The sequence below is a fragment of the Dermacentor andersoni genome, chromosome 4 (genome assembly GCF_023375885.2).
Source record: "Dermacentor andersoni chromosome 4, qqDerAnde1_hic_scaffold, whole genome shotgun sequence".
NCBI lineage: Eukaryota > Metazoa > Arthropoda > Arachnida > Ixodida > Ixodidae > Dermacentor > Dermacentor andersoni.
The window spans coordinates 187,150,680-187,292,590 of record NC_092817.1 but is presented as its reverse complement, the minus strand read 5'-3'; the positions used below and the strand labels follow the sequence as shown (position 1 = coordinate 187,292,590).

At 47.7% G+C, this 141,911-nt stretch overlaps 1 protein-coding gene across 2 annotated transcripts; it reads right to left on the bottom strand.

Moving 5' to 3' along the window:
• Positions 1 to 37,383: 37,383 nt before the first annotated feature.
• Positions 37,384 to 127,563, bottom strand: LOC126530456 (luciferin 4-monooxygenase-like). Of its 2 annotated transcripts, XM_072287996.1 has the most exons (9): positions 127,199 to 127,563; positions 111,268 to 111,469; positions 100,758 to 100,861; positions 95,609 to 95,811; positions 92,118 to 92,286; positions 76,189 to 76,467; positions 60,174 to 60,318; positions 59,816 to 60,082; positions 37,384 to 37,603 (listed from the first exon to the last, which is right to left on the bottom strand). In XM_072287996.1, the coding sequence occupies exons 1-9, from the start codon at positions 127,319 to 127,321 to the stop codon at positions 37,476 to 37,478; spliced, it is 1,620 nt and encodes a 539-aa protein (XP_072144097.1). In that variant the 5' UTR covers positions 127,322 to 127,563; the 3' UTR covers positions 37,384 to 37,475. The 2 variants fall into 2 exon arrangements, with proteins under 2 accessions (XP_072144097.1, XP_072144096.1); XM_072287995.1 differs by lacking the exons at positions 111,268 to 111,469; positions 127,199 to 127,563 and adding an exon at positions 104,819 to 104,939.
• Between the last annotated feature and the right edge of the window lie 14,348 nt (positions 127,564 to 141,911).

Below are 141,911 nucleotides of genomic sequence, written 5' to 3'. Positions count from 1 at the left end.
GTGGCTCGGCCTCAGCAACATAGATTGAGCAGTCGAACTATAGCAGTTGCGAGTACCACAATACATATTATGTACAAGGCGATGAATGCTGTTACGGGAAGCTGTCATCATTTCACTCATTGTGACGTTGCGCAAAGGTTACTTGCGGATGACCTTGCAAGTAAAACAGGCGCAATCACTCTTCTTCTTGTCACCTCAAAACAAAGTTCTGTTCGAGGAACATTTCGTTTCTTATTTGCGCAGGAGACCTTTTGCCATTTATAATGAAACGCTTGAATCTAATTGTGCGGTTTTACGTCCCAAAACCACGATTTTATTATGAGGCACGCCGTAGTGGAGGACTCCGGATTAATGTTGACCGCCAGGGGATCTCTAACGTGAAGCCGATGCGCGGGGCACAGGCGATTTTGCATTTCTCTCCTATAGAAATGCTGCCGCCGCGGCCAGAATTTGATTCCGCGACCTCGTTTCAGCAAAGTCTATGACGCAACTCCATAGCCGCTAAGCTACCGCGCCGGCTATAATGAACAGTTCCTCAGCCATTTCAAATAGCAGTACCCATCGCAACACAGCTAGTTTCGCAGCCTGTAGCACCTGCCCATGTATCCCAAACACATTCAGTGGTCAATGGTTACCGCATGCGTTTCCGGTGCACCTGGAATGGGCGTTGGTATTCAACATATGGCTCCAGTATACGCTTCATTTTCCTGGTTGGATTGGTGAATGCACGATTTATGTTTACTTTAATTGATATTTCGTGTTTTTCTAATTGATTTAGCAATGAATTTTTCTGCACTATCTATTTTCTCTTTGTAACCCCACACAATATGGGAGAGAAGACTTCCATTCTTCTGTATGGTATATCGTAGCTGTACCGAGTACCCTGTGTCGTGCTTGTACAGTAGAAAGAATCAAAATGACCCAGATCTTTCTGAATGGTAACACAGCTGAAAGCCCTGGAGAAAAAAAAGACGCGCCGCGTGTGTCTTATGCGTTGCAATCGTCCCTGTGCTTCGCTCTGCGTTCTCTGAAACACACTAGCCAGAACTGCCATCCTGTATCCTACGTAAGTGTACCCTAAGAGAAAATATTTCCGTTATTCCTGAACGGTAACAGTCTGTCAGAGATATTGTGAACTGTTCCATTTCAAAGTGAGAGCATTCCACAAATGGTGCATTAGAACGTGACTAGCCTATGAATTAACCGCACAAAGCCGGAACACAGTTCTGCACGAAATGAAACTCGCTTGTTTTTCTTAGCTCTGGCCATGTATGAGTACAATGGTGCCTAGAAAGCAATGCAATGTTATTTTAGCAGAAAACAATTTTGATCATAATAATCATCATCAACCTCTAAAATTGACCACCAAGTGATCTTCAGTTACCCCTATCTTGTGGCAGCAGCTCATAACACTTTCTGCCTGCAAGCTTCACAATTTTATCGCACGAAGCGTAATTCTTTGCCGTTCTCGACAGCCCTTGCCTTCTCTTGTCATCCATTTTGTAAGTGTAATAGACCATCTGGAACCTGCGTAGGCGTTAAATGCTAGCCCAGCTCCATTCATTCCTCTTATCGTCAACTAGGGTATTAGCTAACCCTGTTTTCTCTCTATTGGACACCACTGTGTTCCTGTCTCTAAGCGTTAGGCTTAACATTTTTCTTTCAGTTGTTGCGCGATTCTTAACTACTCAATTTCTTTATTACTCTCTCAGTTTCTCCCATATCTGGTAATCGAAAATCAAGAAGGGGAGCGACAAATAGAGTAGCCCACTTTGGCATAAAGGTTAGAAACAGCGATAAGGTGCCTCAGAAATACTAGACTACGTTTCAATAGGTGGGCCTACATACGTCAATGGCGGCCTTGTCAGACTCCGCAGGTCACTTTTACCAGGTAAGCAGGATGACGTCACGTGTTTTCGTTGTGCCCGGAAGCAGGCTTTAAAGGAAGAGACGGTAAAGAAAGTAAGCGCCGTCGTCTGACGTGTCTAGACATGGTTTCTAAGGTGAGGGGAAAAGAGCGAGAGAGTGAGAAAGCGACCAGAGAAAAATAATGAGCCGGTTTGACTGCGCAACCATCGAATATCGTGCGAAAGCACATTTTCTTCCGCCAACTTACGCATTGCTAGGCCCTACGACGATCAAGATTCGCTTTTCATACCTATTTCACACGCACGCGGGCGTACTTGCACACAAGGTGAGGCGCAAGGGAAGAGTGACTAAGCAGCGCGGCACATGTGCATGTTTTGTAAGAAGTGGGTAAATATCCATGACGTCCCGCCTGGTAGTGCGCAGGACCGCTGTCCAAGAAGAATGGAAGCAGAGCCGGCCGTTTCGCCTGCACAGAAGACGAGGCTGAGATTCCCAGGGCTGTATCGAGAGGCTTATACACTGTTGCGTACTCCAGGGTAGCGTATCGTACTGCTGCCGAGTTGCAGCGACGCCTGCCTATCGAAGCTCAAAGGAACTTACTATTGGGTAGCGTGGCGTTGTCGGCGGGCTGCAGGCATCCGGTAGACCATGGCGACCAGGCAAGGACGAGACGATTTCTAGCGAGAATCTTGCACGGTTTATTCAAAGGTTGGTCAAAGATGATAATAAGAGAATGAAGTGATCTAAAAAGTACAGTTCGGAGCCCCTTAAATAAGCTCTCTACAACCGTGGCAGGCACCTTGCTTCCGTCGACGTCACGTGACCGGCACAGAGTCTGATTCGCGGAAAAAGGGCCCCTCCTTCTCCGGTTATACAAATCCACTGGTTATCCCGAGCCTGCTGCAAGGAGGAAGTCGCCCCGCCTCCGGTTATACCAAGCATCAGGTCCGGGAATCGCAGACGCTTGTCCTTCTCTTTTGGGCGTTGCTGATTCGCGGAAGTTCCCCTGTAGAGCTTGACAGTTCGAGGAAAGGGTCCCTCTAAAGTCGCACACACACAAACACACAAAAGAAGCCTAGAAACACTGCCGGGCTTCGACCAGACCGGCAGACACTCGAGAGGACAATGGCGAATTAAGAAATCACGCTTCGTTTCGACGAGGCATGGTGGGTGAAAGTCCTTTCTTCACGAGGCGCCAGACGCCAACCGTAACAGGAGGAGCCACGCTTCAATTCGACGAGGCATGGTGGGTCAAAGTCCTTTCTGCACGAGGTGCTAGATGCCAACCTTAACAGGAGTCACGCTTGATTTCAACGAGGCCTTGTGGGTGAAATTCCTTTCTGCACGAGGTGATAGACGCCAACCGTAACAGCATCTCCGGCGGGGGAGGAAGATCGTGACGCGTAGGGGCCAGCAGCCGCTGTGCGAGGGATCGGCGTTTCAGTAGCAGAATTCCCCTCAGAGGTGACGAACCCTTAGGTCGTAGCTGTTAGATTCCTGGGAGTTCTCACCATTCCTCGTGGCGCTCTTGTGACGTTTCTCCCTGGTCCGGTCCTGTGAAATTGGTCTTGCAAGCAGGTCTCGCGACTTTTCGCCTCCTTCGTGGGCAAGCAATCACCCCAGAACAGTGCTGGACCCACAAACACAAAGCAGCGAGCACAAGGCTACCCTCCTCTAAGATACACCAGGCTCTTAAAAAAAAGAAAGCCCGCTACACCTTTCCCATTCCTTAAAGGAGCCCCCCCCCCACCTGAATACTAAAAACAGCCATTTCTTGAGAGCGTTAAGACGTGGTTATTAAAATCAGCTAACAATCTACTACACTTCGGAAAAAAACGTATGAACGAACGTAAGAATGCCACGGAAACCTGCTTGAGCATGAGGCTTTCGTTACTCTAGAGGCAACGAGTCAAACCGTCGGCATTGCCGTTGAGCTTACCCTTCTTGTAGCGAATATCGAAGGTGTACTGTTGAAGAGCCAAGCTCCAGCGTAAAAGATGGTCGTTTTGCGTAGACATGGACTGCAGCCAGGTGAGGGGACAGTGGTCAGTCTCTATGGTGAACCTTGAACCAGCGATATAGCAAGCTAGCTTCTGCACCGCCCATAATACGCAGGTGCATTCTTTTTCTGATGCACTGTATGCTTCCTCACTAACTGAAATCTTTCTACTGGCGTACAGCACAGGGTGTTCGTTCTCGTCATCTTTCTTTTGACAGAGCACCACCCCCATATCCCTGTCGCTGGCATCACACTGAAGAATGAATGGCTTAGAGTAGTCGGGCGCATTCAACACTGGCTGACTCGTTAGTGCTTTCTTCAGTATACTAAAAGCCTTTTCTTTTGCGCCATCCCACTTTACCGTTTGCGGTTCTGTTTTTCTGAGAGCATCCGTTAAAGAACTCGCAATCTCGGAAGAACGAGGGATATATCTTTGATAATAACCCGCCAAGCCAAGGAATGACCTGATGTCCCACTTGGTGCGTAGTTGCGGGAAGTTGTCTATTGCGGTCAGTTTAACCTCGGAAGGCCGACGATGACCTTGCCCTATTACATGACCTAGATAAGCTACCTCTGCGCGCCCTAATTGGCATTTGGGAGCCTTAACAGTTAAGTTAAGCTCTCGTAAACGACACAGCACAGTTCGCAGGTGTTGCATATTGTCCGCCCATGATGAAGAAAAGATTGCTATGTCATCGAGATACGGAAGTGCAAGGTCCTCAATTCCTCGTATCACCTGGCATAAGGCTAGAGAAGCAATATGGTGCATTCTTAAATCCAAAGCTCAGGACTTTCGGACGAAAGGTTCCCATCGGGGAAATAAACGCCGCAAGCCTGCTTACCCTCTCGGTCAACGAAACCTGCCAGTACCCTCTGACTAAATCGAACGTAGATGTGAAATTAGCACTGTTCACTTTCTCAAGCCTTTCCTCGATATGCGGTATTGGATAAGTCTGGTCCTTCGTGATTAAATGGAGCCTGCGGTAGTCGATACATGGTCGCGGCTCCTTTCCTGGGACCTCAACCAAGATAAGCGGTGAGGTATAATCACTCTCTCCTGGCTCTCATTACACCTAACTCTAACATCTTGTTTATTTCAGCGGCCATGACTTGACGCTGACGAGGTGAAACACGATAAGCTTTCGAACGAACTGGATCCAATGAGGTTAACTCAATATCGTGAACGATCGCAGTGGTCCTACCCGGTGTGTCTGAAAATACGTCTTTAAATTCAAACACGAGTTCCCTCAGTTCGGCCCTTTGATGGGGATTCAACTCCGCCTGTTCTGCTAACTTGTCAATAGTCTAGTGAATGTCTTTTGCCTCCATCACTGCTGTTAACTCCGGAACGTCGACAGGCATCTCCTCAGGTTGGTTAAGGGACATGTTCACAATGTCTTCCCTCTGCCGGCAGGGTTTAAGTAGATTGCTAAGGTACACTTGTGGTGTCCTTCATTATCCCGGTACCGTGATTATATAGTTTGTTTCAGATAATTTCTTAATTATGTCAACCGGTCCTTCCCATGGAACCACTAGTTGGTTTTTCAACAAGGATTTCAGGATCATTACCTTTTTCCCAACTTCAAAGTGTCGTGTGCGAGCCGCCCTGTCATAGTAATGCGTAGCATTGTTTTGTGCCTTACGCATTTCCTGCTCAGTAATCATTGTGACACGGCTTACGTTCAATAACTTTCTCCTGCATTCTGGCTCTGGAGACATTTCAGGCTCCGGCGCTTGCTTGACCTCTTCCTTAGCTGGTGCACTTTCCGCATTATCCCCTATAGGGCTGTCCTGTTTGGTGCTGGTTGACGAATCCTCCGTCAAACCGGTTTCCTCCACCACTGGACATTCGTACACTGCCTTGGCCGCGAGCTCCCTTGCCTTGGAACGAGTTAGGGCTTGCACTATTACCGCAGTAAACCCGATTCCCTTGCGTCGCAGCAAGTCCTCTGAATTGTTAGAAAACAAATACGGATACTGCGGCGGGAGATGTGGCGAGACGGCGGCTTCAGTGTCTAGTACTCCAAAAGGGCCTTTGATACGAATCTTGGCCACAGGGAGACAAACACTGGAGGCCTCTACGGCTTGTCTTATCGAAGTACATTCTCCTGTGAATTGGCCTTCCTCTACGCACGACGGATGCACCAGGCCCATTGTGGCTGCCTAGTCGCGAAGCACTCTACACAGTTTGCCGTTTACCACGAGGCCTCGAATGTATGGTTCTAGCAAGTTCCGATTTGCTACGTTACTACTTAGTGACATCAATACTAGTTTGGGATTTCTGCACCCCACGGCGACATGCCCCGTTTGCTGGCAGGGGTAGCAAACTACTGGTTTCTTTGCCTCTAAAGTTTTTTCCTTCTGCCTTTCTGCACTCCGTTCGAGTGGTTCCTTTTCTCCCTCGCTGTCCTCATCACTAGTTTTCACCGAATCTGACCTTTCCATAGTTTTATAACGACTCGACTTTGACTATCGCTTCGGCTTGTCGGGTCTGTATTTATTCATTTCCTTCTTAGGAGCTTCGTTGCTTTGGTGCGCACGGCGAATTACGTACTCCTCAGCAAGATCTGCCGCTCTCATGATAGTGTCTATGCCTGGCCTATCCTGAACCCAATACTTGATGTTTACTGGCAGCGGGCGGTAGAACTGCTCTAAAGCAACGCACTGCATTGTCTTTTCGGCGTCGCCGAGTGCACCCTCTTCTCTGAGCCATTCCTTCAGGTTTACCTCCAAGGTGTATGCAAAATCTGAGTATGACTCGCTTTTGGTCTTTTCGACTTCTTTGAATTTTCGCCTGAATGCTTCCGCTGATAATCTACTCTTTTTAAGCAGATTTGCTTTCACTTCATCGAAGTCCTCTGCTTCTTTTTTCCCCATGCGGGCAATGATATCAGCTACCTCACGTGGCAGTAGCATAAGCAAGCGTTGCGGCCACGTGTTTCTCGCAAATTTTGCCTTCTCATACGTGCGCTTAAGCTGTACCAGAAAAAAACCTCTGTCCCCTCCTATTGCGTAGGGTGCCATCAAGACTCATCCTGCGCTCGCTTTCACGTGCCTCTGTGCTAGGTCTTTCAGTATTTTGAGCTTTCTGGAGCTCAATCTCTGGGCGCTTCATTTCGAGTTCGCGCTCTTCTTCAGCCTCACGTGCTGCCCGCTTGCTCTCCTCTTTGACCTCACGTGCTGCGCGTTCGCGTTCCTCCTTTTATTCTAGGTGCTTACGCTCTTCCTCTTTCTCCGCAATGCTCTCTAGACATTCTTTCATTTCATCGTTGTCTGCCGCGGTCGCTTCGATCGCCTCAATGATCTCCGGCTTTCTCTTTGATTCGGCAATTTGGAGGCCCAACTCTTTGGCCAAGGTCAACAATTCTGGCTTCTTTAGTGCCTTCAAATTCATGGCTACTCTTAGTTCTGCTAACTCGTCACTCTATAATAACCTTGACGGACTCAAAACTTCCGTCAACGGTTAAAGTAAAACCACTGCACTGTACGTTCCAAAAAATACGTAACGTAAAGCCTAGTGATATCTTAGTGAAGAAAAGCCGTGCACTCACCACATGCAGTCATGAATCCCGACACCTTCCTTCCGAACGTTGCTACCAGGACGAAGAGGCTACGACCTCGTAGTTGTCGTCAAAGCTGGGGTCTCCAGGGTTGCGTATCCCAATCGCTGCCAGCCAGTTTGTTGCGTACTCCAGGGTTGCGTATCGTACTGCTGCCGAGTTGTAGTGACGCCTGCCTATCGAAGCTGGCCCGACGTTTCTAATGGGTAGCGTGGCGTTGCCGGCGGGCTGTATGCATCCGGTAGACCATGGTGACCAGGCAATGTCGAGACGATTTCTAGTGCGAAACTTGCACGGTTTATTCAAAGGTTGGTGAAAGATGATGAGAAGAGAATGAAGTGATCTAAAAAAGTACATTTCGGAGCCCCTTAAATAGGCTCTCTACAATCGTGGGAGGGATCTTGCTTCCGTCGACGTCACGTGACTGGCACAGAATCTGATTCGCGGAAAGAGGGCCCCTCCTCCTCCGGTTATACCGAGCCTGTTGTAAGGAGGAGGGCGTCCAGCCTCCGTTTATACCAAGCCTCAGGTCCGGGAATCGCAGACGCTTGTCCTCTTTTGGGCGTTGCTGGTTCGCTGAAGTTCCCCTGTAGAGCTTGACAGTACGAAGAAAATGTCCCTCTAAAGTCGCACACACACACACACACACAAAAGAGGCCTGTAAACACTGCGGCGCTTCCGCCAGACCGGCAGACACTCGAGACGACCATGGCGAATTAAGAGTCACGCTTCGTTTCGACGAGGCATGGTGGGTGATAGTCCTTTCTGCACGAGATCCTAGACGCCAACCGTAACAGAAGTCACGCTTCATTTCGACGAGGCATGGTGGGTGAAAATCCTTTCTGCATGAGGTGATAGACGCCAACCGTAACAACACAGATACGTAATCCAGGTTGGTAGGCTGCTAGTGCTTTCGCACATAAAAAAATAAAGGGACGAAAAAAGGACAGAGAGGGCGGCTTGGGATGATTTTGGGCGAAAGGAGAGGATGATAAGCCTTCAGAGAACTGAACAGAAACCGTAGGTTTTGTAGCTGGCATGCGTTCGTCCTTTTATAGGGCCCGGTAAGTCGGTCAATGCGAGAACAATAAAAAAAAAGACCGCCGTTCCACTACTTTGAAGAGGGGCGCAAGCTAAGCGTGGGATCTGCGGCGCTTCGTTATCGTAACGCCTCAGCTTCGCACTCGCTAACGGCGAGGTAGGCCAAAGCCACCTAGAAAATTTTGGGTAGGCACGTCGACGATGAGCTGTTTCCCAAGCGAGTTTTCGGCGGCGTTCATGAAACGCCGCCTTTTCTTCAGCCGAACGCACGACGCGCGACCTGCTCCTGCTGCCGTTCCTTCAACGCAGCTTGCTCTTCGGCAGAACTAACCAAACGCGGCCATACATCTGACTGCCGGGCCTGAACTGGCGGGAAACAGCGGGCGCGAAGCGAACGAACACGCGACCACACCCTATCTCTCCTCCGGAAGGAGGGGAAACCTGTGATTGTCCCGTGCTTTGCACTGTGTCTACTTCATGCCTATAAAACCCCGTCTTAAAGGGCTCATGTGATGAAGAAACAGTGGCTGTACCGGTTTGCGTGGTGGTCGCACAACCCGAAGATGTGCGGTTCGAATCCGCAGCCCGCCAAGCAATTCTTATTTTCGCGCAGTTTCAGTTTTTTCGTACGGTAACACCAAAACCGATTCCGACACGGTGCGAAAACACCTGTGTATGCGAAAATGCGAAAACACCTGTGTATTTAGGTTTAGGTGCACGTTAAAAAACCACAGGGGGTCGAAATTTCCGGAGTCCTCCACTACGGTGTGCCTCATAATCAGAGTGGTTTTGTATGGCAAACCCCATAATTAATTTTTTTAAAGAACGTGCATTGAAAGAATAACCCCACTAGTGCAGCAGCTGTGTACCTGGAATTTCCATTTTAAGGTATTAAGGTAGCGACATGCAATCTGCGGGACAAGGACAGAGGCTGGCTGGAAGGTAGTAGCTTGCTCTTGCAAGGGATGTTACCCTCCGTATTTTGGCGTAGGCGTTGCAGAGATATACACAAGTAGCACGACCCGGTTTAGTGCAGGTGTCGAAAAAGACATGCGGAAGCTTGGAACTTTGGAAGGCGTTGGTGGCGGTCTGAAAAAAGAAAAGAAGCAAATGGAAGAAGATAGTAGGATTGAAACAGAAAAATAAGCGGGAGGGAGAGTGCAAATAGCAAAAGGACTCGTGTGATTGATATAAGCGTAGAATTGTGGAAGAAAATATTTAATTGAATGGTAGGAGAGGGACAAGGAAGACAGAGGAACGGAGCAATATGTGAGTTTAGAGGGGCCCTGAAGCACCCCTAGGGCTCGGCGAAAAAACACAGTCCACCGATAGCATACGATGCTGTTAACATGTTTCCCTCTCCTAGGACACGTAACTGCCTTCCCTGAAACGGTGCTTTCTGCAGCTGCCGGCAGGCGGCAAATCAAGACTATGCTTGCGCCGTCACGGCAGCCGCTCGTATCCCCATAAGTGCAGGCAAATTTGCACTTTCTTCTTCAAGGCCAGGCAATTAACTGTGCCGAGTGTAGTACTAAACGACGTAGACGGCGAAAATGTGACTTTTCTGCAACATTCGAGCAAGAAGAGCGCCGCGGTGAGCGCAAAACTTTTTTCAAACGTAGACAGCGAAATGTGCAGGACCCTTTATTTCCTGCGGCAAAATATTGCTGAAATAGTCGATTTCAACTTCAAATTATTTGCGCGACTTCGGGAAAAAGTTGTTCAGAGCCCCTTTAAGAATCTAGGTTAGCTGGCTTGACTTGAGAATTTCAGGTTTAGGTTTCATCTTTTAGCGTGTCTCTGCGTCCCCGTACCAAATTGACTGCCGTCGGGTGTATGTATTCCAACTTGTGTATGAGAATTCCATATACTTCCTATCGCGCTCTAAACGGAAATTTGTTTGCAGTATACAAAGGCTTGCGTGATCGAGTATATATGGCGGTATTCTATGAAGTTGCTGGCAACTGCCCTAGGCAAATTGTTTTTTGTATCTGCGCGATGGCCATTAAGCCTCGTATGAATTATTTGTTCAACCTGATCTATATAGCATCTCAATTGTTCATCAGGTTAAAGGTCAGGATGACTTTTTAGATCGTAGTTTAACTTCAGGTCCTCATAACGCCACCTGTATGAATTGTAGCACTGGTTTTAGTGACTAATTGCTCCTGCCCGCTACATTTGAGATGCCTGCCTGTATACCTAACGTTGCACAGAAACATATTTACAACTATCATGTTGCAAACATCAACGATAATATACTCCACCTTGAAAGCATTTGCAAAACTTTCCTTCCATCATTCTCTAGATTAGTCACGGAAAATTGGTCTGTTTTCAAGCAACACCTGAGTTAGTTAAGATACATGTAATACGTATCTCGCTTAAAGAGAAGTTATCTAAACCATAGTTGCACAGGCCGCTTCGCGCGATAAAAGATTCACCGGCGATTACGATAGTCCCTAATGCGACATTTGAGCGCAGTTCTACGCATTTTTTCATCTCTCAATATAGTGGCTGGCGCGGACAATCGGTTTCATGGGGCACATTGCAAATAAAGTGCAGTGTGCCGCCACTGCCTCGCTAATCTGGAGATTGTGAGAGCCAGCGCGTAGGGGGGGGGGGGGGGGGGGCGCAGCGCGTGGGTGACACGTGACAGCGATTCACAAAAACCGCCGAGGACAAATATATCAGTCGACATGCGCTCTTCTGGCGCAATCTCATAGCCACCGTCAATGCACTACTCCTTTCATCTTACGCTTTCGCCATACCCCCATGCGCTTTCCGTTTCATTGTTCCGCTGCACCTTCCTTTCCGCTTTGCTCCTCGCGCTTCTTCTCTGTCGCCAAATTTTTCATCCCCCACTGCGCACCGCCTTCGCTCTCATCTTTCGCTGTGCTCATTCGGGTGACGCGTGACAGCGATTCACAAAAGCCGCCGCGGACAAACCTATCAGTCTAATTGCGCTATTCTGGCGCCATGTCATAGCCACCGTCAATGCACTACGCCTTTCATCTTACGCTTTTGCCATACCCTCATGCGCTTTCCACTTCATTGTTCCGCTGCACCTTCCTTTCCGCTTTCCTTCTCGCGCTTCTTCTCTATCGCCAAATTTTTCATCTCCCGCTGCGCACCGCCTTCGCTCTCATCTATCGCTGTGCTCATTCGGGTGACGCGTGACAGCGATTCACAAAAGCCGCCGCGAACAAATCTGATGATGATTATGATATGTGGAGTTTTATGGCGCAAGGGCCACTCATGGCCAAAGAGCGCCAGGCAATGTTTTAATGGAGTCAGTGATGCAAATAATGATCAATGGCGTCGTGGTTGGTTATAACAATGGAACCTGGCTGTATAGGGGCCTAAAAACAATCGTAAAATAAATTATCTATTAAAATTGTCACAATGACTTTTCAGATGTACTTTGAATTTAAAAGATATGTTCTGATGGAATGAGGGAATAAAATATGTATATGTCAATAGCACTATTGCCTCAAGAGGCCCTTAAGTGCAAGGACCTGTAGGCACGTGCTCTATAATATGCTACTATCGCAGCAGCAACGTCTGGTAAGATGCTGTGCTACGAATCTCTTCGGCCTATAACTTGTAAGGAATTAACATCTTGCAGAAAGCTAAAAACTGACTTTCTGTGAAAAAATGGGTCAGCACCAAGCAACGTTGCAGGATGAAAAGGAATGTTCTGTCGGTAGGCTAGAGGGAAGTGTTTTTTCCTTTCAGTTTCCATTTCTCTACACCCCAGCAAGTCATGGAGGACGGTTAATGTCTCGCCACATCTACAGCATATGGGAGGTTCGCTACCGGTCAAGAGATAAGAGTGCGTGCCATACGTATGACCTCTCCGAAGGCGGCAGAAAATGACCTCAATTCGCCTTATTTTCGTTATCGGTGGCAAATTTCCTAATTGTGGCTCGATCAAATGGAGTTTATTCGAGATTTCGGTGTCCCACTTGTGTTGCCAATACCTTCGAAGTTTTTTGCGCAGAAGTGGCTTTAATTCATAGGCAGGGATACCTACAGAACAGCTGCCAGCTTTCGTTGCAATGGATGTCGCAATTTCATCTGCAAGCATGTTGCCCTTAATGCCTCTGTGCCCAGGTACCCAACATACTATGACGTGTTGGTTAGATGTATATGCTGTGCACAGGAGCGAATATAGCTCATTGAGTACAGGATTGTTGTGTTGCTGGAGTGACATTAGGGATTTTACGACACTAAGGGAGTCTGTGAATATAATGGCCTTTTGCAATTGCATTTTCTTGATAAGTTTAACAGCTGTCAGTACAGCATATGCCTCAGCAGTGAATATGCTTGTTTCTGGGTGCAGGACGTTAGAGTGTGAAAATGATGGACCAACGGCTGCATACGAAACTCCGGCATGCGACTTTGAGGCATCTGTGTAAAATTCATGGCAAGAGTACTTCGACTGAAGTTCAAGAAAGTGCATTTCAATGTGTACCTGGGGAGCGTTCTTCGTTATTTCAAAGAACGAAGTATCACACTCAATGAGCTGCCATTGCCACGGCGGACATAGCATGACTGGAGCCATAAGGGGATTTTCAGAAAGTGGAACATACATTTCTTGACTGAGTTTCCGTACACGCAGTGAGAAGGGTTCTCTAACTGCCGGTCGATTATTAAATAAAGTTGCAGATGTCATGTTGTTTACACTTGGGTAAGAGGGATGTTCACGGTTTGCATTTACCTTGAGAAAATACACAAAACTTGAGTACGACCTCTGAAGATGAAGCGACCACTCATTAGCTTCAACGTAAGGACTCTCCACAGGACTTGTCCTGAAGGTACCGGTCGCCAGGCGGATACCTTGGTGATGGACAGGATCCAGCATGTTCAATGCACTAGGGCTAGCCGAATGATAAACTATTGCCCCATAATCTAAGCGTGTTCGAATGAGGCTCTTGTAAAGGTTCATGATGCATTTCTGATCACTACCCCACGTTGTGTGTGACAAAATTTTTAGAATGTTCATGGTTTTTAGGCATTTCTTTCTGAGGTACTTCGGGTGTGAAATAAAGGTTAATTTCGTGTCAAAAATAACGCCTAAAAATTTGTGTTCTGTGCTCACAGGTATGTGCTGTCCCTGAAGTTCCACTTCAGGATTTGCTATGAGACCTCTTTTTTGAGTGAAAAGAAGACAGGTACTCTTGCTGACATTTAGCGTAAAGCCATTTTCATCAGCCCACTTAGACACCTTGTTTAAACAAAGCTGTACTTGTCGCTCGCAGATAGCGAGATTACATGACTTAAATCCAATTTGAAAGTCATCAACATATACTGAATAAAATATACTACGAGGTATTGATGAGCGCAAGGAATTCATTTTTATAATAAAAAGTGTGCAGCTAAGCACGCCACCCTGCGGTACCCCAGTTTCCTGTAGAAATGGTCTCGAGAGGACATTACCAATTCTGACACGGAATGTGCGATTTGATAAATAGTTTTCGATTACATTAAGCATATTTCCGCGGATGCCCAATTCTTATTAGTGACGTAGAATTCGATACCGCCACGTGGTGTCGTAAGCCTTTTCCATGTGTAAGAATAGAGAAAGAAAGAACTGTTTGTGTATGAAAGCGTCGCGAATATATGCTTCGATGCGAACGAGGTGGTCTGTAGTCGATCGGCCTTCTCTAAAACCACACATATGGGTCAAGGAGCTTGTTTGATTCAAGGAAGTGTAAGAGCCTGCCATTAATCATTCTTTCAAAGAGTTTACATAGACAACTTGTCAGTGCTATGGGCCGGTAGCTTGCCACAGAGGACGGATCTTTACCTTGTTTCAAGACAGGGTCTACAATCGCCTCTTTCCATGCCAATGGAATGTCTCTTGTTTCCCCGATAGTGTTGAAAATAGACAATACAGCCATCTGCGTGTCAGGGTGAAGATGTTTTATCATTATGTACATGACTCTGTCGGCTCCTGGTGCCGATTTCGTGCAGCCGTTCAAGGAAGCCCTGAACTCAGCAATGCTAAAAGGATGATTGTATGGTTCACTTCTGCTAGCCTTACGGTTCAGTGCCTTACTTTCAGCTATCTGTTTATGTTGCTTGAATGACTGCGAGTAGTTCACAGAGCTAGAAACTCGCTCGAAGTGTTCACCCAGAGTGTTCGCCTGATCTTGAAGGCTGTGGCCTTCATCATCAACCAAAGGCATGTTGTAGGTTTGTCGAGTAATTAATTTTCTTAGCCTGTTCCAGACTTTTGCTTCTTGTGTATAGGAATTTATGCTTGTGACGTATTTTTCCCAACTTTCTCTTTTAGCGATACGACGTGTTCGTCTGCCTTTGGATTTCACATGCTTAAAGTTGATGAGGTTTTCTGCCGTTGGAGATTGACATAGTAAACGCCTAGCTTTGTTTTGCTCCTTACGCGCATTCTTGCATTGCTCATTCCACCACGGCACGCGCCTCTTTTTTGTAGTACCCTTCGTTTGTGGAATGCACTCTATTGCAGCGTCAATTATAAAAGTGATAAAATAAGCAATAGCATTGTTCACACTAAAATCTTTAAAAGCATTTCGCTGCATCTGGGTGATTTCCTCAAATTTCTTCCAATCTGCGGATGCAACTTTCCATTGAGGGGGGTGTGGTAGGAATTCATTTTGTTCAAAAGTTTTGAGGCAGATAGGAAAATGATCGCTCCCATATGGGTTTTTGACTACCTCCCATTCTAGGAATGGTACAAGTCTAGCCGAGCAGATAGCTAGATCTATCGCAGAGTAAGTGCCATGTGCTGTGCTATAGAATGTCGGCTCCTTTTTATTTAATATGCATGCACCTGAAGAAACAAGAAAATTTTCTATTAAGCGGCCTTTGACATCACATCGGGAGTCTCCCCAGAGAGTATGGTGCGCGTTGAAATCCCCAACGAGTACGTAGGGCTCAGGCAGCTTATCGATAAGACTAAGAAATTCTGTTCTTTGGAGTCGATAGTGGGGTGGTATGTACACAGAACAGACTGTAATGAGTTTACCTAACAGTAAGGCTCGAACCGCAACTGCCTCAAGAGGCGTTCGGAGTTCCAAGGCCTGACATGCTACACGCTTATCAACTATAATCGCGACACCACCGGACGCAGCGAAAGCATCGTCACGGTCTTTGCGAAAAATGTTAAATTGTGGTAGAAAGCCTGTCTGTGTAAGTTTTAAATGGGTCTCTTGTACACACAGCACCTTTGGATTATATTTACGCAAGAGTTCCTTGACATCATCGAGGTTATGTAGGAGACCCCTGACGTTCCATTGTAATATTTGTGTCTCCATAGTTAATAGTGTGTGTGTGCTGTGTGTTTAGAGAGGAAAATTGATTTAGATTACAGGGCCTTCCTAGGCCCCGTAATGCGGAGTTTGTCTTTCTTGCCGCAGTCCTGAGACTGGCGGCGGTCCTTGGGCGCTTGCTGCGCCGTCTGGCTTGAAGTAGTGTCCATTGCCTCTTGAGAGGCACTGGACGTCCGCTCTTGTGAGCGGCGCGTTTGTCGTGAAGGCTTCACCTGAGCAGATGAGACCTTCGTGCCTACCAACCCTGAGGTCGATGTGCCGTCTTTCTGTGACGGCGAGGCAGCGCTGGCTGCTATCGCCGAGGGGCTGGTGGCACAACCTCGGCCACACTCTTTGTGGGCCGGGCAGATGCCGGAGTCTGCTGCGGCGTTGCCCCCTTACGCGCCACACCAACATAGCCTGCGGTATGAATGAATAAAACACGTTTCCGCGCTTCTTGAAACGATTTATTGTCTTTAACTTTCAGTGTAATAATATCCTTTTCTTTTTTCCACGTCGGACATGATCGGCAATATGTGGCGTGATCACCATCGCAGTTCACACAGTGGAGTGCGCCAGTGCAGTTGTCGGGAGCGTGTTCTTGACCACATTTTGCACAAGTGAGACGGCCTCGGCAGCTTTGTGAGTCATGGCCAAATCTTTGACATTTGAGACATCTACGTGGATTTGCAATGTATGGTCTTACTCGTGTTTTTGTGTATCCTGTATCGAGAAATTCTGGCAGAACACTTGTAGAAAACGTGAGAACGAGATGTTTTGTAGGAATTTCTTTGTTGTCGCGCTTGATCGTTATTCTTTGTACTTGGACAACTTCTTGTTCCTTCCATCCTTCGACTAGTTCTTCTTCACTCAGGTTCAAAAGATCGGCTTCTGATACCACACCTCTGGATGTGTTCATAGAGCGATGTGGCTTCACTGTGACTTCGACATCACCAAAAGCCAGAATATTCGAAATCTTTTCATGTTGGAGCTGGTCACGCACTTCAAGCAGCTGGTCGCCGCTAGCCATTTTAGTGATCTTGTATCCAGGACCTAGAACGTCGGTGAGAACTTTCGCAACGGTGCATGGTGAGAGGGTTCTTACTGTCTTATCAAGGCACTGACTATGTATGACGTGGTAGCGCGGGAACGATTCCTTGCGTTGGGCAAAAAATTGAAAAGTTTCTTCGGTGCGCCCTCTTTTCGAAAGGGGGCGATCAGGAAGTTGGGGAAAGGTGCTTAAAGCCATAAATAACTTATAACATTTCGGCAGCTATGCCAGCCACCCACCACCGAGCCCAACAAGGGGACGCTGCGAGACCCGAAGGAAACGCAGACGCCAGCTGTACATAGCTACTATAACCCAGTATAATAGATCCAAGGTTGGATGAACTACACCAGGTTAACCCTTGCTGCCTGGAGAATTGGAAGTGAGAAGACAGGACCGGTGGAAAGTGAGAGAGAAAGACGAAGGTTTAAGAGAGAGAGAGAGACAGGAAAAGGCAACTACCGATGTCCCCCGGGTGGGTCAGTCCGGAGGTGCCGTCTACGTGAAGCCGAGGCCAAAGAGGTGTTTGCCTCCACCGAGGGGCCGTAAAGGTCCAAACGCCCAGCATCGGCTCAACCCCAGGATCCCCTTTTCCCCGGACAGGGCTCCGCCGCGCACGGTTAGACGCGGGAGGGGCCAACCCACGTGTGCTCGGGTCCGTGGTATCGTAACACACCAAACGCCTGCTAACGAAGACGCCCCTGCGGGGAGCGGACAAATCTATCAGTCGACATGGGCTATTCTGGCGCCATCTCATAGCCACCGTCAATACACTACGCCTTTCATCTTACCCTTTTGCCATACCCTCATGCGCTTTCCGCTTCATTGTTACGCTGCACCTTCCTTTCCGCTTTCCTCCTCGCGCTTCTTCTCTGTCGCCAAATTTTTCATCTGCCGCTGCGCACCGCCTTCGCTCTCATCTTTCGCTGTGCTCATTCGTGTGACGCGTGACAGCGATTCACAAAAGCCGCCGCGGACAAACCTATCAGTCGACATGCGCTATTCTGGCGCAATCTCATAGCCACCGTCAATGCACTACGCCTTTCGTCTTACGCTTTTGCCATACCCTCATGCGCTTTCCGCTCCATTGTTCCGCTGCACCTTTCTTTCCGCTTTCCTCCTCGCGCTTCTTCTCTGTCGTCAAATTTCTCATCTCCCGCTGCGCACCGCCTTCGGTCTCATCTTTCGCTGTGCTCATTCGGGTGACGCGTGACAGCGATTCACAAAAGCCGCCGCGGACAAACATATCAGCCGACATGCGCTATTCTGGCGCCATCTCATAGCCACCGTCAATGCACTACGCCTTTCATCTTACGCTTTTGCCATACCCTCATGCGCTTTCCGCTCCATTGTTCCGCTGCACCTTCCTTTCCGCTTTCCTCCTCGCGCTTCTTCTCTGTCGTCAAATTTTTCATCTCCCGCTGCGCACCGCCTTCGCTCTCATCTTTCGCTGTGCTGATTCGGGTGACGCGTGACAGCGATTCACAAAAGCCGCCGCGGACAAACCTATCAGTCGACATGCGCTAATCTGGCGCCATCTCATAGCCACCGTCAATGCACTACGCCTTTCATCTTACCCTTTTGCCATACCCTCATGCGCTTTCCGCTTCATTGTTCCGCTGCACCTTCCTTTCCGCTTTCCTCCTCGCGCTTCTTCTCTGTCGCCAAATTTTTCATCTCCCGCTGCGCACCGCCTTCGCTCTCATCTTTCGCTGTGCTCATTCGCTCGGCTACGCCGGGAAGGCCGACCCTCCCTGCAGGAAGGGGTGTTTAAGAGTTGCGCTCTAAAGTAAAAATAAACGGCGTTTAAAGGGGGCAAAGCGCATGTCAAAACCTCAATTTGGGGTGACGCACCAAGCTGCTGGAAAAGACTACCTTCAATCGCTTATATATATTGATACATGCATATTGCGTGTTTCTTGTGGACGATGCACGCGGGCGCCCCGGCGAAGACGACGAACGCGCTCTGGCTCTGGAGCTGTCGGCTGAACTAGCCAGTGCTGCAGTTATCATTTGTAAATATATTTTTTAAATAGTCTCCAGTTCCTAATCCTTCCTTCGCATAACAATATTATTCCCATAATGTGCTGGAAATCGACCTCTCCTACTGACACTGCGGCGAACATTTCATCGGTGGATGATGAGGGATCGATCACAAGTTCCTCTGCGAAATTGTGCCGCCTTTTTCAATAATTATCTTACGAGTCTCTTTACGTAGGATAACACCACTCCAGCATGCCATCTACTGAAGTGGCCTATTCGATGTACATCGATCCGATAGTCATGAACCCTACCGGTATCTCAGCATTCATTAACATTCTTAAGGTATCAACATTCTGCAGTAATCGACAATAATAATGCTAAAATTATTCTGCAGACCGTCACAGTCTTTAGTACAATACTGGCGTACACCTTCAGCAATCATTATGATGGGATGAGGCGCTAATTGAACAAAATATTGGTCGAATCATACACATATTCAAACGAGGCAACAAGAAATGTCTCTAGTAAGTGTCGCCTCATGTATTAAGAGTTTACCGTGCAAGTTACTTGAACATGTGATGCTTCCGATGTCGCTGTGCACGTCACTCATTGCCGTCTATTATGTAAACTTTCGTCAGTAAAATTAAATTCGCTAACTTTATCCTGGATGAGAAGCTTTCCTTCCGTAAACAATACGCCGTTACAAATTATTTTTTATATCCTGAGAGCAATGTCGTCGCCTGTGTACCCCACGGTAGTGTTTTAGTTGCCTTGCGATTTTTTTAGATTAATGACCTGCTCAGTAATCTCATAATTCTTTTAACATGTGACTCTTCGCGGACGTCTGTGTAACATTTTATAAAATTTTTGGACAGCTGATTTTCTCGGTCTCTACAGGACGTAGATCTCGTAATTGGCGCGCACGCTGGAAAATTACTCTTAACGACGATAAATGTAAGCTAGTGACCTTTATCCGTAAACAATCTTTTTTAATTTTTCAACTTCTCTCTAAATAACTGCCACATAACTGGACTGGTGCTCACGGAGGAAACAGAGTTGCACCAACTTTTTTCTTTCGTCCCCTCGAATCGCTACTCGCCGAGCGCTATCTCATGACATCAAATAAATGACGTCAAATCTTCTGCCACGCTGCAGGGGAGAGAAGTTTACGGATGCGACGCCGAATTTTAGAGGGCCGCTCTGAGGCGTCAGTTCCCGCGGCGAGTGGCGGCGTCAGCGGCCGGGCGCACGAGCACAGCGAAAGATGAAAGATCGAATGCAGAGAGGCAGATGAAAGACGCGTGCCGCGAACGGCGGAGACCCATGAGAGCGGCCCATTCAGTGACGTCCGCAGGGGAAAATAGGGTCATGCGGACCCGCCTGACCACTCGGTGCGTACACGTATGTGCTCACAGTCGGATCGCTCGTTTCGTGCTATCATCTGCGCGCGTGCGCTCTCGCTCGCGCTTGTTTGATTGGCTTGGTTTGGTCTCGTTTGCGCTTGTTTCGATCGTCATGGTTTGCGGTCGTTTTGTAATCTGACTGAATTCGTGACGCGAATTTTGTAGTACTTTCTGGAAGTCATGCGGCACCAGCGATTGCACTAGAACCTTCGACGAGTCATATATAAAAGCTGACTCTGCTACATGTGTCTCTCAAATTCTTTGCCTTAATATATCGCGAAAGGAAAGCACCTCTAAAGGTGCACTAAGATTTCGCATAGGGATTACCGTAATCGTCGATGTTTTCTTTTGTTATCTTTAACGCCATCAATATCGCAGCCTCCTGTAGACTTGTCCGCATCTTAAGTACTCTACTCAAGTTACTCCAGCCGACATTCTTGTCATATTATCTTGGTATCTTGTGAATACTGTGAAAGTGAAGTATTTTTGCTGTAAATTAAATACATTTCAGAGTACCTTGTACTTATTATTTCAAATACATCGAAGGAAAATACAATGCGTTTAGCGAAATAACACGGCATAAGAGACACCTGGCCGCTACACGCACGAATCATTTTTCCATGAAAAGCAGGTGCCCACACTCGTTCCACCAAGACGTCAGGTACCCCATGGCGTATACGCGTGGAATGGTTCCATGAAGACCCCACTACCCCGTAGTTCCCACCACCCCACTTTCCCTTAACTGCCTCCTAATTTTCTTTTCCCCAGTGTTGCTTCCCGAAACGTGATCATATATCTATGCTGTCCCCGTGATAGCGCAGGCGTAAAAATGTACTGCTACACATGTCCCTGCCTCCTGGTGGGCATGAGATCTCGCACTGAGCATGATTACCGTGCCGCTCATAGGAACAAGGGAGGACATTGTGACCGAAATTACGCTGGCAAAGCTCGACAACAACTTGGCAGAGTTAGTTGAGCATAGTTTGCAGGCAGGCATGAATAACTTGCAGCAGTTGCGCCGCCGACGCTGAACAGCGCCGTGGAAATATTTACCATCTGTGTGTCGCACAGGCATTTCCAGCCATACTATACTACTTGCTCCAGTCGCGTCGAAATGGCGCCAATACTGCGCAGTGTCTGGCGGTGGTTGTGGAATGTTCGGAACCTAAAGAGTCTCATATTAAGAAGGAGAGACAACAATAAGTTATATTTAGAATTCGTGCCAAGATGATGGTGAGGGTACAGGCAAAACTCGGTAGGTTTTGGGCTACTGATGTTGAAACTGTCTCATGCTATCGTGGGTTGGTCATCAGACAACCTCCGCCAAATCTTCTTTCTACAGTTCTCACTTTATTACCAAACCCGGCCAAACAAGGACGTAATCATCTTGGCTTGTAGCATCATCTTAGCTTGTAAACCTTGCAGTAGTCTCTGTGTCACCAGCAGCAGGTATGGGCGTCTCCGAAATATGTGTCCCTTTTCAACATTTTCTGCGTCCGAATTTTCAACCTCGGCTTGCAACGGCGGGTAGGCCCAGGGCTAAAACCGCAAGTCACTCACTACCGCCATGGAAATCGTCACCGGTGAGACAATATCGCCGGAAGACGCGAAACACCAGGGCTGGATCGCGGCATATAACCGCAAACCACGCAAAGGCAAGGCCAGTCAACTATGTAACATGAGAGAGAGAGAGAAAAAACATTTATTCGAACCATCGAGGTGGTTGCTCTTGAGGTCGAGTGGGTGGTGTCCTCATTCCAGGACTCCACTGGCCATGGCTGCTCGACGTACTTGCTGGACGAGAGCTTCTTGTCCTGCCAGGGTATCGCCGGTAAGCTGTACCTCCCACCGCTCAAATGACGTGCTAGGCGTCTTTAAGTGTTGAGGTTTGCCCCCGCACCACCACGAGATGTGGAAGAGTGTAGGGCGTGTGTCGCCGCACCAGGGGCAGATGCCGTTACACGACGCCGTTGCAAGTTGCCGTTACATGGCAACTTGCAGTTGCCATGTAACATGACAACTGCAAGTTGCAGCCAGTAGCTATACAGCTCTCTAATGGTCGCTAAAAATTTCTATAGAACCGCGAAGAAAATGAATGAAAAACGTTGGAAGGGTATTCAATCTTCAGTTGAAGACAACGGAAGAGAAATATTTCCTGAGTGTTTTGGGGGTGAGGCAGGAGCGGACTGCACTTGTCGCGTGAGGGGGTAGGAAGAGCGTCGCACCACAAAAAAAAAAAGAAAAGAAAAAAAAAGAAGGATGATTTATGGCACTATGTTCGGGATTGGCGCACATTTTGACGTATCGTGATGCGTAAAAATTGTTAAATAATCTACAAGTTTTAACATACCATACCTGCGACCCGATTATAAGGAAACACCGTTACTGACGAAAAGCGTCCGTGGCGTAATGCTTAATGTATCAGGCTTCTGTGCTTGATGTCCTCTGCTCGAATTTGGCCGATGAACAATTTTGTATTTACAAAATCTATATAAAAATTCACAGCTTCGCCAAAAGTGGGAAACAATGAATGCGATAGCAAGATCTTAGAATTTAACAGGAAAGAATGGTCGTCATTATTGTGGCAGCATAAAATAATTGCATTAAACGGGAGGAGGAGGAGGAATGGACGTTTATCGGAAGAAACAGCGAGAAAGTGTTCTTTCTTTGCCCTAGGTGGGCGGCTCTCTTAGTCCAGAAAGCCGTTGGCTAATGCCGCAGCCCGGGCCCGGTTCACCAGACTTCGCTGATCTTCCAAGCTCTGTGTCACTTTAACATTGCCCCCCCGTTTCTTCGATCGCTTGTAGCGGTTCTGAGGCATCATCTTGACTGTTTTTCTCGCGGTGTGGGCACAACCAATACCACGTGTTCGAGGGTGTCTGGTACATCACAATATCGGCATAGGTATGAGAATTTGGTGAGGTGCATTCGGTGCATGATAATTTCATGGACATACGTATTCGTTTGTAGTCTGCGGAGGGCGGTGGCTTCTTCCTTGCTTAATTTTGGATGTGGTTGAGGTAGAGGATATTGTCTTCTTTCCAGTCGGTAATGTTGCAATATTACGGCGTAGTTGATGGGAATGTCCTCCACTCTCGTCGCTTTACGGGGACCGTGTGGCAGGAAATCCAGGCTGGTATGCCCTCGGCCGACAGCATGTGCTGCTTCGTTTCCTGCCAGGTGTTCGTGGCCTGGAGTCCATGCGACGTAGGTTTCGGGTAGTTCTTGGTGTCTTGTTATTTGTTTCAGAATCTTCGCTGCTGCGGCAGAAATTCGGCCTTTTCGTAGGTTTCTACATGCCGTTTGCGAGTCGCTCAAGATGATTGCTGTGTCTTTGCATGTGGCGATGCCGAGGACGATGGCCACTTCCTCCGCCGTTTCTGGATTTCTGGTTGGTATGGTGGCAGCGATTAGCTCCTTTTCTTGGTTGTTGGTCGCGGCAATTGCGTATGCTCTTCTACATGGGTATTTTGCCGCATCTGTACATCTTGTGTTGGGGTTTTTTGAGCACATCTTGCTAAGCGCTCTAACTCTTGCTTGTCTTCTGTCTTTGTGGTATGTTGCATGCATCGCGAGGTATTGGAGCGACTGAGATAGAGTCACGAGGAAGTGGCGGCAATCGGGCTTTCGCGTCTGAGTGTGCTATGAAGTTTTCGCTGTATGCGAGTTTGCGAAGTACTGCTCTGCCTGTTTGAGTCAGCTTAAGCCGTTCCAGCTGGCTGGCTCTGTGCGCTTCACTGATTTCTTCCCAGGTATTATGGAGGCCAAGTTTGAGGAGTTAAATGCTTGAGGTCGTACTGGGGAGTCCTAGTGCGCTCTTGATTGCTTTTCTGATGATGATGTTTAGTTTTTTAATTTCAGCTTTCTTGAGGAGTAGATACGGGGTGCCATATGTGATCCGGCTTGTAAGGAGTGCTTGGATTAATTGGACGGTTTCTTGCTCTTTAAGCCATCTTCTTTGGGCGGTTATACGCCGGATGATATGGGTTACTTGTGTTAAGCTCTTCTGAAGCTTCGGTAGTGTAGCTGCGCCAGAACCGTCTTTATGTATTTGGGGCCAAGGACGCGGAGGGCGCCAACTTGAGGGATATCGATTCCATTGAGTCAGACGTTGGGATCTCGAGCAGCCTCGGCTAGAAAGAGCTACAGCGTCTTGTTGGCGTTGCCGTCTTGCGTCAGCTTCGCGTTCAGGTACTGCAGAATTCTCACGGCGGCCACGATGTGCGTCCGCTTCGCGTTTTAAGGCGTAAGCATTCCCAAGTGGCTCATCCACAAAACCTGCCCGTTGTGTGTCGGAGCGTGAGTTACGCGTAACATGAATTCGTTCGAAGAAGCAAAAAAAAGAACAGAATAAATTCGACACGAACAATTTGAAAGCAAAAACATTGGCGGTGGTGAGTTTCGAACTAGAGCACCGCACTAGCTCGAGCCGGGTAAGAAGTTGTTGACTCAGGCCCGGCAAGCCGGGTCAAGACCTAGGAGCTGCAGGCTCGGGTTGAGCCCTGCCTCAGGCAATCGTAAAGCCCCTTCAACTTCGTAAAGTAGTGCAACGCTTTGAAGAATGCCGCCTCCTCCACGCGCGCTCTGGCCGAGGCCGACACCACGTCGCTATTGGCCTAATTGCATCACGTGGGCATCACGTGGGTCTACAGAGCGCATGTTGGCGCCGTTGCTACTCTCCAGCAGTGTAGGCGGCGCCATGGTCGAGGAGGGAGCGTGAAAGAGAGGAGAAACGAGAAGTGAAGGCGGAGGAAGAGTGTGTCGCTGCTTTACGAAGTTAAAGGGGTGAAAGGAGGTTTATTGCAGCTCGTACGCGGGACCGCAAGTAGCGCTTGATCGCGAGTCCTAGGCGTTCGCATCAGCAGCCCGAGCTCGAGTCTCGCGCCGCAGCGGTGGCAGTCCGCACAGCGCCACATGCATGTCATCATCATCATCATCAGCCTGGTTACGCCCACTGCAGGGCAAAGGCCTCTCCCATACTTCTCCAACTGCCCCGGTCATGTACTAATTGTAGCCATGTTGACCCTCCAAACTTCCTAATCTCATCTGCCCACCTAACGTTCTGTCGCCCCCTGCTACGCTTCCCTTCCCTCGGAATCCAGTCCGTAACCCTTAAGGATCATCGGTTATCTTCCCATTTCTTTTTCTTGATTTCAACTAAGATGTCATTAACGCGCGTTTGATCCCTCACCCAATCTGCTCTTTTCTTATCCTTTAATGTTACACCTATCATTCTTCTTTCCATAGCTCGTTGCGTCGTCCTCAATTTAAGTAGCACCCTTTTCGTAAGCCTCCAGGTTTCTGCCCCGTACGTGAGTACTGGTAAGACACAGCTGTTATAAACTTTTCTCTTGAGGGATAATGGCAACCTGCTCTTCATGATCTCAGAATGCCTGCCAAACGCACCCCAGCCCATTCTTATTCTTCTGATTATTTCACTCTCATGATCCGGATCAGCAGTCACTACCTGTCCTAAGTAGATGTATTCCCTTACCACTTCCAGTGCCTCGCTACCTATCGTAAACTGCTGTTCCCTTCCGAGACTGTTAAACATTACTTTCGTTTTCTGCAGACTAATTTTTAGACCCACCCTTCTGCTCTGCCTCTCCAGGTCAGTGAGCATGCATTGCAGTTGGTCTCCCGAGTTACTAAGCAAGGCAATATCATCAGCCAAGCGCAAGTTACTAAGGTATTCTCCATTTACTCTTATCCCCAATTCTTCCCAATCCAGGTCTCTGAATACCACCTGTAAACATGCTGTGAATAGCATCGGAGAGATCGTATCTCCCTGCCTGACGCCTTTCTTTATAGGGATTTTGTTGCTTTCTTTATGGAGGACTACAGTGGCTGTGGAGCCGCTATAGATATCTTTCAGTATTTTTACGCACGGCTCGTCTACAATCTGATTCCGCAATGCTTCCATGACTGCTGAGGTTTCGACTGAATCAAACGCTTTCTCATAATTAATGAAACCTATATATAATGGTTGGTTATATTCCGCACATTTCTCTATCACCTGATTGATGGTGTGAATATGATCTATTGTTGAGTAGCCTTTACGGAATCCTGGCTGGTCCTTTGGTTGACGGAAGTCTAAGGTGTTCCTGATTCTATTTGCAATTACCTTAGTAAATAATTTGTAGGCAACGGACAGTAAGCTGATCGGTCTATAATTTTTCAAGTCTTTGGCGTCCCCTTTCTTATGGATTAGGATTATGTTAGCGTTCTTCCAAGATTTCGGTACGCTCGAGGTCATGAGGCATTGTGTATACAGGGTGGCCAGTTTTTCTAGAACAATCTGCCCGTCATCCTTCAACAAATCTGCTGTTACCTGATCCTCCCCAGCTGCCTTCCCCCTTTGCATAGCTCCCAAGGCTTTCCTTACTTTTTCCGGCGTTACTTGTGGGATTTCGAATTCCTCTAGACTATTCTCTCTCCCATTATCATCGTGGGTTCCACTCGTACTGTATAAATCTCTATAGAACTCCTCAGCCACTTGAACTATCTCATCCATATTAGTAATGATACTGCCAGCTTTGTCTCTTAACGCATACATCTGATTCTTGCCAATTCCTAGTTTCTTCTTCTCTGCTTTTAGGCTTCCTCCGTTCCTGAGAGCTTGTTCAATTCTGTCCATATTATACTTCCTTATGTCAGCTGTCTTACGCTTATTGATTAACTTCGAAAGTTCTGCCAGTTCTATTCTAGCTGTAGGGTTAGAGGCTTTCATACATTGGCGTTTCTTGATCAGATCTTTCGTCTCCTGCGATAGCTTACTGGTATCCTGTCTAACAGAGTTACCGCCGACTTCTATTGCACACCCCTTAATGATGCCCACAAGATTGTCGTTCGTTGCTTCAACACTAAGGTCCTCTTCCTGAGTTAAAGCCGAATACCTGTTCTGTAGCTTGATCTGGAATTCCTCTATTTTCCCTCTTACCGCTAACTCATTGATCGGCTTCTTATGTGCCAGTTTCTTCCGTTCCCTCCTCAAGTCTAGGCTAATTCGAGTTCTTACCATCCTGTGGTCACTGCAGTGCACCTTACCGAGCACGTCCACATCTTGTATGATGCCAAGGTTAGCGCAGAGTATGAAGTCTATTTCATTTCTGGTCTCGCCGTTCGGGCTCCTCCACGTCCACTTTCGGCTATCCCGCTTGCGGAAGATGGTATTCATTGTCCGCATGTTATTCTGTTCCGCAAACTCTACTAATAACTCTCCCCTGCTATTCCTAGTGCCTATGCCTTGTCTCCAGCCTGCTTCTTGCCTACCTTGGCATTGAAATCGCCCATCAGTATAGTGTATCTTGTTTTCACTCTACCCGTCGCCGATTCCACGTCTTCATAGAAGCTTTCGACTTCCTAGTCATCATGACTGGATGTAGGAGCGTAGACCTTTGCAACCTTCATTTTGTACCTCTTATTAAGTTTCACAACAAGACATGCCACCCTCTCGTTAATGCTATAGAATTCCTGTATGTTACCAGCTATGTTCTTATTAATCAGGAATCCGACTCCTAGTTCTCGTCTCTCCGCTAAGCCCCGGTAGCACAGGACGTGCCCGCTTCTGAGCGCTGTATATGCTTCTTTTGGCCTTCTAACTTCACTGAGCCCTATTATATCCCATTTACTGCCCTCTAATTCTTCCAATAGCACTGCTAGACTCGCCTCACTAGATAACGTTCTAGCGTTAAAGGTTGCCAGGTTCATATTCAAATGGCGGCCTGTCCGGAGCCAGGGATTCTTAGCACCCTCTGCAGCGTCGCAGGTCTGACTGCCATCGTGGTCAGTTGCTTCGCAGCTGCTGGGGACTGAGAGCCGGGGTTTGATTGTTGTGTTCATATAGGAGGTTGTGGCCAAGTACTGCACCAGGGTGGCCAATCCTGCTCTGGTAAGGGAGTGCGTTACCGGTTCTGGTCACCGGGATCAGGCCACACTCCAGGCCTGTTTATGCAATTTTATCAACACGCGGATTTTTTTCGAACCACGGACCTCTTGCACGCGAGGCGGGTGTTCTACCTCTACGCCACCGCTGCTTTCCGGATCATCCCCTTAGGAGCCATCCTGGCCACCTAAGGGGATGACACGATAAGGGGGTCGTGGTACGGTTTCAGGCGGCTGACGTGAACCGTCTCGCGGCCACGGCGGCGTTTGTCCGAAGATGGCGTCTCCGGTTCGACCATATAATTCACACGCGATGTACACGCGACGACCCGGTACGGACCCTGGTATTTCGGAGCAAGCTTTGGGCTAAGGCCTGGAGATTGGAAGGGCAGCTGAAGCCAGACGTGAGAGTCCACGGTGAAGGACTGTGTGGGCTGCCCGTTGTCGTGGCGATCTTTGTGAATTCCTTGGGTAGCCGACGTGAACGAGCGAGCCAGTTGGCGGCACTGTTCAGCATGGCGAGCAACTTCGGAAAGAGGGGTGAAGTTTGAAGTTTATTTCCTTTCTTCACTACAGAAAGAGGAAGCAAGAGCTAAAGGCCATTTGGCCTGACAGGGGCTCTTGCTCCTAAGTGCGTTCGGCTTACATGATGATCCCATGTACTAAAAAAGCAAATATAACAAGAAACAAGCAAGTATAATGTAGAAAATACAAATAAACAAGATAATGTGTACATTATACAATGACTATGTGAAAAAGACATTTATGCTTCAATTTTTGTTTGTGCAATCACATTACCGCGCAGACGAAGGAATACATATATAGTGCATAAAAAACAATTTCGTGCGAGAGCAATTTATGTGTAAATAATTTGATAGTGTATGAGTAGGTTTTTTATACATTGCTTAAAATTTGGCGCACAGAAATCAATTTTTTGCTCAACAATGTTTAGTAGCCTTGGTATTTGATAGTTTATATCCTGACGTCCGTAGTTAGTACGCGTGAATGGTATTTTCTTGATTTGATAACGTAATGGGTATCGAAGAGAAGTGGGTATGCTGACAACATGGAGCCTGTGTTTTTTTATGTGTAAGAGTAATCTATAATAAAATACTTGATTTGCTCGGATCAATAAATGTTTGACGAAGAGATTGTGTGTGGGTAAGTCACGCGGCCTACCATGGTAGTTTTCAAAAATTCGGACTACTCGTTTTTGCAAGCTTAATAACTTATCATAATTTTTTGTTGTAGTTGTTCCCCAGATCAAGAGACAATAAGTTAGCTTCGAGTAAAAAAGGGCGTAGTATATTGCTTTCTTTAGCCATAAAGGTATTAGATCACCTATTTTATATATACAGCCTACTACTTTGCTAAGATCATTGCAAAGCTTATTGACATGATTGTCCCAGGAGAGGTTTTCTTGGAACCATACCCCTAAAAACTTTTGCGTTGTTACTTGTTCTAGCCTCTTTGCTTGAAATAGAACAGTTATATTAACAGGCAATGGCTTGTTTATTGGTCTAAATATTATATATTTGGTTTTGTTGACATTCAATTGTAGTTTGTTGATTTACAGCCATTCAGATAATAAATTTAAATAATCATTTATTTCTTTTTGTATGCATTGCAAGGAAGAATTTGCAAAGAAAAGATTAGTATCGTCTGCGTACATGATGATATTAGGTGAGGAAGAAATGTTAGGAAGGTCATTCATATATAGATTAAATAATATAGGACCAAGTATGGATCCCTGTGGCACGCCAGTCTATATTTTGAGAAGTGAGGAAGTGGCCTGATTATATGAAACAAACCGGTAACGATCCGTTAAGTAACTTCTCATTAACTCTAATGCTGTACCACGTATACCGTAGTCATAAAGTTTGCACAGAAGTATACCATGATTTACGCTGTCAAAAACCTTACGCAGGTCCAGAAATAAGCCTACCGAGTATAAACGGTTTTTCCATATTTTGCAGTATTTGATGTTTTATATTTAGGAGCGCATCCTCACATGATTTATTTTTTTGGAATCCGTACTGCGCCGTACTAATAATAGAATATTTCCTTAAGAAACCTTCTAGTCGAGTGTTGAGAACAGTTTCAAAAAGTTTTGAAAAATGAGGTAGTATAGATATGGGTCGGAAGTTGTTTACACTATGATCAGCACCGCCTTTATGAACCGGGCAGACTCTGGCTATTTTAAGTTTGCTAGGAAAAATTCCGGACTCAAACATTTTGTTAATAATATGAGCTAATACATTAGAGATGATGTAAGACACATATATTATAGCAGATGCCATGATACCGTCGAAACCTGCAGCACTGTTTGACTTAAAGTTTTTGATCACGCTTTCTACCTCGGTTGGTGTCACCGGAAATAGCATTAAAGAATCCAGAGGCATCCGGATGATATGGTAGCACGGTGTCGAGGGTAGTGGATGGTTCACGTCCATAAAGAAAGAAAAATGATGAGAAGCCTGTGGTAGCCTGAACGGCGGTATTATACGCGTACGTCACAAAAGGAGGGACATCGTCCCAATTAGAATGATCAGACGCAACATACATAGTGAGCATGTCACCAAGAGTGCGGTTGAAGCGTTCCGTTAGAACGTTAGTCTGTGGGTGATATGCCGTAGTGGTGCGGTGAATACTGCGGCAAGCGGCGAGCAGCTCATTAATAACTTCGGACAGGAAGACACGGCCTCTGTCGCTGAGCAGTTCTCGCGGTGTGCCATGCCGTACGATGAAATGCCGTAACATAAATGCGGCGATGTCGTGAGCAGCAGCCGAAGCAAGCGCAACAGTTTCTGCATATCGTGTAAGGTGGTCTACTGCGACAATTATCCAACGATTTCCTTTAGCAGTGCATGGAAGAGGCCCATAAAGGTCAATGCCAATCCGATCAAAAGGACGTGCAGGACACGGTAAAGGTTGCAGAGGGCCTGTCGTACGAGGAGATGTCTTGCGTCGCTGACAGGCTACACATGACCGAATGTATTTGCGGACATAAGAATACATGCCGCGCCAGTAGTAGCACTGGCGGAGCCGCTCGTAGGTTTTCAGGACGCCAGCATGAGCTTGTTGTGGGTCGGCGTGGAAATACGTGCATATGTCGGAGCGCAAATGGCGAGGGATGACTAGCAGCCATTTGCGACCGTCCGGCTGATAGTTTCGGCGGTACAATATGGCGTCCCGTAGCACGAAATGGGTGGCTTGGCGACGAAGGGCTCGAGGGCATGTAGCCGTTGAAGAACTGTGAAGAATGTCGATGAGAGACACAATCCACGGATCTTTCCTCTGTTCAGACGGCATGTCAGTAACAGCAAGTGTAGCAACCGGGCACTCTATGGATGAGGGTGGCGTTCCGTCGGATCGCATGGGCGATCGGGAGAGTGCATCGGCATCAGAATGTTGGCGCCCGGATCGATAGATGACGCGAATGTCAAATTCTTGGAGCCGAAGAGCCCAACGTCCAAGACGGCCTGACGGATCTTTCAGTGACGCAAGCCAGCAAAGCGCGTGGTGGTCTGTCACAACATTGAACGGATGGCCATACAAGTAAGGGCGAAATTTGTTTAACGCCCAAACTATAGCCAAGCATTCTTTCTCTGTGAGAGAATAATTGGTTTATGCCTTCGTGAGGGCACGACTCGCATACGCAACCACATATTCCGGAAAGCCAGGCTTGCGTTGCGCAAGGACGGCTCCAAGACCAACGCCGCTGGCGTCCGTATGAACTTCGGTCGGTGCAGTCGGATCATAGTGGCGTAGAACAGGCGGTGAGGTAAGCAGGCGACGCAAAGTGGTGAAAGCTTGGTCACATGCCGCAGTCCAATCGCGAAGGTCACCAGGGCCAGCCAGGAGCTTCGTCAGGGGAGCGATGATGCAGGCAAAATTGCGCACAAAGCGCCGAAAATAAGAGCAAAGGCCGACAAAACATCGGAGCTCTTTCAGTGTAGTCGGCCGTGGAAATTCTGCGACAGCACGAAGTTTGTCAGGGTCGGGAAGGACGCCGTCTTTGGAAACGACATGGCGAAGTATGGTCAGCTGGCGGGCTCCGAAGCGGCACTTTTTCAAGTTAAGTTGAAGGCCGGCGGTGGCAAGGCAAGTAAGGACTTCGCGTAGACGAGAGAGGTGAGTGGTGAAATCAGGGGAGAAAACTACCACGTCGTCTAAATAACAAAGGCACGTCTTCCATTTGAGGCCTCGCAGAATGTTATCCATCATCCTTTCGAATGTCGCGGGCGCATTGCAGAGGCCGAATGGCATTACTGTAAACTCATACAGGCCATCAGGCGTAATGAAAGCTGTCTTTGAGCGGTCGGATTCATCCACTGGCACTTGCCAATAGCCCGATCGCAAGTCCAAAGAAGAAAAGAATTCAGCACCATGTAGACAATCCAGGGCGTCATCTATGCGCGGTAGAGGATAGACATCTTTTCGTGTAATCTTGTTGAGGCGACGATAGTCCACACAGAAACGAATCGAGCCATCTTTTTTCTTAATGAGTACTACGGGCGACGACCAAGGGCTGCAGGATGGCTTGATAACACCACGGTCAAGCATCTTCAACTTGCTCGGTGATGACACGACGCTCGGTGGATGACACGCGGTACGGACGCTGGCGTAATGGTGCGTGATGTCCCGTATCAATGTGTTGGGAGACGGTACTTGTGCGGCCTAATGATGCTTGGTTCCAGTCAAAGGAGGCGTGAAAATCATTTAAAAGAGTTATTAGCTGCTCACGTTGTGTCAGCTCGAGGTCATCGGCAATGGAGTGACAAAAAACATCCAGTGGTACTCGGTTAGATGGCACATGGGGTGTCACCGCTGTAACGTTGGCAGTATCTTCGTCGTCGGTAATAGGGAAATGCACAATAACGTCAACGTCCACAGACTCGATGGTACCAATAGTCTCGCCACAGTGCAAAGCCAAAGTGTACGAATTTGGGTTTGAAATCAGTATTTCTGCAGCACCATGGTGAACCGTAAGGAGGGCGAAAGGCAACAATATAGGCTGGCGGCGAATGAAGACGGCAGCGGGTGTAAGCATGACCGTCGCTTCGGCAAGCGATGCGCATGAAAGAGGGACAAATACAGCACTGTGAGGAGGAAGGTCAGTATCTGAAGTTACACAGATCCTGCTAAGATCCGGAACTTGAAAGTCGTGAGATGGGAAATCGCACAGAACCGAGAACTGAACCTCAGCACGTGCACAGTCAATGACGGCATGATGGCGCGACAGAAAATCCCAACCGAGAATCACATCGTGGGAGCAACAAGTTAATACAAAGAAATCAATCGAATACAATAATCTCGAATCAGCACCCTGGCAGTGCACATAGCGACTGGCTGTACTTGTTGTGCACTGGCTCTTCTAAGCAACGGTACCGACGGCTTCATGGTCACTTTCCGTAATGCACGACAAAGCTTCTCACTAATCACGGATACAGCAGCACCTGTATCGACAAGCGCAAGAGATTTGATGCCATCAACGGACACTTCAATAACGTTAGCGGGGGAAAAACGAGCACTTTGATGTTCCGACGATGACGCAGTTCGTGCCTCAGGAACTGCGGAAATCAGTTTTCCGCCTCAGTAGTACTGGCACTGGGTCTACGACGCATGGGTGAGAGTGAGCGCCGACGAGGGGAAGGCGAGCGACGAGTGCCGTAGAGCTGTGACTGCGGTGCCGGTATGTCATCAGCAGCGTAAACTTCCGGTGGTGGTCGTGAAGGCATACGGAAAGGTCGGAAGTCGGAGCTGGGTCGTCGCGGGGTGCCCACGACGTCAATCATGCGTACGAGACTGCAACAGATCTCCCGATGAGCGGTCTTCGTTGTAGCGCGACGTCATTTGGGACCGTGCATGGGACCCTCGGAGCTGTCTGCTCTGTACTCTGTTGCGGTGTTGGCTTGGTGTTTTTTATTGCTCGAGTCTATGAATCGTTAATTAAACAACTGTGAGTAAAGCCCCCTCTTTGCAACAGCTGCGAATTGCGCGTATGGTTTAGGAGGCGTTTATCGCGTTTGGAGATCGACGCGTTTCGCCTCTGGTGCGGTGTTTTGTCAGCGTCTATTTCACAGCTGTCTGCGTTTGGCGTTTCACGTTTCTGGCTTACTACACGTTTTCGCCGACTCTCGGGACCATGTGTGCTAACGAAACAGAGAGCTGTGCTAGCTCTTTGGAGCCGTCAAGCAGTGACAGCGCCGGTTTCGGCGACGAAGAGTATGAATCTCCGCTTGCGTTCGACCCGCCAGCACGCCAGCCAGTCGCTCTAGCTGGTGGCCTTCCACGTGACGCCCGATGGTAAGCGCTACGATTATAAAAGTGTAAAAGAGTGAAAATGACCGCGACGCGCTCGTTTCAGGTGAGCATGTACTGAAATCCGGTCTACGCATAGATAAGAGCGGTTGAACTGCCCGCGAATTTCTTTCATGCGTTATCGTCTTCACAGAGCGACAGGGGTTGTCAGCGTCGGTTTTGATATTTGTGTTGCTTAGACGGTAACTTATTTGAGGTTGCACACGCTAGGGGCAGGGGGAGAGGGGCTGTGCTTACACAACGTGCCTTTGCGAACGCCAACTCAACCAGGTACCACCTGGCGAAATTTATGGCCGTGATGGTACGCTTAGGAAGCAAACAACCCCTTGTTTGTACACGCAAAAGCCAAAGGTTTGACCGCTCAGTGACTACCACGCGCTGGCGATGAAGAAAGTAGATTTTGCGTGCTTGTTCCCGAGTATATTAAGAGCTGATAAGACACCCACGGGGGGAGCAGTTTGACAGGGTTCAGCGTCTCGCGAATGCCGAACAATTGCATCGTCACTGCCCAGTCTGTTTAGCCTGTTGCATAACCAATATCATTTCTCGCTGTACTGAGCTTCAAATACATCATTTCTTTTCTCCCCCTGTTTCTTCTTGCACAGAAGTGTTCAGAGCCCAACAAATCAAGGAAGCTAATGCTACGTGGAATACCAGAACGACAGTGTCTGGGTGTGGACCCCGATATGCCGACGAGTACTTAAACTTTTCTGACGCTATTTCCAACCCCGCAAGATCGTTCGATGTATTGGCACCCTGGGCTTTGAGGTCGTGCCAGACGGCATTTCGCAATCATAGCGGTGCCACGCATGACCTGAGGTTGTCCACATAGTGCCTTTAAACCTTTCGACACCCACAGACGAACTGCGGGACTTTGCTTTTTATTATTGTTTTTTTATTAGCTGTGCGTGCTTTCGTTTTTCGCTTTTGTGTTTTCAGCACCGGGACGATGCTTCTTAAGCCTTTCTAGGTTCGTGGTTAAGTTTGTGTCAGCAGACCTGACCACCGGAGTGTCCGCCGAAGCGTCACCACGCCATATGAAGACAGATGAAAGACAGTTTAAAGAATGAAAAATGATTGAGAGTGAGTTAGAGAATGACGACATTATAATAGAGATTGGTAGAGGTTAATAATGACTAGTAATGACTAATAGTGACTTGTAATGACAACTAATGACGCCGAAATGACCAATATGTCTAACAACTTGTAGCAACTACAATTTATTTGAAATGACTAAAGTGCTTAGTAATGTCCAGTAATGACTAATAATGACTTGTAATGACTACTAATGACTACGAAATTACCAATATGTCAAACGACAAGTTGTAACGACTACAATTTATCTTAAATTACTAAATATGCTTAGTAATGCCCAGTAATAAATACTGACTGAAATGACTTTTAATGACTACGAAATGACCAATATGTGTAATGACGAATTGTAACGACTAGAATTTATTATAAATGACAACGCTTAGTAATGACTAATAACGACTGAAATGACTTGTAAAGACTACTGATCACTATGATATGACCAACATGTATAACGACGGCTTGTAGTAACCACAATTCATTACAAATGACTAACAATGCTTAGCAGTGAGCAGTAATGACTGAAATGACTTGTAATGACTAGTAATGACTACGGAATGACCAATATGTCTAACAACAACTTGCAGCGACTACAATTTATTTTAAATGAGTAAAAATGCTTACAAATGTGCAGTGATGATCAATATTGACTGAAATAACTTGTAATGACAACGAAATGACCAATATGTCTAACAACATGTAACAACTACAATTTATTTGATATGACTAAGAATGCTTAATAATGACTAATGACCAATAATGACTAAAATGACTTGTAATGACTACTGATGACTGATGACCAACATGTCTAACGGCAACTTGTAACAACCACAATTTTTAGAAATGACGAAAATGCTTGGTAATGTGCAGTAATGACTAATAATGACTACTAATGACTAAGGTATGACCAACCTGTCTAACGACGGCTCGTGATGACCACAATTGATTACAAACGACTAATTATGCTTAGTAGTGAGCAGTAATGACTAAAAGAAAGAAGACGATGAGCAAAACGAGAACAAGGTGAAAGCAGGAGCCAACGCTTCGACAAGTGGACTTCTGTTGAAGGTGACATATGCTTTCCTCGCCACAGTATATATAGTTGGGGTTCTAAAGTGGAGAGGGCGTAAGGCGGGTGGGTGCGGCAAGGAAGGAAGGTGTGTTAGCGGCGAGTGTGTCGAATTGAGAATAAGGAAGTGCTGTGCACAATGTCAGGGACACGGCCGTCTGTCAATCATGTGTCAACGCCCGTGTGTCTGCCGGCTTGTCGATGGCGTGCACAGCTACCCTCTATTAGCTGTTTCGCTGGTGGTCGTAGGTTATCGCGTCTCTGAAAGAGATAATAGAAGGAGCGGCAAAAACCACTCATGAAAAAACAAAGAAAGGAAAAGGAAGTAGTGAAATGGTATAAAGAATAAATAAATGAAAAAAAAACGGAAACCCCTTTGTCACCGAACTTTGTGTAATCTGATTGTATGCGCAACGTGAATTGTGTAGTACTTTCTGGAAGACACGCGGGAACCAGCTGCAACCTTCGGCGAGCGACGTTTAAAAGCCAACGTGCTTGAGCCGCGGCTCAGATTCCGACGATCGCCGACTGTGCTCGCCGCTATTCTCGCGCTTTGAGTGTAGCCTGTCTTTCTGGGCACAGATTCGGCCAAATGAAGAGTAAGTTTGGATTAACGGTTTTGCTACTGTGTTCTTCATCGTCACTGCAACGTGACAATACGGTGGTTGAAATCAGCTGCTATAACACCAAAATGTGAAGTATTTTTTATTTGCATTTCTAACGCAAACCTCAAGAAAGGTATATTTCTTAACGGGAATAGATGCTGGCTGGTACATTTGAAGGGGTTCGGTTTCAGTGAAACGGCAAGGTGAGTAGCCGCACACGGTGCGCCTTCGGTGCCTAGCATGTCTTTGCATCTCCCAGCAAAAGGTAGTAAAGCACTCGCAGCACGGTCCGCTGTGTGCCGTGATCGTTTAGTATGCAGACAGCGAGGCGCACTGTTCAAGGACGGCAGCCCTGTTGGTCTTTCCAGATTCAGTCTTGGGCAGTGAGTCCAGGAAGAACACACCGCCGTAGAGGTGCATGTGGACGGCAAAATTTTCTGCGTAAATCGAGAACAAGCAGAGAAATATTATGTAAACGAAAACTACAAGAGTAGTATTACCGGTGTACAAACTACTGCAAAAACGGCCGGCGTGCAGCAGATCATCATTGACATCACAAGGCTTTGCGGCGGCATACGCCCCGTGTTCTACGAGATTAGTCTAGAATGTACAGGGTGTGTCAGCGCACACTCAAAAATTCTTAAAGGCCTGTCTGTGGCATACAGCACAGTTATATTTTGTGAGCTGGTCTACTCGAAGCGGTGGACACTACTTGCACAAATCATTTAAAGGCATAATCGCCTAATTAACAAAAAATCATTGCTTAAGATATAGGCTAATTGTCTTATGGCCCGTATGGTTTACAAGTTACAAATTCTAGCCGTGGAGTTCGCAAGGCGTTCCACTTGGAACGAATTCTCAGGATGACACGAGTTTCAAGATATTAATTCGCGCACTTTTGGAGAAGTGCATTCGCGTTCCAGTTACTTTTGCGCTTGAATGCATAAAACGACGTTTAATTAAGACAGTAACTGGCACGCCCATGCACTTCTCGGCAATGTGTGAGAATTATTATCTCAAAACTGGTGTCATCGTGAGAATTCGGTCCATGTGGACCCGCTTGGCGAACTTCATGGCTAGAATCTGTAACTTGCAATATAAGTCATAAGGTAATCAGTTAAAAACTTAACTAGTGAATATCTGTTGATTAGTCGATCATGCATTTCAATGTTCTGGTGCAAGAAAAGTCCCTCTCTTCATGCAGACCAGCTCATGAACTAGAATCGTGCTGTCTGCCACAGGCAAGCTTCAAAATATGTTGAAGGAGTTCGCTGAAGCACCCTGTATACGGTGTATGCCTCGGCGAGATAATTAAAGGAACTCTTCTTGTATTCTTTACCATCAAAACTGGTTTCACGGGCTCCTTCTCACTACCTTCGTACAGAATCTTGGTTTCAAGTAGGCTGGCTGGTAACACGTCATTCAACCTCGCCTAATTCCTTTGCTTCAACATAAGATTGAGAAAACAAAAGGACAATACGTCCACCCTACAGTTAACTAAAATTGCTTTATATACGCATACTTCAGTTCTAAGCGATGTCGCAGATATTTGCGAAGAGCATACACAATGCATGTATCACTTGGCGGGCTAGTGGGACAACTGTTGCAACACAAGCGCGAACAAACACATACACAATTAAAGGCGTTCGTATTTATGTACACCCATGATTAGTAGTATACAGGCCACCGACAAGCCGAAAGAACTTAATTTGTGCGTAATACAGATACAGAGACTGAAATGGAGGAGTGCACTGGAATGTTTGCAATGCAAAGTTTGCACTGAAGTCCACAATTTCAAGTTAAATTCATAGATGGACGCCGAAATTGGCGTCTTCGTGAAATCTCTAGTCCGTATACTTATTCTCAGGGTAGTGCATAAGTTGGTGCCTGTGTATAATCGTTTTCCACGATCTTTTCAATAAAAATGAAACCTTCAAAGTTTATCCGTTGCTGCACGGAATCCAACCCGCGTCACAGGAGCTCCTCAAATCGAGCAGCAAGGCGCTTTACTGATCTGCGCACCGGCATGTGCCGCTCTTTAATGACACTCTTTTATATTTACTTTGCTCAAAGGGAACGTGCCGCCATAGGTCGGCAAATTCACTCATTATTCCACTGATCACCCACACTCAGGCTCACCCGCGAGTCTGAGCCTAGATTAGCACGGCTAAGAGAAATTTCGGTGTTTCTGAGTCCGAGTGAAGCCTGGCTGAGCAAAAATTTCGTGAGTCTGAGTGCTGGTGGCCCTTCAGTAAAAAGTACGTTTTCTGACTCAGCCCGAGTGAGTTCTTCTAATTTCGCTGACCTATGTGTGCAAGCAGTTATGTGCCGCCTACCACTGAATCTCTTTCTCGTAAACTTGTATCACTTTTTATTCGCAAGCCAACCTGTTGCGTACTATCATAGTACTGGGCGCCACCCAGTACGGAGTAGCTACTGGTCATATTTTAGAGCGCAGCTCTTAGGCGCACGTTTCTGCGGCAAGCGTTGGCGTCGTCGGGGGCGACGTAACCAAGCGAATAAGCGCATCGAAAAATGAAAATGTGGAAAGCGGCGAGAGAGAAGAGGCGCGAGGCTGAAACCGGAGAGGACGCTGCCGCCGAACCATGAGGCAGAAAGCGGAGGCGGGTATGGCGAAAGCCTTAGGAAAACGCGGTGCGGCGACGATGGCTACGAGATGGCGCCAGAGTAGCGCGCGCGGTCTGGGAGGTATGTTGGCCGAGAATGGTGTGAATCGCGTCCAAGCGTCACCAACGCGCTGGCTCTAGCGATCTGCAGAATAACGAAGCAATCGCGATACAGATTTACCGTGCAGCTCGCACGATACAGATTTACCGTGCGAGCCAATTTATCAACCAATTTATTGCCAATTCTAAACACGTACACAACTGCGCTCAAATATCGCTTTGGGAGTATTTTAATTGTCGTCACGCGTCGACGTCGTCATGAAAGTCATATACCCCCAATTCGCCATATCTCGGTACCCCAGGAATTCCTTCACCGTTCTCGATATCGCTTAATTTCCACTGGCACCCACCTTGTAGCTCCGATAACTTGAAGGCTATCTTTGTGATTAGTATAATGAAATAACTACGTTCAATTTCTAATTGTAATTGATAATTGCAAACTCCCTAATGTTGAGGCTAGAATTCTGCGTACTCTATTCACTGCGCACGCTGTTATTTAGTTTGACTTTCTTGTGTTATTGCTGAAATTTGGGCTTAGTGTAGTAATGCTAGATTGCTTTGAAAAAGTGCCTCAACCTGTAACGAAAACGTAATCCAGTAGTGCGTAAAAGCTACGAATACATTTCGTCCACACTGAGTAAAATTAAACCCTTTTGAAGAAGCAACGTAACCGTAACTGGATGAACTGACCACAGACTTGTTCACGTTACTGAAAAAAAAGTAATCGATCACAATTACGATTACTTCTTTCGAGAATGTAATTGGTGAGAAATAGCAATTAAAGCTGTATGAAACTAATTAAGAAATCCTCAAATTACTTTGATTAAATTAAGGATTACTTGTACCCTACATTTGTTAACATTGCACAAATACAGTAAACTGAACTTGATGGACTAGCTCTTTTAATACGTCCTTTGCAGCCGATAACACGCATTTTAACTTAACTATGAATAGAATTTAAGTATTTTCTTAAGTAATCTTCCTTCGTTTGCTTGTGAAGAGATCTGGCAGCGACACGAAATACTCACTCGATGTATGCGCTGGAGAGAATTAGGAACACCTTGCTCTCATGGTCAGATCTGCTAATGCACCAGTCATCATCATCATCAGCCTGGTTACGCCCACTGCAGGGCAAAGGCCTCTCCCATACTTCTCCAACTACCCCGGTCATATACTAATTGTGGTCATGTTGTCCCTGCAAACTTCTTAATCTCATCTGCCCACCTAACTTTCTGCCGCCCCCTGCTACGCTTCCCTTCCCTTGGAATCCAGTCCGTAACCCTTAATCACCATCGGTTATCTTCGCTCCTCATTACATGTCCTACCCATGCCCATTTCGTTTTCTTGATTTCAACTAAGATGTCATTACCTCGCGTTTGTTCCCTCACCCAATCTGCTCTTTTTTTATCCCTTAATGTTACACCTATCATTTTTCTTTCCATAGCTCGTTGCGTCGTCCTCAACTTAAGTAGAACCCTTTTCGTGAGCCTCCAGGTTTCTGCCCCGTATGTGAGTACTGGTAAGACACAGCTGTTATACATTTTTTTCTTGAGCGATAATGGCAACCTGCTGTTCATGATCTGAGAATGCCTGCCAAACGCACCCCAGCCCATTTTTATTGTTCTGATTATTTCACTCTCATGATGCGGATCCACGGTCACTACCTGCCCTAAGTAGATGTATTCCCTTACCACTTCCAGTGCCTCGCTACCTATCTTAAACTGCTGTTCTCTTCCGAGACTGTTAAACATTATTTTAGTATTCTGCAGATTAACTTTTAGACCCACCCTTCTATTTTGCTTCTCTAGGTGAGTGAGCATGCATTGCAATTGGTCCCCTGAGTTACTAAGCAATGCAATATCATCAGCGAATCGCAAGTTATTAAGGTATTCTCCATTAACTCTTATCCCAAATTCTTCCCAATCCAGGTCTCTGAATACCTCCTGTAAACACGCTCTGAATAGCAATAGAGAGATCGTATCTCCTTGTCTGACGCCTTTCTTTATTGGGATTTTGTTGCTTTCTTTATAGAGGGTTACGGTGGCTCTGGAACCGCTATAGATATCTTTCAGTATATTTACATACGGCTCGTCTATACCTTGATTCCGTAATGCCTCCACGACTGCTGAGGTTTAGACTGAATCAATTGTTTTCGCATAATCAAAGAAAGCTATATATAAGGGTTGGTTATATTCCGCACATTTCTCTATCACCTGATTGATAGCGTGCATATGGTCTATTGCTGAGTAGCCTTTACGGAATTCTGCCTGGTCCTTTGGTTCACAGAAGTTTAAGGTGTTCGTGGTTCTATTTGCGATTACCTTAGTAAATACTTTGTAGGCAACGGACAGTAAATTGATCGGTCTATAATTTTTCAAGTCTTTGGCGTCCCCTTTCTTATGGATTAGGATTATGTTAGCGTTCCTCCAAGATTCCAGTACACTCCAGGTCATGAGGCATTGCGTATACAGGGTGGCCAGGTTTTCTAGAACAATCTGCCCACCATCCTTCAACAAATCTGCTGTTACCTGATCCTCCCCAACTGCCTTCCCCATTTGCATAGCTCCCAAGACTTTCTTTACTTCTTCCGGCGTTACTTGCGGGATTTCAAATTCCTCTAGACTATTCTCTCTTCCATTATCGTCGTGGGTGCCACTGGTACTGTATAAATCTCTATAGAACTCCTCAGCCCCTTGAACGATCTCATCCATATTAGTAATGATATTGCCGGCTTTGTCTCTTAACGCGTACATCTGATACTTGCCTATTCCTAGTTTCTTCTTCACTGTTTTTAGGCTTCCTCCATTCCTGAGCGCATGTTCGATTCTATCCATATTATACTTCCTTATGTGAGCTGTCTTACGCTTGTTGATTAACTTGGAAAGTTCTGCCAGTTCTATTCTAATTGTAGGGTTAGAGGATTGTATACATTGGCGTTTCTTGATCAGATCTTTCGTCTCCTGCGATAGCTTACTGGTCTCCTGTCTAACGGCGTTACCACCGACTTCTATTGCTCACTCCTTAATGATGCCCACAAGATTGTCGTTCATTGCTTCAACACTAAGGTCCTCTTCCTGAGTTAAAGCCAAATACCTGTTCTGTAGCTTGATCTGGAATTCCTCTATTTTCCCTCTTACCGCTAACCCATTGGTCGGCTTCTTATGTACCAGCTGCTTCCGTCCCCTCCTCAGGTCTAGGCTAATTTGAGTTCTTATCATCCTATGATCACTTCAGCGCACCTTGCCGAGCACGTCCACATCTTGTATGATGTCAGGGTTAGCGCAGAGTATGAAGTCTATTTCATTTCCAGTCTCGCCATTCGGGCTCCTCCACGTCCACTTTCGGCTATCCCGCTTGCGGAAGAAGGTATTCATTATCCGCATCTTATTCTGTTATGAAAATTTTACTAATAACTGTCCCCTGCTATTCCTAGAGCCTATGCCATATTCCCCCACTGACTTGTCTCGAGCCTGCTTCTTGCCTACCCTGGCATTGAAGTCACCCATCAGTACAGTGTATTTTGTTGTGAGTTTACGAATCGCCGATTCCAAGTCTTCATAGAAGCTTTCGACTTCATGGTCATCATGACTGGATGTAGGGGCGTACGCTTGTACGACCTTCAATTTGTACCTCTTATTAAGTTGAACAACAAGACCTGCCACCCTCTCGTTAATGCTATAGAATTCCTGTATGTTACCAGCTATATCCTTATAAATCAGGAATCCGACTCCTAGTTGTCGTCTCTCCGCTAAGCCCCGATAGTCCAGGACGTCCCCCCTTTTAGCACTGTATATGCTTCTTTTGGCCTCCTAACTTCACTGAGCCCTATGATATCCCATTTACTGCCCTCTTATTCCTCCCATAGCACTGCTAGACTCGCCTCACTAGATAACGTTCTAGCGTTAAACGTTGCCAGGTTCAGATTCTAATGGCGGCCTGTCCAGTATGATTATGCACCAGTATGATTATTTAGGATGAAGCGCATAATTTTCTGAAACTGTGCTACATGTCAGAAGGCCAGATATATCGAACACTATCCATTGTATCGCCCGAAATAGAGATGAAGAGGACGCACTGCTTGAAAACCTGCAAATGAAGGGCCTTCCGCATGAGCAGCTTCCACACCTTCTGCTCCTTGAAGAGTCAGTTATAGCCAGCAAGGAAGCTTTACATTTTCTTGCAATCTTAAGACAGACTGGCATTGTTGACTCGTATTGACATTGAGCTCAATCGACATTGACGTATTCTATTGAGCTAAATCGCCGGACTAACCCCGCCTGTTGGTACAACCCACCACCATCGCATGATTGTGGGTACTGAATGCCACGATGCTGGCCGTCTGTGTCCTCAAGGAGCGCCGCGCTTCCCTCTTGATGGGGCTGGGAGAAGGCGTTGCTGACAGGGCCAATGGAAAACTAAAAAAATTGCATGTAGCTGATTCCATTTTGGCATCAAAGTCTTAAGTGCCCGTCACGAGGTAAAGACCCTTTTCGATTGACTCGCTTCTCTCCCAGATACGGTTAGCGCACTCGTAATTATTTGATACCTTCCTGTATCAATCATCTACCAGCAAGTGCCTTTCGCCCGAAAACTAAACCTTAACTGAAGCGAATTCTCCGTCGCACTATTCTTTAGTATTGTTACGGGGAGGAAACATATGCAGTTATATTATGTACAGTTACAAGGTTGTAGCTCAGTAGCCAGGGTAACACCGTCTACCGACCATCGAGACACTTCAACCTCCTCTTCCCCTCCCAAGGTCCTTTTGTCCACAGCGGCACAAACTCGTACGTGACAATAACCCCCGGTGGCAGAATCATCGTCTCGATGCTTCCTAGGGTGTCGAATTAGTGTGCGAGATATAGGGCTTTAGTCGCCAAACGTGCACGATATCAGTTCTTGGTGGGAGTAGAAGGCGTCGAAGTCACAGATGATATCGCATATGTGAGGCTGGTGACTTGGGTATGGCCCGACGAATCTTAACCACGTTAATTGGCGGCGCCTATCAGCTGTTAAGCACAAAGGCTGGCAGAGGGCACGATCACTGCTCTGGCGGTTAAATAGATTGTTAAAAGCTACAGTGGCGCAAACGTGTGTGTTTGCCAATGTTTTAAGCACGCGGAAAGGCTCAGAGGTGGGCTCTCGTTCTGGTATGTTTCTCGTGCCTAGAAGTCGAAAGAAATACGCGTGTGCCGATCGTGGGTGGAGACTCTGCGCACATAGAAAATGAAATTACATTTTAGTAGTCGTTCGGCGAAGCGGCGACTCGGTAACAGCGCTTCAATCAGGCTAAAACAATTACGTTGAGCAAATAATTTTTTTCAGGTTAGTGACTCATCAAGAATAATATTTCATCATGCGTTAGCTCACCCGTTGACGAAGTGACGCGCTTTTCGCGAACCGAGTTGAGCAAGGTGCATGCATTGATGACGGTTGCGCTCACTCCAAAATAAAATTTGCTAGATATGACTTTAGTGAAGTTATGACCGCGCAAAAAATCGCCCCAAAATGATGCGGCCGAAATTGGAGTAGGTTAAATGATGCAGTCGTTGATATTTAGGCACCATTACTTGTATCATTCCGTAATTAAACGCAGCAGCCTAAGTACCTGTGATGTGTGGTGCGCGACATGGTGCGGTGATCGCGACGGTCAAAAGCAGACGACACTCATTGCACGCGCGCCGAAGTGGAAGAAGGAAAACAACGACGCCGAAGAGCGTCCGGCACGAGAACGCGCGGCGCATGAAAGACAACAAGAAGAAAAGCAACCAATTACAAAAGACCACGGGGCGTCAGGCAGCCAATCCGAGAATGCCAAATCGGCCAGACCAAAAGAAAGTGTGGTGCGCTGGCAGAAGGGAGGACACGCAAGGAGACGCAGAGGAGACGCAGGGGAGACGCCAGGAGAGTCCTAGGAAGCGACGGCAGGAGGACGTCGACCACCGGAGCGGGCGTTGAAGACGGGCCGTCGGGTTCCGGACCCGAGCCCACCAGGACTTCACCCGCCCGGGGCCTCCTGCCAACCTGTTCCTGTGCGTCGCCCGTCTACCCGAGCGTGCCGTCAGCTGCTCAACGCCGGTGAGCTTCTGCGCCAGTGGGCAGGACGAGAACAGTCGGGCTACGGGCCCGAGTTCTACGCCAGCTGCCCGGCCAGAACGCCAGCCCCGTCTGCCGTGCCGCCTGCTGCTCGAGGCCGGCGTTCGAGCTTCTGCGCCCGTGGGCGAGACGAGAACAGTCGGGCTTCGGGCCCGAGCTCTACGCCAGCTGCCCGGCCAGAACGCCACCCCCGTCTGCCGTGCCGCCTGCTGCTCGAGGTCGGCGTTCGAGCTTCTGCGCCCGTGGGCGAGACGAGAACAGTCGGGCTTCGGGCCCGAGCTCTACGCCAGCTGCCCGGCCAGAACGCCGACGCCGTCTACTCGCGCCACCAAGCCGCCTGCTTTTCCTCGCCTAGCCAGAGCGGGCGCACTCCGGTCGCCCGGTCGGTCAGCTTACACCGCGACCTATGGTGAGACCGGCAGCACTCCTTTCGCCAGCTTGTCGCCGCGTCGCCGCGTCGAGACTGTGACGCGTCCCCGCCCTCGTGGCAAGCCCGGACTCGCTAACTCGTTAACCTCATGCAAGCCCTATGTGTGTTCCTTGCCGCAATGTCTGCTCGAGTGTTTATTTAGGCATGTTTTCTATTTTCTTCTATTTATCTTAAGCCTTTTTTAGTTTGATTAAAAGTCTTTGTGTGTGTGTTCAAACCAACGGCTTTGTCCTCAATTGGGTTCTCGGAGGCTCCGCCTAAGAGAACCAACCGAACCATTGAGTACACGAACCTTTGCCCCCATAAGTGGGTCATCACAGTACCCTACAGCAAGTGCGTCTCAGATGCAGTGGCCGTACGTTATAATAGTTGAACGAACCAGCAAGCGAACTACTACACGAGCGTGTGAACGACCAAACGAACGAGCAACTGACTAACCAAACATGCAAACGACTAAGCAAGCTAGTGTACTAGCGGGCGACCGCACGTCTTCTCTGCGAGTGCTCCACCGCCGCATCTGAACCGTCACATACTTTAAAGTTCACGGAAATTAGCACGTACGTCTCAAAGACCTGTGGGGCTGTCGTTGGCCGACGAATGCACCCCGTAACTCGGTTTGGGGAGAGCGCGCACGCTTTTCCTGCGTATCGCAAATACACCTGGCGACCGCCTACGACGAACAGGAACAAAAGAGGTAAACAAAGCTCTTCGCTCTAAAGAACGCTAGTAAGTAACCACAATAGCCATAGAGCTGCTTCGCTTAGATTAGTTCTCACGCTCGAGCCTCAAGTTTTCTGAAGAAGACAGGGCTTAATCTTAGAAGTTTCATAATACCGTTTTCGCACGCAGCCTCGCGTGTCCATGAACTCAAAGCCTGTCGGCGAACAAAATGATCAAGTGCACCAAATACGACCCCGTATTGCTTAAATATACAAAATACACCTCGCGTAGCAATCGTGTTAAAGCGTGCAGACCAATGACAACGTGCTCGGTGACCTGTGCAATACGTTCTCCCTGCCAATTCGATGATCCCGTGCCTTTCTTAACCCGTCGCGCTTACCGGACGTTATCGAGAAGAATTTCTTGCTTTATCTGAAACTAATTTGGCCTACGAAGGCGAAGCAGGTCATGGTGATGAAAAATGCCGTAAAGCGGCTTCGCACATGTCACGAAATTGCCCCGGATATTCGCAAACCAAAACACGGAAGAGCAACGGTGCGAACGTGTGCACCTCGACAGTCCGTACAGGCAGGTTGCGAACGTACTTCCCCCCGCCTACAAGGGCGCCCCTCGCGGCGGCGAGCGCGGAACCGGCAGGATACGACCGGCGCGCTTGCGTTTGGAAAGCATGTCTGCGCACTGTTTCGCGCGTAGCTGTTGCCTTTTCTGAGCAATGACGAAGTGCAACACGAGCTGTTGCGTAGTGGGCTGCAACAGCACGTACACCAACTCACGAGGAAAAAAGTTTTGCAGGTTTCCAAGCCGACCGTATGAAGCAGAACGGCGTCAACACTGGATAGCGCTCGTCCGACGGCATAAGCTGTTTTATGTTCCGGCGTTATGCCAAGCGCGTTAACGCTGAATTCTTTGCTTTTACAGCAATGATGGCAGCAACAGGACACTTGCAGTGCGTACCAGCATATGCAGCAAATAAAGTAGTTTGATCCCACACTTTACCGCAGTAAAGCAGTGGAACTCTTTCCCAGTCCTCTCCCATTCAAAGAGCGCTAGGGCTTGCTGAGAGATTTGAGGAGGGGGTTGCAGCTGTTTGAGCTGGCATACAGCCTTCTGCGCCCAGCATATCAACTAAGGGGCAGTTGAGATCACCAAAATTTTTGACGGCGTGGTTTATTGGAACCTCCTTTGCACGCACTGGAAAATCGCAACATATAAGTATCGCACTTCCAGTAACTTGGGCGAAAATATTTTCCCAGCGTAGTCTAACACAACTGGTAAGTTCCTCCCCTTTTTTTTTGTGTTTGGGGAGAGCAACGTTATAATACCTCGGGTAGGTCTTACGAGTCGTTCGTACGCCCCACGTTCTTTGATGAGCTGTTTTGGATTCGTATTTGCCATCCTGTATGTCCAGGGAAACTACCGCGCCGTCCTTGCACTTCCCTGCGATGCCAGCACGGCAATCGCAGCTCCCCGCTAGGATTTGTCTGCAGTCGCCGATCTTCAAGAATCAATGTCGCCTATAATTTCATGCGTCCACACCGTAAATGACCAAGTAACTTACGCTGAGCTTCACGATATCTCTGGTGCGTTATTTTTCGATTGCGGAATACACCTAGCAGTCACTTCCGATCACTGCGAGTTCAACACTTCCCTCACGTCGTAGACGTGCCCCACTTCAAATAGCGACTTCCTTTCTCTAAATTATTTTCACGAAAAAAGCTGTGGAGGTCTTGTAATTCCGGAAACCCGGTTAAAATTATTAACGGCACGCTGTTTCGCGCCATCGCTACCGTTTGACAGGGCGCCAAACACACAGCGCGGGCTGCTGACGCCGTGAGTAATACTACCGCATTCGCGCAACTATTCGTCAGATGGCGCTAGGGGTCGGAAAGACGGGGCGCCGCCTAGCACTTGCAACGTGCCCTAGCGCGACTGTAAACAACGAATCCGGCGCGAAGACTCAAGTGATGCCATTAGGCCAATAGCGAGGCGGCGTCGGCCAGGTCGCGCGATGATGAGGCGGCATTCTTCAAGGCGCGTCACTACTTTACAAAGTTTGATGGGTGCTAGCTCAGCACTCAGCCGCGTCGGTAGCGCCGCCTAGCTCGGGCTGGGAAGTCAATTGGCTCAGCCCCTTTCTTGCTGCACGTATGCCCCCTGAATAAAACTAAACGTGGCGACATATTTTTTTATCTTGCCGCCGCGTCTGCTGCGAGGAGTCTAAGGGGAGGCAGGAGAGAAGGTCTGCGTCTCCCAATTAGATCAGCGCCATCACGTGGTATTTTTCGCACTCTCTTCTCTATTTTTATCGCACTCTCTTCTCTTCTCCTTCCTGTGTGTCAAGCGCACTCGCCACCATGGCAGTTGGCTGTCGAGCTGCTGCGGTAAGGCATTCCGAAGGGATGAGACATGTTGTGACAAAGTTTCGTGGCTACCCGCGTCATTGGAGAAGTCTGTTTAGCTTCGCTTTATTTTAGGGATTCCTTTTAAGGGTACTGAAGGTGCAAAAGTGTACGAACAGAGGGAATTTTTATATTTTGTTCATGGGGTGCGGAGCTCCTGCATTTGTATTCCCCCGCTAAAAAGGAAGCATTGACCCGATGCTTACTGAACTAGAAAGGGAAAGTGTGGTAGTCGTATGAGATCGGGTTGGCGCCGCTTTAACGCGCTGAATACGGTTTGACGCGAATAACATGCGCTATCTCTGAGTGGTGCTGTCGACGCCGAGGCGACGCGGCACCGTCGGCGATGACCTCGTAGTTCACTTCACTAAGTCGGCGTATCACTTTGTAGGGTCCAAAGTATCTACTAAGCAGCTTCTCAGACAACACCTGGCGACGGATTGGAATCCACAGCCAGACTTGGTCACCTGTCCGGTACTCGACTTGCCGATGTCGAAGGTTGTAGCGTCGTGCGTCTGTACTCTGCTGCTTCGTGATGTGTATGCGCGCGTGTTGACGAGTTTCCTTTGCGTGTTGAGCAAGTTGCTCGGCGTCGGAAGTAAGCGATGCGTCCGTGTCGTACCGGAGCATAGCGTCTAGTGTTGTCTGGACCTCGCGCCCGTAGACAAGACGGAACGGTGTGAATCGTCTGGTTTCCTGAATGCTGGTGTTGTACGCGAATGTAACGTACGGCAGGACTTGATCCCATGTTTTATGCTGAACCATGTTTTATGCTGAACGTCTACATACATAGACAGCATGTCAGCAATGGTTTTGTTTAGGCGTACCGTCAGTCCGTTGGTCTGCTGATGATAGGCAGTCGCCCTGCGTTGCTGCGTGCAGCTCAGCCCGAATATGTCCTCTATCAGTTGGGCTATAAAGGCAGTTACTCTGTCGGTGATGACATGTGAAGGGGCACCATGTCTGAGGACTATGTGATCGATAGAGAACTGAGTGATTTCGTAGGCCGTGACACATTGTACAGCTTTCGTCTCGGCGTAGCGTGTTAGACAGTCTGTGGCGTCTATAATCCACTTGTTTCCGTAGGCTGACAAGGAAAAGGGTCCCAGAAGATCTATGTCTATTTGATCGAACGGCGCACTAGGTGGGGCTATGGGTTGGAGTGACCCTCGGGCTTCATAGACGGCGATTTCCTGCGTTGAAATTCACGGCAGCTTTGCACGTAACGCTTCACCGTGGTTAGAAAGTCTGGGCCAGTAGTACGTCTTGCGTACTCTTGCAAGAGTACGCGAAAATCCCAAGTGTCAAGACGTGGGCTCATCATGGCGGGCTTGGAGAATGACGTCACGAAGAGCGGCAAGTACGACTAATAGATACTCTTTGTCGCTGGCGCTCGAGTTTTTCTTGTAGAGGACACCCTTTCGGAGGCAGAAGGTCGAGAGACTGCTAGAAATGTGTCGTGGGATTGTAACATTCTTGACTTCTAGGTCATCGATGAGAGGGCGTATTTCGCCGTCCTCGCGCTGCCGTATGATCAGGTCAGACGCGATGAGGGCCCCAAGGAATGCGCCGTCTTCGTGCATGTCCTTATCGCAAGTTTTGACAGGAGCGCCCGACAACGTGCCCGCATCTTCGTGTTTCCGGCCCGATTTGTAGACGATGGCAACATCGAACTCCTGCAGACGGAGACTTTATCGAGTAAGTCTCCCGCATGGGTCTCGTAGTTGGCTAACCAAGAAAAGGAATGGAAGTCTGTCACCACCTTGAAAGGGTGACCGTAGAGATAAGGCCGAAATTTCATGATGGCCCACACAACCGCTAGACACTCTTTCTCAGAGGTGGAGTGGTTGATTTCGGCGCGTGAAAAGGTGCGACTAGCCTAAGCGATCACTCGCTCAACGCTTTCCTGGTGTTAAATGAGTACAGCGCCAAGACCGATGTTGCTTGCGTCGGTATGCACCTTGGTATCAGCGTCCTCGTCAAAGTGAGCGAGGACGGGTGATTCGTGCAGGCGCTGCCGTAACTCGGTGAAAGCTGCGTCCTGCTTTTCAGTCCAAACGAAGGGTGTGTCTTCTCGCGTGAGGCTTATGAGTGGTTCGGCGATCCGTCAGAAATTAGCGATGAAGCGACGACAGTACGCACACAGGCTCAGAAAGCGGCGTACTGCTTTATTGTCACGAGGAGTCGGAAAAGCAGCAACAGCACATGTTTTGTCTGGGTCAGGCTGGACGCCGTCGGCATTTACGATATGCCCGATAAGCTTCAGCTCTTCGTAACCGAACTGCACTTTTCTGGCATTAGTGTGAAATTAGCGGAGCGAAGCGTCTCAAGTACCGCCTCTAAACGCTTCAGATGTTCTTCGAAGGTCGCCGCAAACACGACGACGTCATCTAAGTATACTAAACAACTGTGCCACATCAGACCCGTCAGAACAGTATCCATCATTCTCTGGAATTTGGCCGGTGCAGAACACAGGCCGAATGGAAGTACTTTAAATTCGTACAGTCCATCTGGGGTAACAAAGGCAGATTTTTCGCGATCTCGTTCGTCAACTTCCATTTTCCAATATCCGCTCTTTGGATCTATGGATGAAAAATACCTGGTTCGCCACAGTCGATCTAACGAATCACCGATCCGCGGAAGCGGATAAACATCTCTTTTTTTTTTGTGACGTTATTCAACTTACGATACTCAACGCAGAACCGAGGCGTTCCGTCTTTCTTGATGAGGAGGACCACCGGCGACGATTTCGGATTCTTGTATGACGTCATCGTCAAGCATTTCTTTCACTTGTGCTATAATCACGTTGCGTTCTTTCGCCGATACGCGTAAGGCAGTTGTCGTATGGGACGAGAATCGTTATGCGTGATTATTCGGTGTCTCGTGATAGGCGTCTGGCGTACCTTAGAAGAAGATGCGAAGCACTCCTTGAGCAGAAGTAGCAACTCGCGCAGCGCTTTGTGCTTTCCCTCCGAAAGGTCTGAATTGATGTCGATATTGCTGAATGTCTGAGCTGGGTTGCCTTTGTCATACACGCGAAGCATTCAGCAACGTCTGCTATGGGCTCAGCGAAAGCGATAGTTGTACGATGAAATAGGTGCCGATGTTCCTGGCTGAAATTCGTCACGAGGAGCGCAGAATGTCCACCTCAAAGCATTATGACACTGCGGGCTGCACATATAGCATGCGTCAGCATAAGAGAGGATTTGCCCTCTGCAACAGCTTCGCCGTCAAGCAGATCGACGCATACGACCGCTACCAGGACACTTGCGCGTGGTGGTAAAGTTACACTGTCGGCGTAAACCCGAAGCGTGTTACGTCGGCAATTGTCGCGGCTGTTCGCTGTTCTTTCTGTCGAAAAAGTCACTTCGCGCTCCCGAAGGTCTATAAGGGCGCCATACTCTCGCAGAAAGTCGATGCCCAAGGTGAGGTCCTGAGAACAATCGCGGAGTATAAGGCTGGAAACCTAGACCGACGAATTTGTACTCTGACCGTGCACATGTTCAACGGTGTTAGGATATGCCTGCCAGCAGTAAGAATTTGCGTTCCAGACCAAGGCGTGATAACTTTTCCAAGTTCCGTCGCTAGTTTTCCGCACAAGGTTGAGTACTCGACACCCGTGCCCAATAAGGCACTAACGTGGCGGCCGTCGAGCAGAACAGGTATGTCAAGCGAGAGTCTGTCGCTGAGTTCGGCTGCTGTCGTCGCTGAATTGTGCTGAATAGACCGTGCTCGCGTCGATGGGAGGTCTTCGGAAGGGCGATTATCAGCGGCCTCGCCACCGAAGGTCGCTGTTCTTAGTTTTCCCGGCGAGGGCTTGGCGATCGTCCCTGCGTTGCCATTGGAGGGCTTCTAGGAGCTGGGGAAGATCGCCTGAGGGATGGCGAGCGCGACTGCCGCCGCGGGAACAGTGGCATACTCTGCTGGTTCAGGTATTCTTCAATCGCCCTTGGCCTTTCGCCATATGTGGGCCTTGGTGAATCCGCGGCAAAATCTTGCAATCCGAGGCCGCGGTATGGGTACTCGCGGTATATGTGACCGCCTTCTCCACAGTGATAGCACAGAGGCCTTCTGTCCGGGGTAGGCCAGACGTCAGATTTCCTTTCGAGCAGGCGCCGAGCCTCCATACGCTGGATCGGTTGCACTGATGGGAGCGGCGGGACCTATGGCGCGGCGTAAGACGTGGCGGGGAGAAATGGGTCGGAGCGTGGACAGGGACTAGCCCCAAAACTTCCGCATACTATGGCCGCTGCAACTGTGCTGTCACAGGCGGCGCATTACTGCTTGGAACGGGACCTTGGACCGCTTGCTGCACTTCATTTCTCACGAGGGCAGAAATCGAACCCAGCGTGGGCTGAGGCGGGCAGCTGAGCCGTTGAAGCTCTTCACGCACCACAGAGCGGATAAAATCTCCGAGAACGTCCACGTTTCCAAAAGCAATCGGGTCCGTCAGTGAAGCAGCGTTCGCGTGCCTGTCATACGGAGCTGAGCGCTGGTCCGAAGGAGAAGTAGCGTTCAATTGCCTTTCATAGAAAGCTGAGCGCTGATGTAGCATCTTTTCCATCGTGGTGGCTTCGGTCAAGAATTCAGCCACGGTCTTCGGAAGGCTTCGAACAAGGCTAGCAAATAGCTGTTCTTAACTCCCCGCATTAGATGGCGTAGCTTATTTTCCTCTGACATGGTTGGGTCCAGCCGACGAAAGAGGCACGTCATATCCTCGACGTACGACGTCACGCTCACATTCGGCCGATGAATGCGGGATTGGAGCACCCGTTCGGCTCGTTCGCGGCGATCAGCATTGGTATATGTCTCCAGCAAGGCACGGCGGAACTCGAGCCACGATTTGATGAGCCCTTCTCTGTTCTCGTACCAAGTGCGAGCACCGTCCTCCAAGCTGAAGTTGGCGTTTCTCAACTTCGCCGCGTTGCTCCATTCGTTTATCTCGGCAACGCTGTCAAACTGGGCTAACCAGACTTCTACATCCTCGAAGATATCCCCGTGGAACACTTTCGGCACTCGGAGATTCTTCAGCAGGTACTGAGTTGCCGTTGTGGGCGTACCTTGCATAATAGTCGATAGAGACGTCGACGTTCCTTCCATACCGGTCTGTGGGGGCGTCGATGTTGTTGCGGAGAGATGATCAAGCTCCGGAGGCAATCCTCGGATTCTCCTGCTTCCCCGGTGAATAGGTGTGTTCCCTAGTATAGGACTGGTAGTCCTCCTTCCAGGAGGGGTTTGTGGCATCGGATGAACCGTACCCCGCACCTCCACCAGATTTGTCACGAAAAGACAATTGAAGATGTACCCGGCGTCGGCGAGACAGACAGTTGTACAAGATGGCGTGCAAAAACTCAAGCCGGCGTCCTCAGCCTCCACTTCTTGAGCGCCCGCCTCATGCCGAGCGCGTGTTCCAGTCACTTCTTTCTTAGCGCTGGCTCGTGACACGTGGCGGCAACACATATATATATATATATATATATATATATATATGTATGTCACTCGCGTCCATTTCTATATCATATATAGATATCACCCGCGTTACATCACTCGCGTCCGCGAGAGCCGTGAGTTGAGATGCGTAGGACGTGCATGGATGAATGACAACGTGATAATTGCGAACATGTGCTGCCTGGGTCTGCTTTGTAACAGTTGTTTCTTTTTGCGACGTGACGCCAAGTTTGCTCGTTTCTATAGGCTGTGTTTGTGTATATATTCATGTGTCTTTCAATTACGTGCCTGTTAATAGTCTTTTCTCGTGCTTGCCTAGTGGTGTTCCGGTTTCTTTATTTCTTTTTTGCACTGGTTCTAAGAAGTCAAGAAATGTGATGCAAATGTTCTCCAAGTCACTTCTGCGACAGATTGGTCAAAAGCTGCCTCAAACATCCGGCAGAAGCAATAAACAGCACATTCGCAAGAGTGACAACCAAAGCGTTTTACACTCACGTCGCCGCCTACAAGGCCCACATTTGTAAGGTGCTCATTGATGGAAACCATTTGCATGCGTGACTTTCGTCCTTGCATGGGCTTCGTTTACAAATGAAATAGAGTTTCCACTGTGACGTTTGCGCTTGACAGCCAGCGGTTCTAATTGGTCATAAAGGCGTATGACGAGTTTCACTACATGCAGAGATGCCGGCGTCATGACCAAACGATGAGAATAGTACAGGTGATATGCGTTCATCACGCACATTTCTGCAAGACGTTCGCGTTATTCACGCGAATAGTTCACGCGCCTTACGTTCGGCGATCGTGGTTCTAACATGAGTAACTTATTCACCTGCACAAGCTCAACACACGGCAGCGCGTTGGCTACACACATACAGCGCAAACACATCGAATTATTGAATCAGTAGGTGCTACATGGTGCTACACACAAGCAAACGCATCACCTTTCCCGTGTGCCGGGGACAGCTTGACTTCATCGTCGCCCTTTTACGCCGTGCATTGCGTTTCTAGATCGGTAAATTAAGCTTCTGATCATTCACAAGAAATAACTCGCGAATCGCATTGATTTGTACAAGTCGCGACAATGTTTTCGCCTGCAGGTACACTGGTGGTGGAAGACATTGAACTCACATAGAGCTATCACAGGTATAGTAACAACGTGTATATTAGACATACATTATTGCGAAGACAAAGACTTGATTTTTGCGCTAGTGCTCGACCATAAAAGCAATCTGTCGACTAAACTAGAGTCAAAAGGCTTGTAATTTAAAGCAGGTCGCCAAATCAAAGCTGAAAAACAAGTGCGCAGTTGCTCGGCTGTAAAAGCACAAAAATCATCAGCTTCTACCAGTTTCATGGTGTTCCGTCATCACTACTAACACAGCACAGCGCACAATAAGCAAGCCTAAAGTACAGTAAAATATCCTTGCGCAAATGCCGAAGAACTATGTTTAATGTCACCACGTGAACTCTATGGCAGGGCGAACGAGCAAGGTGTGAGGACAAGCGACGGGGGAAAGGGCGAGTGGCGAGGAGAAAGAGACGTCGGACAAGGAGAAATGCCGCTATCTTTAGTTTAGGGGGTTTATCTCCAAGATCATGAGCGCGCTATCTCAAGCGCCCGCTCACACACCGCTACTCGCTTGACGTCTATTTGCTCCACTCGTCGATTCGGTTGTGCGCGACACAAATAATGTAGCGTGGTTGTGGCAGATGCGCTGTGTTGCGCGTAGGCCTCTACTAGCAGGTACAACGTGGGCCCCTCGAAAGTATGAGCCGGAAGAGCAGCGGAAGAGGGCAAAGGCACTGTAGGAACTACGGAGGCATGCGACGCGTACCGAAGTGGCGATGAAGTAGGCGCAGCGACGGGCCGACGATATATGCGCGGCTGAGGGCAGGCCACAGATCCCGCTGAGCAGGCTACGGAGACCAAGCGGGCGCATTGGAGGACCGCCACTTGCAGGACGAAGACGCCTACTTTCAAAGGCGCTTTTTGTTGAGGACGAATTTTAACGTGACAGCGTTAAGGAGCTCGTGTCACAGAAAAGCCGGTGGCGTGGGCGTCGGCGGCGTAAGCCGTGAGCGAAAAATGGTGGAAGGCAATTCATGAATAAAAACTTGCAAGATGGGCTGGGTGGGAATCGAAGCAGGGTCTCCGGAGTGTGAGACGGAGACGCTACCACTCAGCCATGAGTTCGATGCTTCAAAGCGGGACAAAAGCGCCTCTAGTGAATGCGGTGTTGCCTTCGAAACGTGCCGTAGAAAGTTATACTGTGGTGTATATCGGTAATTATGAGCATGTAAATTACAGAAGTCGCAGTTGAACGAGTAGCGAAGTACGTTTCCGCTACATTTCTTCTGCGCTTGGCTCGCACGCACAGCCATCTTGCGGCAAACACAGAAGACCCCCTCCTCGCAATGTACGGCGCTACCCCGACAGGTGGCGCACCACTCGCCCGCTTCTCCCATTCGTCTTATGGCGCGTTGCGGCCTGGCTGTGCGTGTCGATCACGACGTTTGGCTCGCGTAGATCGTTTCTCCCTCCGAGACACCGAGTTCTTTGGTTCGTTCCGCTTGCTCAGGCGCACGTTTCGTCTTTGCGTGACTCGAGAGCATGCCGAGCGGATGAGTGGGCGGTGCGAGGGGGGTGCGATAACACTATCGCGTTCCACTCTTGAAGGCGAAGCTTCAGCGTCCTCCAATTTTTCTGCGGTGTGAAGTGTACGGCCCACGTACACCGACGTACCGCCATGTACGGCCCACGCACATGGCGGTCCTCGAGTCCACGTTCCTCCGAGAGTACGGGAGTTCGTTCAGGCTTTGCTCCACAGGCCACGAAGAAAGGCTTCGAATTGACATAGATAATCATTGAGGACGCTTCCTGTCGTAGTTCATTGTCTGTGTTTTCTTATTTATAACCCGCCGTGGTTGCTCAGTGGCTATGGTGTTAGGCTGCTGAGCACGAGGTCGCGGGATCGAATCCCGGCCACGGCGGCCGCACTTTCGATGGGGGCGAAATGCCAAAACACCCGTGTACTTAGATTTAGGTGCGCGTTAAAGAACCCCAGGTGGTCAAAATTTCCGGAGTCCTCCACTACGGCGTGCCTCATAATCAGAAAGTGGTTTTGGCACGTAAAACCCAATGATTTTTTTTTCTTATTTATACATGGGTTACTGTTCATTCTACTACTAATGAAAAGGGATGTCGAGACGTCAGTATGTCGGTATTTGTGCATGTATTGATCACTATTTCTATCTTTACGTTCTCTTGTACTAAAGCATGTATTCAAACTTGTTTTTTTTACTCTCACTATTTATTTAATATCCTAGTGTGGGCCCTCAGAGATGAAACAAGTTATGTTGATGACGAACTATCGTTGTTAGACCTGCGTCCGCGTTTTTCACACCTTCCTTTTCATACCCTAAATCCTGCTGAAAGATTCCTTGCATCTGTGGCGTTCTATGTTGACGCGTGTGCTTGTCTTTATCGGGCGACACGTTTCACTGCCTAACAAATGTTATCGCACAGCGCAGAACCCGCCTGCATGTTTCGAATGTTCCAGAGTAATCGCTGGGACCCGCGTGCCTTCCACAAAGTTCTACGCCATTCCCGTCACGCATACATGCTATCAGATTACGCAAGTTTCGGCGACAACAGACAGTGGATAGAACCATCGATAACATGTTTGCAGCACTGGGCCGATGCTTTTTAAGAGGGGCGTATTGACACATGTACTTGTCTTTATCGGGCGACACGTTTCACCGCCTAACAAATGTTATCGCACAGCGCAGGACGCGCCTGCATGTTTAGAAAGTTTCTGGAATGTTATCGATGGTTCCATCCGCTGTCTGTTGTCGCCGAACCTTGCGTGATCTGATTGCATCTATGCGCGATGCGAATGGTGTAGAACTTTGTGCAAGGCACGCGGGTCCCAGCGATTACTCTGGATCATTCGACGACTGATGTATAAAAGCCGACGGGCTTCACCCGCTGGGCAGGTTTTCGACGATCGCCGAGTGTGTTCGCCGCTATCGTTGTTCTTTGAGTGTAGCCTGCTTTTGAGGACACAAGTTCGCCCAATAAAACGCCAGTGTCTATAATCCTAGTTTGGCTGCCTTCTTCACCTTCACTACTACGTGACAATATATACTTGCATTGGGCACTAAGAAACGCCGAATGCTTTCCGTCGGGAACACCTCGCGTACCGTAGCACAGCTTCTTTTACAGGAATCTCTAAAAGGCTACACGTTCCGCTTTGAAATTGCTCGATAGATCCGTAAATGCTAGGCTGAGTTCCCAAAAAGCATGTAGCATATACTGAATATATACTATACTGTAGTTATTGCGCTCAGTGCACTTTGTTTTATGTCTAATTTTTCATGATGCGCCGACAGTTCAAAATTTCCAATAAGTGGGCACAGTGCGAAGAAGTGAAGACGAAACTTAACTGGATTGTCTTATAAAATATAGATCTGCCAGATCTTGAAATTTCTTCTCTGTTATGCAGGGTGCGAATAAGTATTTGAATTTGGGAGTATGAGCGATGAAGAGGCATGACAGCACCACAACTTGACTAAAAGTACTGGTACGCTTTAATTCGCGCGAGTTTGCGAAAACACTCATAACCAGCCTATACAATGTGACAAGCGCCGTCAGCACCTGCCTCAATGAGCATTTATGAATAACGATACTAAGTTCTAGCTGTTTATTCCGCTTAATTACAGTCACCAGTATAGCAACCACAAGAATAACGTCTTTTGACTCAATCTTATATAGTTGCAAATTTTGGCTGTTTTCCGAAGTCACACGTCATCCAAAGAGCGAAGGTAGTGCGCGACGTATTGGCATCACGAAGCCCGAAGAATCTTCAGGACTCGTACCAAATCTATATTGTCACAAATACAGCTTACCACGAATGGTAGATTTGATTCTGTTGGCCAAATCGACCAAGCTTTTCCGATCCTTGTTTCGAGGCACAACGGCGGCTGCCGGTGCCTCTCCGTACTTTGGGCAAGGTATGCCAACTACGCAGACGTCCAGCACCTCTCGGTAGTGCTCCTTGAGCAAGACTTCTTCAAGAGCAGCGGGCACCACTTGGTTGTCCATGCATTTGATCATTTCTTTGAAGCGCTGAACGAAGTGTATGCGTCCTTCCTCGTCGTAGTAGCCAGCATCTCCTGTAAAAAGGCAATGTGAAGTTTTACATGCATTATCGTGGTGCAAAAAAAATTATAATCAGAATGTTTCACTTGAGCGTCACAAAAATACCTGACTTGCACCATCCTTCGGCGTCAAAAAACTCCCGTGTTTCCTTTGGTCGCTTGTAGTAGCTCTTCATTACAGTTGGAGCGCGAAAGCGGATCTCGCCCGTTTGATATGGACCGAGTCTTTTTTCTGTAGACATGTCGACAATCTACCGGGAGGGGGAGAGAGAGAGAGAAAGCAGTTACATAAGCTATTATTTTATTTCACGCGCTATTGCAGTCTCTCATTCATTGCCTCTCCCCATTCATTGGTATGAAACTACACGGCCATGGAAATGGTTGTTTCGATTTCACACGCACTTAAAGCAGCCATGTGCACGCTTAGGGCCTGTGCGTGCCGTGAAAGCAATTCGACTGCTTTTACGGATCATTACAGTTATCGCACATTTTCTCGCATTACTACAGTTATCGAGCTACTCTGCGGTCGTCAACAAAGCATACAGGGACTTTTTAGGGCTACGAAACCTTAGCACTTCATATACCCGGCAAACAACTATCGAACTGCTACTTTCAATATTTTAATCCCTAAAAAACAAATACGTGCAAACTATTCATGCCTTTTCAGTAACACCAGTTAGGACTCTACTTGACATTCTGTCCGTCGTCCTTACCCATCGATTATCTATATTTCTTTCTTATCTACCAGGTTGCCTACAGGTACATTCCCAGCAATAATGCAGCACGAACAATTCTAGTGACAGAAATAGTTTTGTTCAACATTTGTCTGATCTCCATATTGCCTGTTCTTTCCAAATAGTTATGTCCTTTTGTGACAGGTATTCCACGCTATCAACGCCTAGATTCCTTCCTGCTATGCCTAGGGAACTGAGTCTGCGCACACAAGAAATTACACTTCATTCACAAAAACAATTAGGATCGTTTATTTAAGAAGCAAAGTCGATTACCGAAGCTCCGCGACCCCTAAGTGTCATAGGGGGAGCGAATGCAGTCACCAATATGTTAGCAAGTATATAGGATACTCATTTGAGTATTACGTGCAAGAAAAGTTCATTTTTGGGGCGTGCGCCAGAAGGCAAGAATGTGCTTTTTTTTTGCTTAATTGGTGCAGCCATCGCTCCTGACGGACGCATGCGTGGTTGCTTCGTGTTAAAGAAAGACACAGGAAAGTCTAGCCACGGGAAACTGACAATTGTATGATGTGGTAACGGGGTCATGAAATATATAACAGAAAACTGTTTTGAAGCGTCTGATCGATGATGTACGAGCAAGGAGAGCATATACTGCGTGGTTCTGGAAAGAGCGCAATTTTTTTTATTTAGGTCTGGCAGATAGCAAGATTCTAGTGCTTGAGCTGGAATACTCGACGACGTGGACAATATTTGCACGAAAAAATTAAAATGCATATTTGACCAAATAATCAATACCAGTAAGCTTTCACAAATTACTTTGTGGAAGATATTTCAATACACACATTGTAGCCGGTGCAACTCTAAGGAATGTTCACTTAGAAAGATTGCTATGGACGGCATCATTTTTCAGACCTGCACAAACAAATAACTTGCAATAAAAGCAAATAAACTTGCAACTTGCAAAAAGAAACCTGCATTAAAAATGCACGGTCTTTTCAATTACCTTTTTAACAAGACGTCGTTTCATTTGTTGAGACCACATGAGTATCTGGACCTGCAACGTATCTCTTCGCAAGGTTTAGGAATGACGGTCTCGAAATTGGTTTTACGTGAGGATGGTGTAATCCCGAGTTTGCATAATTAAATACACACGACCAGGAATTAGGGAGAGCGCCAAACAGCGTCTCTAGCGGCCGCCCCTGCGAGCGTGCGCGTTCTTTATAGGAGATCGTCGTTTTTAGCAAATAACTAATCATTTAAACAACCTTTCGAAAACGACCCTAGGAAATAGGTTCTACGTGCCTAGCACGATATCTGATGCGTGTGGTACCATTACTTACGACAGAAAGCCTGTTCCAAATTTCGTGCGAAGTTAGAAGTTAGAAATTTTCTAGGCTTTTCGGCCAGTAAAAAGCGATTTGCGATGCAACTATTGTGTCGATTGGTATATTCCCGGCGGTATATCGACTTCAGTGACTCAGCTTTTAGCTAGTTGCAGCTGCAGCTTTTACATTTAGAAAAAAAAAGAAGCTGTACCGAAACCACAGTTTTCGTAGCATAATTAATTGTGGTAGATATATATATCCGGTTTCGCCTACAACAGCAGAACGAAGCGATAGGCGAGACAATAAAAAACGCGATAGTCGGACGCTAGGAACGAAGACAGGTCAATACTGCTGGTACCACGAGTGCGAGTTGGCAGGTTCGAGGCCGGCTGAGCGATCAATCATCCTATCTCTTCTTCGCTACTTAGTGCAGCAGTTTTCCGCCAGTCGTGATGTTGCGAAATGCAGGTCCTTTAGTTAATGTTTTTGTTTATTTGGGCGCTATAACGCAAAACCATTCCAAACTTTTTATTCCAATTCTGTGACCAACCCACCGCGATTGGTCAAAAACGTTTTTGGACCACTCCCACTTCACCTGTGTGTCACGTGACGTCACGAAAACCGCGACAGCTCTCCCTATGATATGACATATACACGCTGATTATGCACAATTTGACTGAACAAAACAAAAATAGTTATTTCTGATTCGACGCTTTTTTGCCATTAGGCCTCGGCTATTGGTCAAAACTATTTTGCCTGCACCCACTTCAACTGCCTTTCAGGCGACGTCACAAAACCGCAAGAACTTACCGCGTCAAAGATGTATTAATATGCTGAACAAAACTTAATTTTCCTCTGAATAGGAGCAGGCTGCCCCGTTCCGAAAGAAATCGCTCCGGCACTGGCTACTCGCCCCTGCCTGAGAGCATGGCTTTATTTGCGTGCAATAAAACATTTTGCGTAGTCGTGTAAGGTTTTCGAGAACTTTCGGCACGTTTACAACCTCGTTTTTCCAACTCTTCTTTGCTGAGGATCCGTCTTAGCGCCATTCTTAAGCTTTCGTTGCATGCCGCCGCGATTGTCGAAGAACCACCGCAAGCTAAGAAGAGGCAGGGGACCTATCGCAGACGCCGGCACCACCCTCTTCATGCAGTTATCGACACTCAGTGCAGTGGCTCGGGCCCATCGAATTCCTCTCCATTTGAGCATGCTGCTCGCCTCTTGTGAGCCAATTGGATAAGACAAGCCGCTCAGTGCAGGCAATGTTATTCGTTTTTCAAGCAAACAAAAATGACCTCCTATTCCTGTTCACTGTTTGCAATTAAAATAGGCAAAAATAGGAAAATGGCCAGCACACGAAGACGCATTATACAAAGAATATAGTTCAAGCTATATGACGGACTGCATTTGGGTTATACACCAAAGAAAGATGTCGCTGTACCAGGTCTTGGGTGCAAATGAAAGCTTTCTATATTATTGCACAAGTTTGCTCGCTCACTACGCATCAGCACCTCGAAACCTAAAAATTCTACCTTCGATATGCAGCGCACGTGTCTTATCGGTTGAACCATTCCCTTACAGCTTCACGAAATTTCAGAAATAATGAAGGTGTTTATATTTTGTTGCCACGACAAAACCAGATAATAACGCGAGAAATATCCAGGGGCGTGTTAATGCAGCTTGTCGTGTAAAAAGAGAGAACGGTTCCAACCGCAGATGCTTTTTGATTTACGCAGGCAATGTGTGCAACAAGACCTTGCGCTCGACTACAATCATGTCAGTTGCTGTAGAATTGTGCTGTTCACTTCTTGACAGACTCTATTGCAGAGTTAGATCACAGCAAACTCATATGATCACTGGAGTGATTATTCCGTAATTATGTGAGAACAATTTTATAGCCTTAATTTACAGTGTTTGAACAATTGAAGAAACATGAGAAAGGACCGCGAGAGTTTGCTATAAATATGACGACCCATATCGGCTCGGTGGTTTTGTCAGGACCACGCCAGCGCCCACCGAGAAGCATTTATCATTTTCTCCACTGTCGATAAATGAAATTGAAAGGTGAATGTTGCGCACGCGTAGCAAAATGGCAGCTGAGCCTTTCATGCTATCCCACTAAGCCACACATTGCCTCATCTGCCATGGTGCCACAAGATATGTCAATTTCGCCTTTGAATTTCGCCCTTTCAGTTTCCCAGAAAGCTTAGAGAGGCAGGGAGGTAAACGAGGGGAGCAGGATAGGTCTGCCGGAAGTCCTGACATTTGAATAAAGTTTCATGGGGACAATTTTATTACGCTTTATTTCTTTACATACTTATTGTATTTCATTTGTGCAAATAATGATGTAATACATGAGAGTTGACTGTTATAATTAAAATACATCATGTCTGCGATGGCTGTCCTCGAGATTTGCTAGGCTGAAGTACTGCATGACGTTGCCTAGACGGTCATTCATTAAAGGAATCTGTGCAGAATGAATATAAATGTGCTCAATGGCACAGTCACTGTCAAAAGCTTACGCGGCTCAAGTTCTGCGAATAATTTTGTTGCAACGCAGCTGTCCCGCAGCCCGCAAGCGCATGCAAAGCTGTTCTTTACTCTAGACCAGCGCGTTCTGTAAATCCGAATACAGCGCTGCACGCCTGCACGCCTGCGTTTGAGATTCCGCGGTCCGTAAGCTCTTGACGCTGACTATACGTTCGAAAGGCAGTAGGGGGCTTTTTTTGCGATACGTTATGACAAGCGCCGTCCTCTTGATGATAGACGACAGACGACTTCACAGTGATAGAATCTCAGCATACCCTTTGTTTACTAACACTGATGATGAGTGAATAACCAGAGTAAATGAACATTGCCGCCTGATTCGGCGCACACTCCAGTGTACTGCATATGTTTTATATCCCTGAAAATTCGTGCTGATACCATGCTACCCATTCCATACTGGCACGTCTCAAGTTTTTTCTACCAAATGATGCATGACAGCATTTATATCAACGTGACTATGTATGTCGCATGTTCACGGTCGCGCCAGACTCGCCATGCGATAAATACATATCAACAGAACACTCTTTCAACAACGCCTTGATTGAGCAATATTTTTTTTTCCACTTATGATACGCGAATGTAATCGCATAAATCTATATGTCACAGACGCCGTAACATTGTCCGCTTTTACCGCAATGTTGTGACTACACATAACCTGCCGTATCATCGTCATTGGCGCGCACACTCTGATTTCCGCGCTACTTCCGTTTTCTTAGATTCCTGCACTTGTACAATGCATTTGATTATCCTAATATTTTCTTCAGGTGAGCGGTCAGGCGTGTACCGGATTTCTTGGTGAAGATTATTGCTCATGCTATCGCACATCACTTCGTTGTTGTACTACCACTTGCTTGCCCCCTTGATTAGATTCCCATTATAATGCCATAGCAATATAGGCCCTATGATGCGCCAAATCTGGCGAACGTCCGCCTTTAACTTCCTATGGCACCAAAACCCACGTGACCAAGTGACCACGTCATGTTCCCAGCGCTGGACCGGCTGCCGCTCGCCCTGCGAAATCCCATGGCGTCGGTCGGACGCCGTGGCCAACACCCTAAAAATGGACTTTGCTCAATTCGCAAATTGAATTGACCCACGATCAAAACAAACCTGCCCCACTTCGAAAATTCATTTCGCCCTCCCCCAAAATTTGGGTGGCCCACGCCAAAAAATTGAGTTTGCCCGACTCGCAAATTCAGTTGACCCGTGTTGAAAACCAGCGCAGCCCACACCCAAAATTGCCTTGGCCCACCTCCAAAATAGACTTCCCAATCCGAAAATTGAGTTGATCCACTTTCGAAAACGACCTGGCACACTCCCAAGTTTGACTGCCCAATCCGAAAATTGAGTTGATCCACTTTCAAAAACGACCTGGCACCCTCCCAAAGTTGACTTCGGCCAACCAAATTTTAAAATTCACTTTGCTCAATTCGAGCATTTCACTAAGTGAAAAGTATTGTGCGAAAGAGCCAGAATGATTTCGCATTCAATGTATGCAAGTATACTTAAATGCCTCTGTTCTTTTTTTTTTTTGTAACAGATTGCAATCCTGTGACTGGTTGCACTTCGTTTTTTTTTCAGCATTATTTTCTGGTGCCTGCACACTGCGAATCATTCATACGGCGTTGATTCTCTTTGCTTGGCAGCCTGATTGGTTCGATCGGTAAACTGGTTGTAATCCTTTCTCCGTGGTTGTGCTTCTTTTCGTGTGCACAGTGTGCATGTTTTCTAAATGGCAATTCTATTTTGTACGTGTGAACTGTGCTTTAAATGTCCTATCAATAAGCTTACTTCTTTTTCTCGATAATTTTTTTTTTGTATGCACAAAGCGCTTAATTGCACAGTGTTAAATTTTATCACGATATTGATGTGCTCTGCGTGAAAAAGTTCATTTATTCTTTTAATCCTACCCTGACGGAACGCTTTGTCTCTCCTGGGGGTGTATGTGCCTGTGTACGGTGCGCATGTTTCAAAATGCAGATTTTTTTTCTTTAAAACGCGATTGTCTCGGTGTAATGGCCACTTGCTTTGCTCTCCCATGAGTGGCAGTATTGAAAATAAATTATTAAATGAAACGAAATCACCAATCTGAAAACAGATAGACAATCTATATTAAGAGATAATCCGCAATTGCAATATAACATTCAAAAATTCATTAGGTTGTCATTTTATTATTGAAGACGAGATAATTTTCTGTACAGACATAATCAGGGATTGAAATTGACAAGATTAGGTTTTTCGGAATGGAAAGCTTTGAGTTTAGCTACCAACTGTGTAACTATGTGGCTGAAAAAAATTCGCATTTATTCAGGGTCGGAGACAACCCAGAATCGATGAAATGCTTTCTAGAGTTTATTTATTCATTTACGTCGTCAGTGTTGAAAGGAATTGAGAAAGGAAGCGGCTTGTGCAGGCTAAACAAATATTGCATTTACACAAAAGCAACTTTGTTGTCATAGAATTTCGGTTTATTGTAATTGAAAAAAGAAATGTCAGTGCGCACCAGGAAAGAAGCTTTACAGTTATACAGTATTACCTGATATTAAAAAGAATGAAAAAGTAACGCACTAAGCAATGAACGCATTCATGTTACAGAACGCACGATAGTTAATGTTGCGTGAAGGTTGCATTTATAATTATTTAGAATTTCTGCGAGAAGGACATTTTATTCAAGGAATATGCAAGGCCATAAAGAGCACAAGAAAGTTAGCGTGATTAGACATGATGCCTACTTTATTACGTTGAGCAATATGATGCGGTACATTTTGCGATTGAGATCTCCTTTAAGGAGTGGGAATTCAAGGTTACATTTATTTGCGGTTATATTGGCGATTCGATAATAAGTTAACATATTGTTGCGAGGAAAAGAGGTAAAAAATTTCTAGCTTGTGCCGTTTTGTCAGAATGACGGTGGGCGTGGGTGTCGACGTGCCCGAAGCATCCTCGCCTTGAGGTGGCATTGTAGATGCAACCAAGGAGCGCCCGCTGCGTAAATTTGTCTCGATATTGAGCCCGCAACCTCCACCGAAAATGTTAGGGAGGGGGAGTGAAAGAAGTAAGAAATATATTTACAGGATGATTACAAAAACTGTGGCAGCTCACAAGATGGTAGACAGCGCACGATGTTAAGAGCGTCGCCTTCTTCGGACTAATCGTAAGACATCTGCGTCGTCAGCCTGTCACAATATAAAATGAGTGGTGTAATTTTAGAAGTTCATAAGCACTAATAAATTTCATGGAATTTCATACATCAGATGCGAACGCTAATTTGTTTCATATTAAAGTTTTCTATAGTAATAACCTGAGACCAAGAACTTGTAATGAAATAATAGTAAAGAGTAATAACTTAGTGCGTTATAAAAGTACAGGAGCAAATACCACAAAATTCGATTCACATTCTTACTAATGTTGCTATCGGTTCACCAGTTGAAACTAGGGATGATATAAACGCGTAACTAATTATATGAATATACAGGCTCTAAAGCAGTGTTGCTAAGTAAGTACATCGAAGAAGAGTTTTTGAATAGCAGCTGCTCGGATGATATTGCTGCTACGTCTGGTGCGCCGCAAAGCTCCGTGTTAGTGCTGCTTCTCCTTCTTGTTTTCTTTTTATTACTAATATTTGTGATGTCGTCGAAACCGGGATGCGATTGTTTGCGGATGACTATGTACTGAATGCAAATACATCTAATTTGGTGTTATTTTCCAACTGCGGACAGCTTGAAGCGCGTAGAAGAATGGTGTGTCACTAATAGAACGTCCCGAAATGTAAATAAACGTGTAGACGTTAGCATTAATAAAAAAAATTGACAAAGTAAGATATTAGTATTTATTAGGTGGCCAAGAAATAAAAACAGTTCATCGATCAACTATTTAGGTGTCACACTGTCAGAGGATGGCTCTTGGTCATATTATGTTTGTGCCATAGAAGTGCAGGGCCCTTGGCTCACCGGCGATTATAACTTTTTCACTCATTCCTTGGCATCTTGCATCAAAGTTTAAAACACGTAAGCATTAACCTAAGAGAAGCAGTGTATAAAACATGCGCTCCCAATTTCGGAGTAGGCGTGTCCTGTGTGGGAACCGTTTTGTGGTGTGCATAACAATGCATTTGAAAGAAATTGTAGCGACGCTTCACTTCGTTAATGCGGGTTACGCGTAAGCGTATGGATATGATTCCTGAGCCTCTAAGCTATGCGATCTTGCATGACGCACCCGCATTGTCACAAGGCGTCTAGAACGTTCTTCAGAAGGGTCATATGTATGCCTAGCCCACGCGTTTTCCTGGTCTTATTGAGCTCGTACCCGGCGCTTGCCGACGACCTCGCGTTCGGTTGACTCGCGATCGGCTGGCCGCCATTTGCGTTGCTGCTCCGTCCTTCTCACTCAGCGCTCGGCCTTTCGATCGCCAGACGAACCTGGTGCATCCATAACTAACACAGTCTGTAGAAACTGCCACAGATGGTGAACCCAGCACGCCTCCGCCTATCCTGCTCCTCCACGGCGTCCGCCTCCTTCCTACTCCCCCGACACCACGTGCTCCTCCTGTCCACCTCCAGGCGCCCTTCTTCTCCGACGCTCACTTCGCTCTCCCAGCTCGGAGGCCTCTGACATGATCTCGCCGATTTCATAGGTGCGGTATGTACGCTTGCGTGTAAAGATGCAACCCGTCGCGGCAGGGTTTGTCCTGAGGAGATACAGCCGCTTTCTGAGGGTAACAGCAATGAAAAAAAAAATCTTCGCAGGAACATTTCGCTTGAACAACGAAGCAAGTCACGCATTAGACTGTCTTATTCAATCTTTTGTAATCTTAGTGGAATCTGCTCACACTATCCGAAGGCCCCTTGTAGGTTTGTTCGTGTAGAGAACATCTACTTAATTTAAGCCGTACATTTCCAAGATTGATCGTTTAATACGATTAACATCATTGGACTTCATGAGGCGTTTCGAAGCTACAGGTATCTATCTATCTATCTATCTATCTATCTATCTATCTATCTATCTATCTATCTATCTATCTATCTATCTATCTATCTATCTATCTATCTATCTATCTATCTATCTATCTATCTATCTATCTATCTATCTATCTATCTATCTATCTATCTATCTATCTATCTATCTATCTATCTATCGTCTTACGCCGATAGACTGCCCCAAGCTGTCTACCAGCTTGGAACGCTGTTCACGGTCATGATGCCGTCATAGTCATTCCGTCGTTGTCATTCCAGCTTTCTCCTGCCTCTCCTCTTGCCGTCGTCGACATGCCTTCTACGCCGACCCAGTGGGCCAAGTTGTCCAATAGCTTAGGCCACTAGGTACGTGCCCTTGATGGTGATGCCGTCGTGTAAGTCGCAACATCGTCAATTTAGGTTCGCCTCTCGTCAGGCCATCGTCGTCACCTCATCTCATTCGCCATACTCGTCATATAGGCTTTGTGATACATTCACCGTCACGCCATTGCCGTCATACACTCATTTTTATCCGATTGACATCATACTGTTGCCGTGCCATCGGCGTCGTTGTGTATTCGTCACACAGTAATCGTTATGCCGCCACGCCAGAACATGCGTCAAGTGCGACGTACACACAAGCTGCAGATATGATAGCTTCGGATTGCAATACGAATGTTCGAGAGAACATAATTCTATTACGGCCCTGTTGCGGCTGCCGCTTGAGGTTTGTCTGAGCGGCCGCTAGGTGACGGTACTGTTGTTGGACAGGGTTTGCAATGATTTCAATTATGGTAGCCGCACAGGCTGTGCGACAGATGCGGTGGGCACAGCGGCCGCATATCAAAGACCAATGGGGTTCTACGACCAACCCAGAGGCTGTACTTGGTTAGATACCGCTGATCCATGAAACTTTTTGACACCAACTTGTAGCACTTGGTAAGCGTATATCAGTCTGTGCCGCTTTTCAGTTAACATTTTTGACGCCAACTTGGGTAACTGATAGATGCCACTGGTGATCTGCCGCTCTACAACGACGAAAAAGATCTCTTAAATTTCTTAAATCGTAGCCACGTCACAAGTGCTCCTTAAAAACAGCAATCAGAAGGATTAACAGGTTGCGCCACAAATACATTGTGCATGTGTCGCTTGGTAATGAACGTCTTTCACGCCTATGCTTTAGCGAGCTGCGCCATGAATGCACTGCGTTCGTGCCGTTCTTCAATGAACCTCTCAAACTTGGTTCACTGAGTATGCGGGACTGGAAGTGCCGCAGGCGAGGCAACGATTCTCGGCATTTCCTGCCAACAGCGCTCCACGCTTCCCGTCTCGGATGCCACTCTTCAACTTCTCGGCAACGGCACTAGATGGTGCAGTGGGTTCAGAAAGAAACACGAGTGAGGAGCCTCGTTGCCGCATGACGCATTCTAGGTGTACGCACGCAACGGCGCACCACGCATTTCCGACGCTACGCTCAGGATTCATGGCGACGGTGCTAGATGGCGCTGAGAATACTTAGGGAAGCGCGGAAGAGGCGCCCCCCTGCAGTACAGGCCTCATACATAACTGCTTTCTACAGTGGCCATATGCTGTCTCTACACTGAACCTTGTTATAACGAAACGGGACATAATGGCGTAAATGAAGTTGTCCTTCAAATGCCCTGTGATATCCATTTATCGAAAACCTTGTTTTAACCAAGAGAAATTGTTTTGCCAATGCATATGAAGAAATACATTCGTCTCAGATATATAAAAAAATACCCCACCGTTGCCCGCCTAGTACATCGCTTTCCGCGCTTGTTCGCCGCGGCAGTTAAAGACTCCCGCATCACCATGTCGAATATGCTATCAAGCAACACTGCTATTTCTCACCACCACGCTTAGCTGCGCTCCAGCAGCACAAGCAACGGCTCGCTATCACGCGTCTGCGCAGCTACGCGTAGCGGCGCGAAACGTTAGTACATCATTCACTGCTGCTGCGCATCCGCTTGCCGGCAAAGCCAAGCTGCGCGGTGAAATTCGCCCACATCCTCGATGACACAGCGGAGCGCTGTATTCTGTGCCACGCTCTGCTGGACCGCGACGAGCTAAATGGAAATCGGTATAGAAAGACCCTAACAATGGACAGTAAGGCAGCTATCTAAAGGCTGTCGCGTCAGGTGCTAAGAATCGCGTGTTGCACACTCCGAAGAGTCTTTTGTTGTTTTATTCAAATTTCATTGCTTGCGTGGCCATGTAGTGGTTCCGCACACCGTAAATCCGTTTTATTTCCATGTTTACAATTTGGCACCACGTTGTATATATATTGGAACATGAAAAAATGACTCGCCATCCCGGCCTTGCGAAAGTGGATGTCCAGCGAAGATCTTCAAAATCAACACTACAACTGCTGAGGGAAGTATGCAATGCTTTATCGCTCAGTTCCTGCTCCGGCGCGAAAATGGGGACGTGTGGACTTTCCCTGTGCTCGAATTCCACGGCAATACCGACAGCGAGAGCCAGCGCAAGTCCTATGGACGTTTGTTTTCTCTCTGCCGCTCCTCATAATCACGCTGCTCCTCATGAGTCCTCACTATGCGCTGCCTCCCTTAGCGGTGCTGCAACAAAAATGGAATATGTTGCTAGGCTGGTACTTTCATATCTGACAGGCTAGTGATGTCAATCGCCACGTCGCTAGCTGTTGAGGCGACGTGCTGCAACAGCCCACGGAACCACGGACCTTCCGTGGATCACCATTTGAAGATCTGGACATTTTCCCGGAAACATACGAAAGGGTCGCTGCTTTCAACAGCCGGAACTCCGACGGCATGCTGCGACATGTGTACTTCGCCTTAGAAGACGCCATCGGGATGTGGTTTCAGAACCGGGAATCGACCCTGACTATATAGGACCTGTTCCGCAACGGCTTCCTGCAGAGCTTCACGAGCGTCCGGCGCAAAGAGCGAGCCCAAGCTCTACTGGAAACCCGTAAGCAGCTGCCAAACGAGAACATTGCGATCTTTGGGGAAGAGATGACTGGCTCCTTCCGCCACGCCAACCCCTGCATGTCTGAAGAAAAGAAAGTTCGGTTCTCAATGCGCGGTGTGAAAGAACAACCATTCGCCAGCTTGACACGGAAGCCGCCCAAGACTATCGCTAGACTATGCTATCGCTAGACTATCGATAGACTATGGCTAGGCCATAATCATCGACAAGACGCTTAAAACACGTACTAGACAGTACAACCGCCGTACGCTGGCAACAAACTGCGCCGAATTTCAATGTTGCCGACCACCTGCGCGATACGATCAGAGTGGTCGTACGGGAAGAGCTGGAGAAGGTGTGCCCAAGGTTGCAGTCCCCAGTTGACCTCGATCGCTCACATAGACTCTTCAGCGGTCAATGGAAGTACTGGAAGTTCCGGCATCATGGAAACCCTTGCCGGAAGCGATGACCTACGCCGCCGTCCCCCACCGTCACGGTCCCCTTTCACTACCACGCTAGGCCTCTGTAACGCCGATATCCCGTCGCCCACCGCCGCCCCCAGTACGCCCAACCATTGCCCAGCGCAGACGCACGAGAAAGACGGGCATTTGGCGCGCCCCCTAGCACCTCCCGCTCTGCTCTCACAGCAAGGACGCCAGCCATATCTACCGCCGATGCCCATACCGCGACTTGAGACTACAAGGGTTCACCGTCAACACGCGTCGCCATCAGCAACGTGATCGGCTTCCAGTTATCGCCGACTGCCTTGCCGCCACTCAGTGGAGCCCTCGTTCACCGACACCCGGCCGCTACCTGCACGCGCAACGTCGACCATGCAATGGCCTAGCCAGGCGCCGGTCTGCAAGCACGTATCCGGGAAACTAAAAGCAGCAAGCCATAGAGGTGTGATTGCTGTTCGCCGAATTGACGAATATCCTCTGTTGCCGACGAAGACACCAAGAAGTATGTCTCGACGACATATCAACGAGATGCCGCAATTCCAACGAAGCCAGGAAGTAAAGAATACGCCGATAAAAGAGCACCTGACAACGCGACGTTCCGGCCACAGGTCAACGCGACATAGCGGTGATCCGATGCCAAGACCAAACTGCAATGCAAACAAAGAACCACCGACGTTGCAGTGCTTCTCGACAACCACACAGAAGTCGACTACATACGTCATGAGTAGACGTATTACCGCTCAGTTGAAAGTTAAGCCTACATGGGAAGGCCCGCAAATCCGGACAGCTGGAGGAAACCTAATAGCGACTGGAACCTGCACAGCGAGAATTACCGTTCGTGACCGAACCTACCGTGCCACCTTCGTTGTCTTTCAACAGTGTTCATGAAACGTAATTCTCGACATGGACTTCCTAAACCAACACAGCGCAACCATCGACCTCAAGTCAAAGTCGATAACGCTATCCGAAAATTGCGCGATAGGGCCGGAGAGCTCTCGTAGTCACCAAACCTCCAGTGGGCTCGAACATCAAGTTAACATCCAGCCTCGCTCCAGCTTTGTAATTACCGTCGGCACCGGAACACCCGCATGCGCAGGAGACGTCATTGAAGGCGACCGACGTCTACTGCTCGATCATGCCATTTGCGTCGCAAGAGGGATAACTCGACTACACTGCAGAAAAGCGAAAGTGATGCTGACCATCTTCAGCCAGTAGTTCAAGAACGTCAACGAGGACACGACAATCTCATACCTCGAGGAAATTCCGGAAACTAGCAGTGCGTTTGCCCTCTTGCATTCTGTCTCATGTGTCTCGACGACCATAGTCTCCGAAAAAGTATTCGACATGAATCCAAGCCTCCTCATGAGTAAGAAACGACGGCTGCAAAGTTTTCTCCGACAACACAAAGACTGCTTTTCTACGTCAACGAGAATTGGGCAAGCACCATTTGCAAAGCATTGCATAATAACCGAAGAATCCGCTCGACCACTTCGCCAGAGCTCTTACCAAGTGTCTACATGAAGACGAGAAGCTATAAGGCAACAAGTCGACGAAATGCTACACGACGACATCATTCAGCCGTCAAGAAACCCGTGGTAATCACCTGTAGTCTTAGTGAACAAGGATGGAACTCTACGATTCTGCATCGATAACCATCGCTTGATAACCATGCTGCCACACGTCACCAACGAAGACAATCTTGACGTCGCCACCTATATCCAGCGCGCCGAAGAAGCCCAACAGCTCGACCGCTTGCTGATCAGGAACCAGGAGAGGACCTCAAGCCGGCACTACAATCTTAAACGACGCTCTGTGGAATAACGGCCTAGTTACAATGTTTGGATCTGCATTCCAATTTGCCGACAAGGACTCGCCGAGAAAATGATACGGCGCTACTTCTGACTTTACAAGATCATCCGACGTATTGGTACGCTTGACTATGAGATCGTGCCAGACAGAATTTCACAATCAGAGCAGCGCCGCGCACGATCTGAAGTCGTCCACGTGGCACGTTTAAGCCTTTCTACGCGCCCTTTCGAACTTAAGAACTTGGTTTCTTTGTAGCTTTGTTGTTGCACTTTGTTTATTATGCGTGGTTTTGTTTTCACTTTCATACTTGCTTGTAGCATCGGGGCGATGCTTTTTAAGAGGGGTACGTTGACACGTGTACTCACTTATCCTTTTCCCGAGGACTGCATTTCTCCTACTAACTAAATGTTATCGCTCCGAGCACAACACGCGCGCATGCTTGGAACACACTGGAATGTTATCGAGGGTTCTACCCCTTGTCTGTTGTCTCTGAAGCTTGTGTAATCTGATTGTATGCACGACGGGAATTGTGTAGTACTTTCCGGAAGACACGCGGGCATCAGCGACTACGCCGTTCCCTTCCATGACTCATGCATAAAAGCCGACGGCCTCAGCCGGCAGATGAGATTTTCGATCATGGCCGACGGTGTTCGGCGCTATCATTGCGCTTTGAGTGCAGCCTGCATTTCTCTGCACCGGTTTGCCCGGTAAAGAGTTAATTTCGCCACAGTTTTACTACTGTGTTCTTCACCGTCACCACTACGCGACAATATGTTATCGGCAACGTTTAAGTAACGCTATATTTCATTGCCAAGCGTTGCAGGACATTTGTTTAAAGTTGTTACAGTATAACTCCGCGCTACCTTAACAGACGCGCGGCGTGCAAATCGGAGCGATGTCTTAGTGAATGTTCAGTTCACCTGAAGAATTCCGGCTGAACGCAACTCACGAAGACGCTCGCAAATAATGCGATTTCCTTTCAGGCAAAGTAGCGAGAGGCCATATTGGTAAAGAAACATTTATATACAATCTGTATTATTATACGCATGCGACACCAGTACCACAACTTGCACACCTCCAGATGCCATAAAGCTTCTCTACTCGCGGCCTCTCAACCGCGTCCAATATTTTTCCATCGGAACTATATGATACAGGATCAGCCTGTCGAACTTCTAATGAACGAGAACGCGAATCAGGTAGGAGAGCCTACTTTGTCTCTTTATTCAATCGGACATGAACCCGTGGAGTCCGCTCGCTGCATCTGAAGAGCACCATTGAAAGTTGTTACATACCGGAAAGTGCCTTTAATATACAAAGAAGGCCAACCCCATTAGAATTATACGGAACACGCTCACAATGCCGGTCACTCACTTTTATCTGCGTCATTGGCGCGGGAAATCCCAAATCGATGCCGATGGCCCCTTTCCGTGACGGCGAGCACAGCAGGCCTATGGATTCGGACATGCCGTAGAGGTTCGCCAAGCATTCAAGCTCACTGCCGAAGGCCTCCAGGGCGGCGTCGTATTGTGGCTTGCTCAAGGCGCTTCCGCCAGTACAGACGAATCTCAGTCCACTGATGCGCTGGCCCGTACGCCGAATCTCTTCCACCAGATACTGGAGGTGCGATGGAAGGAATGCGGCAGCCGTCGCCTGGACAATAATATGCAATTATTGAATTATTTATTTATTCTGTTCACGAACAACCGCGAGGTCCTGGTGCTGGTACACAAGAAAAACACAACAAAAAGAAGGTAAACATGTAATGCAACTATGGCTAAAAGTTGTGAAGAAGAAATTGATTAAGAAAACAAATAATTGCGGCACAACACTTCCCGCGATGACTGTCGACAGTAATGCATTAGCAATGAATCAATGTCGCACAAAACTTATTGCCACTGTAGAAACCAGTTATGTATGAGGCCTGTACTGCAGCGGGGCACCTCTTTCGCGCTTCCCTAAAAACACTAGGCGCCACCTAGCACCGCCGCAGCGAAGCCTCGCGTGACATCCAAAATGCATGGCGTGCCAGTGTGTGTGAACGCTGAGAGCATAGAGTTTCTCACTATAACACCTAAAGGGAAATTTGGCGCCACCGTCTATGGCAATTTCTAAAGGGCACTGTGACGTCATGGGAATGACGCTATATGTGTCTGCGAGGTTTGTGTTGGCTGGTATTGTAAGAGGCTTCGTCTAAAACGTGGAAATGGCTACACAAATAACGCGTCCTTAAAGTAAAATCTTCATAAAATGTTTCGAATCACGCAAATTGCATCTTTACTCACCTACAATGCATGACGAAGCGAAGAAAAGCAAGAACAGACGACAAACTGGGCTGCTTTCCCGTGCTTTATTCTAGACGCGTTGCACCATCTATTGGCACTGCTCAAAAGTATATGCGCGTGGAGTCTCAGACAAGAAGCATGGCGCGCCCATGCCTGTGAAACCTGAGCATTGTTCCCTCACTTGGCGAACACTTGGTAGTATTCAGCAGCGTACCTTTTTGGGCTGCTTGGTGCATGATTTCAATAACAATTACTAGCACGCCGAGGACGAGACAGTAAAATTCAGACACACTCGAACAGTGGTTGGAAGTCAGCGCTCGTACTGTTCGTGTGTGTCTGAAGTTTACTGTGTCCTCCTCTGCGCACTATTAATTGTTATTCAAAACTTAGTGGCACAGTGTCAGTGAGCCAAGTTGGCGAGTCGTTCATTCAAGAGAGGCGCACTTATGCCCAGTGCATTTGTGGCACAGCCTGCAACTGCATCGAGTTGCTGTCCTTGAGGAACCTTTGTGACGTGGGTTTGATTTCGCTCTGCATCAGATAACTTTGCGCGATGTTTTCCGTCATTGAAGAACGGCACACACTTACTCTCATGTACCGAGTGACCCAAATGGGCATCAAAGAGATTAACTGTAGACCAGCATAGACCGAATGGCAAATATCCAGCGGTCCAAGTCGGCGTCGAAGAGTCTCTTCGAACTGCGGTGCCTAACCAGTCCCGTCTCTACAATGGCTCATGGCGCGAAAGAGGTTCGTTGAAGAGCGGTACACATGTACCTATTTTCAATGACTTTAGTGACGTAAGTTGATTCGATGGTTAGTTTCGATCCCTGTTAACAAGCACACCAGACTGATGCACTATTGGACCCCTGACTAGCTAGTGACCCTCGTAGGCCGGTAATACATCAGATACAAATGTAGATAGATAGATAGATAGATAGATAGATAGATAGATAGATAGATAGATAGATAGATAGATAGATAGATAGATAGATAGATAGATAGATAGATAGATAGATAGATAGATAGATAGCCCACGAAATTACGTTAATTATCCAAAGAATGCTAGAAAGACAACTAGATACACTGTTACGTAATAAACAGCAATAGAGGAATAACGCACAAATGAAAGACGCAGAATAAGTAAAGAAGGAGGAAAAAACAATGACAAGTCAGGATCGGAGCACTGCTGGAAAGAAGGCTCAATCAAAAGTTCGAAGTACCGAACAGAAACATTATGCGTGGTTCTGCTATCGCAAATACCAGTGACCAGCGGAGCCGGGGAAGGCCAGTAAAGTAGTGCCAAGCCGCACACTTATGGCATCTTCGGCTGGTCGTTTCTGAAATGGTGATAGTTATCTAAAGAAAGGAAAGACGCTTTATTCGTTTCTAAGCGCTCTAGAGCGCTCTCGCGAGCGGCGTTGTCTTAGGCTGGTTGAAAGATGGGCGAGCCCTGCTTTCGGCTGGTGCTTCTCGATTGCTTTCCTCCACCTTCGAGCGTTCTGAGGCGCTCCGAGTCTTGTCGTCGGAGCAGTCGTCGAGATTGAAACCTTAATTAAAACGTCATCGCAGCGCCGCGTCGCTGCTGTTGGCGACGGCCCACCGTAACCTAGGCAACCTAGGCTGCTGCATGCTAGCGTCTCGACGAACGCTCGTCCCGCCGGCGCGTCCGTCGGTTTTCCCGGCCGCGCCGGGAGCTTTGGATAGGCGAAACATCGGAAGTTGGCAGTAGTCACGTGGTTTCGCATCTGCCATTTCCTCCTACGAGAGCGAATCGCACGTTCCGCTTGCGCGCTTGTCCTGTACCTCTGAGCTCGGGGAACGCCGGATCTGCCCGACTCTGCTTTGGGGGATGCATACGACGAGCCGAAGATACCATTAGTTTAACTTTTGCTGGGCTTCCCCGAGCTTCGCTGGTCTCTCGTGTTTGCGATAGCAGAGGCACGCATAATTTTTTCCGCGGAAGCTCTCGCCTGCGTTCTGACTGCGCCTAGGTGAGGCGAAATTATAGCGCGCCAAGCGTCTCAACGCGCCGGTTTGGCTGCGAGGAGTCCATAACTCAAAGGACCACTCTGTGGCGTTCAATTACACACTATTACTTTTTTTTTTTTTCTGCTGCTAGAAAAGAGGACCGCCGAAGCGAATGCGCGGGTTTTTATCCGAGAGCAATGACGTCACTCCAGCTCTGTCCCCGACGCGCCGCTTCTCCTTCCTCGTTAGGCTCCACCATCGTCGCAGTGTCGCTATGCTGCGCGATGCTATTCTTATACTCTGCTTTCACTCTCTCTCATTTCTCTTCCCCACCTCTGTGAAGCTGGGGACATCAAGCCCAGCGAGGTTCTAACAGCTCCACTGTAAAAGGACACGAGGAGAGCCTGACACTTGTAAAGATTTCGCATGTTGTGGAGAGGAGAACCTCAGCTGAGAAAGGCAGCAACATGGAAAGGCCTATTTTCCTTGGTAGTTTCTGCGGAACCAGAGTTCAAACAAAACCAGATTTGAAACAAAAACTAGTAGATCCGATCACGTAATAATTTAAAGGGTTAACATGGCGCATAGCCCTGTGTCCGGTTTTTCCTCACTCTGTTTGACTCTGTGCGTACTGTCAATACTTTAAGATGCTTTAGCAGCTAGCACACCGAACCATCCATGTAATATTTGCATGAATAATGTTGTATAAAAAGAGGGTGCCGTTGCGACTTCGTCTGCAGTAAAGTAAAAGGGCAGGATGATTATTCAATTTTTAAAAGTCGTTGTGTGAGGTCAGAAAACAAGCGCGTACTTTTCTTGCACATAGACATTTAAAACGCCATTTGAATTACTTGCGTTATTTTATACTACTGAGACGAATAAAAATATCGGGATACCGATGAATGCAAACAATTTCGGGAAGGTAAGTGGAGTACGGAAATCTTTTGAAAGTCCGCAGACGCAACCGAGCACGCGCAGTCTTCGTGATGCCACGGACTTAACGTAGTATCAAACAACTCAGCGAGCTCGCTTACTTCAACAACCCTCGTCAACAGTACATGATCAACAGGATAAGGAAAGACGATATTACGAGTTTTACGTGAATTGGACAAAATTATGGCTTTTGATGAGCTTGGAGGGAGCCTACCACAATTGAGAAAATGAATGCGTGTCGGCCTGCAGGTGGGCGGCGGTCTTCGGTAATGTGTGTGTCCTCAAATATTTTGGTGTAAAGAAGTATAAAGAAGAAATACAGACTTCGGAATTTCTGCGGAAACGCCAATGTCAAAAAATTGCCTGTGGTTTAGCTCTGGTTAATCCTAGTTGAATTGCGAAAGAGAGTTGCATGGCTACGCTTGTGGTGTTAGCTTTTGGTTAAGCGTTTGGTTTAGCTATATTATATAGACACGACAAGACACACTGTTCAGGTAACGACTAGGTAATGTCTCCGCAGCCTCTCATTCCGACGCTCTCGAGAACTCAAAAATTGGAGGACGCTTGAGCTTCGCCTCGAAGAGTGGAACGCGACAGCGTTCCCGTCGACCTGCAAAGGGGTGTAAGACAATGCGCTACGGCACAGCGATCACTTACGAGGCACCCCGCATCGGACTTTGCACCCCCCAATCACGCGGTGAGCGTCGAGCAACGCAGCGTTCGGCGCGGCAACGAAACGTGCGCCTGAGCAAGCGGAATGAACCAAAGAACTCGGTGTCTCGGAGGGGAAAACGATGTACGCCAGCGAAACGTCGAGATCGGCACGGGCAGAGAGATAGACAGACAGTGATCTAAAGAAAGGAAGGACGCTTGATTCTGCAAACCGTGGGGGAGCACGGGGCGAAGCGTCATCATGGGAGAGGGAGTCCGGGCCGCGACGCGCCTCGCACCGGTCCCCCCACAGCCCCAATGCGCGCGTGGCGCGCCACCTGTCGGGGCAGCGCCGTACTTTGAGAGGAGGGGGTCTTCTGTGTCTGCCGCAAGATGGCTCTGCGTGTGCGGCAAGCGCAGAAGAAATGTAGCGGAAACGCACTTCGCTACCCGTGTAACTGCGACTTCTGTAAGTTACATGTTCATAATTACCGATATACACCGCAGTATAACTTTCTACGGCTCGTTTCTAAGGCAACACCGCATTCACTAGAGGCGCTTTTGTACCGCTTCGAAGCATCGAACTCGTGACTGAGTCGACTTCCTCTTCAGCCACCGAGGTGAGCGGACGCGGAATGTCGGGCTCTTCACGAGCGGTCTCAGCGGCCCACCCGGGACGCGGTAACAGGATGGTAGCAGACGACGACAAGGATTTTGAGATTATTTTGCCGCATTTGCCAACAGGACGCGTCGTTTTGAACACATTGTTCTTGCACGGAGATGTACGAGCGCGGCCATTCAGGGTCGAAGATTTCCGGGACGCTTTGCACAAGGAACGGCTGCTCCCTGACGTTGTGGCTTTGGGTGCCTACCAGATCAACCATGTGTGGGCCGTGACATTAAACAGCCCAGAGGCGACGAAGCAGTTGGCTGGATTGAAAGAACTTCAGGTCAAAGGGTGACGCTGTCTCGTCATCGACCCGCAGGAGCAGCAGGTGAGGCTTCGGCTTCATTGGTTGCTGCACGGCGTGGCGGACGACGACGTGCGTACTGCGTTGGCGGCGTTTGGCAAAGTGACCGAGGTTACTCGGGTGCGCTGGCGTGTGGAAGGAGTGAACGAGAAAGGTTCGACTACTCGGACTGTGCTCCTGAAGCTCAAGAGTGGTCTCAAGGTTGACGACCTGCCCCACCATATTCGTGTTGCCGGTGAACTAGCGCTGTTGGTTGCACCAGGTCGGCCTATGCAGTGTTTGCGCTGCCATGGTTCGGGACATGTGCGTCGCGAGTGCAAGGTGCCACGTTGCTCACACTGCCGGCGTTTCGGTCACGTCGACGCCGAGTGCGTTCGTTCCTACGCCGCAGTGACCGCAACAGCCGGTGATGAGGATTCAACGGTGCACATTATGGACGTGACCGAGGCGGAGGACGCAGCGAAAGGTAGCGGGGATGTGAGCACAACTAGGCCACATTGCGACCCCTCAACTCCAGGAAGTGAAGATCGATCAGAGGCAGCACACAGCCCGCCGGACTCTGCGGCAAGAACGGCTGAGGGAACAGACAACTCTGCAAAAGAAGTAAGTACTCAAGTGGCCGAAATTCCCACACACGAAGTGTCTAAAAGGGGGGACGTGAAAAGCGTCCCTCGTAGTTCAAGTGCAGACATGGACGCTTTCGGCGAGTCGCCGCACGCCAGCGGCGTCGCGGGGAGTACTGGCGTCAGCTCGGCAGTTAAAAGACCCCTGGAAGACGCCACAAGCCAAGGAGACAAGGTCGGCGCGCGAAGCATCGAGGGACCGCCTGCGAAGGCGCCAACGGGTAGACGCACGAACCTCAGGGCAAGGCCTGGGAGCACGGCGGATAGGAAAGTTGACAAGCCACTTTCGCAAAGTGGTGAGACCGTCTCACCGGGCGGTCCCGGAGGCGTCTAGCATTGAGCTAGACGCGCAATGTAAACGCCACACTCCGGGCCTACCGTTTCCAGAAATCAACGATGGCTTCTCAAACGTCACTTACACTCGCCACTTTAAACGTTCGAGGTCTCGCCTTTAGGAAAAAACAAAGTCAACTGTACCGGTTGTTAATGGAAGAAGATCTGGACGTTTTGGCTGTGCAGGAGACGAAAGTGGAAGGAGAAGAGGAGACGGCGAACATGCTGCGAGGCTTTGCTGCACGGTACCACGCCGTCGTGAGCCACGCTATCGGCAGGTCCGGTGGGTGCGTCCTCCTTGTTCGAAGGAATCCAGGACTGTCAGTGCAAAACGTTTCTTCGTGTTCTTCCGGTAGATTTGTGTTGTTCGATTTCACATATAGTGATATTGCATGGCGTGTTATGTGTGTTTATGCTCCAAGTGTGGCGCAGGAACGCGTTAATTTCTTTTCTAACCTAAGACAGTATTTGTGCATTGATAAGCAGCTTGTCTTGGTTGGGGATTTTAATTGCGTTTTGAACTCAAGTGATAGGTCAACTGGAAGAATGGTTAGAGACAAAAGCAGTGATGTGTTGTCACAAATGATTGCAGATCATGAGCTAGAGGATATTGCAGAGTGCCTGGAGGGCTCCCGAGCTGTGAAGTACACTCATTTTCAGGGCAACAGCCATGCCCGCTTGGACCGACTGTACCTGTCAGTGGATGCGATCCCAAAGTGCCGCAGTTATGGTGTTTCGCCAATTTCTTTTACTGATCACTGCCTTGTAAAATGTCAAATAGGATCAAGGAAAGAGAGCAAGAGTTTTTCATGGGAGCAATGGAAATTGAATTCCAATTTATTAAGGGATGAATCTTTCAATGCAGCTGTGATTCGTGCAGTTAAGAATATCCATGAAGATAGGGGGGAGAGAATAGGAGAGCAGTGGGAAATTTTTAAACAACAGATAAAAATTAAAGCGATAGAAAGATCCAGCATTTTATTGTTTGAAGCCAAAAAGAAAGAGAAAGAGCTTAAGATGATTTTTGAAAAGCTAACAGCGCTTGAATGCGAAACGCCAGGTGTGTATGCCGAAGATCTGCGTGGTATCAAACAGAAACTGGAGCTTTATGATGAGAACCGTTATCGCGGAGCGCAAGTGAGAGCAAGGGTAGACGCGATGGCTATAGATGAATGTCCAACAAAACGCGCACTTGGACTCGAAAAAAGTCGTGCCCGGCGGAACCATATAGATGTCATTGAAGATAACGGGATAGTAATGACAGACAATGACAGCATAGGACGTGCTTTTGCTCGACATTACGAAGCGCTTTTTGCTTCTAGACCTGTGAATGCAGAGAGGTTTAAAGAAGAATTTCTTGAGAGAATGCCACGACTGCAAGATGACACCAGAACAGAGTTGGAATCACCCATATCACAAACGGAAGTAGAAAAGGCTATAGGTAACCTGAAACTCGGCAAGTCCCCAGGGCCTGACGGTCTGAGCGCTTCGTTTTACAAGACGTTTAAAAAGGAATTGTCTCATCTGCTTACAGTTCTTTTTAATGAGGCTTACGAACTAGATGTCCTGCCCCGGTCTTTTGGGGAAGCACATACTGTATTAATACCAAAGACAGAAGAGACAGAGAAGTTAAAATTGGTTTCCTCATACAGGCCTATATCATTAACTAATTGTGATTATAAAATCTTGATGAAAGTGCTAGGAAGGCGGCTACAGAAAGTAATTAAGGAATTGGTTGGTCCTCACCAAACATGTGGAATTATGGGGCGTTCGATTGTGACTAATATACATAAGATGCGGTGCGTGATGGAGTGCTGCGACATTATGCAAGCAGGGGTAGCAATTCTACAGCTCGATCTCGAGAAAGCGTTTGATTGTGTACCTCATGGTATTTTGCTTGACATCCTAGACCACATTAATGTCGGATCCATCATTACAGATGCGGTAGCTTTGGCGTACCGGAACTGCACTACGCGATTCATTGTTAACAAGTCAGTGGGGGCCCCCATTAACTTAAAGCGTTCTGTACGCCAGGGCTGCCCACTGAGTCCCCTTCTGTTCAGTATATACATAGAAACAATGTGCCTAGCGATCATTGAAAGCTGCAACATTCACGGCTTCAGATTAAATGCATCGGAAGTTAAAATTCTGGCGTATGCGGATGACGTCGCAGTCTGTTGTACAGATAAAGAGAGTGTAGCTGCAGCTATCGCTATAGTGAAGGGTTTTGGCAAGGTAACTGGAAGCATGGTAAACTGGGGAAAGTGTCTTGGCTTCTGGCACGGAGAATGGCCTTCCACCCCGGTCACTTTCGCCAATGTCAAGTGGCTGACGACACCCGTTAAATATCTAGGCGTCCCGCTAGAATATTACAAAAATAACGATGAGTATTGGCAAGATCAAACAAGAGAAACACAGATAAAAGCGAACAAGTGGAAAGGTGGACATCTGTCAATGTTTGCAAGAGCTACAGTCTGCAATCTATTTTTTGTCGCAAAATTATGGTATGTCATGCAGGTATTGCATTGTTCAAGGGTACATATACAGAAGTTGCACCGAGTATTCGCAGTATTTGTGTGGGCTTCGAATTGGGAACGATGCAGTCGAACGAATTTGTTCAGGCGAGTTAAAGACGGAGGTTTGGGAATGACGCACCTTTTTATACGACAGGTCGTAAACCGGTTTTTATTTTTCCGCGACTTAAGCGATCCTTTCTTGCGCACGGTGTGCCAAGTGAGGCTAAGGAGCGCGTTACCTGGCTATGTAGTCTGCACAGACGATATGAGCGGTCCTGTTTGTGGATTTCTTAAAGAAGTTATTTTAAGTGTACGGTTTTTGTACGTTAGATTTTCAAATGAGTACCTTTTTTCAGTGAAACGTAAAACATTGTACAAAGATGTACGCGATGTAGTTCTCTCTGTGCCAATGTACAGGGCCATATACAGTGGAGGTCAAGGGCAAAACGTGCTTAAGCGGGTGAAAAGAATGCAAGTAACTCCAGAGACCAAGTCTTTCTTTTTTAAGCTTCACACGGGTACGTTGAATGTCAAAACCTTTTTAGAAGATCGTGGGTTTTTCTTACCCTGGGGCTCGCATTGCTTGATCTGTAAGAAACCAGAAACTATAGATCATGTATTTCTAGATTGTTGGGCGGGTGTCTTCTTTTGGGATGTACTTCAGAGGACTATCAAAAAGGACTTTCCTTTAGATCCACATGGTATTAGATATTTATCTATAGAAAACGATGATGGACTGCCATTCGACCTTATTATGCTAGTTGGCCTTCACTGTCTATGGCGCGCCCGTATGGCGGGGTATCACTGCGATCCGGATGCTCGGCCTGCACGAATGCTTTTCCGAGAATGCATGTCGAGATTTGTGGAAATTCAGAAAGCACAAGATTGTGTACCTGCGTGGCTGTCAAGGGTGGAACCCTTGACTGCGCTCAAAGAATTCTAAAATAGTCAGCCCTATAAGGCTGACACTTGGTGCTGAAAACTTGCAAATTTGTCTTGTTTTCTCAAATGTCATTTGTTTTTGATATAGAAGTACAAAACAGGCAATAAAAAAAAAAAAAACTCGTGGCTGAGTGGTAGCGTCTCCGTCACACACTCCGGAGGCCCTGGTTCGATTCCCACCCAGCCCATCTTGCTAGTTGCTTTTTATTCATTAAGTGCCTCCCGGGATTTATCGCTCACGGCCAACGACGCCGACACCGACGATACCGGCTTTTCTGTGACACGAGCTCCTTAACGCTGTCGCGTTAAAACGGTCTCTTCCGCAGTTAAAGATCACTCCGGGACGTGGCACGACTTCAAGCCGCATCTTCGTTACGACGCTTCTCGAATCGTGCGGCGCGTTCTTCTGGTGTCTCTTGAGCGCGTTGTCCCTTCCTCGCTTCGTTCTGTCATTGTTGCGTCTCTTTCGCGCTCTCCATAACGACTAAATACACTCCGGCAAAGCGCGTATATATATATGTACCCCACGCGAGGCGACGACTCCTCTCCCTATACCCCGGCGGAGCATATATGGTTAAGCGAGTGGCGACGGCAGCAGGGTCGACGGCGGCGCCATCTGTTGGAGCGCGGCTGCTTCGTTGCTTAGCAACGGCGGCTCAAGGTCGTTCATCGGCCACGGCTTATGGCATACGGCTGCCTGCATACGGCACACGGCGCGACAAGCCGAAATGGCTCGCTGGCTGGCGTAGTAAAGCTTTCGCTTTAAAATTAAGAAGTGAAGCCCAACTAACAGGGAACCTTGGTGCACACCACCAAATATCGTATAGACAAAAGAAGATCGACCGTTCACGCTCGCGAAGCACGACCTATGGAATTGAGAGCATCGCAGTAGAGCTCCACTAACAGCTCCGTAGTGCGCTTGCTGCTCTGCAAGTGGGGCATGATTGACTGAGTGAAAGGCTTTGCTGAGGTCGCAATACGCAGCATCAACTTGCACCCTTTGCGTAACGGGCGTAAAAACCTGCACGACAAAGCTGACAAGGTTGGTGGCTGTTGAGCGGCTTGAAAGAAAACCATGCTGATTTGGAGCAACAAGATTTTTTTACGCACATATGACGATGATTACGATGATGAAAGATTTTGCGTATTGTGGCGCAAAGGCGAAGTATGGCCAAAGAGCACCAGGCCATTCTTGATCTGTTGGCGATGGAGGAATGAATAACATTAAGTAGATACGGCGTGGCTATAAAGGGCCTGAAAGGGTCGCAGTAAAGTGCGTATATGTATATTGACACGCATACCTCTCTGTTTTTCATTGGTGACAACTTTTTACACGCTAAGATATGTTAAACGTTATCGTTTGGCAAAAAACGCGCCTGCATGTATCAGAAATTTCTCGAATGTTATCGATCGTTCTATCCGTCATCTGTTGTCACTGAATCTTTCGTAGCGTGACGCGATTTTTGTAATCACTTGAAAGCGCGCACGCATCAGCGATCACCCTGAAACCTTCAACGAGCGCTGCCTGTATAGAAGCCGACGCGCTTGACCCGCTGATCAGAATTTTGAGGATCGCCGACTTTGCTCGCCACTATCGTTGTACTTCACTGTTACTTGTATTGCTTGTATTGCTGTGCACAAGTTCGGCCACTAAATAGTTACGTGAATGACAGTTGTCGCTATTTTGTTGACCTTCACTGCAACGTAATAATATTGTTACGTGTGGAAATACACAGATGAAAGAGGCTATATACAGGCTATTTGCACTTGAGCCAGACCGCCAGGCCGACACTCGCTCGTGCCAAGGGCACAGACCCACTTCGTCGTCGTTATCGCGGCGGCTCGTCCCTTGAGCATCGCTCGATGATATCGTAATATTATGTAATAAGATATGGCACGGAGATGTACGATGAACGTGAGAAATACACGAAAATGAAAATACATGAAAATGTGTCCGTGATAATGTCTGAAAGAAGCACGACTGCCTTAACTGAGTCGTTGAATGCCAGGGTCCGGAAGGGTACGTGCTATACTCCAAAACGACACTATCACAGCAACAGCCTGTGGTGAGAGGGCACGGTCTGCATTTATTGGTATGATAACACCTGAAACAACATCATGCAAGCTCTTTATTAGCTCAGAGATCTCTGAACAGTGGCACTCAGAGCGATGCGTTGGGATAGACTCTGGTTTAACTGGGTCACGCAGTCATGCTGGAACACCACCAAGACGAAGCCGGTAGCAGCATGAATACCAAAAGTTCTGCAGTAATACTAACCTGACCGAATTCGTTCGTACTTGGATTAAAACGCAGCGTGACCAAAACAAGAACACCAAGAAACGCCAAACAACATGACAAGCACTCAATGTTTTTTTTTTTTTTTTTGCACTAGGACTTGTCTTCATTATGCGCAGAGGTTTGCCATTTCACACCACCAGTTAACGGACAAAGATGGTAACTCATGTTCAGAATATATCCAGATATCATTCTTGCACAGACAATGCTAAATCACCACCAACAAGGAAACAAAACACGTTCATCGAATTTTTCATTGTTAACTATCATCTTTGTGAAAAAAGTGTCGGTAGCATGTTGCCCTCCTGTAAGACGAGAAGGCGAAAGCCTACCCATGCAAGCAAGTCATATCTCTTTCCGAGACGTGGATGAATCCCGATGATCCCACAGAGACACCAGGTTGCCGGTGCTTGTGTGCGGCTCGGAGGTAAGGCAACTCAGTCGACTGTCGCCACCTGTTTTTTTTAGACTTTACGGTGCATCTCGTCTACAAGTAAATATAGCAGCACTCGCGATCTATCGCCTTGCTCTCGCCAGCTCGCACGTCGCACCTCTTTCCTCGCTCGGCGAGTATCCTCGGACGGGGCCTACTTTCGAGGCCTACCGCGCAATACGCTACGCCCCGGGCGGGCCTGCTACATCGCCGTCTATGTCGCTTCGCCGTGGATAGTATTTGCTCGTCTTCATCTTATGTGAGTATGAGCCATTGCTGTTGATCGTAGTTAGTAAGCCACTTAAGGCTTTCGCCCTAATATACTGCTTAGCTGAGTCACTGTGCAGTAAAACAAAAGACTGAAGACCACGGAACGTCACAAAAGAAAACTTTCCATTTTGACATATATGTTACTTGAGCAAGCGTCTAAGATGAAAAGATTACCAACAGAAACGCGACAACCTTTACATGGAAGTTAAACATTTCAAACATAAATAAAAACATCAAGACAACCAGTCTCAGCGTTACTCAATAAAACAGATGGCGGCTGCATTTAGATGACGGCGAAATGCAAAAAAGCCCGTGTAGCGTGCACAAGGTGCGCGGTAAAGAACCGCAGGTGGTCAAAATTAATGCGGAATCCCCCACTACGTCGTCACTCCTAATAGGTAACATCTTGGTTTTGCCACATAAAACTCCATAAAGTATCATTATTCGTGCAAGTAAAACCATTTGATAGTCAGCGATTGTGATGTAGCTTTGTGTTTTGTCTGGTCCTTGTCTCAGTAACGCTGCGTTTTTTTACCAAATGGTCGCAATAAACATGGAGAAAACACGCAGTTCTCGTATGGTCAGCTGCCGCAGTCTAGAGAAACGAAAATTGCGGACTAGTACTGTGTAATATTATGGTAAAAAAACGTGCACTTGTAGCATAGTTGTGATCGCTTTCCTGTTTCATTAGTGTGGAGGGGTAGTACGGGCTGTTGCACCGAATTCGATATAGTCTGCCTCCGACTTTAGCACTGCTCGGAACGAACGCAATTATTTTCCGTAGAGCGAGGAGACAATTACGCCAAAGCACTCATTTAGATTGCACGCACATTCTCACGAATTCAAGTGAATATGTGTTTTTACTCAAGTAGCAGTGTGGATATTTGAAATTAAGTGTAAGAGCGCATATGCTGGAGGACGAAAAGTAGTACGCTTACGGAGGTTTCCATTGAAAGTGTTCGGGTATTGCTCTGCGGCATTTTAGAAGAACAGGGTTGCACTTTCAGCGCCAACAGCATCTCTTAGATTAGTTTTGTGTCTATTATAGATCTAGGGTATCCGTGGTGCTGTATATGTGTGGTATATTGAATTGCGTAAAGAAAACTGAAAGTTTAACCGGAAGGGCGAAATATTTACAGCGGTAGCGATGTTTAGGATTGCTTCGCACGGTGTTGTAACTCTACGCGGGTGCGGCATGGCTTGAAAACAGCACGCGACAAACTTCTGCTGGCTAGAAGGAAGCGTGCCCTGGGAGACGCGCCCTTCTCAGATGTCCATAAGCCATCCGTCGGAGAAGGTTAGCTTCGTGAGGGCCGCCAGTGGCGCTGCAGGGGTCGCACCTCGAGGCCTGCCCACCTACCTTCTTTCTTTTCAAAACGTAGGACGGATATTAGGTAAAATAAAACCAATAGCTTGGTGGCGGAATCCACCCAGCATCCATCCATCCATCCTCGACGCTGGGTGAGATAAGACCGACGGGAATCCATCGGCATTAGTGAGCGTCCGGTGAAATATTAGATTCGTAAGGAGCACTGCCGCCAGTACCAGTGAATTTTTATCAGTTGTAGATCGTGAGTCGAAATGTCATTTTTAATATTTTTATTGCTTTATATTAAGAGATATACAATGCGAATAAAACTCTTTATAGCGGCTCTTTGAGCTCTGCTGTTATCGAAATTCTGACAAACAAATCTGTCAAGTCCTTAAACCTGGTCAGAGTAACTTTGGTGTTTCAATAAAATAGCATATATCTAGAATATCGACGAACATTTTTGGACCACCCCACCAACGCTGACAGTGATTACGACGGCAAAAATTCCACAGGAGTGTCTATAGAAATGACACCGCAGCAATATAGCACACACTCTTTTTACAAATAGTATTGCCCGGATATCAGCACACAAGAAGTACACGCGAGCTTACTTATCGTATTCCTTATTCCGTTCATCTTTGACATCCAACATCTAATCACTTGCTAACTTTACACAGTCTACTAACAAAATTTATGCGCTAAGAATTGCTTTATCCGTGTTACATTTTATATAAATTATGGGGTTTTACGTGTCAAAACAACTTTCTGATTATGAGGCACGCCGTAGTGGAGGACTCCGGACATTTCGACCACCTGGAGTTTTTTAACGTGCACCTAAATCTAAGTACACGGGTGTTTTCGCCTCCATCGAAATGCGGCCGCCGTGGCCGGGATTCGATGCCGCGACCTCGTGCTCAGCAGCCCAACACCATAGCCACTGAGCAACCACGGCGGGTGTGTTACATTTTGCTCGTGCTTTCATTCTGCCAAACCTTATGGGCATGCATTATTATAGGAATAATGAGTGGCTGCGTTGAACTTCCCAAAGAAGCGCTGCGGAGCACACAATGGCACTTTCTCTTGCGATTAGCAGTCACCCGATAGCGCTAAGGACCCCGTCTCGAAAAAAAAAAAAAAAACCCGGCGACGACGTCGTGTGTCCTGCGTTGCACGCCGCTTCGGCAATTCGTCACGCATAGCCAACGACATGGGCCCTCTATGTGGAACAAGGAAACTACTAAACTAATTGAATTTCTCAAGGTAAAATACGCCGAAAAATCGCCAAGTACGACTTACACATAACCTACAGACTTGATCGCGTCATAGTGTAATTTGAATATACGAGAATACATAATTCTGCTACACGGAAACTGAAACGCAAACGCCTTTTAACGCGACAGTGTTTTCAAGCTGCCGTTTGTGGTCTGTCTTAGCAGGAGCGGCGCGGCCCCTCCAGTTCTTTGCACACCATCAAAAAAAAAGAACGCGAATGCTCGCCTACGTGCATAGCGTTCGCCGCCAGCATTTCCCGGCGGACATTACGTTTACATAAGCTGCAGTTGCCGGGAAGCGTGAAGCATTCGGGTATTTTTCAATGCTTTCGCGTTCTACTCTTAAACGAGAACCTTAAGCGTCCCCAAAGTTTTCAGTGCAAACAACCCCTGGGAATTTCTGCAGTGCTGATGGGCATTTGAACCCGCATAGCTCGTATTTGTTTTTCTGAAAGGCAAACTTTGTACGCACAACGGAAACGTCCGAATCGCTCACCTTGTGCTTGCTGGCCGAACTAATTACGCTTTCGAAGCTGGCGTTCGGAGGCATCACTACAGTCGTCGTGCCCAACAGGACGCTAAATGTTATCAACAACAAGCCGGAGCCATGTGTGATGGGTGTTGGCGAAAGTAGCACGTCCGAGTCGTCGTGAGGGAAAGTCCACCTGAAATGCAGCGAGTATGCGAACTTTCTGTTAACTCGAAATGCGAGTGGTCAAGACATTTCCGCTCCGACTTTAAAAATATGCAGCAGTGAAATGTAAAGGGACTAAGTACCTCAATTCGGTATATTAAGACAGCGCGTAGATTCATAGACTACAGCACACAAGAAATGGAGATAGGTGCTTCATGTTTCGGAAATTAACAGCGCAAAACAGACGAAAAATAAATCTTCAGTTGCGAGTGAGCGCCAGTGTTGTGTTATTCTTTTGCTTCGTCCTCGTCTGTTTGCGCTGTTAATTTTCGAAACATGGAGCACCACCAACTCGCCCAAGTGTTTCTCTTGTAGTGGAGATAGGTGCGCAGAGCACATATTAGGAAGCATGCGGGTAGGGAAAACAAGAATGTTTGGCAATCTATACGACTCCCTATTCACAAAACTTCTACGTACACGCACTCGAACGATCAGAATATGCGTACCTCGCGCGATAGATTTCACTTCCGGCAGCAAGCTTACACACACGTGTACTGATGCCGAATATATTATAACAAAAGTTGCCGCCAAAACTCCCTTGAAGAGAATTATCGTGGTGCGAAGCGTTATGCAGCGGCTCTATATGGGCGCGTTTGCGTAGCTAAACGTCCTCGCTCCTCTTCTTTCGTTCGATTAGAGTAGCGCGGCTTAGACCTGGGTGTTCTAGCGCATGACGCTCACCTTCCTTGGTCGAAGCACGTTCGCAGTGCGAAAGGAGGAGTAACTGCACATAGGAGTCAGCGGCTCCGTGTTCACAATATTTGCACCAATGATTGCACCAACGCGCCTCCGCGCCAGGTGCCTGCCACTTGCACGACGGCAGCGCCTCTAGCGCGTGATGATGTGTGGCGTTTTATGGCGCAAGGGCCAACCTCTAGCGCGTAAAGGGTTCGCAGCATAGAATTTTGTTACGGGTGGTGTGGCATTCGGGTGCAGAGTTCGCCGAGGCCCGCTGAATACGGAATGGTCACGCGGCCTACCTACTGAACCTATACTGCATAGGTAATAGAGGTTGGTTGCGTGGAGTTTATTTTCAAACTGATAAGCTAGCTCATCCCTTCAAACACCTAATTTCGCTTGTCACTTGACCCCCCTGGCAAAAGAGAATTCGAGATTTATTTGAAAAGTAAGCAAATAACGGTGGGGCGGCATATATCCCCAAGAATTTTGGACATCTCTGGCATAATTAGGTCTAGTTCAAAATTATAGCATTATTTTGCCGGATGTGTAAGCGGAAAATTAACCTTTAGGGCAAACAGGAGAAATAAAACTGACCTTTTATGACTTCGCTAAGAGTTTCTTACACGCGGTGATCATGTTTTAAAATTTTTACGGTAGTTTTTAAATTTGTTTGTGGCACATAACGTACTTCTCGTCCTCGAGCTGAATCATTCCTAAGAGGCGGATATTACTAATGGGAAATACCTAATCAAATATACACCGTATTAACAAAAACTTGCTAGTCACCTTCCTAATTATTTACCTTACGGCAATTATTGGAATGTACGAATTGTAGCTGGTAAGCTTGCAGTACCTTGGCATTTGAAATGAAGTTCCCGGATGAACCCAGTTTCGAGATATTATTTCTTAAAGTGAGGGACGAAATACAGGGGCGTTCCTGTTACTCTTGTGCATTTTCACGGCGACTTGCATTGCGTATGTCTCCCAAGTGGTTTCATTCTGGAAATTCATTGCAAGTCAATACGCCTTGCAAAAGAATAGAAAGTTGCGTGAGTTGCTACGGTAACATATCTTTAGTTTATAGCGTTTCGTTATATCGTTTCAATAATGAATATTCCTTGCAAACTCACCTTCTAGAAATCATATATGGCAATATGTGCCGAAAGTAATTAATGAGGAAGGTAAGTACTGAATTTGTTGTAATTACTTGATGTTTGGGTTTCACGAGCAAATTGTGTCCGCTTCTCTGAATATTCGGGCCCAAGGTGCGGAAAACATTATCTCCAACCGGCGATTTTTTACACATCATCCGATTTGTTGCTTCGCGTTAAAATTCCTCGGTATTGCGGTAAAGGCGCCCGTGGAAATTCATGTGCAAGTGATAAAATATCTTCTGAAGAAGCAAGATTGAACCATACCAACGCGTTTTATGAGGGCGAACACCTACATAACATGTTATACAGACTTATGGTGGAGTGTTAACTCACGTAATTTAGCCCAAACACTCGATTTCGGTACAATTAATTATTAAGAAATTCGGCAGGGACGCGTAAGACTACCCAGGCGTGGGTATGGTAAAGCATCGTATCCTTTTTATACCTAGGAGTTCTGTGAACGCACCCACGTTATAGACTCATGACATGACACCACCTCCCCTGCACTGGCTGCGCCAAACCGTGCCGAATGACTCACGCACTAGACCACACCTCTAGCCAGCCAGAACCGTGGAGCCACCGTGGCGTGGGGGAAGCGTCTCGCACCCCGGAAGCCCGCGATCAATTCCCACCCAGCCCGAAATTTACGACATTTTCTTTTCAAAGTCGTTAAATTATTTTGTTTAGGGAACTCCCTGAAAATTTTGACGTCAATCCGAGGATATTTGGACGTGTTTTTACTCTTTGGGCCGTCGGCCACTTTTGGTGCCCTCATTCGGTCGCGCCGACGGATTTTCGCGTAAGGGGCCGTATAATGCTTTCGTATTAAATGTGTTCGATGCAGCGCTTCCAGATACCTAAACAGCGCAATATATTATTTGACACGTGGTGCACTTGAAGTGCGATTAAACATAAGGCCGGCACGGGACATCACCATAGAATCAGCCGCAAGAGTTGTATGGTTTCCCTCAACATTTAATATCAAAATCAAAAACGCAATAATAAACACTTTTGTTCAAGAAGATACAACAGATAACTAATCAATGCAACAAAAAGAACAAAACTTGATGTTTCTAGACCTGTACAGGCGTCACAACCTCACACGAAACGTATGTTGTCGCATGCTAAGAGAGTAAGTGGTGCTATGTTCTCGCGTAGTTTTCTTGCTTAACGAATAGAGAATATTGCAATGTTAACAAAAATCATAAAAGTGAGGGGAATGTATGAATTCATTCGATGGCACTGTGAAGGAAACGGATTGGGCACTTTTCATCATCCCTAACCAGCTTCAAATCCAATAAGCTGCACTTTTTAAAAGGACGGCAACGTCTGAACATGCAATGCAGTAAAATTGGTTTTATCTGTGACGAAGCGTAACTTTTCTGAGAAATATTATTTCAATGAAAGATAAAGTGCACGAGACTGCGAATCATAGTTGCGCAGATTAAAGATGAATACCTTGACATTCCAAGGTTTGCCAGTAAACCGTAGTGCGTCAGCTCGACACCCTTGGGCAGACCAGTGGTGCCTGACGTGTACAGGATGCAGAGGACGCATTCACGTGGATCGTCCAACGTTGTTTTCTGGAACTCCGTCTCATCCATGTCCAGAAACGTCAATGTCGATACGAAGCCTTTCGCCGCCCCATTGGCGAAGAATCCCTGGTTTTGAAGGACAAAATACTTCAGTGCCATAGGAAATTATTCACCTGTGTATTCGAACTTTTCTTTCAGGCTACGTGGGAAATCTCGAATAGTAAAACCTCAAAAGAGTGCTATCATGGGATAGGTCCAACCGGGTTATTGGCTGAGAAAAATGTCGTGCATGTGTATTTGTGATGTTTGATAACTTGACCGAGAACGATGGTGCGACCACTGTGCCTTGTTTGACGACACAGAGGGTGCGGTTCACTTTGAAGGGCATGTCAGGAAGGTGAAAGCAGCGCAACACCGCCATAGAATGTAATGCTAGCCACTGGGTGTTCAGACTGTGACTTTGAAGTGAAGGCGCCGCACACTTTCTTCTTTCAACAACTCTTACCACCTCATGCTAACCAGCTGATCCTAAAGAAACGCATGGTTCCCACGTCGGACAAGGTTACCGAATCGCCTTTTTTTATGCAAGAACTGATCACGGCTTTTAATTTCGTCAAAGCTAAAGGTGCTCCGGGCAAAGATTTTATTGCCTGGGTGTTGCTGGTGAACCCCCTGCAAACCAGGAAAACAACAGTTAAATCAACAGCTCAACAAAGTTTGGTTATTTATTTATTTATTTCAATACGCTAAAGGCCCTAGTGGGCATTACTTAGGGGGGGGGGGGGGGGGTTTCAGGTGTGTGCACAAATATCATTTATAAACAATATAAATCGAAGACTAGAATACTAACGACAAAGCAAGAAAAAGGAAACAGCATGTTGATTTGAATCAAGGTGTTCAGATTACCATCGTTAAAAAAATCAACAGAATGCATTAAAGACTGGTATCGTATTTGGTTGATTTTTTACCAGCAGATACCAACAGTCATAGAGGCATTACGTAATCAAGGAGCCCAGACTACTTCCGTAAATGCCTTGGAAAATATCTACAAAGGTTCCACAGTTACCTTAATTTTACACAAGAAAAGCAGGAAGATACCTACAAAAGAAAGGCGTCAGACAGGCATACACAATCTCTCCAATGCTCTTCACTGCGTGCTTGGAAGAAGTATTCAAGCTATTAAACTAGCAAGGCTTAGAAGCAAGGATTGAGAGCGAATATCTCAGCAACCTTAGGTTTGCCGATGACACTGTTCTATTCAGCAACAATGCAGACGAATTACAACAAATGATAGAGGACTTTAACAGAGAGAGAGAGTGAATATTCAAATGGGGTTGAATATTATTACACAGAAGACAAAGATAATGATGAATAGTGGGGCGAGGGATCTAGAGTTCAAGATCGCCAGTCAGCTTCTAGAGTATGTGAAGGAGTACGTTTATTTAGGTCGATTAATCACAAGAAACTCTGATCATGAGAAGGAAACTCACAAAAGAATAAATAAAAATCGGTTGAATCGCATACGGCAGACATTGTCATCTCCTGACTGGAAGCTTACCATTATCATTGAAAAAGAAGGTGTACAATCAGTGCATTTTACCAGTGCTGACATATGTGGTAGAGACTGGAGGCTGACAAAGAAGATTCAGAACAAGTTAAGGACCACGCAAAGAGCGATGCAACGAAGATTGCTAGGCGTAACGTTAAGATACAGAAAGATAGTGGTTTGGATCATAGAGCAAAAGGGTACAGCCGATATTGTAATTGACATTAAGAGAAAGAAATGAAGCTGGGAAGCTCATGTAATGCGCCGGTTAGATAACGGTCGGACCATTAGGGTTACAGAATGGGTATCAAGAGAAGGGACACGCAGTCAAGGACGGCAGAAGGCAAGGTGGAGCGATGAAATTAGCAAATTCGCGGGCGCTACTTGGAATCGGTTGGCGCAGGACAGGGGTTACTGGAGATCGCAGGGAGAGGCCTTCGTCCTGCAGTGGACGCAAAGCAGGCTGATGATGATGATGACATTCAAGACTAGTATAGAACATTTTGTTAAATAGCCATTAAACACTGATCATTATTACATTCGAAAGAACACTGCATACATATAGCGTGCGAAGACTGTATGTACAACGAGGACAGACAGATACGGCTGCAATTACTGCATCATTCCTTTAACCTTGAGCGATCAGGTTGTAGTTCTGCGACGTCGGCCGTGGAAATTATTTTCTTATAGATAACACAATCGTCCGCGAAAAGATGAACTGACGAATTTGTGTTAGATGCTATGTCATTAATGCATACTAAAAAGAGATGAGGACCCATCACAATACCATGAGGCACCCCTGATGTTACACGTGCTGGATTAGATATGTAATCGTTAAGTTTCACTTACTTAGACCACCTGTTTAGAAATTATTCGATCCAAGCAGTCGTTCTCTCGTCAAGACGCAGATTGCGTATTTTTACCATTAGTCCATTATGTGGAACACGCTCCAAAGTTTTTGAGAAGTCTTGAAACTGGCATCAACGTAGGCGGATATATGTAGTGCTTTCTGCAGGCCTGTCACAAGTTCTAAAACAGGCGAAATTCCCACCGAGTGGAAGCAGTCTGTGGCGAGCCCTGTTCCAAAATCAGGGAAACGCGCAAACGATGCTGTACGGCCGTTGTAGCAGGAAGCGACGGGGCAGGCAGAAGCTTCCCGGCAACCTGGTCGTCGGCGGATCTACGTGAAGCATTAGACAGCGTGACGCACGAAGCCGTATTCTCGGCACTCGAAGAAGCGTCCCTGGAATGCCAATTGGAAACATCGTTAAATCCTTTCTGGAGCATCGAACACTCGACATCCATGGTAAGACATATCCGAGTGGTAAGACATATCCGAGGACATTGGCGAACAATGCAGGCGTTCCTCAGGGCGCAGTTTTACAGCCTGCGCTGTTTGCTCGTCATGCGAGGGCTGGCTGTGCATCTACGAAAGGCTCACGGCATCCGAGTCACTACATATGCAGATGACGTGACATTCTGGATGGAACCTGGCGGCCCTACGAAGAAAGCAGAAGAAAAACACTTGGAACGCAACGAGGGACATGACCCCCGTCGCCGCTACACACGCTCTGGGCAGCAGCAGATTTGTCGGACAAGGTGAAAGTGCCTCTTGGTGTCGTTCCTTGGGACGATGTGCAGGTTTGAGCCACAAAACCTCCGACTTGCCGGCAGACGAACAAGCATCACGGCGCTTATTTAGGCAAACTCGCAGAACAGGCTGACCTGACAGAAAATGCCCTCTTCATAGATGCGGCCTGGGATCCTACCAACTCCCGAGCTGCGCTGGCAGTGGGTGGTGAGCAGCAAAATATCCGGATCCGCCAACACCAGTAAGAATCGACAGTTGAAGCACTTGAACTCCACGCCATCCTTTGTGTGCCATAGAGAGGCTGACGAAAAAGGCTGAAAAAATTGCGGAAGACCACTGAAGCAAAGAGTTGACATACGACAGACGTTTTGGACCCCGTCAAAGCACTTACGGGCACGCCTAGATTCAGAACGTGGACGCATGATATCAAGGTCGCATGCGTATTCCTTCGCCGGACTTATTGCAGAGGCATGCGAGTAGAATGGACCCCAAGAGAGCCAGGCAGCATCGGTGACAGTGCGGCCCAGAGTGCAGTGCGCGAGCTGTTATTTTGCCACTCATCGCCCCTGGACCCAGTCCCTATCACTCATGTGCGTCTGGACGCGGGGGAGCAGAGCCTGAATCTGCAAGCAAAACAACAGCTGAAGGTGAAGGCGCCACACAAATGCGCACCCTTTGCACAATCCTTGGGGCGCGCATGTCCTCGCGCAGGAGGCCAGGACGGGCGCAGCAGTCACCGCACTCAATTAGGACGCGTATGCCGCTTGAAGGAAGAGGCGAGGTCATCATCAGAGGCAACTCCTGGACAACGAGGAATAGGAGCAGACAGGGCCGAACGCGATGCAAGCGCCAGTGACGTGCAGTACGCACGACATCGGTGCTCGTCCGACTGTGAGACACCTAATGTAGGGCTCATGATAGGAATAAACACGAGGGACGCGACATTACCTCACTGGAGGCATGGACCGTGACACCCCCTCTGGCCAATGCCCAGCGAACTAGCAACTCTTTAAGGTAGTTGTTGCGCGAAGACCCCTTGACCGGCAGGTTATGAACGCGTAGTTCCTTTTATACTTATTTGTTTGTTGCATGATCCCCGCCATTGCACGTCACCCCTGCTTATACCACTGAACTGAGCCATCCTTTTAATTAAAGTTCATTTTCTCTGTCTCATCATTAAAGCATCATCGAAACACCACACCTGTGTCATTTCGTTGTCAGCGTCCATTCGCTGTGCTGCTACATGGTTCGCGCAATCTAACTTCTCCTGTTCTGTTATAGTGGAATGAATGTATCTAGAGCAAGCAGCAAAATTTAAGTGACTGCGGGATGAGACATAACACCCAGATGAGCCGTCTTCTAATGTTTAAAGGAAGATTTTTCTTCAATCCAATAGCTGAAAGTTCTGCCGACTGCCAGCTTCCATGGCTGAAATTTCCCTGTTTCGAATATTTATCTTTTTTTCTCAGAAACCCGTACGTGTTTCGTTCGTAGTTACGGGCTATACAATGCTCTGTAGGACTTGTGTCCTCTCACACACAAAAACAAGCAACAACAATATGTTTTCCAGCCAATGGATTGACTGTGGTGTTGTCTATACAAGATCAATACGTCCTGAAAAACCTTCTCATTACTCCGATCGATTCAAGGCGTCCACCATAATATTGACGCATCTAACAGATTTTCTTGTCCTTTTTCCTCACTGAGGTCTACGACAGCGGGAACAGCTACGTGAAATTGCAGACAATTAAAGAGGCGGTAATGCTAAAGGAAGAAAGTTCCCGATAAATCACGGAACTTCTGGCTTAACCTGTTTAGAAAAAAAAATTTTTCCAGACAGCCACTCGTAGAATTTTCAAATAATATGAGATCATATGCACGAATAAGCACTTCGCAACTAATTATTGGCACATACAATTTTTCGACGCTCCTCACCTTGAGTTGCAAAGCGGACACTGTGTTTAGCGCCTTTTCGGAGAGGTCTGGGTCAACCAGAAGGTGCGTGCTGTCGCTGTCGGTGATCTGAAACAGGAGCTCCCCTGAAATACCAGCATGGCATGTAAGTCTTCATGTCGAAACGATCTCCATATCGCTAGATTTATTACAGGCTGCTATACAATCACATCATGAAAATGTAAATGTAGTAAGTAAACTTCACTATGATGACAACGCGAAAAATAATGTTATTCAGATTGCAGGTTATGCAAAAGGAACTCAAGGCGAGTTTTACCTAAGTATTGCATTCAAATAAATACCTCAAAGGAGAAAGAAAACTCTGGCAAACTGAACAATTTTTTATCACCATGTTTTACGTGTCAACACTACGATCTGAGTATTAGGCACGCCATAGTGGACGACTCCGGAATAATTTCGACCACCTGGAGTTCTCTAACGTGCGCCTAAATCTAAGTACACGGGAGTTTTCACGTTTCGCCCCCATGGAAATGCTGCTGATCCCGTGACATCATGCTTAGCAGCCCCAGACTATAGCCAATAAGCAACCACGCAGTGTCAGCTGTACAACTTATTTCGTATATTGCAGGTCTTAATTATTACTGTCGTTCCCTGAAAGACTAACCGGTTGAAGCACGTTGCTGCAACATAGTAGAAGGAAGTGGCGTCTGCTCAGGGATGTCGGCCCCATTCTCAACATGCGCCGTGTTACAGTAGCAATGTCTGATTTGTTGTGTTTTTTTTTTTTGGGGGGGGGGGGTGGCAGAGTGAAGTTCACGATCCAGTAGAAACTCATCGTGCGACTGCAGCGCAGTACATTGATTCGAGAGTGCCCGACCAGGAAGTCCAAGAAATTAACGAGAAAATTTAAAAGCCTAATTATTTCTGTAGAGCTCGCGCCGCTACGTATGGCGAACTGGCCAGGCACACCACATCGTGACGTACGAAAACACTGCCCCAATATGTCAGCAGGAAATATCATGCTTGCTGTATTCTCGGTTGTTTCTGAATTAAGTATTGAACATTGGAGGAAGCGTGGAATAACGCCGACCCATACTTGTTATTCGGATCTTCTCAATATAAGCATCCGCCCAGTAATTAGGAGTATACGACGACGACTTCTGACTTCAGGTTTATTGTTTATGGCATGGCGTAGTATGGTCCCATAATTTCGCTCCACTGCTAGGACAATTCTGGGGACGCTATAACGTAAAACTATTCCAAACTTCCCTATTCCAATTCTGTAAACAGCCCTCCGCGTTTGGTCAAAAACTTTTTGGACCACCCCCCCTTCACCTGTCTGTCACGTGACGTCACGAAAACCGCGATAGCTCCCCATCTGATATGACGCGTACAGACTGATTGTGCATGATTTGACCGAAAAAACAGAAATAGTTATTTCTGATTCGACGCCTTTTCGCCATTAGCCCTCGGCTATTGGTCAAAAGTTTTCGGGCTGCACCCACTTCACTTGCCTGCCACGCGACGTCACAAAACCGCAAAAACTCACCGCGTCAAAGTGACGTGTACGTGTTAAAGGTGCACTAATATGCCGAACAAATCTGATTTTCTTCTAAATAGCCGCAGGCTGCCCCGTTCTGAAAGAAATAAAAGATGGCTGCCGCCGATCGCTCAGGGCCAGTATTTTGTAGCGATGCCTTTTTCGATTCTATGCTTTTTCAGGCTTTTCGCGCTTGGCCAGTGGTCAGAGCGACGGTCTGCCCACATTATCAACGGGATCAGGCGGCCGTGTGTGGTGGATGATAAGAATAGCATAGAATAAGGCATAAGGCATCGCTACAAAATAGCGGTCCAGGCGCTTGCTATTCGCAGAGCATGGGTTTATTTGCGTATAATAAAACTTCTTGCGTGGCCGTGTAACCTCTTCGAGCACTTTCAGCACGTTTACGACCTCATTCTGCCAACTCTTTGCTGAGGATCCGTTTTAGCGTCATCCTTAAGCTTCCGTTGCATGCCGCCGCGATTTTCGAGCAGACACTGCAATCTAAGTAAGGGAACGCGAACCATTCGCAGACGGCGGCACCACCATCTTCATCTGGTTATCGACTTTCAGAGCAGTGGCTCGGCCCTATCGAATCCCTCTCCACTTCAGCGTGCTCCTCGCCTCTTGTCAGCGAATTAGATAAGACAAGCCGCTCAGTGTAGGCAATGTTATTCGTTTTTGAAGCAAACAAAAGTGACCTCCCACGAACGAGGAGAGCGTTTGATTGGTCTGTTCAGACAACCCTACGGGTGACCGCCCGGTGCTTACGTTGGCGGTTACGCAAATTTGACGTCAGGAGATTGGAATAAAAACGTATTGGAATAGCTTTACGTTATAGTGCCCCTGTATATGAAATATGCAGGGTGTCCCAGCTAATTTTAGCCAGAGCTTAAAAATATGCGAATGCCACGTAGCTGGACAGAACCAAGGTAATGTAGTTTACTGTCGCTTAGAGATACTCAAAATATTTTATTCATTCTGCCTAATTAGATAATTAGTCTTAATTAATCAGCTTTTTTATTGCCGCGCGACTGGCTGCTCCAGGCACTTCGCGCGTATTCGCGGGCTTCTTTCAAGCTCGGAAAAACACTTTTATGTAGCACGTATTCAGCAACAGAAAGCTGCATCGGGAGCTGCATTGCTCCACATATTTCTCATTGACCGTTTTCATCTAATTATAATATTGGAGAAGGTGCTTAATTAATAAGGACTAATCACGTAATTAGGCAAAATGAAAAAAAAATAACCTGAGTATCTCCAAGCGACGGCAAAGAACATTAGCTTGGTGCTCTCCAGCTACCTGGCATTAGCATATTTTTAAACTCTGGCTAAGGTTAGCTGGAACACCCTGTATATGTCTCACGCATCCAACGAATTCATCAGATCTCGGCTCGAGTGATTCTGCGTCTTCAGACGGCTCAAAGATTTGCGACGCGGTGAGGAGACGCAGACCGCGGTGCATGAGTGCATATAGTTAAAACCAGAAGATTACTTCCCACTAGGAATTCATGGACATGCGAAATATCGCAATGCATGCGATGAACGTGAAGAAGCCTACTTTGAAATGTGATGCATGCATAATAATTCTGTATTTTCTCATTTGCCCCATAGTAAATAAGGTTTTAAATAATTGATCTTCATATACATGAAATGAACATCCTAATGGAGAAGCCGCAATGTTTACCAACTTGAAATTATTCAACGACGTACTTCGACAACGCGCTGATGTGTTCGTGTCTGCTTATTTGTATTTTAAAATCCCAAAAGGTGCCTCTAGAAGTAAGTGTGAAAGCTTCACCTACATTTAGCAACTCCAGAATCGATTACTTGTGCTGGGAACGCTGTACAAATAAACAAAGATGGCTACAACATCCAGCTTCACGGGGGCTCTTTCCTTTGTAGTGCAAGTTTTTCGTTTGTGGCATAGGATCGAGGCGTTTCAACGAACCCGAAAGGGTCCTTGTTGTCAATTACCTTGTTTTGATCGGTCTTAAAGACTTCAGCGCCGAAACTGTGGAAATTGTTGCGCTGTGCTTGCAAATGTCCGGCCTGCCAATAGAGCCACATTATTATTCTTTGATTACAAAGAGCTTTTCAGGCGAGCTCTAGCGTAAAGAGAGGAGTGTTTTTGCGTATAGAGTCTTGAAAAGGTGCAAGCATTCGTTCGTGGCTTTGCTTCACTGCTACATGTATGATTCTCGACCGTTTTCGACCTTCGTAGGAAACTCTGTACTGTGACTCGTTTTGCATTCCCGATATATTGGCCGTAACGTCTGCTGTGCTTTCAGGAGGTATATAGTATATTTTGCACGGATAGAACGAGGCTAAAAACGTTTCGGATATCTGGTCAGTGTACCCACAGATAAAAACAAATGATAGTTCCGTTTGCCATGAGAGATGCACCTTTCTTTTTTGCTGATTCTTTGCTAAAGGGAATGACAACATCGCCATAATATTGTTACGGGGATGTTGGGAGTATAGAAAGACTGCATTTACAATATATACACAAGCAGAGTCAGTGTAGTTAAAAATGGCTCACCAGCAACAACACGCCGCAGCCAGCGTCTTGCGATCTTCTGCTTCTTTGTTCTTTTTTTATCCTTCCGTAACAAGACCCTCGGGTACGAAACGCCGTCTCGGCGCATAGTAGGCGAAGAGTTGCGGGCGACGTATGACTTTATCCGCGCAATGTGGACGATGTGAACAGGCGTCGGACTTGAGGATGGATCAGACTGTAACGGCAAGGTCTCGTAATTGACGTCGTCAACTTGACCTAGTACTTCATGAGGCCCAGTGTAGCGAGAGAGAAGCTTCAGGGAAAGGCCAACCCGACGACATGGTGAGCAAAGGAGCACCCGAGTGGCCTGCGGTGAACTTAACATCACGATGGCACCGCTCATAATGCGCTTTTTGTATATGCATCGAGGCTAATAAATGAGATCGGGCGAATTGACGCGCCATGTGAGCGCGATCGGCGACTTCACGAGCGTACTCAGTTGCAACACGTGGCACATCAAGGAGGATGGTGTCAAACGGCTATGTAGGGTCGCGACCATACAAAAAATAATAGGGTGAATATCCTGTGGTCTCATGTCGGGACGAGGTATACGCGAATGTCACGTAGGCCAGCGTGGCGTCCCAGTCGCTGTGGTCGTTGGAGACGTACATCGACAGCATCACTGTGAGTGTTCGGTTGAGACGTTTCGTAAGACCGTTCGTTTGTGGGTGCCTGTGCACAGCCTGTGCTCAGTTGCGCAAGAGCGAAGGGGGTCGTTGACAACTCGAGACAAGAACGAGTGGCCGCGGTCTGTTAGTAACTGTCGAGGTGCACCGTGGTGGAGAATAACGTCGATGAGAGAAAATAGGTGACGTCTGTTGCGCAACTAGTCAGCAACGCGTTTGTGATTGCGTAGCGTGTCGCGTAATCAGTAGCAAGAGCGGTACACTTATTCCCTTTAGTTGTCGTCTGAAAAGGGTCAAGCAGGTCAAGGACTACGCGAAAGAAAAGTTCGAAGGGAACTTCAATTGGATGGAGTCGTCCGACAGGTGGCAAGGCAGGTTTCTTCCGGCGCTGACACAATTCGCAGATTGCATCATAGCGACGCACAGAGCCGTATAGACCCAGCCAGAACTGGCGTCGTACGCGGTCGTATGTACACAAAACTCCAAGGTGTACCGCCGTCGGCGCATAGTGAAGTTCTTCGAGAGCGACGGATCGCAGATGACGAGGAAGGACAAGGAGCAACTCAGAGCCGTCAGGGTTGATATTGCGGCGGTAGAGGATGCCGTCGTGCAGCACGAACACGCAGCACGTGCCGTCAATGCTGCCAGATTGCACTCCGGCGACGATGAACTGTAAGGATTCGTCGCGTTGTTGTTCAGCGCGCATATCGGTCATTTCAGTGAAAGCCATCACGCAGGTCACCGAATCATGCGCAGCAGGATCAGGATGATCCACGGGGTGACGAGAGGGGCAGTCAGCGTCATTGTGGAGGCGTCAAGAGTTGTAAGTGGAAATAAATGACAATTCCTGGAGCCGCGAAGCCCAGCGACCAAGCCGTCCTGTCGGGTCCTGGAAGGAAGACAGCCAGCAGAGTACGTGGTGGACTGTAACGACCGAAAACATGCGTCCGTACAAACATGGCCGGAACTTAGCGACAGCCCAAGCATAAGCCAAGCGTTCCCGCTCGGTGATAGAGTAATTTCTCTCGGCGGGTGACAGCACGCGGCTGGCGTAAGCTATAACGCACTCGGTACCATTCTGTTGTTGGACGAGAACAGCGCCGATGCCATGGCTCATTGCGTCAGTGTGAACTTCAGTCCGTGCAGATAAATCAAAGTGGACAAGTATAGGAGGCGTGGTCAGAAACTCCATGAGGGCGGCGAACGCATGAGCCTGCTCAGGGCCTCATGAGAATGGTGTGTTCTTCTTTAGGAGATCTGTAAAATGTCGAGCAACGTCGGCGAAGTTTTTGACGAAAGGGCGAAACTACGAACACCAGCCGACGAAACAGCCCTCGTTAGAAACAGAACGCGGCACAGGAAAACTGCGAAATCCGCGAACTATTTCCGGATTGGCTTGTACACTGGATGCGTCAACGAGGTGTCCCAACACGGTAATCTTAAGGCGCCCGAATTATTGACATTTCGTGGAGTTCAGTTGAAGGCCGGCTTTTCGGAAGACCGCGAGAATGGCAGCGAGTCGGGTAAGGTGGCTGCCGAATGTGGGAGAAAAAGCAATAACGTCGACAAGGTAACAAACACAGGTGCTCTATTAATAGCATCGTAGAAGAGAATCCACCATACGTTCAAATGTCGCAGGAGCATTGCATAGGCCAAAGGGCATGACTATAAACTCATATGAACCATCCGGCACGATGACGGCCGTCTTCTCGCGGTTCATTTCATCAACTGAAATCTGCCAGAAGCCAGATCGAAGATTATTGGACGAGAAGTATTTAGCTCCGTGCAAGGAGTCCAAGGCGTCATGAATGCGTGGTAGTGGGTTGACGCCTTTTCGCGTGATAGCGTTTAAGTGTCGATAATCGACGCCAAAACGCCAGGTACCATCTTTTTATTTTTCAGAAGGACGGCAGGCAAAGCCCAAAGCCTGGCTGGTGGTTCGATGACCCCTTTGCCACTTCGATGTCCACTTCTGATTGGTTGACTCTACGTTCAGCATGCGATACACGATAGGGAAGGCGACGAATAGGATTCGTGTCTGCAGTGTTTATACGGTGGTGAACAATATATATTTTGTCTAAAGGCCTGTCGCCGAAATCAAAAATGGCACTGTACGATTAGAGCACGAGACAAAAGTCCATGGCCTGTGCAGGGGTGAGGTCAGGTGCCAGCCGGAAGCACATGCCGGCCGGAAGCACGTGAGAGCACAGGCTGAAGTTCAGAAACGGTGGAACGACGTCGTTACTATTAACCGCGACCAGAGTATGCGGAACAGCAAAACGTTCCGGTTCAAAATCACGTCGACGATGGGGCGAAGCACATATTCACCCTCAGGAACCTGTGGCAGGGCGGTCACAGTGACGTAGCTGGCTCGGGTGGCGGATGCACATCGTGAAGCGAGCAAAAGTGCGGGCGGTGCTTAGAACATACGCGAGTTGAAGGAGTTCTGACTGAGGAGCGCCGCTTGCGCAGTCGATGAGAGCAGAATCGCTGGATAAAAGTCCAATCCGAGGATAACGTCCCGAGGGAAGCTGTCGATCACAGCAAAGAGAACAGAAGTGGGACGGCCGGCTATACGTAAATGCGCAGTACACATTCCAAGAACAACCAGCACGCCGCCGTCGGCAACACGAAGCACTCGGGCAGCTGCTGGCGTGAGGACCTTTAAACGTCTACGTAAACTAGCACTCATCACGGATACGTGGGCTCCAGTGTCGCCGAGTTCTTGGATAGGTACGCGGTCCATTTTAACGTCAATTACACTTCACTTTGTGGGCACAGACAGAGTACTTGCTGCAGTAGTACGCAATGCAGCACCGCCTCCAAGGGCTGCATTTCTTAGTTTTCCGAAAGGCTGCGACCAAAAGCCACAGGCGACGAAAGATCGACGTGGCTGCGGCGAACGGGACGATTGGCGACGTGTTTGTGGTGAACGAGACTGGTGTCCGCGCGGCGATGGTGAGCGAGTATACCACGTGTTCTTAGCAGAGTCGTCGGCGCTGTTGGACTAGGCGGGGGCGAAACATTGCGGGCATTTCCATCAAAACTGTTCAGGTTGATTGGCGTGCGATGTGTTCAGAGTCACGAGTTCCGACAATGTCCGGCGATATGACGAATGTGGTGGCAGTTGAAACGTACCGGCTGGTCGTTCGCAGTTCTCCACTCAGTCGGGTTGCGATAACGCGGAGATAAGCGTCGGGGAGGAGCGAAAACAGTGGAAGGGCCTTCGTTGGCTCTCGGGTTGGCGACAGCAAACAGAGAATGTAAGCCAATGTTTTGAAGTTCCTGGCGAACGATGGCTTGTACGGGGGAAACCGAAAAGGGGGTAGCGTCAGGGCTACGCGAATAGAAAGCTGCGGGCGCCATCGCATCCAGTTCACGTCGAACGATTCGCACCACGTCCTCTGATGGCGACGCATGCTGCTGTTCTGGTTGATTTTCACACGTCGACGTTGCGGCAGTATTGGGAAGTCTGACGAATGGTTGCAAAATGCGTCGGCTTTTGGCCTGCTCGTTTTGTCGGCATTCTTTGATGATAGCATCAACTGTCCAGCAGCTTTTGCACACGAGCAGAATAAAGACGTCATCAGCAGTGTCCTTCAGCCCGTGTCCTACCTTCTGAGGTTCTTTCATGTCATGATCAGCTTTTCGACAAAGTGCCAGCACGTGCCGGATTTACGAGACTAGGACTCCGTGGGGATTGGTCGCGGGAGGCCAGTTCCTGTTTTGCGGCAATTTTACGGCAGGCTGATTTGCCAAACAACTCTGTCAGTTTCTCTTTGCATTGATCCCAGCTGGTTAGCTCCTGTAGGGAGTATTCGTACGTCCCCTTCGCCGTGCCTCTTAGGTAGAACAGGTTAGTTAGCGTAAGCGTAGGGTCTCATCTGTTGATTCCACTCACGCGTTCGTACATAGCCACCACTCGTCAACGTCGGCGCCCTCGGTTCCGCAGAAAATTCCAGGATCCTTGCGTTGCACAATCACAACCGAAGGAGACAGCGACATAGCTGGTGACGGTGACGTTGGAAGCAGCAACGACGTTGACCCTGCGTGCTCACCGTCAATCATGGAGGGGACGGTGATGCGACGTCCACTGCGGAGCTGCGTTTCCAACCGTGGTACCCAGAACTTGCCACCAATATTTTACAGGGGTGTTGTGAGTACATAATGACTGTATTTGCAATATATACAGAAGCAGAGTCAGTGAAGTAAAAAATGGCTGGCCAGCAACAACACGCAGCAGCCAGCGTCTCGGGATGTTCTTCTTCCTTGCTCTTCTTTTATCCGTCCGTAACGCTATGTTGTGAAAATTGATGGAAATGAAATAGCCTTGGCTTATATTGAGAGAATCGAGCACGATGTGTGCAATTTAATTATGAATTATAATTTCAACTTGGAAAAGAAAGTCTCAAAAACCAGTTAGGTTGCAATGTCTGGCGGTGAAATCTTTGTACTCCGGATGTAGCATAGGAGATTAGTATACATAGGTTGGCTGTTAGTAAGTACTGCTTGCTTTAAATACAATTCGTATGTAATTTCAAGCTTGCGCTTTCTTATATGCGTAAGTAAAGAAAGCCCAGGCTAACTGGCGACACACTCGTCCCACAACCCATGCCGGCGCATATGCTTTGGCCGTCGCACATGTACGCGTTAGTATTAGCGTTCCAACGTAGCGTAAGTGACTAGAGTTGTGTGGTCTTCCCGTGAGATACAAACTCACATCGATTAGTCGTGCCGTAAGTAAACGCCAGCAGTACAACGCTAATACACGCGTGGCTACGGCAACACGCTGAACTGAGAACTGCGTGTAAAAGCGTCTTTCGCATTCGAGAAATTGGCTTGGCTATGAAATAATCTTGACTGGTTAATGACCAAAGCGGTTGGACAGGAAACCACCAAAACAAGTGGCTGTTATTGTAGAACTAATTTTCCACTTCGAAAAACATGAATCGCAAAAACGTCACCTAGATAAACAAATTAATAATTTATCGCAGTTACGGTCACAGTTGTCATCTGCCTCCCACTAATGCCTGCGTATATTTCCTATCGGGCTTACGTATCAGTTTTCAGCATGGTTCCAGTGAACGACTACATGCTCACTGCCAATCTAAAAATTATGACAAAAATGGTACACCGTGCTTTCCGCCTTATTATTTCAGGATTAGGCACTCTAGCGCTAAGGTTTCTATTGCACGAGAGAAGATAGGTACCATGAATATTCGTTTTCAGTCCCTTCAAGGCATTAGTAACACTTGTGCTGTGCGGAATACTTCCCGAACTAAATCAAATAGAGCTTAAGCCTACATCACTAATTTATTAAAGTGCCTGCCTAAAGAAAACACTCCGTGATCCGAAACGAAAGCAACATATCTATGGTATATAAAAAGAAAACAATGGTCTACTTGCCGGAAATAAAGTCGTCCTGAGTGAAGCGTTTCGAACAAACCACCATAGTGTTTGTCATCTTTTTCCCAATGCGCAAATTTCTTATCCATGTCGCTCTCCGTTGTGCGTCGTCTGCTATACTTTCGTGGAAGATAAAATGATTAATTGCTGACTTTCCGCAGCGACGACAGACACATAATGATACCCAGCCAAATTCTTTCGACAAATCTTTTTCTTTTTCTTCTTATTCGGATATGCGCGCGGAAGCCTGACGATGATTAGAGAACTACGAGGCGACGTTGCACCTCACGGTTTTGTATTCGAGCGCACGGCTGAACCTAGATCGGCTGGTTCTTGGCGCGGCCGCTAGGGGCCGAGCCTTTAGTAGGTGTCCGAATCGTAAGAGCAACTACGACGTACTCTGAGTGAGTGAAGGCTTGGCGAAGACTATGGATGCTCCAGCCGCGACGCAGCCCCACATGGCGATAATGCTGTCGATGTTGTTGCCGACGTGGACGCAGACACGAGCGCCAGTCCGGATTCCATGCCGCTGGAAGCCAGCTGCGTAGCGCCGTAGCCGGGATAGCAGTTCTTTCTTGGTCAGTGTGACAGAGTCGTCGGCCTGCGCCCACAATAGCCCCATCGTTAAAGTAGCTGTTATGTCGAAGCATATTACCGTCCCCCCAAAAACGTTTTGCGCAAGAGAACAGCGCTAAGGCGCGCAAATCATTTTTTTTTATCGGGAATGGTAGCGCGCTGTAAATATTCAGCTATCCTGCAAATGTGCATTCAGTACACTAGAAGCCAGTTGATGAAGCATATCCAAGTAAACTTTGTCGCAATGTTTTTTTTTTCTACCAGTCAGCCTTTCAGAAGAAATTTTCGTTTGCTACTGTTCCTAAATGTGCGAAAATAGAGGATAACTTTCAAAGCATTTTGATTCCATTACATGCATAGCCTAGCGGGAATATTGATGTACACTCAAATTTGTCTACTGTTGTTTCGTGCCACTGTGTTTCTAAGCACTAGGGAATGATCCTCTTTCACTAGTTCTATGATCCCAATACCAGCTCATGGTGGTGGTTGTACTTCTTAACTATCGTTGAAGTTATTATCCCATATTGAAAGGAAACTGAAGGGAAGCTCATGCTTTCTATTTAAAAGCGGTTAGCAATTACGCTATCTCGTCAACTTTCCGAAACAGGTTTAGGACTTGGATCTTTAAATGATTTGAACAATGCCTTAGAAACAACACTTTTAAAGGCATCTTAAATGTTGTAAAGAAAGGAAGATGTCGGTATGTTATCGTGAACTGAAGCTTTCTTTCCGAACACCAGAAGTCTTTCCTGGCCATGCTTGCTCTTTCTGCTGCTATCTTTCCGAAATGCTCCCACTCAAAAAAAAATTGAATCATGTGTCCGATGATTCTCCAGTACAGAAGCCGAAACAGAAGCCCGATGCTCCACTCAGTTAAGCTTACAATGGCACGCATGATTTTATCATGCTTACTCCAACTAGCTCTTTGAGATAATCGGCGCACGTGTCGCATGGCGTAGCAAGGATATGCGAGAGCACACGTACGCGAGTCAGTTCCCTTTACGCCAAAGGAACAGGACTGAAATCGACAAATTTATAGCATTTGAAAAAGGGGTTCACGCAAGTTTCGCTTCACGTATATTCCAAGACGTGCGTTGGAGCTGCGTAATATTTATATGCACAAAGAAGACCCAAATATGCCTGTATTGCCAATAGTCACAAGCGTCTACTGCAGCGCAAGAAAAAAAGAACTATTTGGAACTTAACTGAATAGGAAAGTTCTTAAATAAGATATGATGCCTGAGGTGTGAGAAGTGCGAAGCGTCTGAAACCAAATCGCCATACCACAAAACATTCTTACATTTTATACCATTAAGTCGGAGGTGAAGTATTGTAACAAAGACGTTACGAGCGTTTTCTAATGGCCCTAGTTCATTGCCCCATTTACCTTGTCATCATAATGGAGGCATTTGTAAAAAATATTCACTCTTATAGAGGTGATCACCGTTCACGCAAAAAGAAATCCAGAAGTTTAAGTGTCGAGCAGTACTGAATAACTCAACAAGGGAAAAACCAAAATTTTACAACATTTATTGATCGTCTGGAGGAGCTTCAACGGCAAACGAAAAATTGCAGCAAAACCCATTCTCAGTCGACGGCAGCGCGTTAGCATTGAATCAGTATTGCGACACAATATATTGCCACCGTCGAAACTAGTTATGCATGAGCCGTATACTGCAGTAGGAGTCGACTTTCGCGCTTCCATAAGAACACTTGGCGCCATCCAATGCGTTCGCCGCGAAGTCCATGCGTTGCCTCCAAAACGCATGGCGCGCTGGTACGCGCGCACGCCGAGAACCATGTCATTCAGGAACCGGGATCCTCTCTTGCGCTTCTTTCCGGGTGCATCCGCCATCTTGTGACGTTGCCGACAAGTTCACTCATGGCATCCGAGACAAGACGCATGGCGTTCCCTCGCCCGACGCTCAGTCAGTGGCACAGACAGAGCGACGCAAGTTGGCGAGATGTTCCTTTAAGAGCGGCACATACCCACTGCATTGTGGCGCAGCCCGTTAGCATGGCGTCGCTGCCCTTGAGGAGCCCTCACGACATGGGCTCGTGTCCGCCAAACAATGCACACATTTCAAGGATCCTTTTCCTGATACTAGAGCGGCACATTCTCAGTTACATATACATATTGGGAGCGGTGGGAGCGGTGGCGTAGAGGTAGAACACCCGCCTCGCGTGCAAGAAGTCCGTGGTTCGAATCCCGGTGCCGCGCAATTTCCCACCGGATTAAAAAAAAAAAGTCCGCGTGTTGATAAAATTGCATAGACAGGCCTGGAGTGTGGCCTGATCCCGGTGACCAGAACCGGTAACGCACTCCCTCAACAGAGCAGGATTGGCCACCCTGGTGCAGTACTTGGCCACAACCTCCTATATCAACACAACAATCAAACCCCGGCCCTCAGTCCCCAGCAGCTGCGAAGCAACTGACCACGGCGGCGGTCAGACCTGCGACGCTGTAGAGGGTGCTCCGGACAGGCCGCCATTGGAATATGAACCTCGCAACGTTTAACGCTAGAACATTATCTAGTGACGCGAGTCTAGCAGTGCTATTGGAAGAATTAGAGGGCAGTAAATGGGATATAATAGGGCTCAGTGAAGTTAGGAGGCCAAAAGAAGCATATACAGTGCTCAGAAGCGGGCAAGTCCTGTGCTACCGGGGCTTAGCGGAGAGACGAGAACTAGGAGTCGGATTCTTGATTAATAAGAATATAGCTGGTAACATACAGGAATTCTATAGCATTAACGAGCGGGTGGCATGTCTTGTTGTGAAACTTAATAAGAGGTACAAAATGAAGGTTGTACAGGTCTACGCCCCTACATCTAGTCATGATGACCAGGAAGTCGAAAGCTTCTATGAAGACGTGGAATCAGCGATGGGTAGAGTGAAAACAAAATACACTATACTGATGGGCGATTTCAATGCCAAGGTAGGCAAGAAGCAGGCTGGAGACAAGGCAGTGGGGGAATACGGCATAGGCACTAGGAATAGCAGGGGAGAGTTATTAGTAGAGTTCGCGGAACAGAATAATATGCGGATAATGAATACCTTCTTCCGCAAGCGGGATAGCCGAAAGTGGACGTGGAGGAGCCCGAACGGCGAGACTAGTAATGAAATAGGCTTCATACTCTGCGCTAACCCAGGCATCATACAAGATGTGGACGTGCTCGGTAAGGTGCGCTGCAGTGACCACAGGATGGTAAGAACTCGAATTAGCCTAGACTTGAGGAGGGAACGGAAGAAACTGGTACATAAGAAGCCGATCAATAAGTTAGCGGTAAGAGGGAAAATAGAGGAATTCCAGATCAAGCTACAGAACAGGTATTCGGCTTTAACTCAGGAAGAGGACCTTAGTGTTGAAGCAATGAACGACAATCTTGTGGGCATCATTAAGGAGTGTGCAATAGAAGTCGGTGGTAACTCTGTTAGACAGGATACCAGTAAGCTATCGCAGGAGACAAAAGATCTGATCAAGAAACGCCAATGTATGGAAGCCTCTAACCCTACGGCTAGAATAGAACTGGCAGAACTTTCGAAGTTAATCAACAAGCGTAAGACAGCTGACATAATGAAGTATAATATGGATAGAATTGAACAAGCTCTCAGGAACGGCGGAAGCCTAAAAGCAGAGAAGAAGAAACTAGGAATTGGCAAGAATCAGATGTACGCGTTAAGAGACAAAGCCGGCAATATCATTACTAATATGGGTGAGATAGTTCAAGTGGCTGAGGAGTTCTATAGAGATTTATACAGTACGAGTGGAACCCACGATGATAATGGAAGAGAGAATAGTCTAGAGGAATTCGAAATCCCACAAGTAACGCCGGAAGAAGTAAGGAAAGCCTTGGGAGCTATGCAAAGGGGGAAGGCAGCTGGGGAGGATCAGGTAACAGCAGATTTGTTGAAGGACGGTGGGCAGATTGTTCTAGAAAAACTGGCCACCCTGTATACACAATGCCTCATGACCTCGAGCGTACCGGAATCTTGGAAGAACGCTAACATAATCCTAATCCATAAGAAAGGGGACGCCAAAGACTTGAAAAATTATAGACCGATCAGCTTACTGTCCGTTGCCTACAAAGTATTTACTAAGGTAATTGCAAATAGAATCAGGAACACCTTAGACTTCCGTCAACCAAAGGACCAGGCAGGATTCCGTAAAGGCTACTCAACAATAGATCATATTCACACTATCAATCAGGTGATAGAGAAATGTTCGGAATATAACCAACCATTATATATAGCTTTCATTGATTATGAGAAAGCGTTTGATTCAGTCGAAACCTCAGCAGTCATGGAGGCATTGCGGAATCAGGGTGTAGACGAGCCGTACGTAAAAATACTGAGAGATATATATAGCGGCTCCACAGCCACTGTAGTCCTCCATAAAGAAAGCAACAAAATCCCTATAAAGAAAGGCGTCAGGCAGGGAGATACGATCTCTCCAATGCTATTCACAGCATGTTTACAGGAGGTATTCAGAGACCTGGATTGGGAAGAATTGGGGATAAGAGTAAATGGAGAATACCTTAGTAACTTGCGCTTCGCTGATGATATTGCCTTGCTTAGTAACTCAGGGGACCAACTGCAATGCATGCTCACTGACCTGGAGAGGCAAAGCCGAAGGGTGGGTCTAAAAATTAATCTGCAGAAAACTAAAGTAATGTTTAACAGTCTCGGAAGGGAACAGCAGTTTACGATAGGTAGCGAGGCACTGGAAGTGGTAAGGGAATACATCTACTTAGGACAGGTAGTGACTGCTGATCCGGATCATGAGAGTGAAATAATCAGAAGAATAAGAATGGGCTGGGGTGCGTTTGGCAGGCATTCTGAGATCATGAACAGCAGGTTGCCATTATCCGTCAAGAGAAAAGTTTATAACAGTTGTGTCTTACCAGTACTCACGTACGGGACAGAAACCTGGAGGCTTACGAAAAGGGTTCTACTTAAATTGAGGACGACGCAACGAGCTATGGAAAGAAGAATGATAGGTGTAACATTAAGGGATAAGAAAAGAGCAGATTGGGTGAGGGAACAAACGCGGGTTAATGACATCTTAGTTGAAATCAAGAAAAAGAAATGGGCATGGGCAGGACATGTAATGAGGAGGGAAGATAACCGATGGTCATTAAGGGTTACGGACTGGATTCCGAGGGAAGGGAAGCGTAGCAGGGGGCGACAGAAAGTTAGGTGGGCAGATGAGATTGGGAAGTTTGGAGGGTCAACATGGCCACAATTAGTACATGACCGGGGCAGTTGGAGAAGTATGGGAGAGGCCTTTGCCCTGCAGTGGGCGTAACCAGGCTGATGATGATGATGATGATGATGATGATGATGATGATACATATTTATCCAAGATGGCGTAGAAGACATTCAGTATAGAGCGGCACAAAGCTACTGGCACCTGCCCAGTTACGGAAATTAGCAAAAAGAAGGTTCGTTAAAGACCAGCGCAGACCGAGTGGAACATACCCAGTGCTTCAATTCGGCGTCAAAGCGTTTCTTCGCTACCTACCCAGTCCAGCTTCTATTGCCACCCATGCTGGCGTGACAGAGCTTCGTTGAAGAGAGGCCTGTATGTACACATTGCCACCCACTCAGTGAATCAAGCTGGCCCGACGGTTGGTTTACAACTCTGTTCTCTCAGCAGAGCTACCCGATGTTCTAACCACTCGACCACGGACTAGTCAGCGACCCAGGTTGGCGGAAAGCAGTTAGACACACACATACAAATACAGTTGCAAACATGGAAAGGCAGTTACATAGCCACCGGAAAGTGCGTGAACGACCCTAAGAATCGTAAGGCAATGAGTTAGCAAAACAACCATTCCACAAGAGCGCATATCGAAAACACATCACAAGTTCGAGGAATGCTTACCACCGCCTGGTAATGATAGTTTGCAAAAGATCACTGACGATGTCTTGAAAGGTAAATATCTTGTATGTCATTTCTGCATGTAAATGCATTCTATGCTCAATGTCCGGCCGTGACATGCTGGGCATGTTGGGCACTAGCGGCGGCTCGAACAAAGCTCCACGAAATGCACGTAGCAGCCAGACTGCGGAAGGCCGAGAAGCACCACCACTACTTATGACCTAGCAACCAGAACGACACTTAATCAGCCCAAAAACGCGGCGGAGAGTCAGCGCAGCAAACGATGGTCATGTTGACGCCCAGCCGATGAAGAAAGACAAACGTACGATGGTGATAGTATAAAGATGAGCAAGGTTTGCCCATTAAATGCCCATAATAAACAGGGTAATCCAGAGAACCCTTTTGAAAATTTTTAAATGTTCCTGAGGCAAAGAACACAATTCTAGTTTATGAGGTAGTCTGCTCGAAGAGGCGTACATTACTCGCACACAAAAATTGAAACGCATTGTCCACTATAAAAAAATTCTCTATTTCAGTTTTTAACTAATTAACTTATGACCCATATTGCAATTTACAAATTCTAGCCATCGAGTTCACAAGGCGGATCCACTTGGAACAAATTCACCGCACGAGTTACGAGATAATTCCCGAATGGTGCGGACAAATGCATTGGCACTCCAGTTACTTTCCTAAGAAAATATCGTTTTCTGCATTAAAGCACAAAAGTAACTAGAACGCCAATGAATTTCTCCGCAAAGTCCGGGAATTAATATCTCAAAACTAGTGTCATCCTGAGAATCGGTTCCATCTTGAGAACGTTCGCTCTTGTAAGCTAAGGCACAAAGGCGGCCTTGTCTCAACAAAGCTCATTCAAATTCTTTTCACATTCAAACTACAAGCTGACTTAATTTCGCGGCTGAGAATAAGCTCAATTTCCCACGTTGTTCTTTAAGAAATGGATACGGCTAAATTCGTGCCGCGGAGCGTGTGCGCACGTTTGGCTGGATTTAGAAGCTATCTTTGCTTCAAATGAAGTTATGGGGTCTTACGGGCCGAAACCACTTTCTGATTGTGAGGCAAGCCGTAGTGGAGGAATCCAGAAATTTCGACCACCTGGGGTTCTTTCACGTGCACCTAAATGTGAGTACACGGGTGTTTTTCCATGTCGCCCCCCATCTAAATGCGGCCGCCGATGCCGAGATTCAATACCGCGACCTCGCGCTCAGCAGCCTAACACCATAGCCACAAAGCAACCACGGCGGGTGTATCTACCTTTGCTTTCTAAACACAGGCGGCCTCTAATAAATGTCGCTCTGAATTTTGAGCCTTTCACAACTTCTGCGTAAGCGTTATATTTGATGACATGTTGATAATGATGACGGTTTCCGTACTATGGTATACACCTACAGTGGGGGATCGCTCAAGGAGTATGAACACGTATTGATAGCAATGAAGACTTCCATAGTTTGGCACATACCTACAAGTGGGAATCAGCCAAGGAGCGTGTTGGTAATGCTGATTATCTCTGTTAACGCTTTAGCATTCTTAGGATAATTCTCGCACTTTCCAGGGGCTGTCTATGCATGTTTGTATCTTAGCGTTTTCCCGCCTGCTTGAGTCAACATGTAATCAGTGGGGGAATGGGTAACAGATCGGGCAGCTATACTGAAGATGGTTCGAAAGCAACCGTCGGTCCAACTTCGATCACTTGGAATGTTGAAATGTATGCATACGTGCCGCCATTCAACGAACCTGTTTCACGTCAACATGTCACACTGTTGGCGCAGGCCTGGTTAGCACCGCTACCCCAAAAGCTCTTTGACGTCGACTTTGAATACTGGGAATGTGCCACTAGGTGTGTGCTAGTCTCCAATAAACCTCTTTGATGCCAGCTTCGGTTACGGGTTCAGTGTCAACAAGTGTGCGGCGCTCTTCAATGACCGCCTTTGGTGCCAACTTGTGTAACTAGGTATATGCAAATAAACATGTGCCGCTCTAGAATGGCGAATAGGATTCCTTCAATTTCTCCGATGCTAGCGGAATCGAAATAATGTCACAGGCGTTCCTCAAGGACAGGAACGCGACGCATTAGCAGGCTGCCGCACAAGGTCACTATATATGTGCCGCTTTCCAATGAACGACTTTCACGCTAATGTTTTAGCGAGTTGTCCCTTGAATGCACTGGGTATCTGCTGCTCTTCAATGAACATTTCGCAAACTCGGGTCACTGATGATTGTGTCGCTGGGTGGGAGGCAAGCGAGGGAACAGTTCTGAGCGCTCGTAGGCAGCGGCGCACCACGTTTCTCATCACGGAGGCCATGCGTGGACTTCGCGGCTGTGATGGTGCAGCGTGTCCAAAAAGAGGCGCGAGATGAGCGCGGTTGCTACTTGACGCGTTTCTCAGACGCCATGCATTTCGGAGGCCACGCGCACGATTCGCGGTGGCGTCGCTAGATGGCGCCGACTGTTCCAGGGAAGGGGTGAAAACGGAGTCCCACTGCAGTACATGCCTAATACATACCTCGTTTCGACGGTAGCAATACGTAGTGTCGCTTTAAAGATTCAATGCCAACGCATTACTGTCGATAGTCGTGTGATATGGGTTGTGACACATCTTTGTGTACAGCCCATACGGACAACGGTGGGTGGGCCAACAAGCCTGTCGACGTCTTGATTATGATAATCATATTTCCAGGGTATTGCACATCATAACGTCCAAAGAGCGTGTCGACTTGTTGATTCTGACGATGATTGCTATAGTCTGGTACATACAACAGAGAACCGGGTAAGCAGCATGTCCACGTGTTGATTTTAATAATTATGTCCACCGTATGACACATACCCACAGGGCTATCGGCCAAGAGGCGCGTCCCCGTGTGGATTACCATGTTGATTTTCAACGTTTGTCACATGTTCACACCGAGGAATCTGCCAAGAAGTCTGTTCATGTGTTGATTATGATTATGATTTCCATAACATGGCACATGCCCTCTGCAAGGGATTGGAGAAGAAGTGGGCGGTACATGTGCCAACGCCAACTCGCTGTTTGATCGCTGGGACGCTATAACCTAAAGCTATTCCAAACTTTTCGATTCCAATTCTGCAATCAGCGCTCCACGATTCGTCAAAAACCATTTTGGACCACTCCCACATCGCCTCTCTGCACCGTGACGTCGCGAAAACCGTGACAGCTCCCAATCTCATATGACCTGTGCACACTGATTATGTGTGATTCAACCGAATAAAAAAATTAATTATTTCTGATTTGACGCTCTTCGACAATAACTCTCTGCTATTGGTCAAAAGGTTTCAGCTGCACCCACATCACCTGCCTGTCAGTTGACGTCACAAAACCGCCAAAAATCATTGCGTGAAAGTGACGTGTACGCGTTAAAGATGCATTAATACGACTAACAAAACTGCACTTTCTTTCTGAATAGCCGGGGACTGCCCCGTTCCGAAAGGAATAGAAGATGGCTGCCACCAATCGCTCAGTCACTGGCTACTGGCACGAGCCGGAGAGCATGGGATTATCTGCGTGCAACAAAACTTCTTGCGTGGCCGGATAGGTTATCGACCACTTTCAGCAAGTGTACGACACCACTCTGCGAACTCGTCTTTGATTAGTATCCGTTTTAGCGGCGCCAGTCCCTTGCCTGGAGTTTATTGAGAGCTTTGTGTGGGGGAGCGAAACTAACACATAGCCACACTTGTCTCGTCTACACGCAATCTCCCCAGACAGTTATACGTCCCGAACATGTCCCTGGTGTACCAACCACATAGCGACACTCGCGCACATAACACACGAATGCACCGACCGTCCGGGCGACGCAATTTCGCCACGAGTCACAACACACACACGCACTACGTGGTCTTGGGAGGCGAGACTCTCCGAACTGGACCTGGGAAGCCAACTGGCGACCCTCGACCAGGCCCGGCGAGCCGCGATCACCAGTGGAGCCCTGTCAGAGGGAACCACCCAGGAATAAACCGCGCAACGGCTTCTGCAATAATAAAGTTCCTCCTCCTCCTCCTCCGTTTTAGTGGCATTTTTAACATTCCGTTGCAGGGCGCCGCGATTTTAGACAAGCCACCGCAAGCTAAGTAGGGGAAAGGGGATCAATCGCAGAAAACGGCACCGCTCTCTTCATCTGGTTACCTATTTTCTGTGCGCTGGCTCGGCCCCTTCGAAACCCTCTCCATTTGAGCGTGTTTCCCGCCTCTTGTCAGCAAATTAGATAAGAAATGCCGCTCAATGTAGGCAGTGCGAATCGTTTTGAAAGCAAACAACAGTGACTTCCTATAAACGAAGAGAGCATTTGATTGGGCTGTTCAGGCAACGCTGCGGGTCACCGCCCGATGCTTGCGTTGGCGTTTACGCAAACTTAACATCAGAAGATTGGAATATAGACATATTGGAATAGTTTTACGTTATAGGGCGCCAGCACCAATAGGCCTGCAAGTTTGTATATTATTTCAAACAGAAGTTATGTCGCTTGGTAAGGCAAGCGAATAGAAAAACAGGACTGTTGGAGTTGATGGGAACGTGATGATGATGATGATATATGATTTACATGCTAGGACATACCTACAACGGGGAATCCGCCAATCGCGGGTACGTGTTCACTTCAGTGGTGATTTCCGAGTACGGTGCACACCACCCATAACAAGGCTCGGCCAAAAAATCGCTGCCACCTTTAAATTAAGAAACGCAGGTCAAGATAAGATTTGTCACTTTTGCGTAGCACGGGCGCGCCGGAGCATATGTGCTCGCGAGTTTCATTTAACCCAGAGACGCAGAAATCCAGTCAGCAAAGTTGTCGTATTTATATGCTTGCTGTACGAAAGCTCCGCTACATTCAAACATGTCCGTTGGATATGCAGAATATGTTTGGCTGTGTTTTCGAGATCAACCATATTTGGTGAAATTTCGAGACTGCTAAGAAATTAAGAACGCAAAAGGCGCCTTGGTAGCGTGATGGCTATGGGGTAGCGCTACTGAGCCCGATGTCGCGGGATCGAACCCCAGCCGCTGTGGCCGCGTTTCGATAAGGGTGAAATGAAATGCCCGTGTACGCTGCATTGGGTGCATGTTAAAGAAATCTAGGTGGTGAAAATTTCTTTGCAGTCACTGACTACGGCGTGGCTCTTAATCAAATCAAGGTTTTGTGACGTAAAACAAGCGAATTTAATGTTTTATGAACGTAAAACATCACGTACCGAAGACCCAACTTCGTTGTCAAGTTCTTAGTGGGTAAGTGCACATTGTGCAGTGTCTTCATAAGTACTTCTTAGTTTCTGGCGAGGCGCTTATGATCTTTTGTGATTACCGAACCGCATAGCATTATTGGTTCGCACCAAGGCTGTAAAGTAGTGTAAAATCGTATTGCTGCCGAAAGCTGTGCCACAAAGACGACTGAGTGCACGTAGAGCGGATATTGGTGTGATCTTTGCTGTTTGGTGTCGCGAAGTTATGGCATGTGTTGTGGCTGTCCACGTGTTAGAAGTGTTTCTGAAGCTATCAAGCTTCAGAAAATCTGAGCACGCAGAATGCACGACCCGCACGGCGCGGTCCGTCACTTCCAGCCAACCTCGTCTTCCGCGCTGTGCTATGCTTTGCCATGAATTACCAACTCACCTAAGCATCTATTCTCGTCAAGGGCTGAAGCTTCCCTATTACCTAGCTATTACCGACTCGCTCACAAGTAATTCCGTAGTGATTATTTTTCTTCTGTTACGTTCATCTGCTCTGCACGTTTGCTGCGAAGAGCCAGTGCACGAGGGATGTCGTAATTCTCACGTAGGCGTGCAGGGTCAGTTTCCTGTTCCACTCTGCTTCGGTCCTAATATGATTTTTTACACGTAGCCGTCGCAGACATAGCGGGTTGGCGAAAAACGATAGCTTTGCTGTGCATCGCGACTTAGTTTTTGCGTTAGCCTACGTTCATGCGCTTTCCTGAGTTCTCAATTATGTCAATTCTATGGGGTTTACAAGCTACCGAAAATATTTCTTTAAAAAAATTTATGTAGTATTTATTTCACTCCGCTCTAATTTTTCACTTTATTGATTACAATGCCAACGTAGTTCTCAAAAGTATTGAAGTGCGATTAGTCAGTTTAGTTCTGCAACTTCTTAGGCTTAAGTAACAGGAGATGCGTTTATCTGGCATTCATTTCTGGAAGAAGAACTTGTGCATGAGCTCTTTATTAATTTTCTTACAGTGTTTTGCATGGTATGAAGCAGCTGCTTATATTGCAATGTCAACAGACTCTGAGGCAACTAATTGGTCCACATTCATGAGTGCATAGCTGTACGCGCTGCGTTTTTAACAAGAAACTCATGCGTGAGAAACACATGTCACGTTGGTATAATTTCTAAGGTTACTTTGCTCCATGATCCTATATGTCACAACATGGCCAGCAACGACCGACAAAAAGCAGTTACAAATACACAGCACACCATTTGTTCTGTTGAAGATGCCTTGTGTAACAGAAGACGTTGACATTTCCTTCTTCTGATGAGATTCTGTCATGTTTATCATGAAATTTTTCAGATTCTGTCATGAGATAGCGCATAGAGCCGACAACGTTCATAGCTAGTTCTGGAAGGCAGTTCACGAAGCAAATTAACGTGCAGTGTCATTGAAAGCTGGGCGACTTGGCCTTGGTTCATTCTCGCAACAGCGCAAAAAGACGGGACGTGACGAAAGAAAGGAAAAGAGAGCGCTAGCTACCGATTGATTTTTTCATTGGAGAAAGCAGGCTATACAATCTGCCTCGGCTAATGTTAAAAAAAGCTTTAAAGAGAATGGGTGCATGCTACGATCCAATATACGATGCTCTGTCCTAGCCGTCTTAGACCACCTGAATTATTTTTATGCAATATTTACTTGACTAACTATTGATAAAAATGCAGTGTACTTATCGAAGGGCGTGAATTCTAATGGGAAAGTTGCCATTGTGCCCTAAAGGACCTCGTTCCGTCGTTGCCAGCGCGCAATGTCCTGCGTAGTTATTTTTTCGGTGCTTAATTGTTGCAAGCAAAATACAAAAGTACCACCTGATTACGCACTCGCGTTCCGTCCCTCCACTCAGCTCAACATGATTCCAAGGAAATGCTTCCTCTTTCAGCCCGACTAGGCAACCACCTCGACTGGACAAACACTCGGTGTTTGTCCCTTCTAATCTTTGCTGATAGGAAGGTACGTGTACAGCATTAAGATCTAGCCTACGCATTGATTAGGCCGCTGCCGAGTCAGGCAAACAGCGGAGTTACTTCCTTCGCCTCAATTTTGAGGCTGATGGTGTTCAGGCACGAGGGTGCGTAATTACGCTGCAGTTATCGTATGTCGCATGCTACGAGTAAAGCATTGAAAAATAATTATCTCGCACACGGCACACTACAACCGATTGCATCAGGTATTTGAGATTGCAATGGCCGCTTTCGCATGCTACCTTATTTAAAAAAACCACAAGTTCAATATATATTATTTCTATCGAATAAAAATTATCCTTGTGTAGGGAGAAGACTGATGTTTGAACATCGTTGATCTTATAATGAAATCATGCACCATATTTTTTTAGAGCTTGACTAGCATTAGCTGAGACGTTCTGTACATTCTGTACGTTCTGTACGTTCTGAACTAACGCGCAAAGCCTCCGCAGAAACAGAAAAGTGACCCTAGCTTCAAGTCTCTAATACGTCTAGAAACCTTTTTTTGTCTTTCAATGGGAGCTACATCGCTAGCTCATAGAGAACTCGACTTCACTGACTACCATACGCCCCTATGATTTCCCTCGTGTCTTTATCGGGATATCTGCATAATGTTACGGCATTATCACAGAAAAAAAAAAGCAGACATCTTCTCGGCTATGAGAAGGCTAGTCCAACAATCTGTTTTCAATCATACCTGCAGGCTGTTGTCTTGCACGAGTGGTTAACAGCGGATATGATAAAAGCAATCCTCCGGTATATTTCTAACCGAGGTGGCCTGGGAAGGAAGATGATGCACGTAAACACGAGTGTGAGTTCCAACCCGAGCAAGCCAACGTAGTCGCTGCGTTGTATTCTCACAGAAGTCGTCATAGCATCGTCTTCGTTCCGTTGCCGTCATTCTGTCCCTCATGTTCTACTTTTGGTATCGCGCTGTCGTCATGCCATCATCGCCGCGCCACCGCCGTGATATCATCATTGTCATTCTTCGGTTTCATGCATCAGTTGCGCATGTTCGTGCGCCACAAATTCTTGTTGAGCTAGGCGTTTTTCCTTGGTCGTGTGATCTATTTTTCCAAATGTTCACTGAACAAGAATAGTGTTCTTGACAAAGGCAAATTAACGCTTCGCTTGTACTGATTCGCACAGCTCGTGGCATATACAGATATATCTTACCGCGCTTTTGCATTCGTTAAGACGCGCATTCACAGGTTTGTCTTTCCTGCATTTGTATCGCCACTCGACAAAGGCATTCTGTACAAAGCACCCAGAACAGAAGGAACAAACTGATTTTTGTAGTTAAACATGATCCTTGTCGGGTGTAGCCTTCGTGTTTTCGCCCCCTAGCCAACCGGTATGTTCTTCGAGCCCGACCACACGCCGAAAACACTGCGTTCACGCCAAAGCGCTCTGGAACCTTGCGCTTTTTCCTGTCTGCTACTTCACTTTCACTCACTTTGTCAACCTTTCGCACACCTGCGTCATCTGGTAGGCTGGATAAGTAAACACTCACAGCCGGTCCATATTTTATTTACTTATTTATTTATTATTTTTATTGGTATATCAAGGTTTCGTTATACCCGCGAGGGCTGACCTCACACAGAACGTCATAGTACCACGTTTTGTTAGTATTTAGTGGCCCGTCAGGGAACTCAAGAGCGGATTTGCTGCCCTGGGGATTCGCTACCTCCAGAAATGATGCCCAGGATAGAATCCTCAGGTCAAGAAACACCAGCTCGTTCCCCTCTATAACCTTTAATATGTGCAGGGACGTGCCTGCGTTACGATCACGGCGCATGCTTTCGGAAAGCTAGAAAAGGCGATAAGAGGATAAATCTGGGCCGTTTTATTGTTCTCTGAAATATACTTACATTATTCTATGCTGCGATTCCCACGTACACATCATGCTATGATTCCTAGCTTGCTGTTCTATATGCAAACCCCCATACGGCTACCAAGAAAGCTATGCGGTTTGTGCGGAATAAAAACCTTGCAGTGTAAGAAAAAATTATAGTTGTCACGTTATACAACGCCTTTCCGGTGCTGTCGCTTTACCATCTGAGCAAGCCAGTTGGTTAGCAAGTCGCATGGCGATAGCGTAATATTGGACACCTTCGCTTCGAGTGGTGTGTTTTTTGTACTCTAGTCCTGCAGAACGTTGATGGCGTTTTATATTGAAATTGTGTATGTTTAACAAAAGTCTTGAAAATCAATACTTGCATCAGTATAGAAACTGGCGTTAAGACCTGAAGAACCAGACCGCATAAAAATGCATAGCGGATGACCAAAGTGGCCCTTTATTGATTTTAGCAAATCATTGATGTTGTGAACTTCAGTGGTAAACGCTTTCGCCGGTCTCCTCTCTGAATACTTTTTGAGAATTCCACCGCTTTATGATGTTTATTGCTTTTTGTGCTATTGCTACATATATTCTTGAAGCATGAGCTATCTTAACAGTAAGAAACAATTGTCCAGAAGTTTTCAACCGAAATTGTAAGCAATGTCATCCTGGATTAAATGCTTTACTTTTAGCAGTTGCCCGCAACAATAAAGTGCGTCTTTTTAGTTCCTGGAGATAATGGTGAATACTAAAATGTGGGCAACCAAATATAGAAATCTACTGCCCTACAAAAAGTACGCTATGTACATCCTACTCACCAGAATAGGCTTGTCCGAATCAACGAGAAGTGCCCTCTCGACGGCTTCATAGAAGGAGCAGTAAGGAAGTTCCACGTCAGGAAACGGGGAATAGACAACGCCATCCTCAATCCTAGCTTTCATTGCGAATGTGATCTTCAGCTGAAGGACAAAGGTTCAGATGACTGCCCAAACATTTGCTATAAGTGAAACAGGCAGGAATTGTGTGCTCGATAACAATGCTTTGAGAGCGGTGTGCGTTTTTCTACCACCACCACTGCGATATACTGTCACGATGCTCGCAAAAACACGCTCAGCCACAAAGCGTGCAACGCGAGAAGCAGACGATGTGAACGGGTGGATCGTAAAGAAGCGGGGCTGCTGGCAAAACAGGCTTTCCTGCTCGGATAACGTGAACAGGGGAAATGTTGAGCCGTGACGTTATCATGCCAGATAATACTAGAGCTTCCGTCCACTCGAAACTCCAGCTCCAGTCAGCAGTGCGGCTGGCATCGGATCCGCCTCTCGACAGAAGTAATCAATGCAGTTTATGGACATTCCACCCCAATTTGTTAAAAGCGTAGCTTCTTGTTCACTGGAGGGGCGGAGCTCTGCACAATAGAAGAGCTTCCAGTCTAGGATCGCTTGATAAAACGAGGCATGACATAGGGCGTTCTCGAGGCCTCGCCTGTTACAAGAAGGCTCAAGAGATGGCGCCACCATCCCGCACGTGCTGGCCACGCGCCCCTTCTGAAACCTCTGCTCCCACCGTCGCGGCAGCCCTCCTCCTCTATGAACTCTGAGCAGACGACATATCAGGTTGCGTCTGGCTCTCCCGCTCCTCTCCTGCTGGTCGGCCGCCGCCCCGTCTCAAGACACTCTACTCTCTGTACCTCCATGTAACCACACCCATTCCTGTGTACTCCATGCTTAATAAACTCAGTTAACCTCCGTTAACAGAAGTCCAGTGTTCTATCGTCCACTATACGAGACATAACGAAACATGGTGTCAGAAGTGAACTAGTTCTAAGATCAGCGCATCAGCAATGGAGAAGATTCCTGCACCTGCGAAATTCGACTCCAGAGGAAACGCTGCGGAACAATGGCGAGCCTTCAAGCAGAGCTTCACGCTGTACCTCAAAGCAACTAACACAGCGAGAGCACCATCTGACCGGCAAGTAGCACTTCTTTTGACCATCGGTGGTTCTTCACTGCTTGATATCTACAACACTTTGGACTTCGGGGGATCGACTGAGGAAAGACCAAACCCAGAATTTAACTACGCACATGTCATCAGCCTCCTCGACGCGCATTTCTTACCGAGGCACAACGAGCTGTACTCGCGATACGTCTTCCGAACTCGCATGCAACGGGAGGAAGAGCAGTTCGACAGCTTTGTAACAGACTTGAAGCTCAAGGCGTGCGATTGTGGATTCGGAAACGAAAGAGAAAAAATGATCCGCGACCAGATCGTCTGTGGTATCTATGACGAAAAGGCCCGTGCAGACATTCTCAAGTTAGACGATCCGACCCTAGAGAAGGTTGAAAAGGTGTGTCGAGCACACGAAGCCACGAAAATTCAAATGAAGGCATATAAAGAGGGTACTCCATCAAGCAGCGAGACAGTGCACGCAGTGAAGAAATTCGTCCATCGCGCCAATGTCAACTCGAAAAGCGTGAAAGGAAAACCACAAAAAGCTAACGTACCAAAATGCAGGTATTGCGGTGGTAGCCACGAGCGCAAAAGAGAAACATGCCCAGCTTGGAAGCAAACATGCAGCAAGTGCAAAAAACGAAATCACTTCGCGGCAGTTTGTAAAAGCAGCAAGGTAATTGCTGGCCTGGCAGTAGATAGCGGGGACGAAAACATACTGGCAGTTCAAAGCCACAAACTAAGCTCAGTTCACACGTCTCTGAGAGTGAACGGAACTCAAGTAAAGTTTCAAGTGGACAGCGGTGCAGCTGTTGACGTCATCCCGGCTAGACACGTCAAGCAACAGCAGATACAACCGTGCACAACAACACTGCGAACGTGGAATGGCAGCAAAGTTCACTGTTCAGGCAAGGCGCAACTAAATGTTACAACCGCAAACGGACAGAGACATTCTGTGGAATTCATAGTGGTTAAAGATGACTCCACTCTCTGTACCTCCATGTAACCACACCCATTGCTGTGTACTCCATGCTTAATAAACCCAGTTAACCTCCGTTAACAAAAGTCCAGTGTTCTATCGTCCACTATACGAGACATAACGAAACAAGATATGCTTCCGAAAGCGATAACAAGTTGCAGAGTGCCTGTCAGCATTAAACCGCAATTAGAACAAACATTGGCAAGTCTGGAAAAAAAGAGGTGTCATTAAAAGTGTAGCAGAGCCAACGCAGTGGGTGAGCAGATTGGTTGTGGCAACCAAGAAAAATGGTGAAATGCGAATATGCATTGACCCACAAGCACTGAACGAGGCTCTCGAACGAGAACGTCACACATTGCCCATCCTCGATGATGTGCTACCCGATCTTGCCAAAGCAAAAATCTTCTCAAAACTAGATTTGCGAGAAGGCTACTGACAATGTTCTCTCGATAATGAGTCAAGTTTTATGACCACATTTCGAACACCAAAAGGTCGTTATCGATGGCTCCGCCTGCCGTTTGGACTTGCGATAAGCAGCGAAATTTTTCAGAAAAGACTTCAAGTGGCACTTGAAGGACTTAGCGGAGTTCTCTGCGTTGCAGACGACATTCTTGTCTATGGAGTGGGCGAAAATGAAAAAGATGCTGTCAAAGATCATGACAAGAAATGAGAGAGTCTACTCCAGAGATGCCGACAAATCGGAATTCGTCTCAACAAAGAAAAAACTCAGCTCAGAGCCTCATCAACTGTCTTCCTGGGACACCTGCTGACAAAAGAAGGACTAAAAGTTGATCCAAATAAAGTCAAGGCAATTGAACAAATGCCAAAGCCAGTCGACGTCCAGGGAATACAACGCTTCTGCGGAATGATCAACTATCTCTCCAGATTCATGCCGAAAATTTCGCGTGTATTAGAGCCACTGAGAAAGCTCACTGTCAAAGATACACCATGGCACTGGGGAAAACCGCAAGAAGAAGCATTTCAAAAGGCAAAAGACGCCGTGGCAAGAGCTCCAATTCTGGCCTACTTCGACTCACGAAAGCAGTTAGAAATTCAGTGTGATGCAAGCGATCTTGGACTCGGAGCAGCTCTTCTTCAAGACGGAAAGCCAATCTCGTTCGCCAGCGGAGCACTTACACCGACAGAAAGCCGCTATGCACAAATTGAAAAGGAAATGTTGGCCATCGTCTTCGCACTAAACAAGTTCCACCAGTACACATTCGGAAGAGAAACAAAAATCATCAGCGATCACAAGCCACTACAAGCGATCCTGAAGAAACGATTGGACCAAGTTCCAAGACGACTGCAAGGCATGATTCTTCAGGCGCAAAGATACAACATCGTCATCGAGCACAGACCAGGCAAAGAATTACTTTTGGCTGATACGATGTCACGTGCGTTCCTTCCCAACGAAAGCAATGAACAAGAACTTGAAAACATCAACGTCTTGCACTACCTTCCTGCGAGAAAAGAAACCCTGGAAAAGATTCGGTCTGCGACTGAGAGAGATGAATCACTGCAAAGGTTGAAAGCAATCATCTTGTCAGGTTGGCCACAAGATAAGCGTCAACTACCCCAAGACACGCGCATGTACTTCACATACAGAGATGAGCTTACAGTTGAAGACAACCTCATTTTCAAGGGATTACGTCTAATCGTACCAATTTCTCTGAGAGGTGAGATCAAAGCAACGCTTCACTCATCACATCTTGGGATCGAGAGCTGTCTAAGGCGCGCTCGTGAATGTGTCTTTTGGCCAGGGATGAATGCAGAATTAAAAGACCTCATCGCAGGGTGCGAAGTGTGTCAAAAGCACGCACACTCCCAGCAACGAGAAACTCTCTCTCCTCACCCAGAACCAAGCTATCCATGGGAGCGAGTTGGATGCGACATTGTCGAATTGAACGGAAATAACTTCTTGATCACAGTGGATTACTACAGCAACTTTTGGGAAGTGGACCAACTGAAATCAATGAGCTCCACTCAAGTAATACTCAAACTAAAGTCTCACTTTGCAAGACACGGAATACCAAGAATCCTGATAAGCGACAACGGACCACAATTCACTAGCGAGGAATTCGACAACTTTTCGAAAAGCTGGAACTTCGAACATAAGACGTCAAGCCCAGGATACCCGCGTTCCAATGGAATGGCTGAATCAGCCGTAAAAACGGCAAAAATGCTGCTAAAGAAAGCAGAAGACAGCCACTCAGATCCACAAATGGCGTTTCTTGATTACAGAAACACTCCGCTGCAAGGACTCAACGCTAGTCCAGTGCAATTACTCATGAGTCGCCGCACAAGAACGACTTTGCCAACGCCATCGGAGCTACTGCAACCTAAAGCAGTCGACGTGAGCGAGAAAAGAAAGGCGAAAAGGCAAAAAGCAACGTTGTACTACAACAGACAAGCCAAGGATTTGCCGAGCCTAAGCAAAGGTCAAAGGGTCACAGTTCGACCACTGAAAGGCAGGACATGGGTCAAAGGGACAATAACTAGAAGAATTGACGAAAGGTCGTATGAAGTTCAAGTTGGTGAAAGCGTGCTGCGAAGGAACCGAGTATTTATCAGACCAATACCTTCCGCGACTGCCGACAAAAGCCAACAAGAACAGCCCGACACTGCGCCGCAACCAGAAGAGGATACCTACGCAACAAATCAGGCAAACCGCAACACCACGAGACCTCAAAGAAACACAAGACTTCCCAAGAGGTTCGAGGATTTTGTCGTCGGTTGAAAGGTTATCACCAAAAAAGGAAGGATGTTACAAGAAGGCTCAAGAGATGGCGCCACCATCCCGCACGTGCTGGCCACGCGCCCCTTCTGAAACCTCTGCTCCCACCGTCGCGGCAGCCCTCCTCCTCTATGAACTCTGAGCAGACGACATATCAGGTTGCGTCTGGCTCTCCCGCTCCTCTCCTGCTGGTCGGCCGCCGCCCCGTCTCAAGACACTCTACTCTCTGTACCTCCATGTAACCACACCCATTCCTGTGTACTCCATGCTTAATAAACCCAGTTAACCTCCGTTAACAAAAGTCCAGTGTTCTATCGTCCACTATACGAGACATAACGAAACATCGCTCAAAGATAAAGTTCTTCGTGTGTGTCTACGTTTTACGATATCATAACTGATAACCATTGTTCACTTGTGCCTGTCACGTTGCTGCTTTCATTCTTGTCCATTTTTTTTGCTTGGGCTGATGCGAGGCATGGCGCTATCGTCTTATATTGCTGTAACAAGCGGATAAACTGTATTGCGCGTTTATGATAGGGTACCCTTCACTGCCGCCCCACAGTGACTCTTGTGCTGCTGAAAAAAAACAAGAGACGAGGCCGTGTCGTGCATGCAGCGCCGAATGAGGCTAATACGCTGCACTATATAGAAGCATCATTGGATTCGCTTGTGGAACCGTTAGTGAGAATATCCATGAACTTCTTATATTGAAAATCGGCAACAACGCCCAAGCAAATTTTTTTTTTTTCTTTTTTCTTCATAAGCTTCCCACAAGGTGCTAAGATAAATATATGGACTTGTTGGCTTGGCACCTTCAGACAAAAGGCGCGAAAATGACGACACACCGAAATTTGACGCACACATTTAATGATCGAATCAGGGATTTATTTACAAAAAGTACACGATGTCCATAGATTTGTTGGAAGTCGCATTTATCTGCTGTTACACGCCTCGTGTGCGTGTCGTTCCGTGTGTGTCGGTGTTTCTATCGCGCATTTTGCCTGAAAAAGAGCGCGGTGCTGTTTTCAATTTGTAGTGGACGCGTGGATCGTGCGCGCAAGAACACGACGCCTTCGTCATGAATTTTGTTCATGGGCGCCATATAGGCCTCCCTACACAGTGCTTCGATTAGAGCACGCTTTAAGTATACTAGAGGTTCTGTGCTTTGGTGTGCGGTAATCAGTGATTTCTAATGAATTCAAATTATTCCAGATACTTCAGTAACTCAACTTGTGACTAAACTTACGCACTGGTACACATATAATGAAACCCATGAAATTTGTACTGTACCATGTTTTCTTTACCTTGAATTTCGGCCACAGTCACCTCAGTGATTTCTAATCACCTCTAATTATTTCAGACACATCAGTTACTCAACTTGTTACTAAACTTGTGCTTTGATATCATATATATGATGAAACCCGTGAATGTTATATCATACCATGTTTTTCTGTTTCTTCTTACTTATTTTGAATTTCCTCCTCGGTCGTTTCAGGAGGTGAACCGGAAGTGCTGCGAAAGAAACAAGAGTGTCACTCGATGCTCTTGCCACTAATAACGTGACACTTATCCACCTTCTGTGAACCTACTGTGCGCTAAGCGGTTAATTCATTGTTGCTGGTTATTGTTAGGTTGTTAGGCAGTTGGTTAACAATTAAGAAGCAGTCGCCAGAGATGCAATTACTAGGAATTATAGCGTTCCGTAAATGACGAATAGTGGCGGGAACAGTCGCAATCATATCTTACCTGTGCCACGCAACTATGTGCAGCGTTGGTGTTTGTATTTATTTCAGGCGTCTACTGAGGCATTGTGTCGTGAATACTTGGGGTGAAAAAATAAGTCGCTCAAGGTTGTTAAAGTTGTTAATTTAGTGTGTCCAGGAAGTTTCTGAAGTGGCGTCCACGTGCAATATGCTATACAATCGCTGACTGGCGCTAAGTTACTGCGACGCCTTCTCACATCTGTGGCAGACACAACACGCCCTTTCCAAGCCTATAAATAGGGAAAACAGGCACGAAAGCTAGTGTGAGGAGCTTCTTAAATGTATTAGCTTGAAACTGGCTGCAAGCTTGCGTTTTTGTTTCTGTGTTACGAAATAACAATCAATGAGAAATGCGCCTTAGGCAAATTTCTTCACATACGGACGCACCAAATATCTCGCGTTAAAAAACTGGGTGATCCCTATATGCTTTCGCTTACTTTTCAAGTATATAAAGTATATGTTACCTTGTCTGAAAATCCATTTATGATCTATTTATTTATGAGACTATTAAGTTTAGTTTTTATTGCGATAGTAATTATATGGACACTCCAGGCGCATTTCTGCGGCGGGCAGCACCGTAAAGTCCTAAGGCAATAAAATCGTCACCGCACGCCGTATGCTGTACGTGCGAGTGAGCGGATGCTAGGGTGAGCCGGCGGTCGCGGCTCACCCTTGCATGTTGAGGGGGGGGGGGGGGGTGAGAGGAGGGCGTATTCCACTAGGCGCAGCCCGATGATCCGCTATATCGCAAGCCACCTGTGACTGGGACAGAGTGCGCCGTGCGCTGTGTTTTCGCGGCTTAGTTCGCGCTGATGCCAAAAGCAGTACAAAGGTCAATTAGCTCACTGGTGCTGGCGCGCTTCCTCACTCCAGCGTTTTGTCAGCGATATTCCGCGGTCATCGAGTGACATTGTTCATGTTTGCTAGAGCGCGTGTAAGACCATGCTTGTTAATTTAGTTAATGTGCCTATGAGTCGATGCTCGCCCCGATGTCAGTGAGGGAAACTCAAACCCAAACTCAGACCCAAGGTATTCCCTCATTCTGAGGGAATGCCTTGGGTATCCCACGGTCGGTCAAGTCAGAGAGAGGGCACACCCATTTAGAATATTCAGGAGCATGATCGCAGTAATAGGTTACAAGGCGGAGTCCCGTTCTCAGATCCTTCTTTGTTTCCAGGGCACTGTGCACCTGGACACTGTGCTCCTCAGCCTTTGCTTCGTTTCTTCCTCAGACAAGGATTCCTCACTCGGTGTGTCATTCACGAGTTCTAAATCTCCTGTCCTTTCGAATTCGGGCAACACCAATTGCTTCTGAATTTGGCCATTAATTTTGCTTTCATGAAAAGCCAATCTATCCTGCACATTCCTTCCGTGCGTACTTTCAACTGCTTGTGTACAAACTTCATGCAGCGAATCATCCTCTTTCTGTTCTGCCCTGAAGCTAGCCACAGGCGTGACATCATCTGAACCCACAGCTTCATTTCCAGCTAGGCCCACCGAAGCACCGATATCTTCCTCCGTCTCCTCATTGAGCTCTGGACCCCCTGCCGGCCAGTTGGCGACCGCAATATCTGTGGCGGTAAACACTTGCGCGAGAGTGGCTTTATCCTGCGCTTCTTCATCCAGTTTCCTTTTCACGCGTTCCAGAAGTTCACGTGCCTTTGGCGTTAACAATGCGCCGGCCCTTGTGACACCACCTCGGCTCCTACCAACTCTCTGTCGCAGCAACTGCTGATAGTTTTGCGGTGCGAAACTAATCCGCAACCTTCAAGTTCTTTTTCCAGGCTGCTCACTGCTCTCGAACTCCACGTCGCCACCGCCACTATGCCGCCCTCGACATCACTTGCGCTCCTGCAGTTCACCCCGTCAGCCTTGCCGACTCGAACTCCGCGGCGCTACGGCGCTGTGCCACCTCTGACGTCACCTGCGCTCCTGCGATTCACCCCGTCAGCTTTGCCGACTCGAACTCCGCGGCGTTACGTCGCTGTGTAACCCTTGACGTCTTCTGCGCTCCTGCGGTTCACCCCGCCAGTCTTGCTGACTCGAACACCGCTGCGCTGCATCGCTATTCCACATGTGGCATCTCCGGCATTCCTGTGGTGTGCGTCTTCGAGATTCCTGCAGCTCCGCTCAGCAACAATGAGCCTGCTGCAGACTGTCCAGCTTGCAGCCTTGCTCGTAGCTTTCTGCGCCGTCTTTCCGATGCTGATGTGTCCTTTCTTGGGGCCTCCCAATGCTTTCCCGCCTGCTTGTTCTCCGCCCAAGCAACCAACACATCACTTGCCTTCAGTAGAAAGACGTCGCGATCCTGTCGACTGCGCCAGTTGATGTTCGCCTCGATGTCAGTAAGGGAAACTTGAAGATTTGGGTGTAGCGAAGTAGGCATGCCAGTGACGCTGATTGCAAAGGGGTTAACTGTTTATTAAAATAGAATAGTGTCGCAGTACAGCGCGGACTGTAGACATGTAGACGTTCAATAGCCGTAGGACAACTTATTCAAATACAAAACAGGCCAGAGACACGTCTTCTTCGTCCTCGCCGAATCCCACTGACCCACTAGACGAAATCCGTTAATGTCCCTATCTTCGTTGTCGTCTGCATAGAACAGACGCACGCGTCATTTGTCCCCCCCTAAGAGAGCATCGTCCCGATGCTAGACCAGAAGTGTCACTTGCGGAGTTAAGGGTCTCTCGTATAGTTATTCGCTCACATACGGCTTCATGCGGACAATGTGCGCAAGTTCAGGACGGTGCGTGCGGCGCCGCGTACAATTGGGACTATCGGGGACGACTTCGTACGTGACGTCACTGAGTCAGCGCAATACTCGATATGGTCCGAAGTATCGCCTTAACAGCTTCTCGGAGAGGCCTCGTTTTCGTATGGGTGTCCAAACCCACACTCTGTCGTCGTAGTCTTGCTGCTGGCAGATCCGCAAGCGCGTGAGTTGCCGAGCCTCTTCTGCGCGTTGCGTAAACACAACGGCGTCCGTATCAGTGTCGTCAAAGCCATGTGGAAGCATAGCATCCAACATCGCTTGTACATCCCGCCCATAAACAAGGGTGAACGGAGTCATGCGCGTCGTCTCTTGTTTCGCTGTGTTATTTGCAAAGGTGATATACGGTAGGACGTCGTCCCAATTTTTATGTTCAACATCCACGTACATGGAGAGCATGTCTTCAATTGTTTTGTTTAGGCGTTCTGTTAATCCGTTGGTTTGTGGATGGTAGGCGGTTGATTTCCGATGCGCCGTTCCACTTAGCAGCAAAACGTGATCTAAAAGCGCAGCAGTGAATGCGGTTCCTCGGTCTGTTTCACGACGGCTAGTGCGCCGCGTCGCAACACAATGTGCTCAATGAAAAAGCGCGCCACCTCTTCCGCTGTGCTGCTCTGGATTGCCTTTGTTTCAGCGTAACGTGTGAGATAGTCGGTTGCTAGGATAACAAAGCGATTCCGGGCAGTAGAAGTAGGAAGCGGACCCAATATATCCATTCCTATTTGGTCAAATGGTCTTCGAGGAACCTGGACGGGTTGCAGGAGGCCGGCTGGTTTCGACGGAGGCGACTTGCGCCTCTGGCAGTCGAGGCAAGTGCGGATGTGATGTTTCACGGTGGTGTTAAGTCTCGGCCAGTAGTACCTCTGCTTCACTCTGGCCAACGTTCTCGTGTAGCCTAAGTGACCAGAGGTCACCTCGTTGTGACAGGCTTGAAGTACTTCCGTACGAAGAGCTGCAGGAAGGACGAGCAGATAGGGGGACCCGGTCGAAGAAAAGTTTCTTTTGTAGAGGACTTTGGCCCGCAAACAAAACGACAACAGGCCTCTTGCGAAAACTCTAGGTGGTTTCGCAGATCTGCCCTCTAAGTAATTGATGAGCTCAAGCAATTCAGGGTCGTCCCGTTGTTGTTGGGCGATGGTGGATGTGTCCAGGACACAAAGAAATGCCGAGTCTTCTTCGGGTGGAGCAGACGACTCTATCGGCGATCGAGACAGGCAGTCAGCATCCGTGTGTCGTTTCCCCGACTTGTACTTGACAGTCATGTCAAACTCTTGCAGCCGTAGGCTCCAACGCGCCAGTCGTCCCGAAGGGTCTTTAAGGTTTGTCAACCAACACAGTGAATGGTGGTCGCTGATAACTGTGAAGTGGCGGCCATACAAATATGGGCGAAATTTCATAACAGCCCATACTACGGCGAGGCATTTCTTCTCAGTTGTGGAGTAATTGGCCTCTGTGCGTGAGAGTGTTCTGCTTGCCTAGGCAAGTACTCTTTCTGTGCCCTCCTGCCACTGCACAAGAACAGCTCCCAAGCCAACATTGCTGGAATCAGTGTGGCGCAATGTAGGAGCGGTCTCATCAAAGTGAGCAAGCACTGGAGGTGTCTGGAGACGTTCCCGCAAGTCAGTGAATGCACCTTGCTCTTCGTCGCCCCATACAAGAGCAACGTCGTCTCTCGTCAGGCGATTTAACGGTGACGCATTGCGAGCAAAGTCCGCAATAAACCGGCGGTAATAGGCACAGAGGTACTGGGAACTGTACTACGGCCGCAATTTTCTCAGGATCTGGGCGAACACCTGCGTGGCTGACGACGTGACCGAGTGAGTGAGTGAATAAACTTTATTGTAGGTCCGGCGAGGACGCGAACTCGTCGCGCACCCGGCTAGTCCCACGTCGGGACCGGCAGGTCTAGCCCACCGGCCCGGTCGCGGGCACGCTGGACGGCCAGGATTTGCTTTTCTAGAGCGGGGCTACGCAAAAGCGAGTCCCACTCCTCCTTGATGAACTTGGGGTATGTCGACCCACACTCCCACAGCATGTGCGCTAGAGTGGAGGTCTGCCCGCAAGAGGGGCAGGCGTCGTCGCGATACACGTCCGGGTAAGCCTCGTGGAGAACGGACAGACACGGATACGTACTGGTCTGCAGAAGCCTAAGCGAAACGGCTTGCGCCCTATTCAACTTGGGGTGAGGGGGTGGAAAGACCCTTCTAGACATGTAGAAGAATTTAATAATCTCGTTGTGAGTAGCGGGAGCGTCCCTGTGGCCGTAGGGAGGAGGGGAGTCGGTGCTTCTTGTAGAGGAAGCGCGGTCGGTGAGGTCACGCGCAGCCTCGTGAGCAGACTCATTGAGGTTCGGGGGAGCACCCTCGACCGACCCTACGTGAGCTGGAAACCAGTGGATTGAATGATGCGTGAGAGCATCTCGACTCGAGCTGCTAAGAAGACGAGCAGCTTGCTTGGCGATGCAACCCTTCTGAAAAGCCCTAACTGCTGTTTTGGAATCGCTATATATCTCGAATCCACGACCGTCTAACAGGGCGAGGGCGATGGCGGCTTGCTCGGCGACACCGGGGTCTGAAGTGCGAATGGAGGCGCAGTTGGAAATCTTGCCGCTGGAGTCGACCACAACGATGGCAAAGGTCTTCCCATCGCTGTACTCCGCGGCGTCGACGAAGCCTGCTCTAATGTCTCGTTGCTTGATCTGTTTGAGGATAGCTGCTGCTCTGGCCTTGCGTCTGCCCTCGTTATGGACGGGATGGACGTTTCGGGGCACAGGGGCCACTTCGAACTTGTCTCGAATGCACCTGGGGATCGGGGTACTGACCATCGGGAATCCCGCAGGTTGGTAACCCAGCTCTTCGAGGATGTGTCTACCTGCCGTTGTGGTGCTCAAGCGAGTGAGTTGCGCGCGTTCTTGGGCTTCGGCAATCTCCTCGGCAGTGTTATGCACCCCCAGCCTAAGGAGATCCTCGGTATGGGTCCTGATGGGTAGCCCGAGAGCCCTCTTGACCACTTTGCGGATGAGAGCGTTGAGTTTGTCTCGCTCCGCTCTGAGCCAGTTATGCATAGAAATTGTGTACGTAAAGTGACATAGTACGAATGCATTGATAAGCCTGAGGAGATTGTTTTCCTTCATTCCTCGGTGCCGGTTTGCTATTCTGCGAACGAGGCGGAAAGCGTTGTCCGTCTTTGCGATGGTCTTGCGGAGAGCCGTTCCGTTCCCGCCGTTGAATTCGACAAACATGCCCAGGACCCGAATAACGTCAACCCTGGGTATCACCCCCCCCGTCACAAGTGCGAAGACTGATGCTGCTTTCGGAGACTGGCTTCCAATCTTTGGGTCTGCCTCCCTTCTCTTTTCTGTAAAGCAGAAGCTCCGACTTGGCGGGGGAGCATCGAAGTCCGGTGGGGCGGAGATAGTCCTCGATCACGTCTATCGCCTCCTGCATGGATTCTTCGACTCTGCCCTCGCAGCCGCTGGAGCACCATAAGGTGATGTCGTCGGCGTATATGGTGTGCTTGACGCCCTCTACGCGTGCCAACCTCTCGGAAAGACCAATCATACAGATGTTGAACAGGGTGGGTGAGATGACGGCGCCCTGAGGAGTGCCCCGCCCTCCGAGGGGCACATCGTTGGAGCGGAAGTCCCCAATGCGTAGCTTGGCCTTCCTGTCCGTTAGGAAAGAGCTGACGTAGCTATGGAATCTGGAGCCGAGACCCAGATCTGAAATGGTCTTTACGATGAAGCTGTGGAGCACGTTGTCGAAAGCTTTCTCGAGGTCCAGACCGAGCAAAGCCTTGATGTCTCTGGAACGGCCATCCACAATCTGATGCTTTACTAGGCGCATTGCATCCTGCGTCGAGAGTCCGGCGCGGAAGCTGATCATGTTGTACGTGTAAACCTCGTTGTCTTCGAGGTACCCGTTGACCCTGTTGAGGACGACGCGCTCCATGACCTTGCCGACGCAGGAGGTTAGAGAAATCGGCCTGAGGTTCTCGATGTTCGGGGCCTTGCCGGGCTTGGGAATGAGCACCGTGCTGGCCATCTTCCATTCTGCAGGAACAACGCCGCTATTCCAGGACTCGTTGATTTTGTCGGTCAGGAAGACGATCGACGTGTCCTCGAGATTTCTCAACATTCTGTTGGTGACTCCGTCTGGACCCGGCGCAGACTTGCGGTTGAGCGCGAAGATGGCCTGTCTAACCTCGGCAATGGAGAAGTCTTCGTCGAGCTCGGGGCGTGGAGGGCCTCGGTAGTCTGGGAGTTGGGTCACTGGATCTCCGTCGCGACGGACGGGCAAGTACTTCTGTACCAGTTTTGCGACGAGCTCATCGACCGTGTGAGACCTGGTGGCCTCGCGAAGGGCCCTGGCCAACGTATGCCTCTGATTTGACTTTGAGCCGCTTTCGTCGAGAAGGTGCTTCAGCATACCCCAGGATTTGCCGTTGCGCATCTGTCCGTCGATGGATTCGCAGAGCTCGTCCCACTGCTGCTGGCATAGCGCCTTGCAGTGGTCATCGATGACCTTGTTGAGCTCCGAGATCTTTTTTCGGAGTCTGCGATTGAGCCTTTGACCCTTCCATCGGCGGAGCAGGGCGTTTTTGGCCTCGATCAGGTGGGCAAGTCTGCTGTCCATCCGCTCGACGTCGAGATCGGTTTCCATTTTCTTGGTAGCCGCGGAAGCGTCGTTCCGGACGCCTTCGCACCATTCTTCGAGGGTGGCGGGTGCCCTGGCTCTGCTGGGTTCTTCGCGAATCTTGCGAAAGTGGTCCCAATCGATGAACGTGAATTCCTTGATCCTACTCCGAGACACCTTGAAGTTGGTCTCGAGAATGTAGTGGTCGCTGCCGAACTCCATGGCGGTGTTCTCCCAGCCCACGTCCTCAACGTTCCTGACGAACGCTAGGTCAGGTGTCGAGTCCCGGGTGACGGAGTTGCCGATGCGAGTAGGAAAATTCTTGTCAGTGACCAGAGTGAGGTCCATCTCGTTGGCGTCTTGCCACAGGTTACGCCCCTTGGTAGTGTCGTAGACGTAACCCCAGATGCCGTACGGTGCGTTGAAGTCACCGACGACGACCAAGGGTCGAGGGCCGGCCAAGTCGGTCGCTTTCTTGAGGATGGTCTTGAACTGCTGGCGCGAGTCCCTGGGGTTGCTGTAGATATTGAGGACGAACACGCTGTTTCTGCGCTGATTCTGGTGTGGTACGTCGAGCAGGATCTCAACCATGACATATTCAATTCTACCACACCCCAGCTTGAGGTCGTGCGTGAGATGAGTCAGCCTTTTATCAATCAAGGTGCAAATCCCTCGCCCCCCGGGCAGGCCCGACACGG

What these genes read in the sequence shown, in the direction of transcription:
- LOC126530456 (XM_072287996.1), bottom strand. Translation starts at nt 127,321, where the DNA reads ATGAAAGCTAGGATTGAGGATGGCGTTGTCTATTCCCCGTTTCCTGAC. An exon ending in GTTCGGCCAGCAAGCACAAG is followed by an intron (nt 76,468 to 92,117) that starts GTGAGCGATTCG and finishes ATTATTGTCCAG; the next exon opens with GCGACGGCTGCCGCATTCCT. An exon ending in CGAAGGATGGTGCAAGTCAG is followed by an intron (nt 60,083 to 60,173) that starts GTATTTTTGTGA and finishes GCCTTTTTACAG; the next exon opens with GAGATGCTGGCTACTACGAC.